Genomic DNA, 114,134 nt, shown 5'->3' on the forward strand with positions numbered 1-114,134 from the left:
CTCAAAATAATTGTAGGTTTTTCTTTTGTTATATAAAGTAACTTGTTATCTTTTGTTAAACAAATGAAGATATCCTATTGAGTGAAATATTAGTATCAAAATTCAAAAGAAAGAATAAAAGAGGGGAGTGTCCAGCTCCACAAACTGAAAAGCTGTGCATGGCATCCATCCTCCTATGCATGGGTTGGAAAGAAGATATAAACTGCACCGCCTCATAGACGGATTGGCATCTAAATAATTAACATTTGCCTAAAACAAGGAAAATACAGCTAGTTTTCTTACGAGACAAAAACGGCATTGTACTCCTGCTCAAGACATATGACACATATATCTGGCATTACTCTTTTGGCACCATCTGTTTCGTTGTCAGGCTTTTCATTTAAATCTGAAAAGTGAGTTACAATTTTCAGTACCATATTGTAATAGAATCTGTGGAAGTTACATAATTAAGACACTCTTAACACTTTACCTTGATTATCTTGCCCTGATCTCTTGGCAGCTGCATCCAGAACCCTGAATATTCAGAATTTTAACTTCTTTCTTGAACAGGAATAAGAAAGTTTCGTTTTTGGAAGGGGGGGAGATCACTCAATCATAGATCAGTCATTTTTATTTTTTCAAATATTAGTAATCAGAATTTTATCAAAAAGATGAGATTTCTTAGCTACACAAAGAAGATCAGTTACTTTTAACTTGTTTTGAGTTTCCAAATAGCAATGATAAAACACCAGCACAAAATACCTTTTCTGCAACTCCCACCGTCGCCTTCTTTCCATGATATATTGGAAAGCGCGTTTAGCAATGAGATAAACACCAAACGCTGTCAAACCCATAGATGCATACTTGTACCATCTGTTAAACACATCTCTGTTAATTGTATTTAAATTTTTTGTTTAAAAAAAAAAAAAGAAAGAAAAAAAGGAGAAGAAGAAGCATGCAGGTATATACACAAACACAACCTTGCCCACTTCCCAAGATTTGCTATGAGCTGATCAATAGGTCTGGGAGAAACATAAAATGGTCCTTTATGGGGCCGTTGAATCCGAATTGTTCCAACATCATCTTTGACAGCCTGATCGAATGATTTAAACAATAAATAAATGAATAAACCAACATCAAATCAAAATCCATCAAGGTTCATCATCCATGACCACAAGATTTATGTTTTGTGATTTATGTCTTTTTCTTTTTAGAAGTATTTATGCATCATGTAGGTCTGCTCTCCATTTAATTTAAACATTTAGCTATAATATATTAGATTCATGATTTTTTTTTTTTTCCCTTAAGGATCAGATTCATGAGAAACATATTATTGTGCTAGATGTTTTTCTGATATGTGATAATAGTTCACAGTGAAGGGAATGAAAGACTCAAGTTTACCAAATAAATTATTGATTTATCAAGGAGTAGAGCATGCATGGATCTTTTTTTACCCCCAGCCCTGAATTGTTCCAACACATTAAATTTTCTTCATCTATACAGCCTTTGAATGTCATTACCCACAGCCCTTTCTCTTTTTTCCTTCTTTCCCCCCATAATATCATATAGACCTATTAATATGCATTACTCCATGACCACATGTTGACAGAAACTGAGCAACTTAAAAAAGAGCCACCGAATTGAAGCAGATTGATTTGAAGTGGAAGCAAAACTTAAAAGAAATTAATAATTACAATTTTATGATAGACGAAATCTCCCAAAAAAAAAAATTCATAATTAGGCTGATTCAAGTCATCGAGTTTTTAAGTACTGGTATCATATAATACTCAAAATGCTGTGTTTGTGGTAATCACATAACATTGCAATGCTAAAATATCATCTAAATACTAATTATTTCATTATTCATTTACATAACGATATCCTCTTAATTGTTCCTCATTTTCTGCTGTAAAACACTGAGCCCTAAGTTGATACTGTTTATATCCTTCCATTAGAGGCAAAAGAATTTAGAATTTAATTCTCATAGCACGCATACCTCACCAACAGCAGTCAAGGAAGTACCAGTTGGAAGAACTCGTTCAATTCGCTTGACTCCAAGCATCTAAAAATGTAAATGGCATCATTAATTGACCAAAAAATTAATTCATGTGCTAAACTATAAAGGGATAAATTAATGAAAAATAGCATACCTTTAGGCCTTGAAGATAGTCTAATGTTCCACGAACAAGGGATCTTCCTGACTCTTCAAACACCTCACTTCCAACTGGTAATGCAAAACCTGATGCACTTCGAGCTCCCACTATATGTACACGGCCAGTTCCATCATCCTATTACAAATGAACCAAGGAGCCACCAAGAAATCCTATGAGCCAAACCTTATACTTTATATGAAGGTCAACTTCCTTTAACAAAAGAATTGTCAATTAATGCTATAGACTTTGGTTTAGCAATAGTTTCAGGAGACCAAACCACACACAAAAGGGGGTGCCTCAGAGAGAGAGAGAGTGTCAATTACCAGATACCATGGAACCTCTTTACTCATGGATAGCATCAAAGCAGAATCCTGTATCCATGAGCCAGCATCATTGTGCTTCAAAAAATGTTGTTCTGCCTGAGATAGATATCAATACGATGTTACATACGGATGACAAACAACTAAAACACAAAAACACATGTAGTTTTCTTATGAAAAAACAAATGTAATTATGCTCTTTGAATTAACAAATGTTTACCGTTTCCTCTACAATTACACCCCGTAAACCGCTGAACTCACAGCTGATTGGGGTCTCAGAACCAACTCTTCCAGAAATCGTGACAACCAAAGGTAATATACACCCATCATCCAAATATTGTGCTGAAAAGTGAAAGAATGCAGCATTCATCATGAAGGAACATATCTGAGCAAACCTTTTTTTTATTATTTATGAATAACATATCCGAACATACTAATCACATTAATAATCAAATAAGTCATTCCCAGAAGAAGGTGCAAGTGGAAGCACATTTAAAAGCCTATATCTCAAGTTCTCAACACCCTTGAAAGACAAGGAGGCAATTCACATGTTTTCTAATTCATTTATTAAATTCAAGATGCTGCCATCCTAAGATTGGGTTTGAAGATTTTCAAGATTGTTAGAACAGCTCACAAATCCTATGGTTTAAATTAGGGAAGAACCATTATATCACAAAACAAGGAAAGAAGAGTACATATACCATCACATTTGAACTTCACCAAGCAATGTCGATAATTCTTTATCAGGCCCAACAAACTTATTCTAACATAACATGTTAACATAATCTTTTTCTTTTTTAAAAGTAAACTAAATATCATTTTAAACGTTAAAAGTGCAACTCAAGTACACGGGAAGTATACAGGAGAAACATCTAACTAGAAAGAGAGAACAAGTAAAGAAAATCATGAAAACTAAGTAAGTTGAGATCTAAAGCAGCTATCCAGTGGTAAAGAGTTTTGAAAAAGAAAGACTTAGGTTCCACCATCATCTTCTCACATTCTTCAAAACTTCTATCATTTATTTCCCTCCAAAGACACCACAAAAGGCAAGACAAAACAATCTTCTACACCGTTGCGCTTTGAGGACTGCCTCCCAACCCTCACCATCAAGCAAAAAGGTCTACATCTCATAATGGACAAAAAGATGATCCACATACTCCCCACTTCTCTAACACATATAGCACCAATAAACCACAATAACATGTTTCCTTAGATTGTCTATGGTGAGGATCTTCTCTAAGGTAGTTGTCCAAGCAAAAAAGGCCGCTCTCAAGGGGGCCTTATTTCTCCAAATATTCTTCCAAGGGAAGGGGGTGCTATCATGAGATACAGGGAGGTTATAGAAAGATCTAACATCAAACATCCCTCTCTCGAAGGGATTCCAACAAAGCTTGTCTTTACCTCCCTGCCTCAATCCAAAAGAATACATCAAGTTATTTATCAAAAAAAAAGAATACAAGTTGAAAAATTAAGCAAAGACATCCACCTCCCAATCATGAGCATATCTGATAAAGCTTACATTCCACTTATGGGTATCAATGGTTAACTCCAAGTACTTTGCCATGAAAGCGTCCTTTACACAACCCATACGAAACAAATCTAGGAAAATATCCTTAAGGACCTGATCCAATTTTGTAACCATCTCCCACCTCAAATCTGGTATGATTAGAAAACTCTCCCAGCCCCTCCTAATATTTTTCCATAAACTTACCCCATACGACCCATGAACCTCATTAGAAAACCACCCCACTTGCACAAGCATATTTGACATCCACTACGACTCTCCACAAGGTATCTCTCTCATGCACTTTGTGCCAAAGCCATTTTCCCAAAAGAACATGATTGGATAGAAGCAAGTTTCGGAACCCCAACCCTCCTTCATCAATCGGAGAACAAACCTTGGACCAGCTCACTAGGTGAAATTTGAACTCATCACCCAACTCACTCTATAAGAAATCCCGTTGTAACTTTTCAATGAGATTGGCAACAACAAGAAGAATGGGGAAAAGAGACAAGAAATGCGTAGGCAAATTGGACATGGTACTCTTTATTAAGGTAATCTCCTTCCACCCTTAGACAAGTACATACTCTTTCACCCAGCTAAACAAAACTCAATCTTCTCAATAACACTATCCCTAATATACTTGGCCTTAAATGGAGCTTCCAATGGAAGGCCAAGATATTTCATAGGCAAAGAAGACACCATGATCACCCTGTCTCAAACTACAAGAGCTATTAAAGAAACCGTGAGTGTCATTCACCAAAACAAACAATGTTCTATGCAATTACTCAATTTCTCCCCAAAACCACACCTCCTCAATAAGTATAATATTTCTTTTTTGATAAGTACCTCCTAAATAAGTATAATAAGAACTACAAATTAACATAATCGTAGGCCCTCTCAAAATCCAATTTGTAAAGAACATCTGGCTCACTAAACCCGAATCATCTGATCCTACTATCCAGGCATTCATTTGCTATAAGAACAGCCTAGGATTTGACTACCTTTGACAAAACACATTCGAGGGCTACGAGATAATCTTCTCTATAACCCTTTTCAATCTAGTGGCTAGGACTTTGGCAATTATCTTGTAGACACTAATCACTAGACCAATGGGTCGAAAATCATTAACATCAACAACCACGTGTTTCTTCGGAATGAGAGCAATGATGTGGCATTGAGCCTTTTTTCAAACTTAATTTTGCCATGAAACTCATGAAACACCCTCATAACATCTTTAATCACATCCTAACAAGTTTGGAAGAAAGCCATAGTAAAACCATTGGGGCCCAACGCCTTATCCGTATCCATACCTTTTACCACCTCTAAAACCTCATTCTCCTTAAACGGACACTCTAACCAAATGGCTTCCTCCTCATCAATGCAATCAAATGCAAGGCCATCCAACTTGAGCCGCCAACTAAATTGTTCAGTAATCAATCTATTATAGAAATGCACAATGTGCTTCTTGATCTCAGATTGATTGGAAGTTACTGATCAATTTACCATCAGCGACTTGATGGAATTATTTCTCCTTTTCACAATGTGCTTCTTGATCTCAGATTGATTGGAAGTTACTGATCAATTTACCATCAACGACTTGATGGAATTATTTCTCCTTTTCGAGTTAGCCACTCAATGGAAAGACTTCGTGCATTTGTCCCCATCTCTCAACCAAAGCGCCCTTGATTTTTGCCTCCAACTTATTTCCTCCAATGTAGTAGCCCTCTCCAAATTCTCGATAACTTTGTCCTCGCATAAGGCTCTCTCTCTCTCTCTTCCACCAAACCATCAAGAACACAACTCATCCAAGAGATGTGACAACTCAAGGAGCCTTGAAAATAATAGGAATTCCACCACTGTTGCACTCTTTCCACAAAACCTTCGGCCTTCAACCACATATTTTAGAACTTGAAATATCTTCTACCACCATGAATACCTCCACAATCAAGGAGAATGGGAAAATAGTATGAGCAAGGTCTACACAATCTCTTCTGAGACAAATCAAGAACTATGCTTCTCAATCCAGAGATACAAGAAATCTATCAATTCTACACCAAGAGGAGAATTTCTTTGAGGCTCTAATAAAAAAATAAAGTCTGAGAACTCCACTATAGCAGGAGAAAGACAAGGGTCGCTCGATCTTTCGCTAGGAAAACAAGTGACATTAAAGTCTCCCCCAAGGCACCATGGCAAGTTCTACCAACTAATCAAGCCAGCCAATTCCTCCCATAAATACCTCCTATAACAGTTGAAGTTAGGCCCATAGACACATGCAAAAGCCCAAGAGAAGCCATCTTCGACATTTCTAAAAGAGCAAGCCACAGAACTCCCCCCCCCCCCCCCCCCCCCCCCCGCGCCTCTCAATTTTCTCCACCACTCTCCTATCCCACACAATCAAGATTCCACCAGAGGCCCATCTAGAAGATGAATAACACCAATCCACATGACGACATCCCCACAAACTACGCATGACACTATTAGAAATATACTGCAATTTAGATTTCTATAAACAATAATATATGCCTTTCACTATCTGAGTAAGTTTCTGACTCTAAGGCGTTGATCAACTTCATTCAACCCTCTCATATTCGAAGATAACAACTTAGGCTTCATAATAACCAAGCATTGCCCTCCCCTTAGCTCTGCCTCGACTAGAGCTACAACCTTTCGAATCATGATTGAAAGAGCAAGATAATCTTTTTAGTTCTTTGTTTTCTCTATTGCCCAATTTGGAACTAGAGGCCGACTCCTTCTAATAATGGCTCACTTAAATGGCTTACGCAAGGCCATAAGCTACTCTTCGAATCCCTCACACAATATCCCCACACAATGCTTGATTTCCTTCACTTTCTCATGTTAACATAATCAATGATCAGTTTCTCATGTTCTTCACTAGAAGACATTAGATTGTTTCCCAGGATATAAACAAAGTTCGAGCGAGAGTATGTGTAACACCCCGGTCCCATATTGGGAAGAGATGAACAGTTCACAGAGTGAGTAGTTTATAAAGATACTCATGGGTGTGAAGTCTCACATTGCCTAGTTACTAGGTGAAACTGGGCTTTATAATGGATTCTTGGAAAAAACTTCAAATTGACTAGTCCTTTTGGGGTGATAGCGCAGATTTGGCTAGCGTTTTTCCTTGGGTCGTTACAAATGGTATCAGAGCCACCTAGTAACGCCAGGTCATGTGGTTCTGGAGCACCGCATGACATGGCCCTGACGGGGACGTCAGGGGTTTAAGGGGGGAGTTTGTAACACCCCGGTCCCATATTGGGAAGAGATGAACAGTTCACAGAGTGAGTAGTTTATAAAGATACTCATGGGTGTGAAGTCCCACATTGCCTAGTTACTAGGTGAAACTGGGCTTTATAATGGATTTTTGGAAAAGCTTCAAATTGACTAGTCCTTTTGGAGTGATAGGGCAGATTTGGCTAGCGCTTTTCCTTGGGTCGTTACAGTATGAGACACCCTTGGGTGCTTGTGACATCAATATGTGTCAGTATTACCCAGGGATTAATAATCCCAATCAGGATATCATTTTCACTTAAAACTTATTATGCACACACACATATGCAAATGTCATTTATCACATTTAACTGCAAAAGGGATAAGGGGTCCAACAGAACTTATATAGGCACAACCAGTTTCTCATACTTATTGACAAAGACATGCCATTTGCATATCAAGAGCAAAGTTCATATTTGTTACATGGTCTTCACCATGCACTATTATTGATATGCAACCATTTTGATCATCACTAAGGCTCAGCAATTCACAACCTAACAGAAGCAGCAGCCCCGTGTTGCAATTGGGCAACAGGTTCTATAAACATCCACACTTCATACATCAATCTAACACAATACACAATAAGAATTATATTCTCATTGAACGTCTGAAACCCACAATACATCAATCTAAATTCTATATCCACAAGAATTATTTGTTGCTTTCAATATGCATTAGAACAACAAAAAAGACTACCAAAAAGAATCTTCCAGTTTCTCAAAAAGGCGCATACCTAATTCCTTCAACTGATTCACCCGAGTAACCGTCTTAAGAATCTCCGCATCCCTGTGCCATCATAAAACAACAGAAGGAAAATATATATAGATATCAAAAAAAAAAAAAAAAAAAAAAAAAAAAAAAAAAAAAACCAAACTAACGACTAATTTCCAAATTAAGCATCAGCCACACTCCGTGCGTGTGTTTGTACAGAATTTAGCACGATTTAAACTAGTTTTTATTCTTTTACTAGATTGCAAATCAATTCAGCGTAATTTAATTATTTTCAAATAAAAACATTAGGGCAATCAAGCACGGACCTTCCACTACTCCTTCCAAGAACGTAAAGAGCAGCTGCACTCAAACAGCAACTGAGTCCACCCCACGGAATCACCATCTTCAACCAGCTCCACCACAAACCAAGAAACCCTAATTTCAAGCACTTTCTGTAAAACTTTTCATTGCAGGTAAAAGAACGAACAGCAGAGAAGCACCAAGAAGGATTGAGAAAATCCAATCTGGAAGAAGCTCAATAACAAAGAAAATGGCGGAATGAGAGAGAGATAGAGAGGTCTACGGGAAACGAAGGTTCGGGAATAGAAGAAATAAAACTCGCTGTTACAAGCTTTTTATTCTTTCTTCTTTTTAACTACTGTTCGTTTCCCGGGGAAATCGAGATTGGAAAAGAAAATGAGAGAGAGGGAGAGAGAATTGGATGCGAGGAGTGGAGGAGGGGGTGAAGCAAACGAAAGGGAGTGAGGATGCAAAGCTTTTGAGGTGGGCGTTGCTAAGATACGCCCACTGGGTGTTCCCTTATCGTGCGCACTCTATTCCGATTTCCTCGCCTCTATCACTTTGCACTTGCGGCCGTCTGTCGTATAACTGGAAAGCGCACCGTCAAATCCTCGTCCTTGTCCACATTGTCTTTCCTTATTAACAAGATAAATAATTACGCTCTACGACGTGAAAGGAGACTTTTTTTCTTTTTTATTATTTTTAAAAATTGTGAATATAAAAAAATAATACTAATAATTTATGTTTAAATGATTTAAAAAATAGAAAACAAAATTGAAAATATACGTTTGAGAATATTAATTAAATTGAATATAATTAGAAAAACTAAAACTAAAACTGAATTTTTTTTTTTTAAAAAAAAAAAAGAAACACGAAAATCACCCCTAGGGGGCACCCTAGGGGTCTGGAATTTTATTTTTTTTACTAGCTTTCTTTTTTTAAAATAAATAAATAAATTGTTTTTGAGTTGGGTTGAAAACTAGACCCAAACATCAATTTAAAAAATAATTGAAAATAATCCTACACCCAAACAAGTCCTTGGATTTTTTTTTTAAAGAAAAAAAAGAAAAAGAAAAAGGAACTATCATTTTTTGTATTTGGAGGGCATGACACCCTAATTGAACGTTTACATAGTAGCTCCTTTTCTATGAAGAACCAATATTCAGAATGGCTTAGATGGTAAAGAGTTGCAGGCACTCATTCGGCCAAATCAGCCATAATTTGACTGTAATCTCACCATGATTCCAATTGCATTAAGCAGTGGGCAATAATAGTCCTAAGATAATCAATATTGTCCATGTGGTTCCAATATCTATTGTACACCTACCCTTTGCCATTAGACCATTCTCCCTTGGTGGTTTCTCGACTGACTTAATACTTTGACGAGGATTAATTTTAATGCTTGTTTACTCGAGCGTTTACTGAGTTTCTTTTCGTTATTAATGTTCTGTTTGTTTCGGCGTAAAATTATTTCTGAAAAATGATTTCGGCATTTTACGGTGTTTGGTAGATACGAAAATTATTTTCAGTTTAACCGTAAAAGCTTCATTAATTTTTAGAAAATGATTTACAGTTGTACGCATGTTTGATATCCGATTGCCAAAATCTAGCAATGGTCGGTCGTCAGAATCCAACAGCATCGGAATCTGGCAACATCTGGCCATCGAAATACTGACGGCTCCGGACTCTGGTGACTTCCGGCCACCGTTGCCGAATGCCGGCGGACCAAATTCCTGCCGGAATCCGGCCATGATCAAAAGCCTGTCGAATCTAGCTAAAATGGCTGGAATCCGGCCAAATATGTTCACCGGAATCAAGCAACGACAATCGGATGTTGCCGGATTCCGGCAACAATTGCATTTTCGCCTATTGTGATTATTTCGTACCTAATAAATGCCAAAAAATATTTTTAAGAAAATTATTTTTTTAAAAAAATGAATTCGTCGAAAAATATTTTACAACGGAAACCATTTTACGTCGAAATAAACGGAGCATAAAAAAGAATAAGGAAAAAATTACATATACTCTCTCGAATTATCAGGTAATTAATTTGTAAATGTTACTCAAACTAATAGAAAATTGCAATGTATCCGCTTTGTCCCAACAAAAAAACAAAAACAAAAGTACCCCTAAACTTTTTGAAAAAACAAAAACACCCTTATAATTAAAATAAAAAATAAAAAAGTTAAAAAAACCCAAGGTGGCTGTGTGTGGGTCTGGTTGCCTAGGGTTACCAGTTTTTTTTTTTTTTTTTAAAAAAAAAAAACTTTATAAGTGAGTTTTTGGTACAAATGGGGTACATTGCAATTTTTTATAGTTTATGAAAACATTAATTCGATTGAAAGTTTACGAAGACATTGCAAATTGACTTGAGAGGATGAGGAGTAAATGTACTTTTTCCAAGAAAAGGTTCACAAATTTTCAAAATTTGTGAAATCCCTTTCTATGTTGTTGGAAATATTTTATTCATGGAATATTTCCTGTGCTTAAAAATGATTATGAAATAAAACATCATCACGATGTTGGGCATTGTTAAAATGATTATGAAATGTTAAATTATCACTATCTCAAAAAATACATGAACCCCAACTCAGAAAGAAAAACACTTGGAAATGGAATTAGCAGGTTTTATAACTTGAATCCTAAGAGATATTCTGCAGTCACTGAGAAAGGTGGGTCTGAATAATTTCCTGTAAATATCTGTGAGGAAACATATTCATTTGCAGCTTCTGTATAATGGTTTCCATCCCAATTCACGTATTCAGCAGTATTATTGCATGGTATTGCTGTCACCAAGCTCCCATTTAGATTCTTGGTTTGGCCACAAGCAATTCGGCTGTCAAAATTCAATGGCGGCCCCCCATAACCACAGCAAGCTGCTAAAGGTTGTTTAAATCCTGAAAGCCAAAGTTCATAATTAAAATGATCCAAAGTGGAGAAAAACAAATTGAAAAACATGAATTTCAAGATGGGGGTAATGATAACTCTTTTACCATATTGAGAATAGTTTGAAATGAGGTTGAGTTTTACTGAGAAAATGTCAACATAAGTGATGTTAGCCTCAGGGAGTTGTGCCCTGAATTTTGTACAGAGGTCATGCAATTGCATGTTGAATTGATTAGCAGCACGGTTGTGTGAGTTTACACATCCAAACTGGTCGAGTTTTGTTGTGTCTTTTCCAAATTTTGCAATGATTCTAGGTAAGCACCCAAGGGGACCAGTGTTATGAATCCAAAAGCTCCTTGCACCCACATCATATAATTTCTGAAGAGGCACCAAAACCAAAGAAATCTGTGTTTGATTGTTCTACAAAAACCACTTGGACTAACTTGCTAATTTGATTCAGGGAAAAGATGATACACAACCTTAATTCCAGTCTCAAACTCTGTTAGAATAGTCTGAATCAAAGCAAGTACTTGGTCTTCTGATTTCGAATAAAACGCGCCATCGAGATCATTCTGACCCACATCAAACATGTAGAGTGCCTGCTTGAAAGATTCTGCTGAAGGAAGGTATTTTTGGAGTTTCTTATCTGCAACCAACAACCACCAGATTTTACTGAACATTATTCTTAATTAATCACACCATAGTTATTGCATGTATCCGTTATACTTTTGAAATAAGTGGTGATTTAACGCTAATACCTTTTTCCAATAATTCAAGGGCTCGAGCCCTGAATCTGGCGAATTGAGCCACCTGAATCCCCAAGGAAAAAGGGCTTGTAGAGGCTGCATTGGCTGGAAGTATAGTAGACCCTCCAGTCGCAAAGTCGCACCCTTTCTGGAAGTTTGGTGCACCAACAGAATCCAAATATGGATTGAGAAACGGTAGGTCCATTGCATCCACTGCAGCAAATATACACGCAATATATTAGATAGCAGACTCTAATATATTCAAACTATAATATCAGATTTTGTTTTAACATGGGTTTTACATGCCCATAAATCGAAGATACATATATTACTTAGAAAATCAATGATCAAACGGCCATCACAGAATCTCCCAGATGGCTTAAGGAAGTAGGTTTGCCCATTGGGTGGTCCAACTGGGAAAGCAACTCCGGCAGCCAAGCCGCCAGTGTCGGAATTTGAATCACCAAAGTTGAAAATAGCTGGAAAACTGAAGTTGGTCACAGGGCTAACAGTAGGCAAGATAGAGAAAGTTATGGCTATGACTTTAAAGATGCAAACTTTGAGAGCCATGGGCAAGTGGAGAAAGAAAGCTGGGTGGATCAATGAATGAAACAACTTATAATTGAATGCTTTTTGTCCTTAGATGTGGCTGGAATGTGAAGATTAAATTCCTTTTAAGTCAATTCTGTAAACAAATGGGGTGTCTTGCAAGTTGAACTAAAACATTCAATGCTTTTGTTCTCTTTGTTTTGGCCTCTTGTTTATTTTAACTAAACCTTGATATTCTAAAATCACAAGTTCAATGGGGAATTTGAAAACAAAAAAAAAAAAAAAAAAAAGAAGAAGAAGAAGAAGAAGAAGAAAAGAAAAAAGAAGTAAATAAAAAATAAACAATGTAATTAGATAATAAAATAAAAGAAGGTATATGACAATAAATCATTCAAACTATATAGTCTATATAGTCTATATATATATATATATATATATATATATATATATATATATATATATAATTGATATGATATCGAGCAAAAACAATAAAAAAGAGTGATTAATATGACATTGTTAGACGCAAATCTATAAACTCAGGTTTTTGGGTTAAAATGCATGGTGTTCTACCATATTGCATTTTATTGTTTTTTATCTCTCTAATAAAGAGAATATGCCCCTTTTTGTAATACTAGTGCAAGATGATAAAGAGAAAAGAACAAATAAATAATAGAGAATTATTTTGAAATGTTAACATCGCATGGTTCTATACGTTCAGTCAAATTCAAATAAAGTTGCTAGGACAGAATTATCTTCAATTTCCGCTTGAGGGCTATCTTAAGTAGGGTAGGCAATTTTTGACACGATCCGCAAATTTAACACGAATACGACACGAAATTATAAGGTTTAAGACTTTAGGTTTAGACTAAACAGGTTTGGGTCATAAATGGGTCAACACGCGGGTTGACCTGTCAACCCGTTTATGACATATTAACCCGTTTATGATACGTTTATAATCCTTACAAACGTGTCGTGTTTGAGTTTTGTGTATCAACCCATTTATCTAATAGTGTCGAATTCAAGTTGACCTAAATGGATTGGCGAGTCAACCAAGTTGACCCGAACCCAACACGGTAACCCGTTTTGCCAACCCAATTTATTCCCAAGCATATATCTATTATTTTCATGTAAATGCTAACTGTTGTTGTAACTTTCAAATATCAAATTAACTAGGCGATTAAAGGGTTTGTATTGCCCTTTTTTTTTTTTTTTAACAGTTTTCAAGTTTTAAATTTAAAATTGAACCAAATGTGTTTAGTAGCATTTCTCCTACCATTTTATAACTTGTTAACATGTGTCAGCATGTGATTAAAGGGTATTGATTTTTTGAGTGACCGGTGTGACTATAATCACACGTTAACACGTTGTAAAAGGTGTTCAAACGAGGCCTTTGTGTTTATGTGCATTATCACAGTAATCAACTAATTAAAATGGATCTGGCTTACGTGCTATATATTAAAAGAACTTATAAGAAGATCTTAATTCTCTAGTTTTTTAATATTCTAGATTTAGTTTTCAGTTTGTTCATGAGATGTAAAGAGAGTAAAATTAAATCTGGAATGTTGAAAAAATTTGAGAAAAGTACATATATTTTTTTTTAAACTACTACCAAATTGTCAATGTCACTCACACACTACAAATTATGTAAATGTCCCCTTAAATTTTCAAAAATGTTGATGTTCCCTAATGACAAAAAATAACCTTCATAAAATTATAAAATAAAAACTAAAAAATTATTAAGAGAGAGAGAGAGAGAGAGAGAGAGAGAGAAAAGAAAAAAGAAAAAAATAAAAAATGGTTTTTTTTTGTTTTTTTAATTTAATTTAATTATTTTTATTATTATTATTTTTAAAAAAAAATCATTTTCATTTCATTTCATTTTTTTATTTTTTTATTATCTTTTTCATTTCTTTTGGTTAGTTTTAGTCTCTCTTTTTTTTTCCCGAATTTATAAAGACATTTTTGTTTTATTGAAAAATTTTAAAAGTCATTTTTGTCTTTTTGTTGGTCTCGAGGGCATTAACATTTTTTGATAGTTTAAAAAAAACAAAACATTAACACAAGAGAAATGATTCATTTCCTCATCATATTATTCTCTCATCCTCCAACTTTTTAAAATCATCATTCGATATCTGGGGTCCATATGAGTCCCTCATATGGGCCTCCCAGATCTAATAATTATTTTCAAAAGTTGAAGGATGAAAGAAAGACATGATGACAATGTATAACACATATCTTAACACAATTGAGAGTTTGGGAGGACGTTGATAATTAAGTAATAGTATGATAAATAGTATACTTCTCAATTAAAAAAAAAAAAAAAAGGAAAAAAATACAAATAATCCCCTTAAACTACCACTTCATTGTTAATATTCCCATATACTACCAATTATGTTAATTTCCGCATAAACTATCAATTATGTTAATTTTCCCATAAACTAACAAAAAATGGCAATGTCTTCCTTAATGACAAAACTTTTATTCAGAAAATTATTTAAAAAAATTTATAACAAAAAAAGTTAAACAAAAAATTTAATTTTTTTTTAAAAAAAAAAAACTGGTTTTTTTCTTCTTTTTTTTTCGTTTTTTTTTAGAAAAAAAAATCGTTCTTTTTTCGTTTTTTCTTAATTTGTTTTTTGTTTTTCTTTGATTTTTTTAATTTTGGTTTTTTGAAAATTTGTTTTTAAAAAAATTATTTTTATTTTTATTTTTTAGTTTTAGTTTTCTTTAGAATTTATAAGGACATTTTTGTCTTATTAAAAAAAAATTATGATCATTTTTGTCTTTTTATTGGTATTTAGGGAAACGTTGACATTTTTTGATTGACACAATTGGTAGTTTGAGAGGATTGACAATCGAGTGGTAGTTTGAGGAGATATGTGTACTTTTTCGCTCACTTTTCTCTTTCTAATTGGGTATTTTCTTATATACTATCAGTATACTAAGAGACGCTTTACGCTTTTTTTAATGAGACTGGTTTCTTATAAAATAAAAAAATAAATAAAATAATGAGGATAAGAATGGGCTGGGCCGTGGTGGGCTTGGACTTGAAAAGCTAAACTCGGACTCATGCATCACAAAGCTAAAACCCTCGAATCGGAAAGCCTCCCTTAAACCCCTCTCCGCCTCTCTCAGCGTATGAAGCTCTGCGTTTCTGAGTTCTAGGGCTTTGATTCCGATTCCCGATGGCTTCAGTGGCTCTCAGAAACCCTAACTCCAAGCGTCTCCTCCCTTTCTCCTCCCAAATCTACTGGTGCTGCCGAGGATCCACTCTCTCCTCTCTCTCCGATTCGATCTCTGGAAATGACAGAGTTTCCGCTCACACCTCGTGGTTGAGATCCATGGCCACCTTCACCCGAACGTAAATCCATTTCCCTAGTCATTGATTACATATATGTATATATGTATGTACGCGTCTATGTGGGTGAGTGTGTGCATGTATGTATGAATGTATGTTCAATTTTTCACGGGACTAAGATCGAATAGTGGTAATGGAAAGTTGGAGAAGTCTAGGTGGTGCAAACGGTAATTAAGCAAGGTGGTTAAGTTTTTGAATGTGGTTGACTTTGAGATTTTTGGGGCGCGTTTGGAGGTGTGTAAACAAAGTTCCCATTTCTGAAAAGTAGTTATTAGGTTTTGGTTGCATTAGTGATTTTAATACATTTCTGTTGTTCTTGATTTCATCTAAGTTTCAAAAGATGATCATTTTCTGTTTTGGATTAGCGTTGAAGAAAAGCAAATTTATTTTTGTGATTGTAACTACTTTTTCATAATTTAGGTTGTAGTCTTGACTTAGGCTTGAAATTGGTGTAACCAATTATGTGCATTGGATTCTCCAAAACAGAATCCAAAACATTCTCTGTAAGGAGAATGTTATTTATATATGCAGAGTGTGGATTCCTGTGTTGTTTCCTTCTTAATATATTGGCGGTTTGTTTGATTTTGTTTTGTTTTGCTGACAGGAAACCTCACGTGAATGTGGGAACCATTGGGCATGTCGATCATGGGAAGACTACACTGACTGCAGCTATAACAAAGGTTTGGTTGTTGCCTATTAATTTGGTTGCTTCTGTCTGTGTGTTATATTTTTTTTCCCCATTTTTTATTTGGGTTACTTGGTGTTTTTCCTAGGTGACTAATATGTGGACTACAATAGTGAATTGTGTAGTATGAAATACAAAACGCTAGGCTGACCAAATTTCTGAAATTTTCATTTGATGCTTTTCTAGGTGCTAGCAGAAGAAGGGAAAGCTAAGGCTGTTGCCTTCGATGAAATTGACAAGGCCCCAGAAGAGAAAAAGAGAGGAATTACAATTGCAACGGTTGGATACCATTTTCTTATTTTGTCCATGCATACTTTTAGTGCTACGTCACTCCATCTTGCTTCTTTGGACAAATTCGGATCTTGCTTGTTTAACAAATTCATCTTCTCAAAATATATTTTCAGCTTACCTTTGGAGTAATATTTTACAGGCACATGTGGAGTATGAAACTACTAAACGACACTATGCACATGTAGATTGTCCAGGACATGCAGATTATGTGAAGGTAAGCTGTACAATTTATTTAATTTCGTCAGGAAGGAAGTATGTCAAACCCATTTGAGTTTTCCAGCATTACCATGACCTGAACAATCTATAGGAGTGTTGTAGGAAATAGATAAACCCTTCTTGAAACCAATTCACTTTTGTACGTTATACAGAATCTACATATGCTTAATCTTGTTTAATGAACTTATATATACTTATATGAGTGTTTGGTTTAGACATGTTTAACTTCCCTTTATGACTATGTAAATAAATCGTAAATTGGTTTGGATATGCAGAAGAAATTAGGTGAAAATGAAAAATTAGTTCAATTAGCTTCAAATATGATCTCTCATTATTTTTTACTTGCATCTCTGTGATGGCATTCACTTTGAACGTAGCTAATTAACTTTTTTTACCTTATACACCAAATTCATTTGTTTCTATAGGATTTCTGCAAGTTAGTTGTATCTGAAGTTTAAACAATTGCATATTCTCTTCATCTTTGGCCTCATGCACCTACTCATGATTTGCAGAACATGATTACGGGTGCAGCACAAATGGATGGGGGTATTCTTGTTGTATCTGCCCCTGATGGCCCCATGCCGCAGACCAAGGAACATATTCTGCTTGCGCGTCAGGTGGATATCCTACTATTTGGGCTTGTAAATTTTATCCATCATACTTGTTGTTTGAGCTTTTGGACATGGAGTGAAGTATACAAGGATATTTGAATGCATGTGCGCAGGTTGGTGTGCCATCACTTGTGTGTTTTCTAAATAAAGTTGATGCTATTGATGATCCAGAGTTGTTGGAGCTTGTGGAAATGGAGCTCCGTGGTAGGCCTGGCTTTTTGAGAACTTGTTGTATATATATATGTACTTTCACTTAAATTACTTTCCACTCTACTACAAGTGTTTGACACAGCTTTTGTATCTGGCAGAGCTTCTTAGCTTCTACAAGTTTCCTGGGGATGAGATCCCTATCATTCGAGGTTCAGCTTTGTCTGCTTTACAAGGTACAAATGAAGAGATAGGCAAAAAGGCTATCCTTAAACTAATGGAAGCTGTGGATGAATACATTCCTGACCCTGTACGCCAGCTTGACAAGCCTTTCCTGATGCCTATTGAAGATGTATTCTCAATTCAGGTAAAAGTGCAACCATTCAGCATCAATTGTTAAGCATTCCTTTGGGAAAGGTAAATGCACTTTAGCAAGAAGTAATTTTGTTACTTTACTCATTCTCAATATGCTTATTTGTTTTGTCCCTTTTCTGAATCCTCACGAGGAATGTCTTAAAGCTGTGATGGACTATATGTTTTTCTCAGCATTGATTTTTGAGGTTTATTGATTTCAGTAGATCTATGGAATAGTATAGTGGATGACTAAGGTATTGTTACTAAAATGTCTTCGATTTGCAATTCAACTGTTTTATGACTTGACCCCTTTTTTTACTGAGAAGCTTTTGTTTTTAAAGACTTCTGTTAGTAATGTGTGCTGAGAAATGTAGATGGGTTCTTTTGTTTTTTGCTCCTTGTATTCTTTAGACTCTATGCACAATTTTTTTTTTTTTTTGGGAACTTCGACTTAGCTTTAATTATTTCTGTTCGTTTAAGGGGCGTGGAACAGTTGCCACTGGCCGTGTTGAACAAGGAACCATTAAAGTTGGTGAAGAAGTTGAGATTTTGGGGTTAAGACAGGTAAGTTCGGAATCGTGTTTTTGTTGTCTTATTTCTGTGAAAATTTCTTGGGCATTCCCTTCTCAGTAAATAGCTTATTATTTGTTCTCTATTTTGCTGATGGGGCAGTGTCTCCTTTTAGCTTAGATTGGCTTTGACCTTTGGTGGAAGTTCCTCTTCAGATCTTGTAGTCAAAATCCATACTTGGAATGGCTGGTTCTAATATTGGTGTTCTTTCCCTATTCTATGTAGGGTGCTCCTCTGAAAACTACAGTCACTGGTGTTGAAATGTTCAAGAAAATATTGGATCAGGGGCAAGTAAGTGATTGCTTACACCTTGAACTACTTGCACAGCTGGGATTAAACTAATGGTGGGTTGTTAATGTTAATAGGCTGGTGACAATGTGGGTCTTCTTCTACGTGGTCTAAAGCGGGAAGACATTGAGCGCGGTCAGGTAAGTAGCACATATCAATCTTTAGAAAAATGATTGCTGGACCTGGTAGCATCATGTAGTGCTCATATGTTACTTAAATTAGTTTATTTAGATCTCAAAGTCAACTTTTGCTTATGGTCACCAAAATCTTCGGTGAAATTTCCCAATATATTTTGTGAAACTTTATTTAATTACTTGATTCTGCTTCAATTTTATGCTGTATCCTCTACAGAGCAGTCTCAATGAATTGGCTTTGATTAATATAGATAACAGAAAGTGTATGCTGCATGACAAGATTTTGATTAGTAGTGCCTGTGACAAACATGAAGAATTTAAAAATTGGATGTTAGGCAATTTGTATTGTGAAGATGAGTTTTATAGGAAATTGCTTAACTATATTTTGTAGGTAATTGCCAAGCCCAGTAGTATTAAAACATCCACGAAGTTCGAGGCTGAGATATATGTACTTACAAAGGATGAAGGTGGACGCCATACAGCCTTCTTCTCAAATTACAGGCCTCAATTCTATTTGAGGACTGCAGATATCACTGGGAAAGTAGAATTGCCTGAAAATGTTAAGATGGTTATGCCTGGGGACAACGTGACTGCAGTTTTTGAGTTGATTGCACCTGTTCCACTTGAACCAGGTATGTCTAAACTAATTAACGAAAGGAGTTGCTTGTATGTTGATTTTCTTAGGCATTGTAAAAGATGCACCATAATTTTTACCTTGCTAAAAGTGTTGTGCCTTTAATATTTATTGTATTTCACGGTAAGATGTTTCAGTAAGCTTAATTTTTCGTTACATTTTTTCCGTGTGCATACTGGGGTGTTTTTGAATTAGGCAGGCACTGTAAGTTTTGAACATGTACAACCATGTGAAAAGGTAACCTAATTGAAGACACTGGATTTGCTTGCTTCAGTTGCTTGTATATTACTTTAATTCTAGTCATTGAGTAGACTACTTTTGTCATTTCTTTCATTTGTAAACCTTCCCATTTACAGGCCAGAAATATTTTGTTGTACTCTCCATATAGGTTGTCTTTTAGCCAAATGGTTGTGTTTTTGTTGTATTCATGTTAAGTTTGTGTGTGTGACATGCTTAATGCCTTGGCATGTATGTTACATTTGCCAGTGTATGTGATATTGTAGATGGCAGATATGGGTTACGGACAATCCATTAGCACTTTATTTGACAGCATGCATGCAAAATATGCTTTCTCCGTGGTAAAAAGCTTAGTGTTTTGCTTGACTCAGTTTCTGTATTTTTCTTGTTTCGTTTATGCATAGGATCATGTGTTTTGGTGAAAATCGCCAGTTTATGATTTCCTGATATGGTGTATATTTTGTCCCAGTTCCATAAAACTTGTGGCCTAGTTAAAGAGTCTGAAATACTGGAAATGAGGCCTTATTTATTTCTTCTTTTCCATCTAACAGGGCAAAGATTTGCCTTGAGGGAGGGAGGCAGAACGGTTGGTGCAGGTGTAGTTTCGAAATTAGTGAGCTGAGTTGAAGCTGCTTGATTCTTCAGCTTTTAGTCTATTCGTTTGCTGGAGGGAAACAAAAGACCTGACTGTTGTCACTTGGATTTGGATACACGTCCCATGTGGTTATTACTTTTCATAGTCCGCACTTGATGAAATGTTTGCTCTAGGCATTACAAGAGAGATCTCTAGTGGTATGAAATTGAGTAAATTAAAAGGAAGTTGATCTTCATTGTTGCTTTTTGCAGTGCACAATTGGTCAAAATGATCTTGATCGCTACTGAAACAATTATGTCCATGTTATTAGAAATAATCAGTTAATCGATGTTGTGGACTTATTATGGTGTTGCGGGCATGGGGATCACCAAATTTTTTTTTTCTTTTTTTTTTTGAAGCATTGTTTATGTTTTTGAGTTAATAGGCATGGGATTCTGCCAAACAAAAAGAAAGGCATTAGATTTTTAATGGATTTTGTAATGCCACCACCTTCACTTGAAATGGAGAGGAGTTATTTTATGATAAACATTTTTATTGATGTTGACACCACCTTTCTTGCTAACCTGTTGAATGATGGAATAGGATTGAAATGGAGATGATTCATTTTATGGTAAGAATTTTATTTTGTTGGATCTAACCGTGTATATAATGGCTAATGCCAAGTGGTGAAAATGTGCCCCCTTGCCCCTGCAATTGTAACACCACCTTGAATGATTTGTTTAGTGCCCTCTTGCATTGCTGTCTATGTAAGCTAGTCCAAGTTGATTCAAGAGTAGTATGAAAGTTTTTTCTTTTTATCCCAGCGATTGTGAACCATAGAGATTGGAAAATGGTAATCTCCCTCGGGAATACACTTGGCTGTTTAACGATATTGGCATGCAGGAGGCTGCTACCCAGTGTTTCTTCCATCTCATTTTTAGCTACAATTTAACGAAAGAAAACTTTCGTCCTGTATAAAATTGCCCAAGAGCTGCTGCGCCAGAGAATGTGCATTTTCAGCTAATGGAGTAACATAAACCACCAGGCATTTCAAGCTGCCACTTGGTGGTTGTAATAAAAACACCTATAGCCTGCAAAGCTGATTGCTGCATAGAATTACTATTCCATCATCCTCAAGGAGAGCAGCTGACGGCCACGCGAGTAGGTGGAGTCTGGAAAAGTTTCCACATGGACTATTTTATTGCATTGGATCGGAATCCGCCCACAACAATTGGAGAACAATAGATGTTTAAATTTCTTCAACAATTCTTTTTTATTATTATAATCAGGGTATCCGGGGCTCTGTCCTGACTAGATTTCTAGGACACCATGCAAAGCGCCTTTTCACACGGGTTAGGTAAAGCTCGGGCTTTTGCTCGCAAGCGTGGCCCCAAAAAATTGTTTGCACTCAATAAGATTTAACTTTAGACCCAATGTCTCTTGAGGCACCAAGAACAAGTGACTTACCACTCGAACCAACCCTTTAGGATTTTCTTCATAAAAGTGAATATGACTTTCACCAAATATAGCTTCCGAAGAGGTTTTGCAAGTAGTCAACTCTACAGAGGGTCTTTGAGAGATCCAAAAAGGGTGATGCAGTGGCATTGTTAACTGGATAAAACACATTAGAGCATTAGCAGCATCTTCCCTTTGATTTTTTCTAAATTTAGAAAACCAAACTACTTTTTACTTCCATATTCAAATACGCTCCACAATAACTTCCTTTTATCTTTCCCTATATCATTAAAATATTATTTTTACTTCTTTTTTTTGTATCCATTTCATTTCTTCTCTCTCTCAAGCACAAGAACGGGCTAGAGAGAGAAGGGCTCAAGGCTGGGTGCTATGCAAATCTGGCGATGTGGTGGTGGTGCAAACATGGCGTGGTGGCCAGCATTCATGGGGTGGGCCGCACTTGAAGAGGCAGATCAAGTGTTTGAAAGAGAGTGGAAGTGGAGAAACAAGGGAAGCTAGGGGCTGGAGTTGGTGGCTGTGCCACCATGCGGTGGTCTCCGACCACAGAGGGCATCGATGCAGCTGTCCCGTGCGGTTGTGGGCCTTTGATCGATGGAAGGGTGTTTCAGGCGGTAGGTTTTTGTTGTGTAGTGAGAGTGAAGAAAAATCTTCCCTATGTAAGTTGTTTCTCCTAGTTTATGGATTTGCAATTAGATTATTTGAATACCCTCTTTGTTCTTCTTGTTGGGTAGGATTTTTTGTTAGTTTTTGGTGGCCGATTGAGGGCCGAAAAAGTTGGGAAAAAAAAATTGGTTGTCCTCCTAGTTTGGCCAAGAATGGAGAGGCGAGATGCTGAGTTTCATTTTGTTTCTGGAGGTTCATAACCGAATGGATATGGACAAAACTGGAGGTGGTGTTGATGGGGTTTGTGTTTCGGCGGTTGCAAAAGGGGATGAGGGTTGCTTTTTGAGGACGCTGAAAGATGCATGTATCTACTGCATGTGGCTTTTTGTGAATTTTTTTTTCTAGACTTTTCCTATATATAAGAAATGGAAAAGGCTTTAGGGTATCTATTGCTAGTACTCATAGTGACTTAGTATACTTAACACTGTAGGGGCTTGCCGGTTCTAGGGGAAAAGAAAACACTCAGAAGCCAAAAGACCTAGGATAATTAGGAAGGAAAAAAAAAGAGCTCTTAATTTCACGCACAAAACTGTATAGTATATTTTACAAAAGTTTTGCTCCAGTATTTAACCATGTAACCCTCCTAATCTTAACATTATAACGTATTAGACTATTAGTGACACATCTTTTTACAGGAACAAGCAGACTGGTGATCAGGTCGAATTAGGTTGATGTTAGGTTCATTTCGAGCAAGCCAAATGAGCTTGAGCCTGTCTGAACATCATCCAACTTCGCTATGGCATTTACAATTACAGTCACCACCCTGTTAAAATGTTTCTCCAAACCATGAAATTGTAGTCCTTCTCTTGGAAGCTCATGCAAACTTCAACACTGCTACAGCCATCAAAGCTGCAGCTCTAAAGTAAACCTCATTCACGCTCTTATCCACTCTCTTCACCATCTCCTCTTCCTTCAAACCCTGCTTCCCAGCATTCTTGTTGATATAGACGACGGTGTCTCTCAGTTTATTCACTGCCCATGAGAGCCAAACCAGCCCGAACCCTACTCCGGTGCTAGACAGTCGAGAAGCACAGAACGGTACTCTCCCGCAAGCCAATTTGCTGACAACAGAGAAAAGTACGGCAAGGCCAGTCCCAGCAATTCCAGCAGAAAATTGGGTCAGGAGCTCAGGAAGCTCTGGGCCAGATTTCTTTAGAGAAAGGATTGCTCCTTTTCGATGGCCCCTCTTGTTAACCATTAATGATAGAAGGCTCTCACATGCATGGAAATAGTTCTTCTTGTACATATCCCTCTCTCCGCCTGCTTTCCTACTATTCTTCTTCTTTGGTGATGGCTTGACCTTTATTTTCCCAGGACTGTTACGAATGTGACATACAGCATACAACAAAATGAAAATGTTAACATTTAAGCAAGGAACAGCTGGAAGAAAGTTCATGTTTGTGTGCTCATCAACAAATTCAATTACAACTGAAAATTTACTTTTGGGAGAAACACAATATTTGACTAGAAAATAAAGCAATGAATGCATCCATGCATAAAATATGAAGCACCAGTATCAGGTATGCAAACCACTGATGCCCACCCCTCTACATGAGCAGCATGTCAAGATTAAGAGAACCAGAGCCCTAGACATAGGAAACCCTCCCCTGCTAGATGACAAGCAGACTCATACCAGTTAAATCGGATGATTTCAGTAGGTTAATTTCAATTACACTCTTCTAATGGTTAAAAACAATAATATTAGAAAACAAAATAGAAAAATCGTTCCAAAAGAGAGTATTCAAATAAGATGAAAATCTCAACCAATGGAAATGTTGATTAGGAAGTCCATTCTAATTCAAGGGAACAGTCATATATGAAGGCCCTAGTCCTGTTCATATTGCTAATGTAGTGGTCACTGAACCGTGCTTAATAGAGGCCACAAGATCAGATTCAGGACATAGTTTGTTCGATTTATTATTTCCAACAAGTATTCTAAACTCAACAAAATCTTGAATCCCAATTACTAAGGGTCCACGCAGATCTTTTTTTCACTGTTGAATTTAGCTTCTTACCGCCTTATCGAAGGAATATTTTCATATCAAAAGGCCATCGTGGCATTTATCACCACCACCATCCATAGTCTTTTTTAGTGATGTTGAATTTAGCTTATTTTGCCACTTACATTAAAGGTATTTTTGTATCGAAGGCAATCATGATATTTCTCCCCACCACCATCACAGTATTGGCTTAGCCGCCTTCTTGTCATTGAACTTTCAACTTTAAACAAAACATTCTTCTTTATTATAACCACTTTTGTGGGTATATCTGTGAGACAGATTTAGCTAATTGATTTAGGACTTTGCTTTATTTTATCCATAAGAGATCAATGAAAACAACATTTTGCTGTTCTAGAAAAAAATAAAAGATTTTGACTTTTCAAGCTATATATTGTTCTTAAAACACACTTGGGAACACAGAGAACAATCCATTTTATTAATGGCAAACTTGTATATTTTTCGGCCTTCTATCATTCAAATATAATCAGCCAATTGTTGCCCTAAGATTCACATATCTTCCCAATAGTGCCACAGCTCCCTCCGAACTGGATGTTCTCCGCTTCAAAAAGCTGGAACTCATCAAAGAGTTGGAGTAGGGATTGAGATATTGGACTCGATGAAGCATACATATTGCACGGTGAAGGAGTGCGCAATGAAGTAGAAGCTGCACAACCCCAACAAGCACAGCAAATGCTTTCAAGGCAGTGAAAAGGGTTTGGAGAGGCAGAAAGTGGGGAATTCAGAGGTTGGGGAAGAATGAGTCAGTATGGTGGAGTTGAGTCGAGCTGGACGTGATGCTATGGGATGCCCAGGTGGCGGATAAGTTGTTAAAGGTGAAAATTAGGAACGATTAGGGGAGGCGTGGAACTCTGTAATATTCAAAGTTGAACTCAACCACTGCCAACTGAGTTATATAAGCAAACATCAAATTATCATAAGTAACTTGAATGAACTTTTGGATTGGGGAGCTAAGTTTGACAAGTAATTTTGGTCCTTTACAAAATCTTTTTGGTGGTCAAAGCAAGCATGAATTTCAATTGAAGCATTGTTCTTATTATAAAAATTAGTTAAGAATAGCATTAATGCGATTAGAATTTAAACATGGTTCTTTTCGCTGAATTTTTTTTTTTTAGATTGTTATGCCAATTCTGCAGCTTACCAAGTGAATAGGCTCTGGTGAGTTTGAATATTTCTGTCATAACCAATTTATGGAGATCTCCTCCTTCAAACCCTACCTCTCTCCCCTTGGTTCTATGTTTTAAGGAAGTGAGCATAAACACTCTTGGACTATAGGGAAACTGTTTAGCGCAAAATGCTTGGTATTTTTTAGTAATCATTGTTTTAAATGCTCTCTCTAATTGTCACTAACCAAACAAGTTTTCAGTGTTTTATTTTCTGAAAACAGCTTTTGAGTTCTTTCCAAACACATATTTTGGCATCGAAAACAACAGGAAACAGTTTATTGTTCTCATTCTTGAAAACATGCTTTTGAGAACATTTTTTAGAAAATAGATCCAATCAGGCCCAAGAAACTAGATCCAATCTGGAAAGTTAAAGTACCTATGCGAGTGAGTTTTTTTTTTTTCCTGTGTGGACGGCAGCTCTTGATAAGATTCTGACCTTGGATAATCTGTGAAAGAGAGGAGTAATAGCGGCTGGATGGTGTTGCATGCATAAGAGGAGTGAAGAATCTATAGATCATCTTTTTCTTCGCTGCAAAGTGGCACAGAATTTATGGAGCGCGCTTCTTACTCTTTTCGATGTTACATGGGCTATGTCTAAAAGGGTGATAGATCTGTTAGCGTATTGGAGAGGTCAGGTGGGTACTCGTTCAATACTAATTGTGTGGAGAATAGCCCCATTGTGCTTAATGTGGACCATATAGAGAGAGCGGAATGCAAGATGTTTTGAAAATCATGAATAGTCGAAGGATGAACTCAAGAACAATTTGGTCAAATCCCTTTTTAATTGGACAAGGGCTTCTAATATTTCTTCGTTTACTAACTTCTCTCTTTTTGTGTAGTTTTGTTCGGTTTTTCGCCTTTAGTGGGGCCTTATCTTTGTATACATCATGTGTACTAAGGTTGCACTTCTCTGCGCTTTTCAATGAAATGAATTATTTATTAAAGAAAAAGAAAAAAAACTAAATCATTGGCATATACCTCTTCAAAGGGGCAAGAGTTGTTGCTTGAAACTTCAAAGAAGACCCATAAACATTGGCCACAGCTTCATTGCTGTCCAGCCTGTATAATATAATGACTAATCAGCTCTTTAAGAAAAACAATGATGATAAGAAATGGTTGAAATATAAATAAAAATTCAAAATCATAAAGGAAATCCATTGCTGTCAACTTCAATGCAACATCTTAAATTCATTCAACAGTATCAGTTTTAGCAAGGAGTTCGAACAACATATAATTCAGTAAAACAAGTAATCTAGAACTTGTATACTTCTACGTACTAGAATATGTGATAGTTCAGAACTTATAGGGGAAAGTGGCAACAAAAATAAGTACCGGTCAATTCTGACTTCACACTCCACATCAGTGAACAATGTTGCAGACTAGAATGGGTTCAAGCATGACACAATTCATGCTGATATTTTCATCATTGCTGCTGCTCATTGTACTCAAAAATATAAAATGTTCCTCGTTGTTAGGGAGAGAAAACACCAAGAGGGTTCAACAAGAGTAAGTTAATATACATTTTTTTATGCTGATATTTTCATCATTGCTGCTGCTCATTGTACTCAAAAATATAAAATGTTCCTCGTTGTTAGGGAGAGAAAACACCAAGAGGGTTCAACAAGAGTAAGTTAATATACATTTTTTTTTTTTTATGCAAGTTAATATACATATTAGGACACCACTTCTAGCCCAAAACCTAAGCTAATGGGCTTGGATCCATTTTTTTTTTTTTTTGATAAGTATGGGCTTGGATCCACTTAAGTATATTAACAACTCACTTTCTTTATACTTTACCATTATGGGACACAAACCTCACAAGTGCACTCACAACACTCATCATACTAAATTCACCAACTTATTGGTTTGAATTGACTTGAGATGAGTCAATGGTTAGCAAGAGTAAAGAGTAAGCCCAAAGTTCCATAGATAATACAAACTTGACCCTCTAATCAAGGTGCCTATAGGCAAGCAAAAATGGGGTAGAGTCAAAAACTTTATACCCAATGACATTAAATAGACAGTACCAAGAAAGTCAAGCTAAGTGGTGAGGTATTTTAAATAGATTTTGATAAATGTCATTATATGAGGTCTTTCGAATCAAGAGGTGCTCATCAGATTTGAGAAACCAAATTAATTAGTTAAAACCATAGGCTAAGCTAACTGAAAATAGCCATTAGATCAAGTAAAATGTCAAAGAACACTCGCACAAAATGAATTTTGATACCTTAAAAAACAAGAAAATGGATAGAAGGAACAAGACAACTCTCCACAAAAATGTAAACATAAACTCCGGATGCAGATGAATTATACGTGTAAAATCAACTTGCATATAATTCTGGTTGAAATCAAAACAGGTCCAGGCACCCATACCTACTATAATGTGGGACCAACATGGACTGCTTTCTCCACGTAAGTGAGTTTCTTGATAAGTAAAACTCAGCAACAACTGAAAGCAGATCTTTCACCTCCACCCCAGTACCTGTGAATAAGACCTGACCATCAGGGTGAACCGTAACTTTTGAACTACGGGCCAAATCTCCCACAAAGTCCAGGAGAGGCTTCTGGGCATAAAGTCTGCCACTTGGGTAAAAAAGAGAAGGAGCAAACGGCTGTTGATACACATCAGTTGTCAATGCTTGAAGCCCCATCAAGTCAGATAGCAAAGACATATCTAGTTCGCTTCTCTCTCCTTCACTTGGTCCTGACCTAAGGAAATTCAAGATTTTTTCCTGTTTTGTGCATTGCTCAACAATGCCAAAGCTAAACAGTATTGAGTCTGGGTTATCATCTGCATTCAAAAAATTGAGGCAAATAAGATTTCTTCAGCACAGAAAAAATATGGAGAGAAGCACAAAGTAATTAGCAGTGTGAATCATCCTGCACGTCATCCTACCAAGAGAAACAAAGTGCTAAAAATCCATGTCGCCAGCTATACCCCACCTCCAATCATCCTTTCTTTCAGCCTTTTATCCATTGCCATACCATTATAATGGAAATCATTTGACAATTCAGACCCACCTTTTGATTATTCCTTATTTATTTACTTTTTTATTTTTAATCACTGGAGTTATTGCCTTGATCTGGTTGTGCTTCTCACACATTCACAGAACACGCATTTAAGCACAGACCAAAAAACACAAACATAGACACACTCCATATACAAGAGCTCAATATTCTACTCAATATGGCCAAGGAAAAAATAATTTAAGAAAAAAAAAAAATTAGATGTCATCAAAAGCATAGGGTACATTTATAAACAACTAAATCTCAAGGGTTGCATTTGACAGGGTTTCTTACAATAGGAAGTCCTTCATGAGGTGTGAGATTTCAAAAAGGGCTTCCTAAAAAGGCAGTTAGTCCAGTATAAAATAGAAAAAGGCGTTTATTGAATGCTACCCATGTTGAATTTTTTTTTTTTTCAGGTGTCATTGGCAGCATATGTTTTTTGGTTTTCCAAAAGTAGCATTTACCTAATTAAAGTTCTGAAATTCTTGCCTATCTCTTTTTATAGTTCCCATTTTTGTTGCATACATTTATGATTCGCCCAATCCTTCTTCTATGACTGAGCAACAGAGCTCTACCTAAGATTCAGAGACCACCTTGGCCACCATCACCATCCTCATTGAGCAAGGCAAACAGCTATGATAGTTCCAGCCACTTTGATTAATTTTTGCATCGCCACAACATGATTGATGAACACCATAACCACCTCTTTACCAAATATGAAATTAACACTCAATGCAACCGACACCATTAACCCTCCAAAACTGGCACAATCTTTTTTTGATAAGTAATAAACTGGTCTTATTAAAAGCATAAGGCGCCCCTCCAAAATTGGCACAATCAAAAGCATGATGATGGAATATTCAGCTGTGACTGTCTAAATCCAACAAAACACATTCACTGCAATGTAAACTAGCAAGAAAGAGGGGTTCTTGATAAGAAGATGAAGAAAATGATGAAAACATGTGGATATCAAAGACATAATAATAAAACCAAAAATAAGATGGGAATAACAGAAAAGGGAATGATTGCAAACTAGGTCTGCTTTAAAGGATAAATTGAAACTAGTATCACTCCACAGCTTCATGTGAATGGTCACACAGTTCACTGAAAAATTTGTTCATTGTTTCTCTCAGACGAAATTTTGAAAGATAGCCTTCCTTCAATATTCCATGGAAAGAGGTCCACCAAACATTTTTTTTTACATCCTACAACTAAAAAATGAGATGAAGTGTCAAAAATAAATCAACAGCTACACAAAGCACGATTTACTAATTTCATTCATATATCTTCAGACCTCCCTTTAATAAATGAAGAGTAATAATGACCTCAATCACTAAAGGGAAATGATGTTCAAACAACTATAGCATCCAAAGAATGATTAGCAAACCTTGCACGTCAATGAGCACAGGCTTTTTAACTGTCGAGTCAAACTGGACAAACTGATTAGACTCGGACAACCCACTTATGGGTTTCCATGGCTCCTCATACTGATGTGGCCTCAAAGTAAGTGATCTTGAACTTATTATCTCATGTCTAGCTCCAGAACTTGGCAAAAGATGTTGAGGATTCTGCGTTAAACAATATTTAAAAGAAATCAGTTTTCAAAGGAAACAACTAATTATGGGACACGCCATAATATCGAACCAGGCAGTGAAAAGCAAACTCATCAATGCAATCAAGCAAACTACTGAATTGTGCAACAATAAAACGAGGAACTAGATAATCAAATTTTTATCAATATCCTAAGATGTAGCAATCCGATTGCAATAACAAGCAAAACATAACTAACAGTTATAAAACCTTTGAAAGCTATACTAGAGGCTATTAAATTAAGATAGAAAAACACATAGAAGGCCAATGACACAAAACTAATGTCCTGTTGAAAGTGTTTTAGATGATTTCACCAACTGAAAACATGAAAGTCAAAATGAACACAAAAAAGTAACAAGGCAGAATAGCAATCTAATTAGAAATCAAGATCTCAAACTAGATATGAAAACCTACCAGAAAAAAGGGCCCAAATTTAGAGTTACAACCAAATGATAGAGCCAGGCATTAAACAATAGGAAACTCGATTTCAAGAACAGCATAATTCAGTAGCACAGTTCACATAAGAAAAGGAAAAAAGCTCAGTCTTCATGTTAGCACTAAATAAGTGAATTACATACGAAATAGGGTTCTTAAATCATCAAACCAGCTAATAATCATCTCAATTGTCATTTGACCATATGAATTGACAGTTCAACACAAGCTAGTACATAATTAAGCCCTAAGAAAGTAACTGATTATCCAATTGCGTTAAAACAAGGAAACAATAAATGAACTTGAATCTATACCTAATTCACTAAAACCTGAACTTAAACAAAATTAGAATTATGATTGGAAATGCATCATCAAAACCTTTACACAAAGAAATAAAATTCAAATTATAAGCAAGCATGTTGACCTGTAATTTTTCTCAAGTATGTGAATGCCAATCAGCAATTCTAAAAAAATAATGGAAAACCTAATCAGACTCCCATCAAACCCAGCAGAACTATCGCATAGATCTACAACCTAAACACTAAAAGATGTGAACCTAATAAAACCCACATGTAATATAAGGTCAAAAACCAAGCTGGATTAGCACATACATGAAACGAAACAAACTATCATTAAAACATGAATCCCAAGAGAACCCACTAAAAATTAAAACGTATTTCCACAACCCAGATCACCAAACCCATTAAAATCAAACAATAAGCATGCTGATCAGCCAATTCCTAACACAAGCACAATAAAACAAGTATCAAATAGTTAACATGGCGGCAACCCAGACAAGCAAACCCGACAAAATCAAATAATTAAATTAGAATGGACTTGTGCCTTACCTTGAGGGCTCTACTATGCTCTTGGTGCAAAACAAGCCCGGGAGTGTACCCATGAGAAGCCATCAAACAAAGCTCAACCACCATGCCTAAGAGAGAAACCCAGTTCAAAAAACAAGTTCCACGAAAGAATCTCTCTCTTTTTGTGCCTTTGTTACACCACCATAAACTTATCCATCAAAATCCAAAGACACAATTTGGTCTTTTTGGTAGCACCTAACATTAACCCAAAAAAAAAAAAGGAGAAGAATTTTTGTGCCCCAAGTATTTGATCTAGAATCTTCTGAATAGGATCTGTGGTCTGCACGGCCTTGAGATAATCAAGGCTGTACAGTTGTAACGCCCAAGTGGACAAAAAGTTGTCTTTTGTTACTTCTTGGACTTAAGTGGGCATTGGGTTCTTTTTTCTTGGCTCTCCTTGCTGTATCACATATTCCTTGCTGTCTGCCTGTCTGCCTTGTGTTGACCGTCGGATAAGATCAAGATTGTGGGCAACCATGAATAGTCGTTTACTGCTATTACTGATGGGATTATTTTTTTTTGTTTGGAGACTGATGGAAGAAGATAGCATTTGATTCGTGTTCACTTAAATAGTCGATGAAAAAATAATAAAAAATAACTTTCAACTGTGACAAGTGTCTTTATGGGTAAGGAGTATATATATATATATATATTTACAGAAATGATGGAACTCCTTCTAACGACCTTCTCGTATCTTTATGAAGAATAATTTTATTAATATCCATCAAAAAATAATATGGTTTTTAAAATCATCATTTGATCATCACACGTTCAATGATGATTTTAAAAGCCTTCTCATTTTTTTATGGACACTTAATGTACTAATAGAATTACTCATTTCTGGATGATGTGAATTTAATAAAAAAAAAATTCAAAAGAAAGTAATTCTACATGTACATTAAATGTTCATCAAAAAATGTGATGGCTTTTAAAATCATCATTTGATCAATCACACGCCCAATGGTGATTTTAAAATGTGTCATTTTTGTATGGACACTTAATGTACAAGTAGAATTGCTCCTCAAAATGTGACATATTTTTAAAGGAAAAAATTAAATCCACATAATCCAAAAGAGTAATTCCAATAGTGCATTAAGTGTCCATCAAGTGTCCATAAAAAAAATGAGGTGGCTTTTAAAATTACCATTTGATCAATCACATGTCCAATAGTGATTTTAAATGCCACCTTATTTTTTTATGGACACTTGATGAACACTTAATGTACATGTAGAATTACTCCATCCAGAAGTACACTAGAATAACGCTAAAAGGATCTATAGCATTTCTTTTATTTTTATTTTTAATAGTTTAAAATGAAAAGTACACATATGCCCTTCAAATTAACATTCAATTGTCAATGTCGAACAGAAATTTCCTACAAATTTACAAACCATATCTAACATTGATATGTATTTCTTGGCATGTGAGAAACACATGTTTTAATAGCATGTACTTCTCACATGCTTAAAGAACACGTCACTCTTATTTATAAATTGTAAAAAATTTATTACAAACCGGTTTGCAGGAAATTTATGTACGTCAATGTCCTCCAAATTATCAAAAAATGTTAATGTCTCTCCTAAGACTAACAAAATGACAAAAATAACCCTTTTTTTTTTGTTTCAATAAGACAAAAATGTCTTTATAAATTCTAAAAAAACAAATTTAAAAAAAAAATAAAGAAAAACGAAAAACAAATTTTTTAAAAAAAAAGGAAAAAAATGATTTTTTTTTTAAATGGAAAAATAACAGAAAATTATTATTTTTTTTTAAAAAAAAAAAAACCTAGTTTTTTTTTTTTTTTTTTTTTTTGTATAACTTTTTGTTATTTTAGATTTTTTTGAATAATTTTTTGAGTTTTAAAATAATTTTATAAAAGGTATTTTTGTCATTAGGAAGGACATTGATACAATTGTAATTTGGGGAGAAATTGATAATGAGTTGATAGTTTGAAGGAGCTATATATGTTTTTCCTTAGTTTAAAATATCCATGTCACTTTTAGAAATCAATTTATGTGAAGTTGGTAGTAAAAAAGAAAAAAGAAAAAAAAAAAGAAAAAAAAAAAAAGGAAGGTTCAATTGCCAAATGCCAAATGCCAATAGGTGGTTTCGGGGCAAGGCTTACAAATTGCGAAATCATTTAAAAAATAGTAAGGAGTCATTTAATAATTAGATTTTTTTTTTTTTATAAAAAATAAAAATTTCAGGCTTATAAATTTCCAAATCATTTAAATGACATTAACTTAATTCTAATGGCAAACTTAAAGGTTAACGTTAGAATAATTGAAAATAAAACAGCCAAAAATAAATAAAAAAAAAAATGTAACTCTTGAGCATCTTATCAAAATTATGGGCATCTGGATCAATCCAGAAACCAATATTATAAGATTGAAAATATGAATGGTTGTACAAGTAGTTACGGTTAGTAATTAGAGTAATGATTCACTACCATCTAAATATACAATTTTCCACCACCTTGTTTATGTGGCAAGGTGGTCCCCCACTTTAATTTATTTTTAAAAAATAAAAAAATTCAAAAAATAGTGGGGAACCACCTTGCCACATAGGCAAGGTGGTGAAAAGTTGTATATTTAGGTGGCATTGAATCATTATTCTAGTAATTATTGGCTAAAATTGTTAACTGCAACCGCTTAAGGCAGTTATTGAATTTTAACAACAGCCTCCGTCTAAGTGGTTAGCGGCTATTTTTATAACCGCTGGTTAGCGGCTATTTTTATAACCAACGGTTTGAAAACTGCCTTTAATTTGGGTTTTAGGCTGATTTTGAGCCAATTTTTGGGCTGATTTTAATTTTTTTCAAAAGAAAAAAATTAATAATTTTTGGATCTTTTGGTTTTTTCAATGATTTTCTTTTTCCTCTATTTTCTATGTATTGCAGATTTTTGTCAACAAGTAGGTTTTCCACTTTAATAAGGAAAAGCTTTGAATTCAGATAGTAAGAATAGAACGATTTGGCAATTTAACGAAATTTCAAGAATAAGAACCGAAATCCCTCTTATGCTCAGTTTGTTTCAATGTAAAATGATTTTTGAAAAATAATTTCAGTATTTGATAAGGGCGAAAATAATAGTCAACCGGAAAATAATTTTTGTTTGACCAAAAATGCTTAGTAAATTTCGAAAAATAATTTACACTTTTTAAAAGCGTAAATCATTTTCCGAAGACGCTAGACGCATTCAACCCCTATTAAACGACACAGTCAACCTTCACTTCAAGCAGTCGATTATCACCGAAATATTGCCGGTACTGAAATCCGACAGCATCCGATCACTATCACGGGAATCCGACGATGAAATCCGGCCATCTTCGTCGGAATCCGATCAGCCCAGATTACGGCGACCGTAGTCTGGCCATTTGGCCGAAATCCGGCCAGAACCGCCGAATCTGGCTAGAACATCCCGGCCAGAACCGTCGGCTGGCCGGAATTTCCTGGCCAGAACGGCCGGCCGGCTGGATTTGGCCAAGAAATTCCGACCAGAACGGCCAGATCCCTATCGACTGGCCGGGATCTGGCCAGAACGGCCGGATTCCGGCGAGAATCCGGCCGTTCTGGCAGATTCCGGCCAGTATGCCGGAATCTGGTGGTTTTGGCCGGAATCCAATACTTTCACCGGAATCCGGCCATCCCAGATTCCGACAAAATTGTTTGGATTCCGGCCTATATCTTGGATTCGGGCTATAGTAGCCAGAATGGCGGAATCCGGTAAAAGTGATCGGAATCCTGTCTGTCAATGACGGAATCTCGTATTCGGTAATTTTTATATTATTTTACATTAATATTTATATGTTTTGAATAAAAATTAATTTTTATAGGTTAATATGATTGAATAAAAATATTAAAAATATTTATGATTTTCCATATGCGCCAAACGCCGAAAAATGCTTTCGCCAAAAAACATTTTTCAGAAAAATGACTTCCCTGAAATCATTTTACGACATAAACCATTTTACGTCGAAACAAACAGAGCATTAGTTTTAAGTCGATACATCCCGCCATATCCTAAACAAATTATTTCCACAAAAAAATAAATAAATAAATGATAACGTGTATTCGTAGGGCTATATAAATTTTTAATATATATATTTTTTCCAATATATAAAATTATATATATTATAAGAGTAGGTGGTTAGCGATTACTAACTGTTTTCGCCTATCTCTAAAATTGTTAACTGTCTCCGCCTAGGTGATTAACAGTTATTTATAACCGCTTTCGAAAGCAGTTATGTAATCAACAATTGTGAAGTAATTATAATCACTCTGTTTCTACTGGCCTAACAATAGGTGTGTTGATTAACTGAATTTTGTACATTGATTTTATAAAAACAAGATGTGTGATTTTTACGCTAGTTCTATTAAAATAAAAGGCTTGGGCTTGTTTGGATGCCGTTGATTTTCAATTTTTTTTTTTTTTGGAATTCGTATTTGGAATTCAAATAGGTTAACTCAATTTTTTTTCAAACTCAAACCTTTTTTCAAACCGACATGAATTTTGAAATATATTCAATTTTTTAAAAAACTATAATTCACTTTTCCAAACACATTTTTTTTCAATTTTGTTTATGTTTTATAAACCTTCAAACATAATTTCTAAACTTTTTTCTTTTATTCACAATTTTAAAAACAATAATAATGAAAAAAATTACACAGGACAGGGTTGTCGATTTTAATACAACTCGAAACCCAACACGAACACGACACGAAATTATAAGATTAGAGTTTAAGTTAAACAAGTTGACAAATTGACTCATTTACCGACACGATTATAAACGGATTGGCGGGTAGTTATCGGGTCATCTGCCATCCTGTTTACAACTCGTTTATGACTTATCAATTCATTTATCACTTATTTAATTAAATGGGTTAACATTTCAATCCAACGAGTTTATCTACCCGACCCGCTTAACAAATTGTAACTAGTTCATAATTATTTAAACGGGTTGACGGGTGAACCAAATCGACCGAACCGGAGACGGCAACCCGAATTGCGCACCCGCAGCACAGCCATCTACCGCTCATCGCCTCCAATTTTTCAAACGACCTTTCCTCTCTGCTCAGCAGCTCATCGTCTCCATCTACGACGCAAGCGCCTCCCTCGGCCGGCGCCGCAGCAGTTTTTGTTTTTATTTGAACTTTCACCATATACTCCCTCACGCACTCCAATAAAACTCTCCATTTCTCTCACACTCTCTCTCGTGCTCCCGCTCTCCATTTTCGCACTTTGCAGACGGGTCTTGAAGGCCCGCGCCGAGGCTGACTGGACCGTCGAAGAGGACGGCTCCACCTATCGCAAGGTTTGGCTTCACTTTTACATTCTCTTCATTTCTTGATGTGGCCCAGAATTTCATGTATGTCTGTGTGGTCTTGTGGGCGAGTTTTGTTTTTTATTCGATCTATACGCAATGCTATGCATTTCGGTTGTGCGGGTTTATGGGTAGATCATGATTTGGGAAGAAATTGGCTATGCGTTTCGGTTGTGTGGGTTTATGAGTAGGCTGAACCTGCAAGAATATGATTAGAATATACACATGGGTAGCACTAGCCACTATCTATGCACTCCACTCTGCACTCCATGTAGCCGCTACCAATAGCCAGATCAGGTGGGTTCCCTTCCATTTCACAAAAATCTGCTCGTTTTCTATGGATTTTTGGGGTTTTGATTAGTGGGTCTTTCAGGGTTTTTAATTTTAGGTTGGAATTCATTGACTTTCTGTACATTTTTTACGGGTTGAGTGTGTTGCAGATTTTGTCAATGCTTTTAGACGTTTTGTTTATGGTGAAAATTGTCATTCGAAGAGGAAAGCCCTTTGGATCGATTTTTCCTCTTTTCCTTGTGATTGATCTGTAAATCCGTGTTAGATATACTAATATTTTCTTCTGCTCAATCTAGTACGGTTGCTGCTTCTTGGTTGCTGCTTCTTGGTTGCTTTCTTTCTCAGTTATATGCCAACATATTGAGAAGTAAAGCTTGAAGCTTTCATATTGTCTGACTTTAATCTGCTGCGTTTCTATCTGTGTTTGTGTGTAATGTGATTTCACTGTGGTTTATCTGCCTTGACTGTGGATTTGTTTTTTTTTTTTTTTTTGGATTATGCCTAGTTGAGCATATGTAGAATGTAGCAGATGTTTAGATTTTAATTTCATTAGATTTGTTGCATATTAGAAAAGGAAACAAAGTGGGGGTAGTTGCACGAAGTTATTTTGTCCTTTCTTTTTCTTTTTTATGTGTCAAAGCAATTGAGACAAAATCCACCCTCAAATCCATTCCTTTTGCATACCCATCCATGAATTTTGCATATGAAGTTACCAATGTAAGAAAGACAGAGGAATTTGAAATGTTTATAGCCATCTAATTTTGGGTGTCTTCAATTCAGCTTCAAAATCCATGTTTAAATTTGGTAAGGTTAGTGGAGGAGACAACACTGCTAGCCCATTTTTCCAACAGCTCGGCAACGCTGAAAATGGTTATTGTATACATGTCTTATACAGTACCTTAGCACCTCAGTTTTGTGGCCTTCGGGAGCACAAAAACACAGTGAAATTTTTGTTTGCATGAAGTTCTTACTTGTGGCTCAAATTCCTTTGGAATGAAATGGAAGATACTGTTAGAAATCTTTTAATTATTAAATTGTGGCTCACATGCCATATACGGATTAATTAGACGCAAATTAAGGTTAAATTAGAAATCTTGGAATCCTGATGAGTACTATTGCATTGTTATGCGTCATTTTTGTATTTTGTAAATGTATGAATTATAGTAAATTCATTATACAGTAAACAGCAGTGATTATGCTTTTTTTTTTTAAAAAAAATAAAAAAATAAAATCAAAACTCGATGTGCTCTTTCACACAAGATTTTGTTTCATTACATGATCAATGTTGCTTTCTCTCATTTTATTTAGTTTCTCCTTTTCATTTATGAAATGCTTTATTATGCTTAGTCACAAGAGTGAGCCCATTCAGATCTTATTCATGTGGTCAAAACTGGTTTTACTGTTCATTTCCTCCTTTGTTTACATTGCATACTGTCTTAAGGTGGACGAGTGATAAAGCATAGGGAGGACATATAATCTAAGATTAGCTAAGTGCCGTCTTTTTGTAATGTCGTGATATTTGGATGGTGGTTTACCCCAGGGTTGTGCAAGATGCTAGATCTTGTTTTTGCACGATGGGGGTTTCGTTCTTGGTATCTGATGAGAAAGGTTTTTTGGACTTCTTGACTTGGACCGAGGATCAGCGTTATGACTCTGATTCCCCTCCTAAGAAGGAAAAGAAGATAAAAAGGAAAAAGGGGAAAATAGAGGTCAAGAATTTAGAATGCTCAATTAATTTCGATGCTAGGGGTGTGGGTTCCAGTAGGGTTAGAGGCAAGAAGCTGGGGGTTTGATGTAACTTTTCTTTTGTCTTTTGAGTTTTTCGGGTGTTCTTCTTCTTTTTTTTATTCTTTTTTTTTTTTTTTCTTCTTCTTCTTCTTCTTTTGTTTTGGTGTCCTTTTTGTATACTCCCTGTATGCTTAGGGGTGCCTTTATGCTTTTTTAATGCAATTTGTTTACCTATAAAAAAAAAAAACTAATCTGGTTGTATGATGTATATGGCTGTACGTGGCTATAATGCTGTGATATTTGGACATAATGCCTATTATTGATTCTTTATGTTTATTCTCTTGTAATCATTTTATCCATGCCTTGCAGAAATATAGTGCATGCCCGCTTTTTCTTATTGGCCAAAACTTTTCAGCCTTTTCTGTTCTACCAATTTATGGCTAATTACTAAAAACTTTAAACCCTAAAAGACAATGAACAAAGGGAGCTTTAAACCTTAACAAGTTTCATTTTCCCTCATTTTCTCGCCCTCCAAACACCTTCTGAATCAACCATCTTCTCCTTTCCTCACTCCACTTTCGGACATACCACATTGGTGCAGAATTTTCCCACTGTCCAAAAGGTGGGCGAATCTTCTTATGCTCCATGGCGCCTCACAAGAAATCCAAGAAAAGCAAGAGGGAGCTGAAAAAATTGAAGAAACCCAAAAGCATAAGCATTGTGGTTTCTGTAGAACCCAAAGCCATTGAGTCTGACTGGTGGGACACTTTCTGGCACAAGAATTCTTCAACCCCAGGTTTCATGTTGCTCTCTCTCACCCTTTATTTCCTTATGATTACTGTGTTTTAGAGGAAATTAAACTCATGGGCATTCATATTTTGGGGTAAATTTTGATCTTTTTGCTGATTGTGTTTTTGGTCAAGATCATACTATTACTGGGGTTTCTGTATTTGATTATGTTTGTTGTGCAAAAACCCATGCGATTGAATTTGTTATTGGAGTTCAAAAATTATGACTTTAGTCTCCTTTCAGCAAAGCTGATTTTATGGTTTTATAGTATTCTAGAGTGTATCTGAAAGTGTAGCCACTATCTCTGTGTGTGTGTCTATCTGTGTCTGTGTCTGTGTCTGTTTGAAAGTGTAGCCACTGTTTGTGTGTGTGTGTGAGTGTCTGAAAGTGTAGTTACTCTGTGTGTGTGTGTGTGTCTGAAAGTGTAGCCACTGTGTGTGTGAGTGTGTCTAAAAGTGTATCTGAAAGTGTAGCCACCATGTGTGTACTCCAACCTGCCAGAAACCAATGGGGTAGAGAGTAAATCTGAAAGTGTAGCCAGTGTCTCTGAACATTCTGAAAAATAAGTAGACTTCAATCCAAGCTGCCAGAAACCATTGGGGTAAAGAGTGAATTTGAAAGTGTAGCCTCAGTCTCTGTGTGTGTGTGTGTTTAGAAAATTCTGAAAAATAATTATACTTGCAATCGAAGCTGCCAGAAACCAATAGGGTAAAATTTTGGTCAAATTCTAGAGTGAATCTGAAAGTGTAGCCACTGTCTGTCCGTGTGTGTGTTAGAAAATTCTGAAAAATAAAGCATAAAATAGTGGCATTGACTAGTAATTTTAAATAGAATGATGAATTTGGGTTTCTAAGTTGCCTTTAGAATTTGAAATCCAGGCAGAATTATACTTGATAAGAAAATAAGCAGTTTGGATTTAAATCCGCAAGTTATAAATCCATGGAAATTGATTGTTGTGATGTCATTGTTTTTTCTTCATGAATTTTGTTCATATATTTGTAGATGTGTTCTTAGTTATTAGCTGGTTGCTCGTAGTGAGAACTGAAACTTCTAATTAGTCTCTTTTATGTAACGAAATTTGCAGGTTGTTCAGTACCCAACGATGAAGCAGAAGCTTTCAAGTATTACTTCAGGGTTTCAAAGAAGACTTTCAGCTACATCTGTTCTCTTGTAAGAGAAGATCTTATATCGAGGCCACCATCAGGGCTTATCAACATTGAGGGAAGGCTTCTTAGTGTTGAGAAACAGGTTGCAATTGCCTTGAGAAGGTTGGCATCTGGTGAGTCCCAGGTCTCAGTTGGAGCTGCATTTGGGGTTGGCCAGTCTACAGTTTCTCAAGTAACTTGGAGATTTATCGAAGCACTGGAAGAACGTGCTAAGCATCATCTCAAGTGGCCTGATTTCAATAGAATGGAGGAAATAAAATCCAATTTTGAAGCATCATTTGGATTGCTTAATTGTTGTGGAGCCATTGATGCAACACACATCATCATGACCCTGCCGGCTGTACAGACCTCAGATGATTGGTGTGACCGAGAAAATAATTACAGCATGCTCTTGCAGGGAATTGTTGACCATGAAATGAGATTTCTTGATATTGTTACAGGCTGGCCCGGGGGCATGACAGTTTCCAGGCTATTGAAGTGCACTGGGTTTTTCAAACTCTGTGAGGCTGGAGAGTGTTTGAATGGAAATGCTAGAAGTTTACCTGGAGGAGAAGAGATTGGCGAATTTATAGTTGGTGGGGTCAGCTACCCTCTTCTTCCATGGCTCATAACACCCTATGAAAGTAACGGCCTCTCAGCTTTCATGTCCACTTTCAATGCAATGCACGAGGCTGCAAGGTTGCTTGCAGTTAGGGCATTCTCACAGGTAAAGGGTAGTTGGAGAATCCTTTACAAGGTTATGTGGAGACCTGATAAGCAGAAATTGCCAAGCATTATCTTGGTATGTTGTTTACTACACAATATTATGATTGACTGTGGGGATAATTTACTTCAAGATGTTGCTTTGTCTGGTCATCATGATCCGGGATATGGAGAACTGTGTTGTAAGCAAGTTGATCCAGTGGGGAGGACACAGAGAGACAACCTAGCCAAATACCTCCATGGCAAAGAAAAAGCTCCATCAAAATAACCCATCTCTGTTCTGATTTGTGGCCTTGATTTAAGTTCGACCTCCATAATCAGGTTTCATGTAAAGGTTCATTTTGCTATTGAAAAGTAGAACATAAAATTTAAATCATTTTTCTGATTTGAAGTGCTATTTGGGTTTCTAAACATCTAGGTATATTTTTATTTTCCCCTCTTTTTGGGGAAATGTTGGGATTCGGATCCCCTTGAATTCTTCTGAAATTTGAGAATCTCAAATTTCAAAATCTTGGCCGTTCTTTGCATCTAAGGGTTCAAAACAGGCCAGCTGTCTATTGTCTTATCAAGAGGCCAAACCCGTTCAAATTTCAAAACAAAAAAAAACGCTGGGCATTCAAATTTCAAAACAAAGAACGCTTCTTCTTCCTCACGTCAGGCTGGAAAAAAATCCTAACTTTTGCAACTGTCTTCACTGACCCAGATGGCAGTGAGGCAGCTGAACACGTCATTGCATGGGTTCCCGAAGTACAGAGCCCCTCGCGTGACTCCCCCGATGATGGTGACAAGTCGCCCTCTGTGCATGCACGCCAGCCCTCAGCAGCCCCATGGACAGCCCCCTCACACCTCTCATATGGCCACCACTCACGCGCCTCTTCCACCAGCCGCTTCTCCATTTGTGGTTGTTCTTGATGACCTGCTGGGTGAGCTTATTTTCTCTTTTAATTGTTGAAGTTTTCTTCTTCTTATGCTTTGTTTAAATGGGAGAAAATTGGTGGTTGAAGTGGGTTTTGTCTTGATCTTTCCTTCGATTTACTCTTAAGAAATGAATGGGCTTTCTTTGGGTGGTTTGCTAAATCAAAAATGGATATGGAATTTTAGTTGGTTTTAGTTTGATTTTTCCTTTGCTTTTTGGTTGAGCACCGATTGGGCATGGGGAGAAAACGTTCGCTTTTGCCATGGCCAAATGGGGGCTAGGTGGGGGGGATTTCTTTTGCTCCCTGCTTCGGTTTTGCTTCACCGAATAGGTTGTTAAATTTTGGTCCCTTTGATTTTCGGTTGTTGGTTGAGAATGGGTATATATTTCTTGAAAATTTTCTTGGCTTATTTTCTGGTACCCAACCAAATGTGGTGTTGTGCGTGAGCTCTGAATTTTGCTGAGGTTCACCCGAATGGATGCTTGGTCTTAAAAAAAAAAAAAAAACTTTGGGCTTTATGTTTTCCTTTCTGATTTTGGAGCTCTAACCCAATTGGGTGAAGAGCTTGAGCTTGCCTTTTCCTTTTTCTATGGTTTGGCCTAATGGAGTTCAAATGTTGGTGTTCGTGGGTTGCACTGTTTTTTACTCTAAATGTTGGTTTTTGATTATCTGGTTCTTGGCTTACTCTTGTTTTGGGAAGTTTTGTTGATTTTGGAAGTTTTTCCTTTTCGGCTTTCTGTTTTGGCCGAGCAGGGTTTGAGTTTTGATAGTATGGGTTGTTTTGTTTTTATGCCTAAGGTCCTCTCTTTGAAGAGGAGGACATGTTTAGAATGCTTTTGAGCTTTTCATGGTAGGCCGTGTGCTAGTGTCACAAAACTTCACAACCTAACTCTGTGTATTTCTATTGGTGTGAATACCTAAACCCTAAACAATATTTCTAATTCATTGCTTTGTGTTGCATTTCATAGGGGGGACTGCAGGGACACTGAAAAATATGTTGGAGACTTCTTTTCTTGGAATTGATGTATTTGCAAATCCTCCACCGAGCTTGCCAAAGCTTCTGCTTGCAAAAGTGCTTCCTTTTTTTCAGATCCTCCGAGCTTGTCGCGCTCTATAATGCAGGATTTTTGGATCATGGGTGTGTTTTTAGATATGTAAATGGGTTGAATTAGGACCAGATTGATAATTTGTGAAGGATTACTAAGCTCTGTGAGATCTTTGTGTTTGTTGATGGTATCTTTTGATATCTGTTTTCTAATTGTTCCTCTTAATAAAGTGATATAACTGCAACCAAGCTTGGAATCGTTATTTGTTACAATATTGCTGATAATTCTATCATCCTGTAAGCCTGCTTGGATTAGATTTGGATATGAAATTATGCAAAATTTACTTTTCATTCTATTCTGCTATCTGATACTACAGCTCAAGTTGATAGCATCATGGAGAAAGCCACTACTTAAAAAACTTCAGCTATCTGGGGCTTAGAAATGAACCCGTCATAGAGAAGATTTTATTTGCTATGTTGTTGATGGTTAAATGAAACCCTATAGACGATGAAACTATTGTCTCATGAGTCATGACTTTACCTTAAAATGCAAAATTGGTCCAAGTAGTTATACCTATTGGCAATAAGCTCCCTGTAGTATTAAAATATTCTGAGAGCTCCCTGTGGAATACAAAAATAACAAACAGGTTATTGCACCCAACTTTCGTCCAATTTTTTTACGGAAATTGTTAAAAGTTACGTCAACACCAATTAAATTATGATACCTATCACCCATAATAAGAAAAATATTATAAAATATATATAAGTATATAAATATATAAAATATACAATTAAAAAAAATGAAACAAGGGGTGGTTGAGTAACCTCCTTTGGCCAAACCACTCCATGTTCTAATTTATTTATTTTTGGACCTTAGGGTAAGTTAGAATCAAGTTTATGAAGGTTTGGGTTGAGATCTTGGGCCCAGAAGGACCTCCAGGTCAGAATTGACTTGTAAAATCGATCTTATTGTGTCAAAATGCAATTTTAAGGCTTTCTGAAGCCCTAATGCGGCTGTAAGGTCTATATATTCGTCTTTAACCCTCTCTAGACTCATTTGCACGAATTTCAACGTACTGAGAGGTTGCTAGAGTGCCTTGGTGAAAAGAGAGTCATTGTTTCATTAGTTGGTTGTTTTAGAGACCATTGTGAGGTTGTTGAGGTTGTTTTGATCGTTTTAGAACGTAGAAGTTTCTTAGTTTGAGCCCTTAGAATTTCCAAATACTGTAGGAATCATCCTAGGGTTTGATAGAGCCGTTTTGGGGTTTGGGAACGTTCTAGATGTGTCAGGAAGCGGTTTTGCCAGCCCAGCATCAATCCCAAGCTATTAGTCCTCTCCCAGACAGGATCGATCATAGGCTGTTCCAGAATCTTGTTTTGTCAATTCTTGTAACGACCCACCCCAACGACACAACATTGTCTGCTTTTGGCTCCCTCGAACTAGACTTCCTAGGAGGTCACCCATCCTAGTACTAAACTCACAGAAACACGCTTAATTGCGGAGTTTTGATAGGTTCATGGTAATCGCAACTTTAAAACGCGTTGTGTCAAGAAGAGTACAAATATACATATAAGCACATCCTCATTCCTATACCCAGACGATGTGGGATGTCACAATCACCCCTATTGGGACCAAGCATCCCCGCTGGACCCTTATGGGCTTATGCACGCTTCCTCCATCTCTAGCTGGGCAATGGCTCTAATCCTATTTGTAACGACTCACCCTCAATGACACGATATTGTCCGTTTTTTACTCCCTCGAATCAAATTCTCAGGAGGTCACCCATCCTGGTAGTAATATTGTAGAAGCACGCTTCACTGCGAAGTTCTGATAGGTTATGGTCATCACGACTTCAAAACGCCTTGTGTCAAGAAGGATGCGAATATACATATAAATACATCCCCATTCCCATACCTAGGCGAAGTGGGATGTCAAAGTTCTTAGGTCCCAATTTAGTGTTTTTGGTCCGGGAGAGTTGTCTAACACTAGGTTTTTGCAAAGAACTATCTTGGTGAGTTCGAAGTCGGTGTTGAGGACTTTTTCCATGACCTAGGTGAGTGAATCTCACATGGATATTGTTATCTGTTTGGCATTATTTTTAGCATACTATGTTGATATTAAAGAAAACATTTATGACTTTTACTTGCACAAACTATACTTTATGAACATGTAAACTCTTCCTTTTGTAAATATGAGACATTGAGATAATTGAGTTCATGAGATATGATGAATTCATGTAAGTATTTTATCATGCATGCATGTAAAATAAAGATCAGATAAGTTGCATTGTATTACATGACCTTGTGTCATGAGCTACTATTATATAGGCCATGCCCTATGGTCCAGATTGTGTGTTTTGCCATTGGATCCAAGAGGCCAGTGAGTGACGAGTGCAACCATGTATACATGGTGGTTACGACCATACAACATTATTAGCAGCGTGGGCCACCTGGGGTCAGCCCCGGTTAGGCTGTTTTATGATAATCGCTAGTTTGTGCACATCAGGGCACCGGTGCCAAAGATTCTTTCAAGAACACGCAAACTCTTTCGAGAATGGATAAGGGCACGAATAGACCCTATGGAATTGAGTTATGATAATATGACCATAATTTATCATGTACCTTTATATCTATATTGCATTGCATACTTCTTATTAATTTTAACTACCTTACAAGATGATACTTCTAATGTGGAAAAACCTTTTTATGAAACCATGAGTTCACAAAATAGATAATTGCCTTGCCATGGTTTTTGGTGTTGATTTTGATGCTCATTAGAACTATAAGTGTTCATGCCGTTATTTACCAAGACAAGCAATGTTGAGAATATCACTATGAGAGAGAGCTGTAAGACTCAAAAGGTCTCTCGTCAAACCTTCACCACCACCACCACTTTCATGAGGCCCACTCAGTTGGCTAGTGGTGGTAGTTGTTTTTTAGAGACTCTCATGTAATGATGTAAACTCTCATCTCTCTGAATTCAAAATCCCACCAATTGCATCCTCAAAAGAAATTCCTTCAAGCCTAGTGGAAGAAGAGACAGAGCTTGCCATGTCTTGAAGAATGGAAGGATGAACACTTGGTGCTGTGTTGGTGCTAGTTGTGTGTTTGGTCCGCAAGAAAGTTTAATTTTTTTCAAGAAAGTCTTGTTGGTTCAAAGGAGTTTCATGGAGATAATGAACCAGTTCCACTTTTTCAGTTTTGAGAAGCAACAACGTATTCAATTTTGAGAAGCAACGACGAATATCACATAGCCACCCCCTTTTGGCTAAATGGAAGGTGGCTGAACCACCTCCTATTCGAGTTTTTTTTTTTTTTTTTTTCTTCTAAAAAGAATAATAAGTTTGTATAGTTTGTATATATTTATAATTTTTTTTTTCATGGGTGACATGTGTTGTAATCTGTTTGGTGTTAACGTGGTATTTGACGGTTCCATTATAAAATTATCCTGAAGTTAGGAGCGGAGACCTATTTGTTATTTTTGTATACCACATGGACCTTATTGCAAATTGGTGTAGCTACGGGGACTGATTTTGTATTTTTCCCTTTAATTTTTTTTTCAAGTACAAGCTAAACTTGAGCTTATCACTAGATTAGATTTTTTAGATTTGGTTTATTTATTTTTTTAATGAACTTGAATTTGTTTATGACTTACTTGATTAACTTATTTGTTTTATGTATGAAGTAAATACCATAATTGTTCATACCTTTCCTATGGTAATTATTTGTTATTTAATTATTATTAAGATTATTTCGTTTTTAAGTTAAACTAAATTAATTAATTTTTATTTATGAACTTATAAATTTTATTTCACTAATCTTATATTTGTAAGAAATCATTTATAAATTTTTATCACTAAATTAAATATTTATGTAGTATCTATCTTATGACCCTATCTAAAGGACACACACACTATATTTATCACCCTAGGAAGGGAATATCTATCATTTTTTATAGTATTATTTTTAATTTTATCATTTTATAACTTTATTTTTTTAAAAAAATAAAGTTATACGAATTTATTAATTGCAAAACATTTGAAAATTTATTAATGTTGCAATATTTGACCATTCACCAACCCTAAAAGTAAAAATGCCAAGCCTTCCAAGATCTATTATGTCCCTTGTTCTCTCCCAATTAATTCTTTCAATTGACCATTCATTCATGATTCAACCACCAGCAGGAGTACTTATAAGCAAATGTTTGGGAAATTATTGTTGCAATTGTCACTTCACCAACCCTAGCTTTTAACATTAACGGCACATGAGAATTCCCTCCTCCCTGTGATTCTCTCTGTATTTCTCAAAAAAAGACAGAAAAAAATAGAAGAAAGGCAGCTGAGATATGTCCCATCAAATTTACTTGGCCATTCAAGGATTCAACCACCAGCAGAGCCTTTTCAAATTAATGAAGGGGTTAGCTTAGTGGGCTAGGATTATCTCCCATTTAAAAGCAACCGAAAATGAGTCGGTCCCTTATAGCATGATAATAAAATTGTTCAAATAAAAATAAAAATTATAATTCTACTCTCATGTTATAAGAAACCGGCTCTTCTCCTGTTAATACCAATTAGAGAAGATCTTAGTCCTAACTTAGTTGCAAGAGGCCGGCTTATTAATTCTCGAGTAATTCAACGAGGTAAAAAATAAGGATTTGAGTCTTCATAAACACGATGCTAAAAGAAAAAGACTCATGTTCATTAATCCTTTTTTATCGGTTTCCCCTTTATTTTTTTATGCCAATCTCATAGCCACTGTTGATTGAACTCTAGGTTTTCATTTTGGGAGGATAAAATGAACATACTATTGTGTTGCAAAGTTATAGGCAATTACTCTTTTTCGTAGTGCTTCTTATTGATTTCACTGGATGCCTTTTAGAATTTAGATCCAATTTTTGTTGTTTAATAATTAATTAAATGGATAAATATATTTTGCCCACCTGAACTAACAACCATTTTTTATTTAGCCCTATGAACTGAGCTAATGCTAAGGAGCAACACTTTATCTGAAATTTATCCGAAAAAAGTGCTTCTCCATGGTACATTAAATTACAAATGTGTCACTTATGAACTGACAGTGTGACACTTACGTACATCTTACTGCTACTTTATTGTAACTTAGTCCCATTTGTCAATCTCGATCGTTATGTTGGACGGAAAAATTAAGTTTGACAAAAAAAACTTTCGAAAATACCTTTATTTTAACCATTAAAAAATCAAAATTATCCTTTTTTGTAATTATTAATTAGTAACTAAAAGACTAATTTGTTCCTTAATAAAAAGAAAAAGATGAATGGATTAAGGCCATAAAGTTCAATGAAAAATACCATAATTTGGGACTAATTATCTTAGCCAAGAAATTGACAACCTAATTTCATGCATGCAACTGATCAGCCGTACATGCATGAGAAATTAGCATTCCTGTCCCCCTGATGGGCTTTCTGTCCGACAGGAAGTCAACTGGCTTTCAAAAATGGACAACTCTGAACGCTATCCAACCAAGCTGACAGCCTCGTTGTTTTCACTCCTGACTTGGACGTCAGAGATGATTTGAAAACTTTGACGGGGGGATCAATGCCATTAATTTCAACCACCTGCCTCAGCCACCTTTAATGTATGACATTACTATACACTAATTTACTTGGTTAATCTAAAATTTACTTTAATACATTAATTTTTTATAGACTCCCCCGTCAATAGGGTCCGTTTGATTCGGTTTAAAATTATTTTTAAAAAATATATTTTGATATTTAGTACAATGAAAAATTAAAAAAATAATAATCAAGCAAAAAATATTTACGGTTTGACTATAAAAACTTCTTTAATTTTAAGTAAAACGGTTTTTCTATTTTTAAACCGTAAACTAGTTTCTCCTTTCAAATTGTTGGAGTTCACCATACCATTATTGGACCTCTACAAGACCGCCGCTAACGTTTTGACCGTTGGTTTGTTTAATAAGGTATTTTTTTAATGGTCTGATGCCCAGTACTCTCGGTTTCCGTTGTGTTTTACCGTTGGAGGTTTTGAGACTTAAAAGGGGAAAAAAAAAAAAAAAAAAAAAATTCTGTTTGAGCCTTAAAAAATTTTTAGAGCATTCACAGCAGCTTTCTATAGGGGTCCTGTTTCCTAAATTTTAGGAAAAATTTCAAGAAAATCACAAAAAACTACCCACAGCAGCTTTCCTATATTTTTATGTTCTTTGGGAATGTTACCGTGCTTCCTAATGCATAGGGGAACACTGTAGCATTCTCATTCATTTGTTTATTCACAAAATATATTATCTCTTTCTTACTTTATATTCTCTTTCCTACTTTTAATTAAAGTAAAGATTAAAAAAAAAAAAAAAAAATTATCTCTCTCCTACCTTATTTTCTCTTTTCTACTTTTAATTAAAGTAAAAGTAAAATAAAAATAAAAATATGACTTCTTCTTGGCTCAAAATTCAGTTCGTAAAGTGTCCAATATATTCCACATGAATAATTTTTCAGCCATTACTATATTTTAGTTATTTAAGTGTGGCTTGTTATAGTCTTTTATCATCATTATCAAAATGTTGTTCTATTTGATCTTCGTTTTTAGAAGTGTGTTTTTAACGAAAATAGACGCTATAGTCTAATCCTAGGAGGTTGCGTGTCAAGGGATCCAATTACACTGAGTTATAGACTCCGAGAGGTACGAATTAACATTTAAGAACAACGTTCTTGCATGATTCTATAGCATTTTAAGATATTTTATTACTTTAATTTTAATCTCTTGTACTATTTTTTTGTTATTATTATTTCAAATTAATATGGTCTAACATCAATAATAATATTTTTAACCAATTATTTGTTTAATAGTTATTTATTTAATTGTTAATTTTCAAATTGGTATTATTTTATTTCAACATAAATTTTGTGTATCATCCAAAAATTATTTTCAACAAAAAAAAAAAAAAAAGAAAGTTTGGGGCCTTTTGGCACATGATAAATATTCCAACAGGCATGCTTTTCGCTCCTCCTCTCGGCGTTGTTTGGCAATGCCTTTGCCTGTACAGAATAGTGCTATGGCTCTTTTTTTTTTTCTTCTTATTTTTTATTATTATTAATTTTTTTTTACAATTTTCAATAACAATCAATATCAAAATATTCTAATTTTTTTTTATTTTTTATATCACATCAATAATTTTTTTATTATTATTCAAATAAAAAAATTCACTACAATACAATTTTTTTTTTAATTTTTTATACGATTTTTTTTTTTACTTTATATCACATTATTACTTTTTATTAATTCTAAAATACACAATACACTGCTCTGTTTTGGACAAATACTTTTTTTGTCTTACGCAGTGCACTCCCAACTCTGACAGAATTAATATCTTGATATGTACTCGACCTTAACAAATTGACGTCAAAATCTACGTAACACGTGCGTCAGCTACTTTTATATATATATATATATATATATATATATATATATATATATATATATATATATATATATTTGTTATTATTATTATTTTTAATGTAAGGCGAGGAATACCGTATACTACATCCCATCCAATTTTAATGCATCAGGCTATAACCAGAAAGAAAAAGAGATGAAAAGACGAAAGGAATGTAAAAGAATTCTAGGTTTTGTTTTTTGTTAAAATTTTGTTCCCTGTTTTTTGTTTTTTGTTTTTTTTTTTCAAAACAAAAATATTTATAAATAACAAAAATATAAAACACTCCTCAATACACAAAAATAATTTTTACATTAATGTCCTCTTCTTCTTTTTTTCTTTTTCTTTTTTTTTTTTTTTAAAAATTTTAAATTTTAAATTTTAAATTTTATGAATGAGTAATTTTTATTATCAATAAAGTATCTAATTACAAAAAAATCTTAACAAAGTTAAAGCAAAAGACAACAAACCACCTAAAGAATCAAACAAGAAGAGTACAATAGAAAAACGTGCAACAAAATCAAACTAAAATGAAAAATCCCCTCTAAACCTCAAATCCTACGAAGGATAACGTTTCTTTTAGTGGCCTTAAACTTACATTTAGAGAGAATCTCAGTTCTAACCTACCATACAATTTATTTGAGCAATTATTCTTCAATTTTAGGATGATTAACATAACGGATATTGATAGAATCTGAATTGTGATAAGGAAAATGAAGAACAGAAAGGGAAAAGTAAAGAGCAACAGCAGAGAGAAAAACTTGGAGAGAAAGAAAACTTTACTTTCTGTATTTTCTTAATTGAGATCAAAATTGAGATTACAAAGATATATAGTATCTAACTGAACACGTGTTGAAACAAAATACAGACTCTTACCAACTGTCAAATAACAAACTCTACATTGAAAATACAAACATGAAAAATAGATACGTGATTAAAATAATCATGATACTCCCCCTCAAGATGAATGTATATTAAGGAAATTCATCTTGGAAATTAAAAAAGTAAACAAAGCACAACCAAGGGCCTTCGTAAAAACATCCCTAAGCTGATGATGGCTAGTAACATGCATAGTACGAATAACACCATTCTGAATATGCTCACGGATGAAATGACAATCTAGCTCAATGTGTATTGTGCGCTCGTGAAAGACCGGATTGGCTGCAATGTGGAGAGCAGCAGTACTATCACAAAGCAGTAAGGCAGGCTGTGAATGAGGAACAGCAAAATCACGTAACAATGAGAGAAGCCAGATAATCTCACAAGAAGTAGATGCCATGCTCCTGTATTCGGCTTCAACTGAAGACCGAGATATAGTGGATTGTTTCTTGGATTTCCATAAAATAAGGGAATCGCCAAGAAATGTACAATATCCAGTAGTAGATCTCTGACTATCTATGCAACCAACCCAATCACTATCACAAAAGCCTTTGAGTTGCAAGTCACAAACAACTGGATAAAAAAGACCTTGACCAGAAGCACTCTTAAGATACCGAAGAATACGATGAGCGGCATCAAGATGAGGCTGACGAGGAGAACTCATAAACTGACTCAGTACCTGCACTGAGTAGGTAATATCAGGTCTGGTAATTGTTAGATACAAGAGACGACCAATGAGCCGACGATAAGAAGTCGGGTCTTCCAAAAGTGATCCATTATCCCGGGACAACTTGAGATTAGAATCCATAGGAAAATGAGCTGGCTTGGCAGCTAAAAATCCAGTATCTTGAAGTATTTCCAGAGTATATTTTCTTTGAGACAAAGAAAGACCTTGCTTGCTTCGAGCAACTTCCAAGCCAAGAAAAAATTTGGTTGGTCCCAAACCTTTAAGACAGAATTTGGAGTTCAAAAAGGAAGTGAAATCTGATATAGTAGTAGCATCATTACTAGCTAATAAAATGTCATCTACATACACTAACAAAACCATGTAAGTAGTTCCTTGCAACCTGGTAAACAGGGAATAATCAGATCTGGATTGCACGAATCCATGAGCAAGTAAAGTATTGGAAAATTTGGAGAACCACTGACGAGAAGCTTGCTTCAATCCATATAAGGATTTATTTAATTTGCAAACCCGAGACTCCCCTTTACTAGAAAAACCGGGGGGTAAAGTCATATAGACTTTGTCATGCCCCCGTTTTGGGAAATAAGGGGATACGTGAACTTGAGAAAAATAAAATCATCCACAAATTCATTTAAAGAAAAAGGCCAATAGTCAAAAGATGTAGATTGATACTCATAATTTCATATATATTTTAGTAACATTTCAGTTAATACAAATAAGTCAGGGATCTAAAAAAAAACACTGTTCATATACAAAAAATCAGCTCGGTCTATGTACTATTGCTTGGGGGGAAACTTCTACTATCCTCCAAAGTAGTCCGGACTTGCAGTGTCATTTACTATACATAAACAAGAAAATAATCTCTGACTAAACACTATGATCACAGGCTATCGAAGCAAACATAAACCCATTGATCTGCATCAATGGGCCAGAATTGTGGATCATCATAGGTAGCAACCCCTATGGGCACGCCCGCTATGAGGATAATGATGTAAAGGGCCATTTGAAAAGAATTGTAGGAGTAAGGGGTGAGTTCGACAACTCAGTAAATAACACAACAAAACATAAGATACAATATAAAAATTTAGTTTACAAATTTAAAATTTTTAGAGTTCACATATAGAAATATCAGTATCAATAAGAAATGTGCATATATAATCATCATTTATAGTGTGTAAGTTTTATCTACCACTGGCCCACTTCCGCATTTTTACCATGAGCGGTGCACGTTAGGCTCGTCCAAAGAACCGATCCCGAAGGACTTATAACTCATCCTGTCGTCACAGGGGAGAGCTGCCGGGTTAGGAAGCTCCCTAGGTGAGAACCCCCCCGGCCGATAGCCCCACACTTTTGGTGTGGTTGCCCCACTACCCATCATCATCATAAGATCCGGATCACATCATTATGGTGCCGTGGGATTAAACTTTATGTGATGCACATAAAACATACATTCATGTAAGTGAATCATAGTTTCATTATTTTGTTCATATAGTGCACATGTAACATACATATATTTTGAGAATCATAATCTCATCATCATCTTCATTCACACCATAGTCTTCTCATTCATTCATGTGGTTCGCAAGTAACATATTCCTTATTTCATACTTGAGATAATAGAACAATTAATATTCAAGTGAAAGAGTCTTATAAAAATTCCCGACGTTTTTTCTTTTGAAAATATTTTATTTAAAATTCTGTCGGGGTTTTAAAGTTGTGTTCCCTTACCTTGGTGATCCTGAGTGAAGTCTTAATTACTTCTACCTAGATTAGATCATAAAAAAAAAAAAAAATACATTTAGAGAACATTTAAAATATGAACAATATCTATTCTACTAATATTTTAAAGCAATTCAGCCCATCAACATTCCACCTAATATTAGAGACATGTAGTGAAAGGTCTTAACTCCAAGAAGTTTAACGCATGTTAATAAATCATAATAATGTCATTTTCTGCTGCAACTTTGCAGCCCGATAACAGAAATGAAAATCAGAAACGGATTCCCATTATAGTAGTCAAAATGAGGCAGAGGATATATTCAACTACTGACATGTAAAAGTAAGTCCATCTACAACCATCCCTTGTTCAAATAATAACAAATAAATTGTATGAATCAAATTTTACAGCATAAAGCATGTGGGTTGTGCAACACCATTTCAGACTTCTAATATTAACTCCCATTCTGGTAAGATCCTAGAAAGGTTGATTTTTGTCCATTAAAAGGAATTTCAAAATTAGGATCACTTCAAACATGGAGAATTTTATGGGGTGCTATAGACTTCCTCATGCAAGTCACCATGTAAGAAAACGTTATTAACATCTAATTGTAAAGATACCAACTACGAGCTGCAGCAAGGGCAAGAAAAAGTCTAACAGTGGTAACTTTAGCAACCGGAGAAAAAATTTCGAGATAATCAATTCATTCACATTGATTATAACTTTTAGCTACTAATCTAGCTTTGTATCTTTCAATACTACCATCCGACTTATATTTGATCTTATACACCCACTTACAACCGATAGGTTGTTTATGAGGAGGAAGATCAACCAAGACCCAAGTATTGTTAAGTTTAAGGGCTTTAATCTCAGCATCCATAGCATCTCTCCAATGAACATGCTTAATGGCTTGATGAAAAAATTTGGGTTCAACATTAGATGAAACCGAGAGACAAAAATGACGATGATTAGAAGATAGTTTATTGTAATTAAGAAAAGAAGAAATAGGATAAGAGATACCTGATGTAGATGCAGCCCTATCCTGAAAAGTAGATGGGAGTGATGGAGAAGAAGTAACCAGTTGACAGTGAAAATCTTGCAAGTATCGTGGAGGGTGTTTAGGTCGAGAAGATTTTCTAAGAACAGGAGGGGATGAAAAAATAGAAGAAGAAGGTGAAGATTCGGATGGTCCAGGAGCAGCAGGAATAAGATCCGATGAAGAGGTAGAAATAGGTCATAAAGGTGTAGAATCGGGTATAGGAGCAGTGGCTAAATCAGAAACAGGTTTAGGTAAAACAAGATGGCCATCTGATGTGGAAAGAAATTTGGATGCAAAAGGAAAAACATGTTCATGAAACACAACATGCTGAGAGACAACAAATGATTTAGTGTGAAGGTCATAAAGAGTATAACCTTTCATACCAGGAGGATAACCAACAAAAACAAAAGGCTTAGCTCTAGAATCAAATTTTGTTCTATAACGAAGAAGAGTAGAAGCATAACATAGGCACCCGAAGACACGAAGATGAGAATATGAAGGAGGTTTGGAAAATAGAATTTCAAATGGTGATTTGTGAGATAAGGAGGGAGTAGGGATTCGATTTATCAAATGAGTGGCAGTAAGAACACATTCTCCCCAAAAAGAAAAAGGGAGATAAGATTGGAAACGAAGGGATCTAGCCACATTAAGTAAGTGTTGATGCTTTCTCTCAACAATAGCATTTTGTTGAGGAGTCTCAACACAACTAAATTGATGAAGAGTCCATTTAGATGCAAAGAAATCAGACATACACAATTCGGGTCAATTATCACTTCGAACACATTTAATTTTGGTGTTAAATTGAGTCTCAACAAGATGGAAAAATGAAGTGATAAAATAACGAGTTTGGGACTTATGATGCAAGAGATAAACCCAAGTATAGCGACTATGATCATCCACTATGGTAAGAAAGAAAGAACAACCAGTATTGGACTTAACAGAGAATGGCCCCCAAATGTCACAGTGAATAAGATCAAAAGGAAATTCAACATGTGAATGACTAAGATCAAAAGGCAATCGTTTTTGTTTAGCAAGAGGACAAATGGTGCAAACTTTATTTTTATTTACAACCATTGAAGGGATGTATTGATGCAAGAATTGCATTCGGGAAGCAGAAACATGACCTAATCTATAATGCCATACATCATCAGAAACAGTTTTGATGGAATTGGCAGCAACAACAGAATTAGAAACATTATTCAAATCAACAACAGAATGTGAAACATTATTGAAAGTAGTTCTTGATACTTGCAGAAAATAGTAGAGGCCACTTCTCTCTTCACCCACTCCAATCGTCTTCCAAGGAGACAGGTTCTGCATGAAACAAAAGGAACCAACAAAAATGATACAGCAGTGAAGAGTTAGAATAAGTTTGCTGACTGAAATGAGATTGAAAGAAAAAGATGGGACACAAAGAACATCATGAAGAATTAAATCTTGTGAAATCCGAACAGTACCAATATGAGTGATCAAAGCTAGTTGACCATTAGGTAATTTGACATACCAAGACTTAACAACAAAAAAAGTAGTAAAACAACAAATGGAATTGCACATGTGATCGGTGGCTCCTGTATCTATGATCCAGGAGTTCTTTTGAATATGTTCAGAGGCAACTTTGAATTGATGAGATGAATAAAAAACTGAATGTTTATTATTCAAGAGATTAACAGAATTTACCAAAGAATTACCTGTCATCTTGAAGAAAAGATGATACTGATTGGCAGGGAAAGCACAAACTTGATGAGCAGACACATTCTCAGAAACAGAAGCGGAAGGGTTGATCAGTGTAAGGATTTTCTGGTACTGTTCTGGAGTAAAGGGGAATTGTGGAGTTAAAGATGGAGGAGGCTCAAATTCCTGGACTTGATTGGCTGAAGGAACAGATTGCTGAGATGTCTTGTTTTTAGTGAATTTGAACCCCGATGGATAACCATGCAACTTATAGCATTTCTCCATAGTGTGGCCGAGAATACCGCAATGAGTACAAGTTTGTCGATCCTTGCGCATGGCAGGATTACCAAATCGGTTTTGAGTATTGTAGACAACCTTACTAGCCAAAGCAGCAGTGTTGTGATTAAGAATTCCAACATCAGAAGAGATTTCTCTTTGTCTTTCCTCTTGAAGAAGAAGAGAAAAGACCTTGTTCATAGGTGGCAAAGGATCAATGAGTAGAATCTGATCTCGTATATGCGCATAGCTGTCATTGAGCCCCATGAGAAATTGAAAAACGGACTCTTGTTGAAAATACTCAAGAGCAGATTGTTGCGCACCACAAGAACGGGCAGAAATTGGACGATAATTGTTGAGTTCTTCCCACAAAGCCTTAAGTTTAGTTTAATAAGCGTTGATGCTTAGGTTTTCTTGAGAAAGAGTGGAAATGGACTTCTGAATTTGGTAAATTCTTGGTCAATTTTTCTCAGAAAACCTCTCCTTCAAATCGAGCCAAATCTCCTGTGCAGTGTTAAGATAAATTACACTAGCTGCAATATCATTGGAGATTGAATTCAAAATCCACGATAACACCATTGTGTTGCACCGAATCCATGGAAGATATGTTGATGCAGTAGGAGCAGGTTTAACGATGGATCCATCAACGAATCCAAGCTTGTTTTTGGCTGTGAGAGCCATGATCATGGATCGACTCCATGTATGGTAATTATCTCCATCCAGTAAGGCAGAAACAAGAACAGATCCAGGACTATCTGCGTGATGAAGATAATAGGGATTGGTGAAAGATTCACTCATGTTGATAATGATCGGATCTTCCATTGAAAAATTGATCAAGAAAAAAGTTGAAAAAGAAAGAAATTGAGCAGAATTCAGATTGATTGAAGAAAGAACAATTAATTTTGCTCTGATACCATGATAGAATCTGAATTGTGGTAAGGAAAATGAAGAACAGAAAGGGAAAAGTAAAGAGCAACAGCAAAGAGAAAAACTTGGAGAGAAAGAAAACTTTACTTTCTGTATTTTCTTAATTGAGATCAAAATTGAGATTACAAAGATATATAGTATCTAACTGAACAGACTCTTGCCAACTGTCAAATAACAAACTCTACACTGAAAATACAAACATGAAAAACAGACACGTGATTAAAATAATCGTGATAGATATCATTACGGTTTATCCAAAGGTTGTAGACAACATAACCAAATACCAACCGACAAAGATAAGCTTTTAACTTGGTACCCTTCCAACTTTGCATCCCTAAATCAACAATATCATCCAAAATTGTGAGGGGATTCGAGACATTACAAAGTCTCATAGCATGCTTCCAAACTTGACTACTAAACCCACAAAAAATAAAAAAAGAAATTGATCCATGTTATCAATGCCATACTGACAAAGCACACATTTCACCTTACCTTTATATCCTCAAGTTAAAAGCTTTCTATCGGTAACCAAAGCATCCCTTATCACCAATCAAGTCAAAAAGTTTGTTTTAAGATGGAGTGAGAAATTCATACTAAATCTCACCACTCCACTTGGTTGTGTTTAATACAAATTATATTCTAAGTATTCGAACAAGAGAACTTAATTACCAGATTTTGATTAACATTCATTTTTATATTTATGTCACATCAAAATATTGCTTTGACACTAAATTACCAACACTAAAAAGCCTAAGGGTCTGTTTGAGTTTGTGATTTCAAAAGGTGCGATTTTAAAAAAAGCGATTTTAAAATGTGCTATTTAAAAAAGTGATTTTTAAAAACGAAGTTAAGCGTTTGGCAAAATCGCAGTTTGATCTTTAAAATCACAGGTTAGCCTTTTAAAATACTGCGTTTTCAAAAAAGCACCACATTGCCTGCGATTTGAATAAGCACTTTTCTGCATTTTCGAATCACAATTTTTTAAAAATGCAGTTTCCAAACGGTTCATTTTCTATGATTTGGTTTAAAATCACACTTTTTCTCTATGAAATTGCAATCCCAAACGCACCCTAACACTTATTACATTTTAGTTTTTACACTGCTTTTAATTGAATTAACACCCATGCATGATGCATAAGAATGATTATATCATCTACCAAGTATCATACATACTTTAATTTATATTGTATTTATATGTAATTTTCATGGTTATGGTCCACTGAACTCCGAACGCTTAAAAAAGAAACAAAGATAGAATTCAAGATTTTTGAGATAGTAAACATAGACTTAGAATAAGGAAAACAAAAAGAAGATTTTTTTTTATTTTTTTTTTATTTTTTTTATAAAAATAGATTAAAGATATGACTAAAAAGCCATTAGACTTGGGACAATTAAATCAATAAGATCGTATCATGGGAGACAAGTGTAACATATAACCTTTTTGTTGATCAAACTAGTGTTGGATTTCTGCAAGCCGGTGATCACGGAGAAGATTCTAAACAGAAAAAAATAAATCATTGAGATAATATATAGTTGAATATATATATATATATATATATTCTTTCTAAACAAAGAGGTACACACGATGGGGAGGAGGGAACAAAATGTATCCTTGTTTGGGCATCGCCATATAAATTTCTACCTACCAAGTACAAAGGAATCAGTCAGGAGGGACATAGACAATATTATGAGCCATAAATAACCTAATACCAATAAATCTTCAGCAATATCAGGAGAAGATCCCGTGAACAAAAAAAAAAATCAGCTATAATATATATATATATTAATTTCTATTTAATATGGAGAAGGGAAAGTGGAAAGACTCAGCTATATTATATATATTCAAGCTGTATAAGATAGTAAAACTTATGCTAGACGAAGTTGTATGACTACTACATAGATATTTGTAGTAGGATCATACACATACCCAAAAAGAAAAACCTAAAAGAAAGACCAATCACACACAGTTCTTTGTATCGGTTAGAATTTTCGATCCGTATATTCCATATTTTGTTGATATTAAAATATTATCTATTTACAGGTTAATTGTATATACTTGTATTCACTCGCTACTCTATAAATATGGACATTTGTATTGTAGACAATTAAGTTAATGAGAGCACAATGTAGCCTTAAGGGCCATTCAGAGTGTGGACGTAGGTGTCTAACACTGAATCACCCATAAGTGGAAAGACTAGCTTGCTTTTTGGTAAGAGATAAGCAAAATATTTTTCTTTTTCTTTTTTCTTTTAATTCGACAAACAAACATAACCTAGAAATGGCATCAAAGACTTAACGTAAGGTGTGAGTAGAGCCCACGACCATAATGGATTTACAACAATTATCTCAATAACTTATCTAAATTTATATGCAAAATAGCTAACCAAAACTCACTTTTTATATCTTAACATTGGATTTTCAAAACCTACATCCATCAACTTATTTAAATTTCTTCTCTATTTTATTAAAATAATTTTTTTATATTTTTTTATTCACACAAAATTCATACCATTCAACTACCACCAACCAACAAAAATTGGACCATTAAAATCCTCAAATCCTACAGCCGCCGAACCACTTCAAGAAATTTGCAAATCCTCTTCAAGAAATTGCTGATTTGCTGCCGAACCTCTTCAAATCGGCAAATCCTCATTCACAAAATAATTTTTTATTCACACAAAAATTAGACCTATTGAAGAACCTCTTCAAGAAACCAGAAAATTACACAAAAATAGACCTCTTCAAGAAATTTGCAAATCTTCTTCAAGGAATCATCTTCAAAATCAAACATCTTTAATATGAATATCCCCATTATAGCTAATGCCCAATAAAGTCATCCTAGTGGCCTACTTCCCACCAAAAATGATTTAGAGGTAGAAACTACAACCCCAACTCAATTTGTAACTCAACACTCAAGGCAAGACACACGTGGCCCCAAAGCAGTAAATCTACTATTCCAGAAAATATTGCACCACATGTGTTTGCATAAAAGCCAATCCACCGACATAACTTGCGATCAAACAATGAAACTTGACGAACCCAATACAATCGCACATGTGTTTTCCTCCCAAATTCTATTTTTCCTGCATTAGGAGGTCTCGCGGGTCTTGGGTTGTTGATGGTGGTGCCATGTGACAGTGGCTCATTGGTGTGACGCTAGAGCGTGGGTAGTTTTGGGTCTTGGGTAGTGGCAGTTCTGTGGTGTTGGCTCTTTGGGTCTTGTGCGGCAATTTTGTGGTGGTTTTGGAACAAGAGGAGGTTCCGGGTCTTGGGTCATGCGAGAGAGGGAGAAGCAAAGGGAATTGCATATGCGTTCATGATGTTCAAGAGAGAGAGAGAGAGAGAGTATGTACAATACATTGTGATGACAATTAATACTAACACATAATATTTTATAACTCTAAATTCCCACTTAGCTAGTGAATTGCTCAAGAACTAAGACCCATAAAAAACTCATAAATTTTTACGGCTTCATTTGGCAACTTATTAACTAATAACTAATAACAATAACTTATAAGATTATCTTAGGGTTAGACACACAAATTATTAATTTTACAACAACTAGAAAAATCTAGGGTTTTGGGTCTTCGTTGATTTCTCACAAAAAGTGAAATCCAATGCTTGGAGATTTGTAGAACACTTCAAAATACACAATAACTAAAAGAAATTGAGAGATCAAACTCAAATTCTAAAAAATTTACACAAAATCTAGAGGGACAATGATTTTTGGATTTATCTCAAATTAATCGGTGAAAACGTATATTCTACCTCGAGGATCACGTTTTTTACGTCGGATTTTAGTTTGGAAGCTTCAATATACCAGGATCTAGGGTTTTGTCTCAAAACCTTAGGAGAGAGAAGAGAGAAAACATGAGAGAGAGAGAGAGAGAGAGAGAGAGAGAGAGAGAGAAAACCGAAAAAATGAGCTGAAATTGGCTCGTTGGTGTCTAAAAAGTAGGGGTGGGTATTGGTTTGGTAGGTGGTTAAGTCGGTTAACCGACTTTGTCTTTTAAGTCGGTTAATTCACCGATTTCATTCCGACAAACTATATTTTCGAAAATATCGGTTAAATCGGTCGGTAGGTGATCGATTAAGTTGGTTAATAAGCGGTCGGTTAAGTAGGTTGGTTAAGTCAGTTAAATCAGTTAACATAAGTAATAAAATGACGTCGTTTTGATTTTTTTAAATGAAAAAAAAAAAAGATTAAACATTTTGTTCTTCCTAAAACGATATCGTTTCATTTTTATGTCGGTTAAAAGGTGTTTCGGTTCGTTAAGTCGGTTAAAATTTTAATCGAACCGACTTTCGAAACAAAATTTTATACCGACTACCGAACCAAAATTAGTTGATAAAGTCAGTAGGCGGTCGATGGTGGTTCGGTAAGCGGGTCGGTATGCAGTATTGGATAATTTGCTCACCCCTACTTAAAACGGCCTATCTGGACACGTAAATGGCTTGTTCGGACACGCGTATGTGAAATCGCAGACATAAACTCTTTGGAAAGCTCGTCCGAAAGCGAAAATAGTCTGTCTGGACATGAGTAGAAACCAAGACTTTCTGGAAGTCCCGTTTGCAAGCCTGTTCGAACACGGCAGTGGACACAGAGTTTCTGCCATGTTCGTCCGGACACACCACTCAGAAAACCAACTCTAAACGTTTTCTAAGTGTTTTTCTTACACATTTTACCTAATTATTCACTTAATTAGTCTAATTCATATTTTTAACACTTAAAATTAATATCTTGGACATTACATAGCATGATGATGTGTGCAATGTTTTAGAAAATGATTTCATACTAGACATATTAGTATGTATATGTTATTGGTATGGGACGGAAACATATGTACAGTAATATTCAGCTAGATTGCATATGTATCTTATGAGATTAGTGCGGAGCCAGAATATTGACCCCGGGGGGGCGGGGACGAGATTAAAAAGTATTTTTTTTTTAAATGATTACAAATAATAAAAAATATAACTAACAAAATTCATAAATAATTTAATTAACTATTGTTTAAATGTAATTTATATTTTCACCCATAAGCTATAAGCATAAAAAAATATAAATTAGTTCTCAAATCATACGTTTTTTGAAAAAAAAACAATTTTTTTTTTTGCTTGGCTTAGTCAATAAACTCAGAAGACTTGTACTACCCTTAAAAAAAAAAAACTGGCAATAATTGTGGAAAAGACCAGAGAGCATGCGCAATTTCGTATTGAAGACAAAAAAAGCACACAAGACCTAAAGAGAAAAGTAAAAAAAGTCAAAAGACAGCAATTGCGTATCAGTGGATTCAGTGACTAGACTTGAGTCTTGTGCGTTTGTGTTTTTAAACGCTCCGTTTCATTAAATACAAGCCTAGTCAGTTTCGTTTCTCAAAAGCTTTAATGAAAAGGGGCGTTTAAAAACACAAACGCACTAAACGTATAAATGACTGCTTTGAATGTTGATTGCCTCTCTGTTCGTTGTCCTGAAAATCTTTTCCTGAAAGTGGTGTTATTTCAAGGGGTAAAATATATTTTCCTGAAAATCTTTTATGAAATTCCTTTTTTCCATAAATTCTTTTATCAACAGTCACGTTGATCACATTTGAACATATTTAACTATACATAAAATCACGTAGATTGTGGGGCTCAGGCTGGTGCTGTATCAAGTGCTGTGTAGGATTGCATGCTCACTGACAGGCTGAGGACGTTGCCTAATTTCCCATCTACAATAACATGACAACTAGGATAAAATAGTAAGGAACCATCTTTGCGTGTCTTCCTAGTAGCTGATGTGTTGACTAATTATGACTCGCAACTTGGGCAGCCTCCTCGTCCCAAGCCTATATACCTATCATGCGCCGGTCGGGTGAATATTCGTCCTATATAATTGTTGTGCAGAAATTTAGAGATATGAGTGAGTTCTACGTAGTGTGTCTCATCACATGAGTCCCACGTGAAACCCATTTTATATTTCTCGTCTTCTGCACAATAGTTACACAATTGTTGTACATAAGACATTAGCTATTCGGTATATCACCTACACAATACAAATTTCAATATTAAAGATAATATTTGAAGTTTTTTGTTTTTTGTATTTAAGTTTTAAAAATTATAAACCAGAAGACTTCTCTCCGTCACAAATAGGAATCTCTGAGTTTCCATAAATAGATAATAAAAAAAACATGATTGCCTGATTGGATATCATATCTCTTACTTACGAAGAAATGATATAAATACATTTATTACGTAGTTTTTATACGGTTCATTTTTAAATCTACTTTTATATTTATGACATCATATTGGATTTCACAAATTGGGCGGTCAATTTATTTAAACTTTTGATGTTCCAATCCTGCCCTCGTGCCTACCGTATATATTCTTCGTATCCTAAACACGTGCCTCAAAAGGAATTCGTGAAGAAGTACGCCTAGTCTTCTTCCTCTCACCAATAATTCTCCTTTTCCTAAATCTGAGCCTAAAGAAATTCTCAGCTTCGAGAAGAGCCACACAACTTTTCCCTTTAACGAAACCCTAGATTTTCTCACCCAACGCTCACTTTTCCGAGAAAATTTCCTGCTCCAATCTCAAATTTCCTGTACCCAAGTCCAAACAAGAGTCCAATTCGCCCCTTGCTTTCCTGCGCCAGCCCTAGATCCCCACGTATTTCAGCGAATTTTCGATCCGATTCTCGTGGCTAGAGGATGGGAAAGGTTCTCAGAGAAAGCCTCAATTCGAGGCCCGCTTTTCCTTGTTCCTCGTCGTCTTCGTCTCCTTCGCCTTCGACCACGACGTCGACGTCGGTCACGGAGACCGTGAACGGCTCGCACCACTTCAAGATCACGGGGTATTCGCTGCTGAAAGGGATGGGGATCGGGAAGTACGTGGCGTCCGATACGTTCGTCGTCGGCGGGTACACGTGGGCGATCTATTTTTACCCCGACGGGAAGAGCGTGGAGGACAATGCGGCGTACGTGTCGCTCTTCATCGCGCTGGCCAGCGAAGGGACCGACGTGAGGGCGCTCTTCGAGTTGACGCTCTTGGACCAGAGTGGCAAGGAGAGGCACAAGGTGCACACCCACTTCGGGAGGACCCCGGATAGCGGGCCCTACACGCTTAAATATCGCGGTAGCATGTGGTAAGTTTCGAGAATTTCTAGTTCTTAATGATGATGATGATATTTATTGTGCTCAATACTGGCTTTCTGATTATGAGGTTCATATGGGGTTCCATTTTTTTAAAAAAATATGTTATTGCTTGTAGGATGCATTATCTATGCAAGAAATGACAATTGAGTGCTGTGTACTTAGAGGCTTATTGATTGGTCCTAATATCTGCCATGAACGTTTTAGATGATAGCAATTTTTTATTAGGTGACTACTACATTGAACCATCTTATTGGTGTAGTCTTTTTACTCTATTCTGCTGGTGTTCTCTATCATGTGATAACTCTTATGCAATCATTTTCCCTTGCTCCTGTTCTTTATATAATGTAATCGAACTGTTTGGTGCTGTATAATGTGTTCTTTTGTTGGATATTGCAGGGGTTACAAGAGGTTCTTCAAAAGAACTCTTCTAGAGACATCAGACTACCTCAAAGATGATTGCCTCTCTGTTCATTGTAGTGTTGGTGTTGTGAGATCATACACAGAGGGGCCTAAGATCTACTCTATAACACCACCACTGTCTAACATAGGTCAGCATTTTGGGAGGCTACTGGAACTTGGAAAGGGAACAGATGTGAATTTCGAAGTTGATGGGGAAACTTTTGCTGCTCATAAGTTGGTCCTTGCAGCTCGCTCACCAGTATTTAGAGCCCAACTTATTGGTCCAATGAGGGATCAAAATACCCAATGTATAAAAGTTGAAGATATGGAGACTCCTGTTTTTAAGGTTCGAAACAATACCCTTCTATTTTTGTCTATTTTATGATTGGTTAGCAATGTGTAAGTGCAAATGTGGCTTCAATCTCTGTTGTCCCTGTTTATTCTGGAGATAAAATATAATCCTTCTTTTTCATTAACAGTCATTTTCTCTATTGTTCCTTTTTTCTGTAAGAGCCATTTTCCAATGTCTCTTAATATTAACTTTTCCGCAAGGTTTTGAATGACCCTTTCTTTTTGCTGTGGCTTTTTTTTTTGTTTGGGGGGGGGGGGGGGGGGGGTGGATAATTCACTGGACAAATGTAATATAGCACTTTTTTTCAAGTTAGTCTTACTCACTTCTTGGGTTGGTCAATGTATCTCGACAGATTTTAGTTGTATTTTTACCCCATTATGCTCTTATGCAGGCATTGCTTCATTTTATATACTGGGACTCTCTACCGGACATTGAAGAGCTTACTGGTTTGAACACAAAAGGGGCTTCTACTTTGATGGCTCAGCATCTGCTTGCAGCTGCAGATCGGTATTGTCTTGAAAGACTCAGGGTACTATGTGAGGCCACTCTATGTGACAGTGTTGCCATAAACACTGTAGCAACAACACTAGCTTTGGCGGAGCAGCATCACTGTTTCCAGCTGAAAGCTGTGTGTCTCAAATTTATCGCAATGCCTGAAAATCTGAGAGGTGAGTTTTGTGGACTTACTCTAGAAGCTTCCTGAAAGAACATCCAGCATTATCATTAATCAGTGATTTTAAAATAATATTTGCTAATTAATTGGGACACTTTGCCTGAAGTGTCTTAATTCTGTTTTACTGTATGACGTAGGACAGGGTTCATTGACCAAATCTAAATAAGGACAGCAGCGATATGATGTTTATAGGGTTATTTGATTATAAAGTTTAGGGAAAATGATGTGGCTATGAAGTTCTAAAGTTGCAAGATTTTTAGGGTAGCAATGGGTTTTGGGGTTTTATGGACAAGGTTTGGTTTTGTGGTGGAAAAGAAGTAGGTCAAGACTAAGGAAATTGGAGTTTCAAAGATATAAGCGAAGGGAAAGGATCTTGAGAGTCAAATTATGGTGAGAAAGGGCAAAAGTTAGAGGCTGTTTGGTGCTGTGAATTGTAATCCGAAAATAGTGTTTGGGTGCTAATTGACAGGCAAATGGAATCGGGTGTTGAATACAGGAGTTTTTAGGGTTGAAGAAAGAAGTTTTTGGGCATTGTACCTAGATCTCTAAGCATCACACTTAGGATTCCCTTGACATCCCACATCTCAAAAATTTCAACAAAAATGTATTGTCCCTTGAATGGTAAAACATTTCATCCATATAAGTAGATGATTTATACCTTACCCAAATGAGACATGGACTTAATGGGTTTTGATTAGCCGAGACACATTGATCTCTTGTGAGGCTAATAATGAACAACTTCGTAATTTGGGTAGTCTCTTTTCATGTTTCGAAGCGGTGTTGGGTTGGAAGATTATTCTAGTTGGTGAAGTGGTTGATGTAGAAAGTTTGGCTAATTTCTTTGGGTGTAGGGTAGCTTTGCTATTGATGAAGTATTTGGGTCTTCCTTTAGGAGCATCATATAAATCTACTAGATGTTGGTTATGAGACATACTTAATTTATTTTAAAAAGATTCAACAAGAACTATGTTTGGATGGGATTATTTTTCGATTGGGTGGCTTTTCAACAAAGCTAAACTCAATTCTATGCAAAAAGAAAAGGAAAGCCTGTTTAGCCCTCCCCAAGCAGTGTCGATTTTATTTAGACTTGCGGGAAATGTATGGTGTCAAAAAAGCTTCTCGACAGGGTGCCATGCTGACCCTACCCTCTCCAAGCATAATCAATCCAAGGCAGGATGATACTGGCCAACACAAGTATGTGTCGCCAGAGCCTGCTCCCTGTCACATACAATGATAAAAAAAAGTTAACATCGAACGATATACTTTTATAGGGGGCCTACCAAAGCTTGTCTCCACCTACCTGTCTCACTCTGACTGAATACGACAAGCTAGAGAACAAAGCAAGCACATTCAGTTTCCAATCATAAGCCACTCTAACAAAACTAACGTTCCACTGATTGGACTTACTAGAGAGCTCCAAGTGAGCCGCTATAGAAGCATTCTTCACACACGCAATACCAAAGAAAACGGGAAGACTTCCTTAATGACCTTTGTTTGAACACCACATATCATGCCAGAATCTAACCTTGGATCCATCTCCCATGTCAAATCTGGTATGATTTGAGAACTTTTCCTGACCCTTCCCAATATTATTCTATAACCCCACTCCATACGCCCTAAGAGGCCCATTAGAACATTGCCCACCCCACGGACTGCCAAATTCGGAGTCAAACACTACTCTCTACCAAACCTCTCTCTCTCTCTCTCTCTCTCTCTCTCTCTCATATAGTGCCAAAGCTATTTCCCTAAGAGAGCCCGATTGAACATCATCGAGTTCCTAATCCCCAAACCTTTCTCATCGATCGGAGAACAAACTTTGGACTAGTTTACAGGTGAAATTTGAACTCTTCTCCTAACCACCCCAAAGTAATTCATGTTGAAGCTTCTCAATACGGTTTGCAACACCCACAAGGATAGGGAAGAGGGACATGAAATATGTAGGCAAATTGGAAAGTGTGCTCTTGATGAGGATAACCCTCCCCACATTTAGACAATGCATCATTTTCCAACTGGTCAACTGATGCTCTATTTTTTCAATAACTTTGTCCCAAATAGACTTGGCCTTAAAGGAAGCCTTCAATGGGAGACCAAAATACTTCAAAGGCAAAGAAGCAACCCCACAACCCAAAATACCAATCAACCCATTCACATTATCAACATTGCCTATAGGAACCAACTTAGACTTAGCCAAGTTGACATTCAATCCCAAGACAGCTTCAAAACTTAAGAACAACGCAAATGATGTGGATGATCTGGGTCAACCTCACTAAAAATTGAAGTGTCATCCGCAAACAGTAGGTGAGAGATATCATCCCCCCAACATCCCTTGTCCCCATAGAGAAGCCAGCTGATAGACCCTCATTCACAGCAGCAGTTTGGGTGCTGATTAACTGGAAAAGGGTTTGGGGGGTTTTTGTCATTGGAATTTTTAAGATTTAAAGGTGGAAAATCAACATCAGATTTTTATGGTTTGAATATTGAAGAGAAAAAGAAAACGAATTCTTAAACGTTACACCTAATTTTCCCTGGCAGTTGACCTTCTGCAGGGATTGCATTACACAAACCTCAAAGAAAGTTTCATATCTTTGAAATTTTAGCGAAATGTATTCACTATTCTCATTTGAATAGAAATTATTACATCCATGCAAATAGATTACCAATACTTGATCCTAACGGGACTTGTGGATTTAATGGGAGAAAGTCCTGTCTTATGAGGTACCGACAATGTGACAGTCCTTACGAAACTGTTGATTGTTGAGGCGCTGAGAGTCATTGTCAAGCTATTGATCTGATTCTTGTTTCACTAGGTTTGGTTTTAACATTCATGTATCAGCCTTTCTAGTTTGCGCTGCAGTTTTTCTAAAGTGTCAATAGAATTGGTTGGGAGAATGGTTTCTAAGAGTTGGTGTATTATGAACACTTAAGTTGTCATATGAGGAAGGTCCCTTCAGTTTGCCACATTAGGAAGGTCCCTTAGAAGTCTCCCTTTGTACGTGGCAGAAATCAGATTGGTTCTACCAGTTTTACTGAACATGTTTGTTCGGACCTTAATGTCAATATTCTGGGATAAGTTAAAAGTCTCTGCTTCCATTTTGTAAGTTATTGCAAGGGAGATCCAATTATGTCTTGGGTCTGTGCAAGACATTTTTGTAAATCTTGATCTAATCAAGTGGATTACATAGTATTTCAATGATTATTCCTTATTCCTTTTGTTTCTTTTCCCCTCCAGCTGTGATGCAGACAGATGGTTTTGAATACTTAAAGGAGAGCTGCCCCTCTGTCCTTACTGAGCTCTTGGAGTATGTGGCTAGAGTTAATGAACACTCTGTCATTGCATGCAGGCATGGAAATGAAGCTATCCTTGACGGCAGCGATGTCAATGGTAGGCGGGTGAAGCAAAGACTATAGTGAGCAGGTTCCCACAATTCTTTGTAGCCAAAACAGAAAGGACGATCGGAAAAAAGAAAGAAAAAAAAAAGGGACAATAATGTTTACTAGGATTAGAAAAATTTTCTTCCAGCTTTCTTCTGTAAGAGAATGTAAATTTAGCTGTTCATTTGTTGTCCATGGCTTAGCTTGTAATGTGTAAGTTTTGTTTTCTAGTTTTCCATTTCCTCTCTGGTTCCTCCCTCCCTCCCTCAAGGTTGCAGTACTTTTCGCTTCTTTTGTTTTTGTTGTAGTACACTATTCGTGTGATTAATTTTTGGATTACTGTCGTGTGTTGTTTCACAATGAATTTCAGTTCCGGATACATTCTTCGTCATAGCTAATACTATATCTCTCCCTCAAAAACATTTTTTTTTTGGTCCTTGGAAATGTAAGCCTAATAAAGATTGTGAAACTGAAGTGTGAAGTGGTTTTGAGGGTATGGATTGTATGTGTAAATGTGTTTTTGAGCAATTTCTGTTAAATGGCTGCTCCAAAAGGGCCAGTAAAATTCCACCTGATTAGCTGCCATATCTCAGCTCTGAATATTTTTACGCTATTTTCATAAATAAACGCCTTGAACACAAATCCTTTGAAATCATCCAACTATCCATTTTATAGGAAAGCTTTAAGTTTCTCCAGAATGTCTCAAAAGTGTACTCGGCCTCAAGAAGCTTCATCCAATAATTCTCAAGTATCACCAAACATGAGCTTCCAATTGAATTTCACAGGATCTAGACAAAAATTGTCTAAGAAGAATCTACCATCTACCAAAGCAAAATTTTATGATTTATACAAAATATATGTTTGAGTACTACGATTAATTGGCAAAGAACCATTTGAAGGGTATATATATATATATGAGACTGGAGAGCAAACAAGTTACAAAGCAGTACTTACCAAAAAAAAGAAAAGAAAAAAGTTACAAAGCAATACATTTACAATGGTGGATCTTCCTACTATCCAGGGTAAGATCCAGTGAAAAAAATGCTATTGGGAATGCTACTAGAAATTCTGTGAATCTTGGAGACTAATTAAATCCTGAAGGTAGTAGTAACTACTCCAAGGATATCTAAGATCAACAGAGCAATTATCTAATTTGTGGTTAGGTCACTATGCTGAATGGCGAGGATCATTGCTAAAGAGTCTCCTTTCAGTATCACTGTTTATCTGGTGATCACAAGATGAAGATACGACCGGTAGAGTTGCTGAAGCTTTTCTCACTGTCGGGTCTTAAGGGTGTATGACCATAATGCTAGTAAAAATGACGGAATCTTGAACAAACGGCTGCGCCAATAGAGAAGTTATCTCTAATTACAACATCAAAATTCAACTTGGTTTAACCTGAAGGAGGATGGGGACCAAGGAGGGGGGGATGGGTGCAAGGTGGAGTTCCAAGCCCTGAGATGCTCAATACTAATAATGGTTTCACCTTTTGGGTTATTTGAAGGGCATTAAGAAGAATATTATCACAAACGACTTTGTTCCTAATGTGCCAGATTATATCCAAAGCATTGGAGGCAAAAAGCTGGAAATGGTGGGTGGACTCAATCATGAGTCAACCATGGATAGACCCTCCAGTTTGAATCTGTCTAAAAGCCAAGGGGAGAGTCTCCAAAGAACTCGAGAGAAGTGACATAACAGAAAGAGGTGCTCATAGGTTTCAGTCGCAGTGACAAAATAACCATTGTAAGGTTTATGAAGAAGTTATGAAGAAATATAAAGCTCTCCGCTTACAATTTTAAAAGAACTTGACTTATAATTCTTGATCTTTTATCACTTTTAAAAAAATATACTCAAATTTTAAAAAGTGTCAATTTAAGGTATCTATATTTCAATTTTCATTATAATTTTCCGTTAAATCCTATCAAAATTCTTAAAATATACTTTCTATTTTTTTTTAAAGAAAAAAAAGGAAAAAAGAAAAGTGTTAAAGATACCAAATCTTTTACCAAGAGATGTGTACCAAAATGATGTGGAGCTTATTCATTGGTACCCGTAACATTTCTTTCTATTAATTGTTTTGGTCATCTCTAATGAATAAGCTTTACATCATCTTAGTAGCTATCTATTGGTAAAAGATTTGGTATTCCTAACATTTCTCAAAGAAAAAAAAAATTGATAAAATTTAGATGTTGGTCAGAATTTAATGAAATTTACAAAATTTGAATTTTTTTTAAAAAAATAAACATGGGTATTTTGAGAATTTTAGTAGGATTTAACGGAAAATTTTAACGGACGGTTGAAATTGATAAAAATTGGAAGATGGATGCCCTGAATTGATACATTTTAAAGTTTAGGTACATTTTTTCAAAAGTGATGAAAGATTAAGGGTTATAAGTGAAGTTTTCCCTACAATTTTTTTTTTCCAATTTTTTTTTTTTTTTTTTTTTGTTTTTTTTTTTGGGTCAGCATGAACTATTAGGAAAATCCACTATGCCCCATGGCCATAGCCCATGGGAAACAAAAGCAGCCCAACAAACTTCCTATTAAGGCTCTATTAGTAATTTCGCTATCACAATTCACAAATAGAAGCAAATTCCCCTTCCACACTCCTTTTACTCTCCACACCTCGACTCCGCAATTTCTATTCTAACGCACACCAAAATCGAAGAGCCTTCATCTCTCTCAGCGAAGAAATTATGGTAAAGATTTTTCTTTGTTTTCTCTTTATTTTTTTTTCTTTTTTGAATTCAGTGCAATATAATCTCTGATGTTTCTCTCTCAAGCTCTTCTTCGGTTTCTCTCAAATTCTAGTTTTTTTTTTTTTTTTTTTTTTTTTTTTTTTTTTTTTTTCCGATTTCATCAGTGGGTTTTCAAGAAATCTTTGTTTCCTTTAGTTTCTGATATCTGGGTCCTTGTTATTTTGGGTGCAGTTGTTCTTCTCGTACTTCAAGGACTTGGTGGGGCGGGAAGTGACGGTGGAGCTGAAGAACGACCTTGCAATCAGGGGGACTCTGCACTCCGTTGATCAATACCTCAACATCAAGCTTGAGAACACTCGGGTTGTCGATCAGGACAAGTACCCCCACATGGTATTCTCTTTTTTCTTTTCAATTTTCTACGCTTTAGTGCTCGTATGTTCTAGGGTTTAGTACTTTTTTATGCTTCTGGTTGATTTGTATGTCTTCTTCTGGTTGATTTGTGGTCTCGGTCTCGTACACGGTGATGGAATGATAATGGTACTTGGGTAGGGGTGTGATTTGAATTTGGGTTTAGGGTTTATGAAGGGTTTGAATTTATTTAGTTGTTTATGTATGATATTTTATTTGTAAGCTTTTATGATCTTGGTCTGACTAGTTTCATTTTAGATATTATTGTGTTTTCTGATTGGATAACTATTAGAGCAGTCCCACCGGGTTATGTAAAACTCGTTTTTAGCTAAAATAGATAGCAAAATTCGTAAAACCTTCTTCCATCGGCTTATGTAAACGAAATCCAAAATAGAGTTGGCATGGATTCATGTACAGTGCAACGCCAGATGAGGCGTTGCACTGTACACACATCTACTCCTTATTTTATTATTTCTTTCACTTTCATTTCACCTTTCTTCCTCTTTCTATTGTTTCTCCGCTTCTCTCTCTCATACTCTTCTCCTTCTTCTCTTTTTTCCGTTTCCTTTCCCCTGCTGAAATTGATGGTTTTGGGGTTAGGGTTTTGATTTCCTTTCCCCTTTTCCTTTTCCTGGATCCAGAGCTCCATGGGTCCGGCCAACTGAAGCGGAGCCAGAACCAGCAACCCGTGACCGGATTTCCAACTCTCTTTCAACCTGTTCTCGTCGCCCACAGGTCGGAATATTGGCAAATCCACGTAGTCCAACGGTTGACGTCCTCCAAGAGTGAAGAGCCTGAAGGGGAGGACTTTTTTTTTTTTTTTTTTTTCCTGTTCAGCTACTGCTGCTGTGCTTGGAAACCAGGGGGTGATGGTTGTGTGTAGAAGTTTCTGTGGGTTGGGTGTGGTGCCGGTTGTGTGTAGTCTGTGTGGTGTGTCTATGTGATAATTTTGACAATTCTGATTGATTCCACTTGGTTGATAATTGTGTGGTGAATTACCGTGGGTTGATTTTGATCTTGAGAGTGCAGGTCCTTTGGTTGATGAAATGCCTGTGAGAATATTTCGGGTTTGTGGAGAGAAGTGGATATGAGGTTTTAATAAAAATAATAATAATAAAAAAATATTAGTTGGTAGAATAAAATGACAAAAAGTAGGAAAGAGAAAAATAAAATAAAATAAGAGTAAAAATGAATATTTAATTGATGTAGAGTTAAGAATAGATAATCGGATGTATGATGTTTTTTAAAACCCATTATCTAAACTAGCAAAAGTGGGTTTTGGTTATCTATAATAGATTGAATTTTACATCATCCAATGGGGATGCTCTTAGACATTATTTATGATTGCAATTTGAAAATATAGGTTTGGTTATTTGAGCTGTTTATTAAAATTGTGTTTTGATAGTTGTGTTGTTCTAAGAGAATATATGCTGATTCATCGAATAATGGAAGGCTATTTTTTCATGATATATTTGGAAGGTGATGAAATATGTGGGTTGTCTGGTATCTAATCTGACAATCTGGACTCTGGAACTTATTTTGGTGGTACTCACTTGGAAAAATGGTGTCAAAATGGAGAAGAGAGAAAGGAGGGTGGGGGGGGGGGGGGGTATTGGTGGTACTCACCTGAAATGAGTGCCTGTCTAATTTATGATAAGTATTGCTAGTCAGATTTCTTATATTCCTTCATGTTTTCTACTTTCACCCAGCGGTATCTTGGTATACCAAAATCAGCATCTAATACATCTAGGCTACTGCTTAGCTGTCCGACAAAAGTTTTAACCAGTGCCCATGTAGGCGTAATCTTTTCTAGAGCTGAGACTTTGGATTGAGAGTTCATTTTTGTTGGGTTCGGATTCATTTGAACCTCTGAACATTGTAGAACAGGGCGGAGAAAGATTTGAGTTGTCTTCAGCAACATGGCCTATTTCAGGTTCACTCGGAGCTTTGGCAACCACTGTAGGAGGTGTGATGTACATGCACTCATTTCAAGGGGGTGCAACATCTCTCAGTTTGGGCATCATATTTATCCTATATACGATGTCCATATGGTGGCGCGAAAGCTGTTGTGCTAACGAACAAGCAACGGATGAGCACACTAGCACGAAAACCATACCCACGGGGGGTCAATATCAGCAATGCAGTTCATACAACGATAAACCTAATCAGAATTATAGAGCTACGACATAATCAAACCCGAACAAAAAAATTATAGTTTTCCACACTTGGTTCATGTAGTTAGAATTCATTGGAAGACTAGGGGAAATTATATGCGAATTGGGAATTTCTTTTGGCTAATGACACGGCTGGGAGATATGGATGCACCTAATTTTAAGTTTATATGGTGATCAGAAAGGTGCATATGAAAAGGAAAGGAAATAAGTTTTGACAACAACAAGATGTTGCTGCCACTTTCAATTAAGTTGGGGGGGGGGGGGGGGGGGGGGGGGGTTGTGCTTGCTTTACATGGTTTTGTCTTTTCAATAATCTATCTACTGGTTGTCTGACCCAAATAGTTTTATTGCACTATAAAACTGCTTATTTAAATGAATTTATTTAGGTTCTGTTAAAATGTATTGCATTTCCAATATGAAAGTGTGATTTTTTTTTTTTACTTTTTTTTTTTTTTTTATTATTATTATTTTTTTTTATTTTTCATTATTTCTGTGTAACTATGCTGGGTGGATTAATATTGTTTGTGTTGAGTGGCAGCTTTCAGTGAGGAACTGTTTCATCAGGGGGTCAGTGGTGAGATACGTTCAACTACCTCCCGAGGGAGTCGACATTGAGCTGCTTCATGATGCCACGAGAAGAGAAGCTCGGGGTGGCTGAATAATGATTTGTCTGTATCCTATGAACACTTGATTCAAGGTACTCATGGTTGAAACTATTTGTTGAAGCAAATTATGCATTGTGATGTGATTTACGCTTAAGCAAGCCTAGTGCTTTTGAAATCATGGATATTAAAATCCTGATACGTTGTGATTTTAAGATCTCAAAAAGTCAAAAGGATCCGGACTTCAACATCAAACCTTAGATTATGAAGGTTCAATTAGGATTTGGATTTAAATTTGAGTTCATTAGGATTTGAAGATGCATAGTAGTATCTAAATGATCGAAATATAGTGTGAGCTACGAATTAGGGTAATTCTATAAGTTCTTCTTGTGTCCCTACAATAATGAGGTAGTTTTTAAAGTCACAATTTGATCAAAATTCAGTAATGATCAATTACAAGCTCAATGATGATTTTAAAATTCACATCATTATTGGAGGAACACAAGAGAGACTTTTAGCATTACTCAAAAATTAAAAGGAGTAGCTATCTGTACTAGTATTGGTGGGAAGAATCCCTATCGGTGTGGAGATGGTGCTTTGCACAGATCTGAGGTTTACTCGACGAGGGTCGGTACACGAAGTGGTCCTATCTTGGATGGCTTTATTGTCATAGAAAAAAAAAAGTATTGGTTGGAAGAATAGGATACAATATATATGCAAAATTCATTATTAAGTACAATGTCAACTTCTAGCCTAGTTTGGAATAGACCTAGGAAAATGAGTGGAAAATGTGATTTGGAAAATGTTTGGATGATTTCACAAATCGTAGATATATGTTCTTGGATCAATCATCCTTTTCAAGCTAACATATACTAATGTGATTTGGAAAATGTGAAAATGTTTGGGGTATTATATAGCTTGAATTGTAATTTTCTTACAAATTTACGTGACAATTCATATTTTATAGAAATGAGTATCACGTAGACTATTGTGACACTTCACATTTTAGTGACTAGGGTAATAAGTGCTACTTGAACGGTCACATTAATTTGTGAACGTCGTAAGTGCCATGCGATAATCTATATTTTAGTAGTTAACATGGTGTCACGTTAGTTTGTAAGAACTTGTAATAAAAAGTGTAGTAGTATTCTAGCAATTTTATGTGATTTATGTCTGGATGCATGCGATGTAAGGCATAAATATCTATATATGTTGGTGGATACTAATTTCCTTTTCTAGTCAAAGCGTACTACTTACTTGTATCAATGAACCTCGTATCCTAATTAAGTGATTATCGTGGCATTTTTGGTAACCAGGATTAAATTAGTTTATTTGTTTGGTTACAAAGAATAGCTATTCCCCAAAGTAACGAACAACATTGGGGGTGCTTCCTGCTTCTTACTGGAGGTCTAATAATCGTTTTGAAAAAGTTTTTTTTTTTTTTTTTTTTTTTTTTTTTTTAAATTTTTAAATTTATTTATTTATTTTTTATTTTTAATTTGAAAAATGTGTTTTTGGTGTGTATATCTATATAAAGTTGAGAAGTAATTTTTAGTGGGGTTTATATTTTGAATTATTTGTTAATGATTTTGAGTAAAAGTGTGATTTTTAATTTTGAAAACAAAAAAGTTTCAAAATTGTTATCAAACGAGACTGCTGTTATTGGACTGTTGCCATCTAGGGTGCGGCGCTCACCGTTTTGCCTAGTAGCACGACGCTTATATTTGCTCTTCCACAATCTCTGGCAAGCCTCCGCCGTATCAGAGACTCGGGGTATAGGTAATACTTGAATACAAATTTTGGTTTTAGGCTGTTGTTACAACCAAAAAATTAAAACAGGAATACTTATTCCATTACAGTGGTCTTTATTCCCAATAACTCTGACTAGTATTCTTTACTCGCTTTTAAACATGATTTGGGAATTTAATCACTGCATAATTATTTAGCTACCTGTTCTAATCTTTAATCAATGAAAAAAAAAACAAAAAAAACTTGATTCATCCGTAGCATGTCGAATTACACAATGAATGTTTTCAGTGGCACAAAACTTGGAGGACTATGCAGATGAGGATGATGAACTTATTAATATGTCCAAAATATACCTGTTAATGCTAAATTATTGTTGTAGATAAAAGAAAGGGCACACGATTTATTTATTTTTGTCTTTTATTAAGAAAACTACAATGATCTTGTTAAGATTTATTCTTGGCCTCAAAAAATAGAAGATTTTGAGGATCATACAACAATACACTCTATTTTAATAATTTTGAAGGCACAAATAGGATTTTAGTGCTTCCCAATTGCGAGGATCATCATGTTTTCTTGACGTACTTGGTTAACCAACGCAACATGTCTTTATGGGATTCATTGGCAGCCTTTACGGCTGTCGCATCACTATCGTTGTACCTGACTGTCCATCCATGCTTAACCTTTGGATATATTTTGATAAAGTTTTTAACCTGCAAAATGCAGCATTAATTGGATTCCCAAAGTCATTTTCAAACCTTCCAAATTAATCCTCACTATATAACCCAAGATGCAAAATTCTCAATGGAGTTGATTGTTTAGTTTATCATTTTATGTAACTATGTTTATTTGACAAACCAGTTGCCACATACAAGGCTAGTAGTCAAGCAACATGTGGATAAGAATTTACGACAATTACTTACCCGAGTTGCTAAAAATTTAGATAAATAATGTTAGAGAGTCTACATAGGACCCACTTGTTTGGGTAGGTGGCCAAGTAGTCCAAAATTTATTTGGACAAATAGGTTATATATGGGCTCTCTCACATTACCTGTCCAAATTGCTAACAATTCAGATATTTAATTGTTGTGGATTCCAATCCGTAACACGGACACTAATTATGTTAAGTTTGCAGATCCTTACCTTATGTTGGGACAAAACTGACTTGAACTCTTCGAGGAGTTTGGGTGGGGTGCCATTGTCTAATTCAGCAGCCAGTATGGCAATTGGAACCTTGACGGCTGAAGAAGATAGAAATCATAAGCATTTAAAAGTTTTATAGACAACATGTGTGTGTGTTCATGGGATACACATAGATATACAAGGTAGTCATAGACAGCAAAATGTAAAGCAATTATCCTCCTACCAATTATCTTGAAGTCCATCTCTTGATATTTAGTATCCACATATTCAAGGATAATCCTTATTTTCCAATAGCATTTATGGAAGATCACAACATTTCTAGTATTACACATATAAAATCAAAATTTGCATTAACATTCGTACCCTTAATATCATCCAGGGTGACCCATGAAGGGTGTAACAACACTGCAGCTTTAATCAAATCCGTCTTTGCTATTTTTGTAACCACGTTGCCTGACCCAAAAGCAATAAAACATTAACAAACAACTTAAAGTACAAAACGCTATTAAAAACACAAAAACAATTTTCACCTTTATGTCACGTCAGAATACTTTCAAATTGAAAACCGAAAACCGAAAATCGAAAACCGAAATACATTAATAGATATCTTACCACCCCAGCAAAACCCTGCTGCTCCAACTGCACGTATGCCTTTCTCTCTCAGAGCAGCAATTAATGGTTTAGAATCTTCAAATCCTTTGTCCTAGGGCAAACATTTACGAGGAACATGATAGCAACAATATTAGTATGATTATATATGGCACAACCTTCTATATCAGTATGATCTGAAAGTAAATTTAATGGTAATTAATAAAACAAATAAATAAGTCTCCAACTTTATCTAAGAAGAGTTGGGCACATACTGTTCCATGAGTTTTTAACCAGTCTTGAACTGTTCTAGAAGTATTTGCCACAAAGGGATCTCCATAAAAGAAGTCAGGAACCACAGTGTAGAATCCAGATCGAGCAACCTTGTCAGCAATTTTCCTTCAAAGTTAGAGTTGAAAGAACTTAGAATTAGCCTTTAGAAAATTGTAGACAATTATAGGTTAAGTGGAGTTCATGTACCTTCCAATGTGTGGAATAGTATGTTATTCCCTATTGTTTCTATAAATTAGAGTTAATATGATTATTTGAGATTGAAGATTAAAAAAAAAAAAGCAAAAAGAAAAAAGAAAAGAAAAGAAGAGAGCAATAGAAGAAAACTTATAACAATAAATAACTGAATCTAGCAGCAAGATGTAGTGGGGTTCGGCTTCTTTCTCCTAAAACTAAAATTACTTATATATATATATATAATCGAAATATCATTAGAAAATAAAAAAGGTGCAACAAGATATACAAGAAATATAGAAAAGATACACCTAACTAAAGAGAAAGAAAAAAAAAAAGAAGAAAAAAACAGGAAAAAAAAGGGGAAAAAGATAAAGGCGGAAGATGAGCTTTTTATGGCCAAAGTAGGCCAAAAATAAATAAATAAATGGATCAATGTGAGGGAGCTAGCGCTTGGGTTGTACATGAGGATGTGGGGCTTGTTTGTCAAAGACATGTTGTTGGTACAGTTTCCGGTATGGTGACGTGTCGCCTAAGGATTCGCTGCCTGACTTTTTACCGAACACTTCAACCCTGCAAAAAGGAACAAACAACTCGTCGGGGGTGCCGACCACGCCCACTCCGATGCCTAAGTCAGTCTAAAAGGTTTTCTGTATAGAATCCTTAATCTTAATCTCAAGAGCTTAGAGAATTCGTATCTTATACCTGGTGTGACGGTCTTTATTTATAGGCCGGACCTTCTTAACATTGAGTTGGATTAGGAGTTTAAGGAGTCCTAGCCCGGTTTGAATTTTAATCATATCTTCTGGGAATTTGAGTAGGAGTGTTGAATCCGCAGTTGATTGCGTTTGTACTTCTTTAAATTCGATTCCATGTCAATAATCATCTTATCCCATAAATCATGGATCTGTAGTTTATCCCTGATCTCCTGGGATTCTATCCTTATCGAATTCTGAGACGGGTGTGGCGCATGGCACCTTCCTAGGAGACTGTAGCACATTTCAGCTGACCTCCGAGGTGATGACATCCGAGACGTTTCTACTCTTACCTGGAGATCTCGGGATATATCCGCATCATAACAGGGTTGTGTAAGTCCGAGATGTTTATACTCCGAGATGTTGACTCATCCAATGAATATCATCCCGAGGAGATACCGCACCGACTCGATATCATACTGAGGTGTTATTACTCCGAGGCACAAATATCCGAGATATGTTTACTCCATCTTAGCTGGGAGATCTCAGGATATTTTACATACCGTAACCTGGAATGTCAAGACCGAGACATCGTCATATCTCCGAGATGTCTTCGGTCATAAACGACCTTCCCTTTGCTGGATGGAACCATGCGGAACAAGCAGCCGAGACATAACTCCGAGATGTCATTGGATCCACGTGTCTCTAGGGTTGATTTTATCCCTAACAGTTACCCCCATAATTCTCTAATTTCAGAAATAAACGGAAATAAGAGAATTACTTTCCAGCTGCCAGTCTGTATCTGATGTTTGCGCAGGGCGCGTCTTTTCAACAGTTCAAATTTTGAATTTGACCGCTTCTTTTCCCAACGTCGACGTCATCTCTGTACAGCCGCCTTTTTGTCATCATTAAATGGTATCGTCGAGGCAGCGTATTTAATGCTGAATTTACGGAAGGCGCGCCTTTTCCTCTTCGGAAATTTTGAATCGACAGCGCCCTTTGGCATTTCGGACACGTGGTAGTGGTGGCGTTTAAAGTTGGGATATTGTACTGTTCACTCACTGATACTTCTTTTTTTTCGATACTCCATTGTCGTCTTCCTCCCCAAACTTTTCCTTTCTCTGTATTTTTCTGTTTCTGCCTTTCTTCTTTCTTCCATGGCTCCCAAGAAAGCTGTCTCAGCCTCGTCTCGGGTTCGGACAAAGAGACCCGACGGCTCTGTGGATCTTTCTCCTTTGGAGAGCAGGGTCGATTCCATCATCTTCGCGAAGCATGAGGGTGTCCTTCGCTCGAACTATGAAATTTCTCCAACTGTGAAGATGTTCTATCAGGCGCCTGGAGCTCGGTTCATTAATGGCGGCGATATTACCCTTTATGAGAGGATGTTTCTTGCTGGGCTTCGATTACCGTTTCCGGAGATTGCTCGAGACTTCGTTCTTTTTCTGATGATCGCGCCCAGTCAGATAATGCCAAATGCTTGGCGGTACCTGTTCGCCTCTTACATCCTATGGAGGCTTGTGTTGAAGAAGGAGATGAACATCCTGCAATTCTTCCACATCTATAGGCCGAGGCAGACTGCAGAGGGAATGATTGAACTCTGCAGCCGTCACCCGCCTGTTTTCATCAAGCTCAAGAGTGGGCTGACGAACAACAAGTTCTGGGAGATGCAGTTTTTCAGAGTTTCCGGGGAGTGGGAATGCCCCGAAGGTACTCTCCTTCCTGAAGATCGTATGATGCCTCGGACTTGGCAGTTGTTGCGACCTGACCGAAGTGACCCCCCTTCGCTCACTGTATCCGAACTGGAGGATGTTAAGGAGATAAGTGGGTGGTCCGCTGCCAGAGTCAAGGCCGACAAGTTTGAAGAAGTCGATTTTGACAATCTCGTCACCGAGGAGAATATGAGGCAGTTTCTCGGATATGACATTCCGAGAGACAAACAGTTAATCACCAAGAGGGGAGCTGTCAAGAAGAGGAATGAAGCCCCTCCATCCCCGAGACCTATGACTAAGAAGAGGTCACCTGAGGAAGTTCTCGGGGATGTTCCTGCACAAAAGAAACAGAAGATTCCTTTGGCCGCCTCGGGTGCGAGGAGAACTCCTCCTTCGGCTCCATCACCTAGGGTAAGCGTTGAAGAGGGGTCTGCCAGCTTTCGGGGTTTCATTCCCGAGACTAGTCCTGCTCCTTCCTTTGTTTCACGGGATGAGTCTGGCTCCGAGGCTTCGTTCCATGGTGAACAATGTGCGGTACCTGAGAGGTCTGGAGAAGGAGAAGGAAATGTACCTGAGGCCCGAGATGTCCCAGTTGCGCGTAGGGTAAAGCATCCGGCCAGGAAACGGAAGCTTACAGGCCAGGACCGAATGGCTCAAAGACTTGCGGACGCCGGGCGATTGTGGGGTAAAGCGGTTATAATACCTTCCGACAAAGAGGAAGTGCGTCAAGAGCCTGTCGCTTCAAGTGGTGACTTTCTCGAAGAGATGGATGAAGAAGTCGGCACCCCCCTAGACGAGCCTTTGGCTGAAGAGTCTGAAGTAGAAGGTACTCCCCGAACTCCTTCTTCGGAACGTCCAGAAACACCACCACCCCCTGAAGAAAATCGTGAAACGGGGTACTCCACCCCCCGAGTTTCATGTTCTGCGCCTATACAAACCGAGACTCCTACTGGACTGTCCGAGGCTGAGGACGTTGAAGAGCCTTGCCCCTCTCGGGAAGTGATTGATCAGGGGGTGCCGGGATCTGCTCCTGGAACTCAAAGTCCCGATCAACCCGAAACAACTCCCCATGTTGGAGTGGCTGAGGAGTCTCGGATCGAATCCGAGAACGTTACTCCTGAAGCTGGCGTGCTCCCCGAGACTTCTACTAGGAGCGAGTCTCGTGCTGAGGCCAGCCCAAGCACCGGGGCTGTACCTCAAGTGGGTCCTAGCTCTTCCTCCAGGGTCTCGGCCGGCTTCGAGATTTTGGGCAGGGGTCTTCTGGGTCATCCGATGGAGGCCATAAAGAACTTAATCCCCGAGGGATATCTGGGGAATGCAGGGGCGTCTTCTCCCGAGAAGATCGCCCAAGGCATTCTCATCTCTCATTATCAGGTAAGTTTCTGGAGCTAGGACTTTTTATTCTGTTTGCATCCCGATTCTGACTTTGCTTACTTTTTTCTTGACAGCTTCTTGTGAAGATGACTGCCCTCTGGCAGAAGTGCGAAAATTGTCCTGCGTCTCCGCCCACTCCTTCCCCCGAAGTTCAAGCCCGCATCTCGGGTTTAGAGGATGAAGTTGCGGCGCTGAAGTCTCTTCTTCAGTCCAAGGACGAGGAACTCGCGTCCCGGGAATCAATTATATCCGAGATGCGCTCTGCTAACGCTCGTTTGAGTAACGAAGTGGCGGAGGCCAACGGTCGATACGCTCGCTCTATTGAAAGTCTTTCTTCCGAGCTGGATCGTGCGGACCAATTGTCTATCCGTTTGTCGGCTGTGCAGAATGAATGCTCCGAGGCGTGCAAGAATGCGTTGAGTGCCGAGGCTGAAAAGGACAAACTCAAAGATGAGGTTGAAAGACTTACAGCCGAGAGGGATAAAGCTCTCAAGGCGCAGGATCACTCGGAGAGTCTCTTGATTCGTCTCAGGGCTAGATATGACGCCGATCGGGCAAAGCTTAAACGTTATCAGAAGCAGTTGAGCTATGCGCCTTATCTTCGGGATCAGAGTTGGGGTCGGGGTTGTCATTGGGGTTTCGAAAATTTTCGAACTTTGGTGACAAATCCTCAATATAAATTTGATCCCGAGACGGTTGATCCGATGTTGGTGGGTTTTCCAGAAGAAGCCATTGATGAGATGGAGGAGTTTGGTAAGGACTTCATGCCCGACGTTCCGAATTGGGGTCTTGACGCGCCAGTTCCCGAAGAAGACCCTCTTGACGATCCTGCTAGCTAGAAGCTGTTTTCTTGAATTTTTATCTTCTCTTTTCTTTACCTGTACATTTTTCTTTGTATAAAACTTAGAATATGATATCTTTTGAATGAAATTTCTACCTTCTGCTTAGGCATTTTCTTTTCTGTTTTCGGTGTCGGATAAACCGAAAAAACCTTTTCTGCTCTCGGTGTTTGACAGACTTTCCTGCTTACCTTATGGAGTTACCCCCCACAACCTTAGTCTGCGACCGCAGGCTAAGTCGTTTGAGGTGGGTAGTTAGATTGTTGAGCTTTATCTTTGAAGGCTTCAATCTTTCAACATTTGGAGACCTCTAACCGAGAGGTTTTCTTGTCTCAGTGTTCTTTTTATGACCACTTCGGGTTGTCTAAGGAAAGGACGTGGGCAGATTCTTTCCTGGATGCTCTTGTCCTTCCGAAAACCTGCAATCCTGCATTGATAGCCTTTATTGGACTGGCATTGATAGCCTTTATGTTTTTCTTGCTCTCGGTTTTGGAAAGACCGAGAGACTTTTCCTGTTCTTGGTGTCGAACAAACCGAGAGACTTGTCCTGCTCTTAGTTTGAATGACCAAGAGACTTTTCTTGCTCTCGGTGCTGGGTGACCGAGAGACTTTTCCTGCTCTTGGTGTTGAATGACCAAGAGACTTTTCTTGCTCTCGGTGCTGGGTGACCGAGAGACTTTTCCTGCTCTCGGTTTTGAGTGACCGAGAGACTTTTCTTGCTCTCGGTTTTGGACAAACCGAGAGGCTTTTCCTGCTCTTGGTGTTGAATGACCAAGAGACTTTTCTTGCTCTCGGTGCTGAGTGACCAAGAGACTTTTCTTGCTCTCGGTTTTGGACAAACCGAGAGACTTTTCTTGCTCTCGGTGCTGAGTGACCGAGAGACTTTTCCTGCTCTTGGTGTTGAATGACCAAGAGACTTTTCTTGCTCTCGGTTTTGGACAAACCGAGAGACTTTTCTTGCTCTCGGTGCTGAGTGACCGAGAGGCTTTTCCTGCTCTTGGTGTTGAATGACCAAGAGACTTTTCTTGCTCTCGGTGCTGGGTGACCGAGAGACTTTTCCTGCTCTTGGTGTTGAATGACCAAGAGACTTTTCTTGCTCTCGGTGCTGGGTGACCGAGAGACTTTTCCTGCTCTCGGTTTTGAGTGACCGAGAGACTTTTCTTGCTCTCGGTTTTGGACAAACCGAGAGGCTTTTCCTGCTCTTGGTGTTGAATGACCAAGAGACTTTTCTTGCTCTCGGTGCTGGGTGACCGAGAGACTTTTCCTGCTCTTGGTGTTGAATGACCAAGAGACTTTTCTTGCTCTCGGTGCTGGGTGACCGAGAGACTTTTCCTGCTCTCGGTTTTGAGTGACCGAGAGACTTTTCTTGCTCTCGGTTTTGGACAAACCGAGAGGCTTTTCCTGCTCTTGGTGTTGAATGACCAAGAGACTTTTCTTGCTCTCGGTGCTGAGTGACCAAGAGACTTTTCTTGCTCTCGGTTTTGGACAAACCGAGAGACTTTTCTTGCTCTCGGTGCTGAGTGACCGAGAGACTTTTCCTGCTCTTGGTGTTGAATGACCAAGAGACTTTTCTTGCTCTCGGTTTTGGACAAACCGAGAGACTTTTCTTGCTCTCGGTGCTGAGTGACCGAGAGGCTTTTCCTGCTCTTGGTGTTGAATGACCAAGAGACTTTTCTACTTCTTCAGCAACTGCCATATTTCGTTCGGCAGCAAAAGCTCTTCTTCTCTGCTTCACAGGGCGATAATTTGGGTCCACATTCAGCTTATGGACTATAACCGAGGGATCAATCCCCGGCATGTCTTCATGGCTCCAGGCAAATACATCTTTGTTGCGCCTCAAGAACGCCACCAGATCTTCCTTCATGGGTTGAGGGAGTTGTGAGCCTATATGAATTTTGTTTCCCGAGTCGCCTATCTCGAACTCCTCCAAGGCTTCCACAGGCTCCCCCAACGGTGATTGCTATTTTCCATCCTCCTTAGTTTTCTCCCCCCGACCGTGCTGCCTCGGGATATCTTTCAAGGACAGATTGTAGCATCTCCTAGCCTCCTTCTGGTCTCCTTTTACCTCTCCAACTCCTTCTTCTGTTGGAAACTTCATGCTGAGATGTGGTGTTGAAGTCACCGCTTTGAAATCGTTAAGAGCCGTACGTCCTATAATTGCATTGTAGGCCGAGACCTTATCAACTATTAGGAATTTCACCATAATGACTTTTTGCCTTGGGTAGGTCCCGGCTGTCACAGGTAAATCGATAGAACCGAGAGGCAACACCTTCTCTCCGGCAAAACCCTGTAGCTGGCACGAGACCGGAACCAACTTCTCTAATGGAACACCCATGTGATCAAAAGCTGATTTAAACAGAATATCAGCCGAGCTCCCAGTGTCAATGAGGATCCGCCGGGTCTGATAGTTTGCTATGGTCAAGGTGACCACGAGGGCATCTGTGTGCGGAAGCGAGACTCCAGCATAATCATCATCAGAAAACCCTATAACCAGAGGGTTATACTTCCGAGATTTTGGGGGCCTCTGGACCGAGTAAACTTCGAAATCATCGAGCTGCCTGGCATATGCTTTCCGAGCTGAGTTGGACTCGCCTCCTCCTCCGAATCCTCCCGAGATGGTGTGGATGATAGGGATATTGCCCTGCTGTGCCCCCCGAGGCCTGCTTCTACTTCTCTCTCTTCTTTCGTCCCTCCGAGGCCGAGGTGCTGGCTCTCGGCTTCTTTCTCTTCTTTCATCTTGTCTCGGTTGATAATTTCTTCTATTATCCCGATCTTCTTCTCTTCTAGGCCTCGGATAGTGATCTCGCTCCTGTTGATTCCTCTCATTGGCGAGGAATCGGATTAGCTTCCCATTCTCAATGAATTTCTCGATCAACTGCCTTAATGAAACACACTGCTCGGTCAGATGACCGTGTGAATCGTGGAAAGCGCAGTACTTGTGAGCCAAGTACGGAGGGGGATTTCCTTGAATGGGTCTCGGTTTCTGGTAATTCGGATCTTTCTTGAGTTCCATGAGCACCTCGGTGATGGAGGTGTTCAACGGTGTCCACTTGTAATCTCCGAAATTTTTCTTTACCTTCTTATATTCTGCGGGACCAGCATCCTGTACGGGCTCAGGATTCTTCTTTTTCTTAGGCTTCTCGGTGGACGGCTGCTGTTGTTGCTGGGAATTACTGAGGAGGGCTCGGAGCGTTTCTTCCTGGTTGATGTACCTGTCCATCTTCACCATAAAGGTTTGGAGATCCTTCGGCGGTTTCAACGCCAATTCCGCCATCAGAGGTCCATCTTTTTTCAAGCCTTGAAAAATTGCACCATAAATGAAGTCGTCTGGTGCACTCTCTGTGTTCAGCTTCTCCTGGTTGAACCTCCACAGATAGTCTTTTAGAGACTCATTTGGTCCCTGCTGCACAGAGAGTAAGTACCCTCGGGGTTTCCTTCTAGCTCTCCCGGATACGAACTGGGCCAGGAATTTTCGTCCAAGGGTGTCGAAGCAATCAATCGACCTTGGTGCGAGATTCCTGAGCCAGTCTCGGGCTTTTCCTGACAGGGTGAGAGGAAAAGCTCGGCATGCCACAGCATCTGGTGTCTTGTGCAGGGAGACATGGGACCTGAAATTGTCCAGATGCTCCACTGGATCTTCGCTGCCAGAGAAGACAGGAATGTCAGGTACCTTGAATCTTCCGGGTAAGTCGCAGTTGGACACTTCTTCGGTGAATATGGATTCCTTGTGCTGGAAGAGGTTGTCAACAAGGGACTCCTTCCCATCACGCCTCTGGTCAATCGTCTTTGACAGCATATCATATTTCGCGCCCAGATCCTGGACCATCTTCTGCAACCTCCTTTCTGCCTCCGTGGGTGGAACCGGATTGATGGGCTCTCCACGATTCTCGTTCCGCCCGGCTCTCTCTTCATGGTTCTCGTTCTGCCCGTCATGATTCTCGTTCCGCCCGTTTTTCTCTCCTGAACCTTCGTGGTTTGTCCCATCGGCTACATCATGATTGGGCGGCGGAGTTCGTGCGGCTAGGAGCACAGCGTTCTGAGCCAACAAATCCTCCACATTCTTCTGCGCCTGGGCTAACTGTTGACTCAGTTGGGTTATTCGAGCCTCTGGATCCGCAGATTCTGCTTCTCCACGAGCATCGTCTCGGCTGATTGGCGGCACTTCGTTTAAGATCGATTTGGAACGTCTCGTCGTCACCATTGCGGATTTGTTTTTCGTAAGAACAATTGATCGTTCCCACAGACGGCGCCAAACTGTTGGTACAGTTTCCGGTATGGTGACGTGTCGCCTAAGGATTCGCTGCCTGACTTTTTACCGAACACTTCAACCCTGCAAAAAGGAACAAACAACTCGTCGGGGGTGCCGACCACGCCCACTCCGATGCCTAAGTCAGTCTAAAAGGTTTTCTGTATAGAATCCTTAATCTTAATCTCAAGAGCTTAGAGAATTCGTATCTTATACCTGGTGTGACGGTCTTTATTTATAGGCCGGACCTTCTTAACATTGAGTTGGATTAGGAGTTTAAGGAGTCCTAGCCCGGTTTGAATTTTAATCATATCTTCTGGGAATTTGAGTAGGAGTGTTGAATCCGCAGTTGATTGCGTTTGTACTTCTTTAAATTCGATTCCATGTCAATAATCATCTTATCCCATAAATCATGGATCTGTAGTTTATCCCTGATCTCCTGGGATTCTATCCTTATCGAATTCTGAGACGGGTGTGGCGCATGGCACCTTCCTAGGAGACTGTAGCACATTTCAGCTGACCTCCGAGGTGATGACATCCGAGACGTTTCTACTCTTACCTGGAGATCTCGGGATATATCCGCATCATAACAGGGTTGTGTAAGTCCGAGATGTTTATACTCCGAGATGTTGACTCATCCAATGAATATCATCCCGAGGAGATACCGCACCGACTCGATATCATACTGAGGTGTTATTACTCCGAGGCACAAATATCCGAGATATGTTTACTCCATCTTAGCTGGGAGATCTCAGGATATTTTACATACCGTAACCTGGAATGTCAAGACCGAGACATCGTCATATCTCCGAGATGTCTTCGGTCATAAACGACCTTCCCTTTGCTGGATGGAACTATGCGGAACAAGCAGCCGAGACATAACTCCGAGATGTCATTGGATCCACGTGTCTCTAGGGTTGATTTTATCCCTAACACATGTACAGAACAGAATAGTAGGTTGTTAATTTTGAAATTAGTAAAAAGTGATGATGTGATATAAAATAAAAAAAAATTTGTATAGAAAAGTGAAAAAGTTTTGGATTGTATTGAATTTTTTTTATTTGAATAGTAATAAAAAATTATTGATGTGATATAAAAAGTGAAAAAAGTGGGAATGTTTTGATGTTGATTGGTATTAAAAAATATGAAAAAGTGGAAAAAGAAAATACATGAACAGTAACCCTATTATTCTGTACTGTTCCGTCACTTGGCAAACAAGGTCGTGAGTGCAGTTATTTGCAATATCCGCATTCACATTCGCATAATGCGGATATCGCTTTTAGATATCAACATCCGTGGCCGTATCATGTTTTTACTAATCGCATCTGCACGGTTATCGTGGGTATGATCCGCTATTCGCATATTATGTAATAGGTCTTTTGGGCATATATATTTTAGTCTTCTCGGCCTCCTTTGGGTCTATTATGACATATTTTAAACGATTTTGAAAATAATTTATGCTAATTTTTAATGTTTTGAGCTTATTTTAATTATTTTTTTTTAAGCCATAATCTTTTGAAAATATAATGATTTCACATTGCTTTTGTCTTTTTGCGCAAGTGTTACACGAGAAAGTAACACAGCCAACTAAACTAATGTAAATATAACCTATACCAAATTCAAAACGACGTCATTTTGGTATTAAACACCAAAACAACGTTATTTTGGTGAATTTAGTAAATATAATATATAGATAAAATATATATTATATATAAATAGTATGCGGATGCGGTTATTAACCATATCTACATACCCTAAAATCGTTATTTGCAAATCATGTGTGGATAGCAAATAGTTGTGGATAACATATGCGGGTGGTTAATATCCGCCCGCATGCACACCCTAACTGGAGCTAATCATTTGCGGATAAAGAATAATTGTGGATAATAAATGTAAGTACTTGTTAATATCTATCCGGATGCACACCCTAACTGGAGCTAATCAGAAAGCAGAAAAAGAACAATGGATCCAAAGATATACAAAAGCTTAATGTAGAAAATAAGAAGTTGGTGATGAGGGGCAGAGTTGACAAGCGGGCATACCTCAAATGTGGTGCTTCATAGCCTGCAAGAAGGCAAAGTAGTTAAACCATATTCTTAGTAGCATGCACAAATTTCTTTGAATTAATTGCTGATTTCTTTCAAAATTGGTCTCTCCCCTTCCAAGTGCGATCAGATTTATCATGATTATGTAATGTTATATGATAATTAATAGAACCATAATCCAATTTTAAAGATATAGAGATGGAAATAAAAAAGTAGTGAACAATCTATATATGCCCCCTCCCGTATAGAAAATCTGGGATTTTTTATTTTATTTTATTTTATATATATATATATATATATATCTTATTTAGTTTTAAAGAAATACTTAAATCATACACAAAGTTTACTGTCAAACTATCAACTCCAAAAAAAAGTCAACTGTGAAGTCTATAATATTAAAGGAGATGTATTTGCTGTCATTCTTCTACACATAAACCAAAAAATATGTAATGAATGAAAACAACACTTCACACACACATATGGACTTTGCCAGCTTAATTAGGTCAAACATTTCACACAATGAAAACAAACATTTCGCACGCACATAAACCAAACAGAAATGTATTTGTTGTACAACCCACTTACGCAACTGAAACCATTTGCATAAATTCCACCAATGTGTCTTAGGTTGTGTAAGTAGACCGTGCAAAAATCATTTTCCAACCAAAATACACAATAAAAACAAACACTTCAAAAACACACATAAACCAAAAAATATATAAGCCGATGAAAACAAACAGTACTTCACACACACACATAGACTTTGCCAGCCACACATACATATGGACTTTGCCAGCTTCATCTTCAAATGCATTTTTAACAAACATATATGGACTTTGCCAGCCCCTCATCTTCAAATGTATTTTTAACAAACATATATGGACTTAATAAGATATTTTAAGATATAAGATAAGATATTATAATATATATATATATATAAGATCGATGTAGACTATTTTAATATAAGATATTAAAGAGTTTGACCCACTCTTTACAAACGACAACATTAGCATCAAGAACAAGAAGCAGGGTTTGTCCCTAGGACTAGCTCAATCCATGGGATCACTTTTTATGAAGAGGAAGTTATTAATTTGGATCTGCATTCTCTTTATTGTGTCGACAGGTAAAAATTATTAAAAAAAAAATGAAAAAAAGAAAAAAAAAAGCATGGGTTTCCAATAACGTTGAGCAAGCAAGAAGAACGGGAAGTTGACCGGAACCCAGATCGGAAAAATGCTGAAACACAAAGCTTAAACGCGAATACATACAACAATAGAAGCAAACCCAGATGGGAGAAGAGCTCAAAAGTGAAAGTAAACCACAAATGAAACACCATTAATAAAGCAGAAGCAAAATAGTGAATTAAGCTGCAGGTAATTACGTACCATAAACATCAGAAACGAGTAAAATTGCTCGCTTTGAATGAGAATGGCCACTGACATAGGCCTTGAGGCCACCGATCTCTTTCACTGACCCAGCTCCATAGCTGGAGTTGAGAGTTGGTGGGTTCTCCAAGCAATGGCGGCCTAACGTGCCTTCTTCAGCAAGGTGGCCGACGGGAAGAGAAAGAAAGATAGAAAGAAGGAGAAAAAAAGCTAGCTTTGATGGCGTTCCACAGAAAAAGGGGAACAGATGAAGTTGAGCCATCTCAGCCATGAATGAGGATCAAAGTGAAAGTAAACGCTCCTTCCTCTCACAATGCTATCCAAAATTTATAACATAATTTGGGCTTTTCTATTTATTTATTTATTATTTATTTCACATGATTTGGGCTCTTTGAATATGATTGCTTTTTCTCTAAGGAATCCAAAACGTGGTCAGATCCATAAAGACGTGGACATGTTTTTTTCCTGATCACACGTTTTTTTTTTTGAACAGAGTGACTAAAAAGTCTCCCTAAAACACTAAGTCAGAAAACTGGCTTGGTAACAGTTACCGAACAAATATAAAGGATTATAGAAGAACAATAAAGAACCTCTTTTTACAATAAAACTCACTAAAAAACTAAGAGAGGAGATTTAAGCAAAAAAGCCATAAAATACTAGCAATCCAAGAACATCCATCAGGCAAATTGCAAGAACTAACCTAAAAAACAAAAACCAAGACAATAATAAAAATCACCAACAGAGGTCCGGTGAGGGGAGGAGGGGGAGCCGCCAGCAGGAAAGCACCAGATTCTTTGAAAACTGCTGTTAGCCGTGGTAGGGGAAGGCGGGAGAGTGGCGTGTGGCCATCACGCGCCGATGTATAAGGGGCAGTGGGGGACATGCCGAACGTTGGGGGACTCGGAGGACGTCGATGAACCCAATGGTGAGGCCCGTGTTGTGTAATAATAGACAGAGAAGCGTATATCTAAATCCAAAGATTTTGACTCAAACAACTATTCCAAAAATCACATCAGTAGTACATAAACACGTTTTGTTGTTTTGTTAAAAAAAAAAAAAAACCTGCTTTCAAAACAGTTACTAAACGAGCCCTAAAAATTATAATTAGATTTAAAATTTAATAATGATCAATTTTATTTTAATTGCAAAAATATTACTGATCTCATTGAAAGAACAAGAAAATCAACCAAAGCAAAGCTTTACAAAATTAGAGATGAAACTCTGGTAAGACCACCTCAGAAAATACAATCTGGGGGTACAATTGACTTTTACCAACTAATTTATAAAATAAAAATTATAAAAAATTTATGACCGCTCAACTCTTGAGTGGAACTGTGAAAGTGGGAACAATTGTAGCGTAAATTTGTTAAACGGCGCCGCCTCAGCCTAGTAGCAGTGTAGTAGATGGTCAATGTTCACAAGGCGGCCTAAACTTCCTCCTTTTGGGTCAACAATTCAATTTTATGACTTTATGGACAAGTAATCAATCAAAAAATCTCCTTTTCACATGTAGAATTTGTTTGGTTTATGAAATAAATCTCCGAAATAGAATAACTATTCTTATGGAATAGTCATTTTTATGTTTGGTAGGAATCTATTTCTTGAAATAGTTATTCTCATTGAAATACATATTCCCTTAAAAAGATGAATACTTATTCTCCTAAAAAATGAGAGGAATAACTATTCCAATAAGAATAGACTAAATTTTTCAGAAAAAAACTACAATTATTTTTTATTTTCTTTCTTTTTTTTTTTTAAAAAGAGAGGAAATAAGGAAATCCCAACCCCCTCCCCCTCCCCCTTAACAATGGTTGGCCAACCATGGTCCCCAATGGGTGGTCGGCCAGCCACATATACCTCTGGGGGTGGTGTGATCACCCCAGGCGCGATTTGGGAGTGGCCGGCCACCTCTGATGGGCTTCAGGGGTGGCCCCCTGAAGCCTCGGCCACTCCCGGAGACCACTATGGGGGTGGTTGCAGCCACCCCTTAGTTATTTCGTGGGTGGCCGACCACCCATTGTGGTGGTCGACCACTCTATAGTTTATAATTTTTTTTTAATAATATATATATATATGTATGTATATAATGTAGTGTTTTTTTTAGTAATTTTGATTGTATTCCAATTAAAGTATACGAATTGTTACCAAATTAAAGATTAAGAATAACCATTCCATTCCATTCCATCACCTTCTATTCCTATGAATAGCTATTCATTTTCTTAATAGAATAGTCATTCCGCAAACTAAACGAGGCCGTATTGCTTCTAAAAAAAAATAAAAATCAATCAATCAAAATTCTCTCTATTTGACTTTTGTAAAATAAATAACCTAAAAAACAACTACACCCATTTGTAAACTTTTGAGATAATTTCACTTAAGTGTATCGAATTTTTATTCTTTTTTAGAGAAGATACGTACATGAACTTCAAAATGTCTCAATTTAGCGTATCTATTTTTTGAAAAGTCTTAATTAGGAGTCATCCGTCAGGATTTTTCGTTAATTCTTGTCAAAAGTCTTAAATACCCATGCATTTATTTATTTTTTTTTTAAAAAAACTATAAATTTTTTCAAAGGTTCAGGTATGGGTATTTTTGTAAATTCCACTAAATTCTAACCAACATCTAAATCCTAACAATTTTTTTTTTTTTTTTCATAAAAAAGGAGAGGTATTTTGGAAATTTTGATACGATTGAACCGAAAATCCTAACAGAAGATCCCTAATTGAGACTTTCCGAAAAAAACTGATACCCTAAATTAAGACGTTTTGAAGTTCAGATACATTCTTTCAAAAATGGTAAAAATTTAGTACCCTTAAGTGAAGTTCTCCCTAAACTTTTTGTAGTATAAAAATTTGTTGAGAACTTATTGTGGTAAGCAATAAAAGTAAATAAGCCCCGTATCCAATTTTAGTTCAAATTCTTTAAGGAAATCATCAAATGTCACGCCAACACCAATCATATATAATGACACATGTCATCTGCAGTAAAAAATAAAAATAATTTGAGAGTTTTTATCACAATTTGGAAAATAACTATTTCAAAACTATGAACCAATTAACTCTTTACTCCAAATCTTTGCTTTAAAAGTTACTTTAAATCATCCTAGAAATGGGTTTTTTTTTTTTTTTTTTTTTTTTTTTTTTTTTAGTATCTTAGAAATGGTCACTACAAAAAAAAAGGGATTTCTGGACTTTTTTTTATAGATGGTTTTTTAAATTGTTTATAAAAAAAAAAAAAAAAAATAAAATTTAGTCTTTTTTTTTTTTTTTTTTTTTTTTTTTTTTTTTTTCAAACTGTTAGGAAAAAAAAATTATGTCGGTTTAATTTAACCGTCGTTAAAAATACAGACGGTTTGAATAAAATTGTCCAGAATTAGAAAATTCCAGACGGTTTTATTTCAAATTGTCTATAAATATATAGACGGTTATAAACAAACAATCTGTAATTAGAAATTACAGATGGTTTGATATAACTGTCTATAAATACATCGACGGTTGTTAAAAAGCCGTATGGAAATTTCTAATTCCAGACGATTTTTTAACAACCGTCTATGAATACATGGACGGTTGTTAAAAAACCGTTTGGAATTTTCTAATTCCGGACGGTTTTTTAAAAACCATCCATAACCTAATTCTAAAAGGAGTAAACCCTCGATCATCAGTATCCCCTTCTCTCTCTCTCTCTCTCTCTCTCTCTCTCTCTCTCTCTCTCTCTCTCTCTCTCTCTCTCTCTCTCTCTCTCTCTCTCTCTCTCTCTCTCTCTCTCTCTCTCCCGCTCCCCCTATCTCCCTCTCTTTAGCTCAAGATCCGTCGGCCGGCTCTCTCTCTTTCTCTCTCTCTAGTTCGTACTCCGTCCGGCCCCTATCTCTGTCAGATCGAGAAGACATCAGCCCGCCCTCACCTTCTTTGGCGACAACTGACGTGTCCCTGCAACTAGCAGCCCGGGAGCCACACCCCCGACGCCCGGTGTAAAGGTAAGTGCTTCAATTTTTTTGCTTTGTTTTTTTTTTTTTTTTTTTTTTTTTTTTTTTTTTTTTCCGATTGTGTTCATGTGTACGACCAAGCAATTTCCCCTCTTTCTAAATGCTAAGCATGTCTGTAGTCTACACACAAACAAACACATATGTATATGTAAGAATATTATTATCAGAACAACACTTTAATTCTGCCCTATAATTTTTGTAAAATAGATTTGGGACCAAGTAGCCTAATGATTCAGAGATAAAAATTTCTAGGGAAACGTATGAAATCCTAGTTGCACTCATGGACAGTACATAATTTAGAAAAGTGAAAGAAAGCAGAATTTGTGTGTACGAGTGATCAGTTAGTTGTGGATAATTTCAGGGTCTTAAAATATATAAAAAAATGGTTAAAATTTGCAGAAATATACTCACTAAAATACTTTAGGAATTTTAGAAATCTTGACCCTGAGATGTTACCTTAATTAACCTATAGGTTTAAATATAAATTATGTCACATCATACATCGCCACATATGAAGTGGCATGCTCAAGGCCGTACAAAAGACGGTGTGTTGAGGCATCTTGTCGATGGAGAAGTATGGAAGGCATTCGATTCACGTTACCCAGTCTTCGCATTAGACCCGTGAAATGTGAGGCTAGGTTTAGCGTCAAATGGCTTCAATCCTTTTGGGAACATGTCCTCTAGTTACAGTACTTGGCCAGTAATGTTAGTACCCTACAATTTGCCTCATTGGATGTGCATGAAACAACCGTATTTTATGTTAAGCTTAATTATCCCTGGTCTGAGTGCACCAGGACATAATATAGATGTGTACCTAGCGCCCCTTATAAGTGAGTTGAAGGAACTATGAGAAGTAGGGGTACAAACTTTTGGTGTAACCTCAAAAAAATATTTCACAATGCGTTTGGCATTGATGTGGACGATAAATGACTTCTCAGCATACGGTGATTTGTCAGGTTGGAGTACAAATGGACGGAAAGCATGTCCTTGTTGTAGGCATGAAACGCAATTAATGTGGCTAACTTATGGTAAAAAAATTTGCTTTATGGGATACAGGCGATGGTTGCCTCCGGATCATCCATGGAGAAGAAACAAGAGACGATTCAACGGTGCGCAGGAAATGGTTGGTCCTCCCAAAGTTCTGGATGGCGATGAGATCATGAGACAATTAGAATGTGGTGTCAATCGGGCAAGGACTGGACATAAGCTGCCGGCTGGGGAAGTTGATTGGAAGAGGCGAAGTGTATTATACGATTTGCCTTATTGGAAAGATCAATTACTACGCCATAACATTGATGTGATGCAACAAAAAAAAAAAAAATGTCGTTGATAACATACTTGGCACGCTATTGAACATGAATGGTAAAACCAAAGACAACCACGAAGCACATCAAGATTTGCGTAAGATGAAATTGAGATCAGAACTTCATCCATTTACTGCGGAAAACGGCAAAATATTTTTGCCCGCAACTTGTTTCACAATGACAAAAAAAGAGAAGATTGACTTCCTGCAAGTGTTACTTGATGTTAGAGTGCCAGATGGATATTCTTCAAATGTGTCACGTTGTGTCAAGCTCAAGAGATGTACTGTTGGGGGTTTGAAGAGTCATGACAATCACATAATCATGCAACAACTCATGTCAATTGCACTTCGAGGAACCTTATCGGATGATGTTGTGAGGCCTTTAATCGAGCTATGTGGGTTCTTTAGGGATATTTGTTCAAAAACACTGCGGGTGGAAGATCTGGATCATCTAAAGAACCAAATACTCATAATCTTGTGCAAATTGGAACGAATATTCCCTCCGGGTTTTTTTTACATCCATGGTGCACGTAATCATACATTTAGTACGTGAATGCAAACTGGACGGACCGATACACTACAGGTGGATGTATCCCGTTGAGAGGTAATGTTAAAATTCTATTAACTTGACATTTGTTCAACCGAATGACCTATTACAATATATATTTCTTATGTGACAGTCTCATGGTCTAACTTTAATGTAGGTGCCTTGGTAGATATAAACGTACCGTTTGTAATAAGGTCGCACCCGAAGGGTCTATTGCAGAGGGTTACATTGTAGACGAATTGTTCACATTTTGGTCGCGATATTTAGTCAACGCGCCAACGGTCCACAATAAGGCCCCAAGACACCAAGATGAATCGAGAGGGCTACCAATTGGATAAAACTTGATAAGATCACGTTTGAGCAAGCACACTGATATATTTTATTCAACTCTGACGATTTCCTCCAATTTCGCACGTGAGTCACATTATTAAATACGTATTGTATGCCTCTAAATACAATGAAAAGTAACCAAATATATCTTTTTTTGATGTATAGGATGCACATGGAGTCACTAATGGAACCAAACAATAGGGAACGTATCTCGCATCAACAGTTAGTGAAGCAATAGATGTACCAATTCTGTAGCTGGTACAAGTCATACGTAAGAAAATTGTTGGTTTGAATAATTATTTGCCTATAAAAGCATCATGAAACCCCATTTTTTAAATTAGGTGTCTAAATCACAGGTTGATAAGTTGGCTGGGGTGGATAGAATGGCATTGGGAGAGAAACTTGTAAGTCATGCCAAAGGCCCAATCTTCGATGCTGTAGAATATAAGCGGTATGTGGTTAATGGCGTGTTGTACCGCACCCTGGATGTCGACAAAGAAAAAAAAGGTCAAAACAGTGGAGTGTGTGTCACCACTGAAGATGGTCCCACGTACTACAGTAAGCTAACTCGAATAATCGAGGTTACATACTACGACTTGACGCGGTATGTGCTTTTCAAGTGCGATTGGGCCGACATTCAACCGAATAAGGGATACAAAAAAGACGAATAGGGATTTGATCCTGTAAATTTCAAGAACCTAATACACACGGGTGTGCGACTAACAGATGATCCATTCATACTACCAAATCAAGTATCGGAGGTGTATTATGTCGAGGATCCCAAAAATTTAAATTGGGCTGTTGTTGTAAGGACAAAACCTAGAAATGTGTACGGTGTTGGCAGTGGTGAAAGTAATGATTATGCCGAGGCTGACAGTTATCATGAGCACGAGCTGTTCAACGTCAACGTGACAGGAGACGTTGGTTTTGATGACATTGATTGTGCACGTACTAATGTACCGGCCACCGAAGCAACATAATAATTGTATATATGAATATGGTTAAACTATTAAAGAGAATACAAATATATGGTGTCTATAATGACTTGCTTATAGTCGTCTCACTTTTATTTTTTAAGCATGTTGTTTTTGTTGTTGCATATTATATATTTTATTTACTATTAAATGTGACCTATTTTAATGTGTTTGCAAGTAGACATGGCCTTTAAACAAAGGACGCCGCAATCGAGAAGTGATTTTTGGACGCCTATAGGCTGCACACCGGTTAAGCGACCTGTTGTAGGGTCAGACGATACGACACAAGACCCTAATGAGACACAAGGGGGCTTAGATTGTCAGTATGTACTACATGAACGACCGGTTGTAGGGTCAGACGATACGATACAGGATCCTAACGAGACACAAGGGAGCATAGATTGTCAGCATGTACTACATGGGCAACCGGTTGTAGGGTCAGACGATACGACACATGACCCTAACGAGACACAAGGGGTTGTAGATTCTGAGCAATGTGTAGCACCTGATATGGAGTTTGGATCTTCAACACAATCAGGACCTGAGACTTCACAACATAGTGGTACTACTCGGGTGGCGCGTATATTACGGGATGGGAAAGTTTACACAATAGGTATGAATTATTTTTATATTTGATGATAGTCAATTACTTTGATAATTTTCTACTAATTTAGTAATAATCAAGTGTGACGTAAATTTTTTTTATAAGTTGCAGATGAGCAGGGTAGAAAGAATATTAGGATTGTTGGTAGTCCTAAAGACATATGGCACATACCTGATGGGGAAAGGGTGGTGATTGAATTCAACCTATCCTACCAACCAACCGGCCCAGGGGTCGAGAAATTTAGAAGGATTTGTGGGAAGATCATAAGAAATGGCCGATTTGTAAAACTGCATGGTAACTGGAGGAAATTACCATTAGAAGGGAAGGAAGATATGTGGCGTACTCTAACAGTATGAAACTTTTTGTTTTCATGTAAATCACTTCTTGTTTATAGTTTTGTAGCCTTACATTTCCAATTAAGCTATGAAATTTCATTTTTTGTGTAGAAAAAATTTTATTTTGAGCCTGTTCACCTACTCATGCACATAAAAAGATTAACGTTGATGGACTTAGCAAAGAAAAGAAGGCAATACAGGTACGAGATCAAGAAGAGTCTAAATTTGAAAGAAGGTGATACCGTAGAGTCTGTGGTCAATAGGGCTTTGACAACGCCAGTCTTCGATGCAGAAGACTTCGAAATGCAAGTTGATACGTGGTTGTCTTTGGCTGATAAGGTATTTTCATTTATTTATTTATTTTGTCGAAGAAATCCACATATTAACATTACCAAATTTATAGGAGAGAGCGTTGAAGTCCAAGACAAGCCGTGGCCAAAACGCTCTTCTTCACACTCTGGGATCGAAGAGCATCGCACAGGTTGCACGAGAAATGGTACGTATAATAGATAAACGTTCACGGCTTGTACGTACTGCAGTAAGGCAATAAGCTTATAACTGATAATGTTAATGATATTGCAGGAAGAAGACATTGGAGAAACACCGAACCGAGATGATATGTTCATTGTCTCGCATACTAAGAAAGATGGGAACCCTGTGAATGCAGCGGCTGGGGAAGCTATTGTAAGTGGTAAATACGTAATATTAGTTATATGTTCAAGTTTTCACCCTTGGATGTTTTGTGCAGGCGAAGATGAGAGAAATTATCGACAATCAGTCGTCTATAGAACGAGTGTGTTCACAGGGGTCAGTCTATTGGTCGCATAACGATGCGTGTGCACAAGTGCTAGGACGAGAACATTTCGGTCGTGTACGCGGGGTAGGGCTAGGGCCGACTCCTGGTAAATCCACCTCTTATACCTCCGGACAAGGATCGAATTCTAGTGCGCCTACTCCCAAAGAACTAGAGATGGCTGCTAAGATGGAACGTTTGAAGACTTTGTACGAAGTGCAACAGGAAGAGCTTGCAGCCATCAAACGTATTGTAGCCATGATTATGGCAGAGAAACAACCATCAATGGGAAACAATGAAGAAGGTGATGTTTTGGTTTACACTTAATTTTTGATTAATTAGTCATTAATTGTCCCCTCTTACTGTTCATTGGGCATGTTTTATTTTTATTCCAAACTCCACGAGAATAATTTATGGTTAAAGAGGAATGTTAATAGTTAAGAGGAATGTTAACTATTATATGCTTAGGTTGAATTTTGGAATCCTCGTGAACATGTCTTTTTAATTCTTGGGGGAAAATATCATCAACTCGTATTTTCTATTAGCTACAATTTTAGCTGCTTATCAATGATCCTCTGTAGAACTTTGTACTCTTTGGTAGTGTAGGTGCTGAAATGGCTCAGTAGTGCAAAATACCATCCTTGTTTTCTCTATTTTATCATTAGCTTAGCAGTGTGATATTGGCAGTTAAAAGTTAGCTACTTAATTCCTAATGCTACTACTAGTTCAAGGATCTATTCTATCATTTGAAGCGAAAAAGAAAATATGAAGTTGCTTGTATGAGTATCTAGGCAGTTATATTATAATCATTACTTGTGTTTAGTTTTCACCTTGCAACTTGTTAATCATAGCCTCATCAAGATGATTCTTACCTAACAATTTGGGATTTGTATACCTATTACAGCAAACACTAGAAGCATAAATGAATAAGATGGTTGAAGCAAGCAATGCACATAAGGTTGTAAATCGGATTAGTTCTCCTCTGGGCCGGCTTGCATGCATTGATGATTATAATGGTGCATGGAATATAGGTTTTAATATTTTTGGATTTTAATTATGTATTTATATTTGAATTTTGTATTAGGTATGCATGCATTTTTGAAATATGTAAGCTATTAGACTGTTGTTGTGAATAGTTCGAATTTGGAAATAGATTTGGATTTGGATTTGGATTTGGATTTGGATTTGGATTTGGATTTGGATTTGAATTTGTATTTGACTTTGGATTTGAATTTGGGATTTTGGAAATGGATTGGGAATTTTGTATTAGGGATTTTTTTGGGATTTTAATTATATTTATTTTTTTTTAAAAAAAATTATTCTGGACGGTTTAGGCCCAAACCTTCTAGAATTATTCGGGTATTCCACATACGCAATTCCGGACGGTTTGGGCCCAAACCGTCCATAACAGCTTATGGACGGTTCGGAAAAAAACCGTCTGCAATTGTGGACGATTTTACCAAAACCGTCCGCAAATCAAAATACCGACCGATTCTCCTGGACGGTTTTAAACCATCCAGGAAAAACCGTCTGTACCTTTTTAAACCGTCCAGAAATCCTTTTTTTATTTTTTTATTTTTTTTGTAGTGGGTTAACTTTAGACTATACTTGATCTCCTTTAAAACTTTAATCACCTTTTTTAACTTTAGACCAATCCATGGGTGATTAATTTTAGATTGTCCCATGCTTGAGTCATGAGTGGTCTCTCTTGATCGACCTCATGTGGTTAACTTTAGACCAACCCAAGGTTAACACACACAAGTAAATGTCCCTACTGATAACACACTCAGCTTGTTGAGTGTTTTCGCCCGCTATCGATCATATGGTTTCTATTACTTTTCCTTTTCTCTAGAGTGAGGTGTAAAATTAATGACAAAAACCATTTTCTCAGTAATAATATAAGATTCTGCAGACTGAGTTCTAGTTTAGATGGTAGAAACTTTTAACTGGGAAATTTCCTTTTCATCAAATGTTCACTGATAATTGAATGACAGTGTAAGTTGAAATATTGATTAAATGATTAAATTTATAATTTTTTTTATTAGTTTAAGCTTTTGAGATAAATGATGATTTAACATGGTATGAACATAACAAAGGTCCTAAGTTTGAACTTTGTCTCCTTCATTTACTTCCTATTATCAATTAAATATTTCACGTGTTGGATCCCATCTATTAAAATGAAGTTTGAGCCCACGTGTGAGAGGGAGTGTTAAAGCATTAATTAAATGATCAAATTAACATCTTCATATTAGCTTGCTTTTGAGATAAATGGTAATTTAACAGTGCAGACTATTTTTGCAAGAGGATAAAAAAGTTGTTGGGAAATATTCTCAACAATTAATAAATGGGCTTATCTATTAACTACAAGCCCATCTATTAATCTTAACCTTAAGAAAGGGCCTAACCATGTGATCCACCGGGTGGTAAAGCCCAAGCCTATCCAGGAGTAACCTGCGAAAAGCCATGAAAAGATTAAGGTCTTGAGATACCTGAAACTGTCTCGGGAATGTCGAGACCCACGATCCAAAGATTTGAAGACCTACGAACTGGATACTTGAAGACCCACGTTCCGGATACATGGAGACCCACGATCAGAGAATTGGTTTTCTCTATATCCGGGGGGAAACCGATTCAATTCCTCGATATAAATACATACAAATCTTCAGGTATTTTCTAGCTGATATTATTATTACTAAGGCTTGATATTCTTTCTCCTAAAAAGATTGACTTAAGTATCGGAGTGGGAGAGGGGAGAACAAAGAACTTTCTAAAAACTTGTACCACTGTACTGGAAACTGTCTTAACAAAAGCTTGATGGTTTTTTTTTTTTTTTTTTAAATAAAAAAATAAAAATAAAAATAAAAATCTCATTTTGTGTGTGAGTTTGACTTGGTTCTAATTAGTGGGTATAGTTGCACGGATACTCTTTAATTAGGTGATTAGTGGTTATATAATGTGGTTGAGGCTTAGCATAGGGCTTTTAGGTAATTTACTATATATAATTTTTTGGGTTTCTTTTGAACTTTGCTAGACCATGGGAGACAATACGTTGGTTAGGTGTCTTTCTTATTCGTGTTTGTTACGTACGTGTGCCGTGCGCACACCAGGGCTGGGAAGGAAAGTGCTGGGAAGGAAAGCCGTGGGGTTTCACAACATGACTAAGAAGGAAAGGAGTGAGCTGCCGCACAACATGCCTCTCAAGGAAAGTCGTGAGCTGCACAACATGACTAAGAAGGAAACAATATTGCGTTAAGAACGCAGTGTCTCATTAAGGCAAGAATACCCTTTGTAAACGGGAAACGGATCCTTTCTAGTTTACTTGAATCGGAGAGTATTCAGTTAGTTATAATTGTAGGACATTTTTGTCTTTTTATATTTTTTAGGATAAAAATGCCCCTACACTACAACTAACTGGATACTTTTCAGTTTAGTTGAGCTGAAGAGGATCCTAATACTTATAAACATAGGATACATGCTCATAAAACAAGAATCCTACTAGGAGAATAAAAGCAGGATTTTAATGAGATAAATAAAGGACTTTTTAAAAAAAAAATAATAATAATAATAAAATTGGGAATAACGGGAAAAGGTGATAAATCCACACAACCAAGTTGAGAGATCAAGAGGTTTATAAATAAAGGACTTGATTCCTATTAGAATTAGAAATAATATTTACGTATTTAATTATATTTTCTCTTATGTAATCATCTCTATATAAAACTAGTAGAGTGATCAATAAAATTATCAGGAGTTTAGTATTTAACTCTTGAAGTTGATTGGGAGGCAAGGTATCTCGAATATCCATTATCCATCACCATAAGTAAACCTAGAAAGCTTTATTCTACGGCTTTGTCTATAGGGAAGTGATACATGTACTACAAGTGCACAACTCCAAGGCACATTAAGGTGGAATCCACACATGTGGGTCCTCTCCAATATGCCTTGGAGTTATGCATTTGTAGTGCACTTATTGTAATTCTAGCATTTCCCTTGTTTATTTCCAAATCTCAAACATATTCTCAAACACAAGCCCACAACAGTGTTAGTAGAAAATTAGTCCTTTAATTGAATTATATTAAATTGTAGTGTTACAAACAATTTTTTTTTTTTTTTTGGGCCATTGTTTATTAACATTTTTACCGTTAGACATTAAGGCCTGTTCGTGAGTTTAACGAGAAAAAACAACTCAACTTTAATATATTTTTAGAGCATCTCCAGTAGAGTTGCTACTTTAACCAAAATAATCAAATTTAACTATTTTTACACTTTTTTTTTTCTCTCAAGCAGAATAGGCTTTCTAACTTTTTTTTCCTAACAGTGAACAGTGAATAGCCATTGTTGGTTATTACTGTTCACACAAGTCAAATTTTTTTTTTTTTTTTTTATTAATATTTTCTCTCCCCCCTCTCCCTCTCCATCCCTCTATCCCTCTCCAGTGCTCTCTCTCCTTCCTCCAACCAAACAAAACAAACTTCCAAAATCAATAACAATGGCACCAATGAGGGTGCAGATCGGATTTTCAGGAGGACATAGCTTTGGAGCTCTCGTGGGAGGTAGTCGCGGGTCAGGGACCGGATGAGAACGGTGGTGGCAGCTACCGAGGATGCTACAGGGATCACCGTTTGGGTGGAGGGGGAGTTGGAGTTTTTGGAGGAACATGGTTTTTTTTTTTTTTTTTTTTTTTTTTTTCCTTTCTGTTTGGTCGTGATTTTCTTGCAACGATTTTGGAAAATGGGGTGGTGGCCGGTGGGTTTTGTAGTCGATCAGTCTGAGCAAGAAGAACTATGGTCTTGTCATGGTGGCTGGTAGCCTGTGTACAGGAAGACGTTGTTTTTTGTTCTGTTGTGGGTTCTTCTTCTTTCTTTCATTTCGGGTCTTCTTCATCATGTGGGCTCTGTTGCAATGGAGGTTGGAGATGGAGACGTAAGAGAGAATGGAAGAAAATAAAAAAGATTGAAAAATAATATTTAAATAAAATGAAGAGCAGAATAAAGAGTATTGTTGGACTGTTTTTAAGAAAGTAAGTAGCTAAAGTAAATATTGGTATTATTTGAGCAGCTATTTTAACTTCAACTGCTGGAGATTCTCTTACTGTTTTGACCGTTGAACTTTTAACAAGTTTTTATGGCATTTGACCATTTGATCATTAACAAATGTTTTGACCATTTGGCCATTAGAAAATTAGTCCTGTAATTGAATTATATTATTCACCAAGTATACCATATTTGCTGTAAGTGGTTTTTCTTTTTGTGCTTGGCATAATGTTTAACCCTTGATATCTTTGTTCAATGATGTTGGTTTTTCTGATTGGATTTTGAACTGAGTTCAACCGTTTGCGAAGCTTGGACAATTCACATGGTAAAGAAAGAAATGATTTTTTTTTACATCTTTTTTCTAAATCAATCATCAGATTTGTAGGACCAATAAAAACTTATATGTAAGTCCTACAGATTTAATGATTAATTTAAAAAAGAGATGTATAGAAGATATACAACAAAAGTATATGTAACATGCATGTCTCAGTAAAAAAATATCGAATTGGGAATCTTCAATTGTTTGGAGATCATTAAAGTATGAAGTTATTCTTTTTTGAAGTCCAGGTAAAATTGTCTTTTGTCCAGGTAAAAATGTTCGTTGTCTTAAATAGCACCGGCCCAACTAAAGTTACTGTTGAAAATTATTTCATGAAAATTTAAGTTTTTTTCCAATTTCAATATTTCAACTTTCATTCTATTTTTTCAATTACTTTTTGACCATATTGAAAAGCTATGCGTTTTTTTGTGTGCTTTATAAACATTTATCTTGCTCTTATACTAGCTAGCTAGATTGGATTTTGAGAATACACATGTTAGTTGTGTCGACCGTTGCATTCACGCATGCGTGTCGCTTTGACGCTTTAGACGTTGTACGCACACGAGCCACGAGCTTATTATTTACATTTGTATTTTTATGATGTATACAACTGTTATTCTAACAGTCATATTTTAAAATATTTAAGTGTTTTTCAACAGTCAGAAACTACATTTTCTAATTTCTTTTTCAATAGTCAGAAACTATACTAAACTGCTTCTATAATTTATAAAATATATTTTTCAAGCATATTTTATGAATTTTTTTTTTTTTGTTCTTTTCTGCTGTTACATAATTTCTTATTCAGAGTAGTGCTTAAAATTTGTAATCTACACACTATATTCGGGCAATATTGTATTCGTACGATAGAACTGTTGTATTCCTTTTTGCAAAACTTGTCGTATAAGTAGGAGACAATATTTGTCTAAGAGACAGATTAATATTTGCCTTATTGTTCAAGAGTTTAGTGATTTTTCATACAATTTTTATTTTACTTTCATTAATTTTTGTAGTTCCACATCTTTATTTAACCATTAAGAGGGTCCTAATATTTGCAAGGTTAAAATTATAAGTCATATTAAATTATTTTGCACCAATAAATTGTTTCATAGTACATGTTTTTATGCCATTTTAAAGAATAACACAAAAATAACCTACTTTTTTTTTTCTTCTAAGAAAATACAGGAAAAAGAAAGGGTTAATGGGATCGAAGCTAACTTGAAAATAAACATTATTCTCAACTGCTTAACTAAATGATATTAAAAAAAAAAAAAAAAAAAATTTCTTGATCTTTAGTATTAGAAAGATTTGTAAACTGTAAGAACTACGTCCTTGTTGGGAATTTGTACATGAAACCACACTTTTATATCAATGATATCAAAATACCAAATTGATAGAAACAACACTTTTTAACAAATATTACCGAACGCTAACTGTGATTTGAAATTACTATTTTTTAAAATTACACTTCTTAAAACTGCAATCCCAAACGAGTCCTAAGTTGTTTTTCCTAAAACTTCCATACGTCCCTTGGTTTCAAAGAACTTCTAAGATTTTGGTTGTTTCAAATATGATTTGGGCAATCACTAATCTTTCTTTATTCATCTATTTTCATATCAGCACATTAAATAAAATATAACCAATGGGTAGCTCAAAAAGAATTGTAAAATGACTGACGGAGCTATTTAAAATCTGTGCAAAACTTGATAACGTTATTTTTTAAATTGAAAACATACCCAAAGATTAAGTACAAATCAGATGAAAACTTATGGACTATAATTAATTTTTCGCTAACAATAATTGGTTAACCATTACAACATCTCTTTATGGGCTTCTTCGGCAGTCTTCACAATTGTCACATCACTATCAGTGTGACTGGCTGTTCATCCATGCTTAACCTTAGGATATCTTGATAAATTTTGTAGCCTTCAAAATGCAACATTAATTAATTGGATTCCCAAAGTTATTTTTCAAACCTTTCAAATTATTCCTCACTATATAATCCCAATACATGATGCAAAATTTCAATGGAGCTGATTAGAAACAAGTTGCCACGTACAAAGGCTAGCAATGAAGCAGCATGAACGCCAATTATGTTAAGTTTGCATATCCTTACCTTATTTTGGGACGAGACTGACTTGAACTCTCCAAGGAATTTGGGTGGGGTGTCATTATCTAGTTCAGTAGCCAATATGGCAATTGAAACCCATCTGAAAAAAAGAAGAAAAAGAAATGATAAGCATTTAAAAAAGTTTGAAAAAACTACACTTATGACCCTTGATTTTTCATCACTTTTACAATTAAGTACTAGACTTTTAAAAAGTATTAATTTAGGGTATCCATCTTTCAATTTTTATTATTTTTTTTCAATTTCACCCCTCCGTTAAAATTTTTCGTTAAATTCTGTTAAAATTTTAAAAATACCCTTCATTTTTTTTAGGAAAAATAAAAAGAAAACAATTGCAAGGATTTAGGTGTTGGTCAGAATTTAACGGAATTTGTAAAAATACCCATGCCTAAATCTTTGAAAATTTTTATAATTTTTTTTTTTTTTTTTAAAAAAAGGGGAAACTTCACAAAAAGGTATCGACCTATAGGCCGTTTTGACGGAAGGACACTAAACTTCAAAAACTGTCGAACCCGGGTATTCAATTATCCTAAACCCTCACTTTAGGGTATTCCGTCTGGTTTATGCGTTAAAACCAAACGGAATTGCAATCACGTGACTTTTTCAGCCGTTTCTACCCGTTTTGCCCCCAACCTGAACGCTACGTTTTTCATATATCATTCGACCGTTTTGTATATTAAATCCCATTTTAAAATCAGATTTTTCCCCAAATCGTATTCAAACTCTCGTGAAAACCGAACTCCCCCTGTTCGACAATATTTTGAGAAGAACCCTAACAGCGCTGGTTCCCCATAGTGAGGTTCGGCAATATACAGAAGAATCAAGGCATTAAGGTTTTCTTCACAAAAAGGTAATAAACTATTTTGTTACTTTCATTGTAGAAGTTTAGTTATGTAACCCGAATTTGTGCGGTATTCCTTTATTTTGTAAATGTAATTAGGGATTCTGGTTTTTTATTGAAATGTTGCATATTTCGAACATGATACAACGTGTTACGTTTGTTTTCTCATACTTTTCCCGTGGTTGAATTTGTTTTGGGACCACATTGGTTGAGTCTGTTTCGAGACCATTGTCAACGTCTGGGTCTTCTTGATGTTGCCGAAAGAGTGTGGTCCCATGTTGTCGTTATTATCTAGTTTGGGATTTGTTGTGGTTATGATGCATAAAAGGTTGATAATTTATATGGTTGTTTTGGTCAGTGGGTGGGTCTTGTTGAGTTTGCCACTGTCGGGAAATTGTTTGTATTTGGTTTTTTGGACTCATTTGGACTATTTAATATTGTTGTATTGTATTAGGAATAAAGCTATTTGTGGACCCAATGTCTTTACTTTGTTTGTTTAAGTATGCTTTTGTTTGTTTAAGTCTGCTCACTAGGACTTGTCACTGTATTTTTACTTTTCTAGGACACATCATGTATCCAGAATTGATAATGTTTGAGGTGCATTATGGTGGTCGCTTCAATAGGGAACATAGGGTCAACTATGTAGGTGGGGATGTAGCACATTACCCTGACCCATATGACAGAGACGATGTGTCATTTATTGAGGTAGAAAGAGTAGCTAAGACTTATGGGTATGTTTCTGGTGACCTAATTTATTACAATATACCTACCAAGAGTTTAGATGAAGGGCTACGGCTTCTGTCTTCTGACCATGATGTCTTTCAAATGTTGGAGCACTACATTGGGCATGGAATTGTAGAGCTATACTTGGTTGCTTTTGTTGCAGTTGATGTACATGTAGATCTAGAAGGAGAAGAGGATGGTGTTGATGAGGAAGGGGAAGAGGAATATGAGCAACAGAATGTATACAGAACTTATGGTTTTTGGGATGAGGTTCTAAGTGATGACTCCGATGCCTCTGAGTCAGATGGTGATGGCCATACAGGAGTTGGATTAGATGCTGATGAAGGAGGAGAAGTTGAATTATGAGGAGATCAAGGGTTTGGAGTAGAAGAAGAAGATGGTGTAGATCATGAGGCTGTCGAAGATGGTAATGAAAGGGGTGAGGATGGTTCTTATTTAGGAAACAGAAGTGGTGTATTGGTCTCTCCTACTCCTAGTGATGAAGAGGATGCGGATGAGGTTGAGTCTAAAAAACGGGTCTGTATCCAAAAGAGGGTGTCGTTTAGTGCATAAGATATGCTAAATCCTACTCTGGTGCCAGGTAACACTTTTAATGATGTCTATGAGTTTAGAAAAGCCATTAAACAAGCCAATGTATTGAAGGGGAAGAACTTGGCTTACCAAAAGAATTCAAGGAAGAAACTTGTTGCAGTGTATGCAAACAAGAAATGTAAATACAGAGTTTATGGAAGGCAGTTGAAGGATGAGGAGACATTCATGCTAATTTCAATTAAGCCCAAACATACATGTGCCAGGAGATACAAGAATCACTTGATCACTTCAAACTGGATAGTCGAGTGGTGCAGGGATAGTTTTAGGGATCAGCCGAATATGCCTATAGATGTCCTCAAGAAAAAGGTGAAGAAGAAGTGGAATGTTGATGTCCACGATAGTTCTTTGTATAGGGCAAGAAAGAAGGCACAAGAGTCCAGATTTGGAAAGTTGGGGGAGCAATACTTTCGTCTATGGGATTATTGTGCAACGATAAGAAGCATAAAAGTTGGGAGTTGCGTCATTTTGATGGTTGAGAGACCTATGCCTGAGGTGCCTTGTAGATTCCAAAGGATGTATGTATCCCTCGCAGCCATGAAAAAAGGATTCAATGATGGATGTAGGCCTGTAATAGGTCTAGATGCTTATTTCTTGAAAGGGGTTTACAAAGGGCAGTTAATGGCAGCTGTCAGAAGGGATGCCAATAATAACATGTATCCAATTTCTATAGCGGTGGTAGAGGCAGAGACCAAGGATAGCTGGACTTGGTTTCTCGAGGCATTATTGGGAGATCTTGGCTGTAGTCCACATGGATGGACCTTCATTTCAGATAGACAGAAGGTAATCTCCTCACCATTTTTTTTTTGGCTATAATTTTATATGATATTTCAATGACTATGTATTTGGTTTTAATATGTACAGGGCCTCATACCAAGCCTTCAGGATGTGTGTCCTAATGCTAAGCATCATATTTGTGTGCTCCATTTGTATGCCAATTTTAGAAACGAAGGTCATCGGGGGGTGCTATTGAAGGACATGCTGTGGAGACCTGCTTCAGCATACACACAGCATGAATTTCATGCTGTAATGGAGGAGATTAAGGGCATTAATGCCAAAGCACATGAGTACCTTGCAAAGGTTGACCCTAGAACTTGGTGTAGGGGATGGTTCAACACACATGCAAAGTGTGACCTCCTACATAACAATTTGGCTAAATGCTTCAATTCATGGATCACCAAGTACTGGGACAATACCATCTTGACAATGTTGGAAGGAATTAGGGGCAATTTATTGAGAAGATACAAAAAAAGAAAAAGAGATCTTATTAATGAAATGGAGGGGAATGTGGGGCTTAAAATAAAGGAGAAGTTGGAAATAGAGGAATATGAGGCTAACCATTGTTCGCCATCATATGCTGGTGATGGGTTATTTGAGGTTGACTGCAAGGGTAGAAAGTTTGTGGTGAACTTACCATCAAAGACGTGTGAGTGTAGAAAGTGGGATGTAATTGGTATCCCATGTGCGCATGCCATCTCAGCAATATGGCTTGGTTGAGGCAACCTAGAGGACTACTTGTCTCCATACTTTGGCAAGGAGATGTACTTAAAGGTGTACGTACCCATCATTTATCATTTACCAAGTGAAGAGTAATGGGTGAGGACAAATCAACCCAAAATCGAACCACCTAAGTCAAGGGCAACTATAGGGAGACCAAAAAAAGTGAGAAATAGAGGACAAGAGGAAACATCAAATCCATACACAGTGAGAAGGGGTGGGAACAAGAATCAGTGTGGGAAGTGCAAGAAATATGGTCATAATATACGAACATGTACTGTGAGGAAGAGGCATGATGAAATACAAGAACATAGAAGATCTTTCTACAGATAACATGTAGGAGATATTGATTGCGATCTTGGTAGGGTAAGTTGTTGATTTGGCTGCATACTTTTACGTACCTCTTATTTATGTAATTAGATGTTATTTAATCCTATTTCGTTTGCCATATTGTTCATTTGTTTTTGTAGTTGGGTGGCTCCTCCAGTGCCCCACCTGTGGATCATCCCACTGCACCAATACAAAGTGCCCCATCTTTTGATAATTTAACAACTAGTAGGGGTCAAAAGAGGACAAGAGGAGAGGGTTTGATCACTTCATTCACACAGGATGGGGGTCAAAGTAGGAAGCAGGGCACTCTGGGTTTGGCCACTAGGACAAGAGCATCTGCAAGATTGAGATCTGGTGCTACACAAGCTAGCAACCCAAATAGTAGAGGCAAGCTTGTAGTTGATCTCACTGGGGACCCCGCTGGACCACCCAAAATCCCAGGGAGTGGACCTGCATGCTTATGGGGTCCTCCAAAAGGTGGCATCGCTTTTAGAGTTGTCCCCCCTGATTTTGATATTAGCAAATTGAAAACATCTACTAACATTCTGCCGCCTGGTGTTGAAGGAGTTGTAGAGATGAACAAGGGTAAGACCATTGGAAGAAAACATGACAAGGGGAAGAAGAAGATTTGGCAAGTCTAATGTGTGTTGTTTGTTGGTTATGATGGTCATGGTTATGTAATTTGGGGTTAACTTTTTTGAAAGGTCATGAACAACATGGTTATGATGGTTATGTTCTTGTAGTTTGACTTATGATATTTTTTTGGAAGGTCATGAACAGGGGTGTAATTTGATGGTTATGTTATTGTAGTTTGACTTATGATATTTTTTTGGAAGGTCATGAACAAGGGGTGTAATTTGATGGTTATGTTATTGTAGTTTGACTTATGATATTTTTTTTAGAAGGTCATGAACAGGGGTGTAATTTGATGGTTATGTTATTGTAGTTTGACTTATGATATTTTTCTGGAAGGGCATGAACAGGGGTGTAATTTGATGGTTATGTTATTGTAGTTTGACTTATGTAATTTTTTTGGAAGGTCATGAACATGAGGTTATGTTATTGTAGTTTTTGGAAGGTCATTTGTTGTTTCCTACATTGGTTCATTTGTGTATGGAAGGGCAGTTGTGCATTATGTGTTCAATCATATTTGTATGCTATTTGTGCATTGATGCTTATGTTGGTACCATGCCAAAACAGGCAGCATGAGTTACAAATGACATGGTACTAACATTTCATGGTTCCTGTTTGGCAGCAACATTGTACATGGATTACACATTACAAATTTGCACATGGATTATACCATTACAAAATTCATACAACAAGTTTTGGAACTTTTCAAAGTTAACCCAAAATGAGCAATTCCTACAACATCTGCATCACAATTTTTTAATGCTCAATGCAACAT

The 114,134-nt window shown here is 36.8% G+C and overlaps 10 protein-coding genes across 13 annotated transcripts in view; 5 read left to right on the forward strand and 5 right to left on the reverse strand.

Annotated features, from left to right (window-relative positions):
* The window catches only part of LOC133852124 (E3 ubiquitin-protein ligase SP1), a 9,511-nt gene extending 665 nt beyond the window's left edge, over nucleotides 1-8,846 (reverse strand). Inside the window, exons 1-10 of the mRNA XM_062288800.1 lie at nucleotides 8,282-8,846; nucleotides 7,978-8,030; nucleotides 2,673-2,794; nucleotides 2,456-2,551; nucleotides 2,130-2,267; nucleotides 1,976-2,041; nucleotides 960-1,072; nucleotides 742-852; nucleotides 470-513; nucleotides 283-385 (exon numbers count right to left, since the gene is read on the reverse strand). Coding sequence (XP_062144784.1) covers nucleotides 283-385; nucleotides 470-513; nucleotides 742-852; nucleotides 960-1,072; nucleotides 1,976-2,041; nucleotides 2,130-2,267; nucleotides 2,456-2,551; nucleotides 2,673-2,794; nucleotides 7,978-8,030; nucleotides 8,282-8,358 — 923 coding nt within the window. The 5' untranslated portion in view covers nucleotides 8,359-8,846. The remainder of the gene's footprint in view (nucleotides 1-282; nucleotides 386-469; nucleotides 514-741; nucleotides 853-959; nucleotides 1,073-1,975; nucleotides 2,042-2,129; nucleotides 2,268-2,455; nucleotides 2,552-2,672; nucleotides 2,795-7,977; nucleotides 8,031-8,281) is intronic.
* Nucleotides 8,847-10,803: 1,957 nt separating this feature from the next.
* LOC133852133 (GDSL esterase/lipase At1g54790-like) lies at nucleotides 10,804-12,584 on the reverse strand. The gene is made up of 5 exons (XM_062288811.1): nucleotides 12,220-12,584; nucleotides 11,900-12,100; nucleotides 11,621-11,787; nucleotides 11,249-11,519; nucleotides 10,804-11,152 (listed from the first exon to the last, which is right to left on the reverse strand). Exons 1-5 carry the CDS (start codon nucleotides 12,455-12,457, stop codon nucleotides 10,884-10,886), a joined length of 1,146 nt encoding a protein of 381 aa, XP_062144795.1. The 5' UTR covers nucleotides 12,458-12,584; the 3' UTR covers nucleotides 10,804-10,883.
* A 2,924-nt stretch (nucleotides 12,585-15,508) lies between these two features.
* On the forward strand, nucleotides 15,509-21,105 carry LOC133852115 (elongation factor Tu, mitochondrial). The gene is made up of 12 exons (XM_062288792.1): nucleotides 15,509-15,797; nucleotides 16,399-16,474; nucleotides 16,666-16,758; nucleotides 16,910-16,984; nucleotides 17,499-17,603; nucleotides 17,711-17,801; nucleotides 17,906-18,111; nucleotides 18,579-18,662; nucleotides 18,894-18,959; nucleotides 19,034-19,096; nucleotides 19,482-19,722; nucleotides 20,513-21,105. Exons 1-12 carry the CDS (start codon nucleotides 15,622-15,624, stop codon nucleotides 20,581-20,583), a joined length of 1,347 nt encoding a protein of 448 aa, XP_062144776.1. The 5' UTR covers nucleotides 15,509-15,621; the 3' UTR covers nucleotides 20,584-21,105.
* Nucleotides 21,106-23,170: 2,065 nt separating this feature from the next.
* LOC133851189 (uncharacterized) lies at nucleotides 23,171-32,088 on the reverse strand. Its single transcript, XM_062287518.1, has 5 exons — nucleotides 31,738-32,088; nucleotides 30,255-30,435; nucleotides 28,232-28,649; nucleotides 26,837-26,917; nucleotides 23,171-23,990 (listed from the first exon to the last, which is right to left on the reverse strand). Exons 1-5 carry the CDS (start codon nucleotides 31,819-31,821, stop codon nucleotides 23,489-23,491), a joined length of 1,266 nt encoding a protein of 421 aa, XP_062143502.1. The 5' UTR covers nucleotides 31,822-32,088; the 3' UTR covers nucleotides 23,171-23,488.
* Nucleotides 32,089-36,741: 4,653 nt separating this feature from the next.
* Nucleotides 36,742-44,000, forward strand: LOC133851942 (protein ANTAGONIST OF LIKE HETEROCHROMATIN PROTEIN 1). 4 transcript variants are annotated; one of them, XM_062288577.1, is made up of 5 exons: nucleotides 36,742-37,068; nucleotides 39,466-39,892; nucleotides 40,970-42,087; nucleotides 42,457-42,676; nucleotides 43,639-44,000. In XM_062288577.1, the coding sequence occupies exons 2-3, from the start codon at nucleotides 39,742-39,744 to the stop codon at nucleotides 42,019-42,021; spliced, it is 1,203 nt and encodes a 400-aa protein (XP_062144561.1). In that variant the 5' UTR covers nucleotides 36,742-37,068; nucleotides 39,466-39,741; the 3' UTR covers nucleotides 42,022-42,087; nucleotides 42,457-42,676; nucleotides 43,639-44,000. The 4 variants fall into 4 exon arrangements, with proteins under 4 accessions (XP_062144561.1, XP_062144560.1, XP_062144557.1 ...); XM_062288576.1 differs by having other exon boundaries at nucleotides 40,970-42,081; XM_062288573.1 differs by having other exon boundaries at nucleotides 40,970-42,074.
* An 8,098-nt stretch (nucleotides 44,001-52,098) lies between these two features.
* LOC133852518 (uncharacterized mitochondrial protein AtMg00810-like) lies at nucleotides 52,099-53,067 on the reverse strand. Its single transcript, XM_062289287.1, has one exon. The coding sequence runs from the start codon at nucleotides 53,065-53,067 to the stop codon at nucleotides 52,099-52,101; it is 969 nt and encodes a 322-aa protein (XP_062145271.1).
* Nucleotides 53,068-64,721: 11,654 nt separating this feature from the next.
* Nucleotides 64,722-70,644, forward strand: LOC133851116 (BTB/POZ and MATH domain-containing protein 2-like). The gene is made up of 4 exons (XM_062287431.1): nucleotides 64,722-65,457; nucleotides 65,864-66,212; nucleotides 66,610-66,886; nucleotides 70,121-70,644. The coding sequence occupies exons 1-4, from the start codon at nucleotides 65,024-65,026 to the stop codon at nucleotides 70,297-70,299; spliced, it is 1,239 nt and encodes a 412-aa protein (XP_062143415.1). The 5' UTR covers nucleotides 64,722-65,023; the 3' UTR covers nucleotides 70,300-70,644.
* Nucleotides 70,645-72,808: 2,164 nt separating this feature from the next.
* On the forward strand, nucleotides 72,809-76,401 carry LOC133851117 (sm-like protein LSM2). The gene is made up of 3 exons (XM_062287432.1): nucleotides 72,809-72,962; nucleotides 73,194-73,352; nucleotides 76,083-76,401. The coding sequence occupies exons 1-3, from the start codon at nucleotides 72,960-72,962 to the stop codon at nucleotides 76,200-76,202; spliced, it is 282 nt and encodes a 93-aa protein (XP_062143416.1). The 5' UTR covers nucleotides 72,809-72,959; the 3' UTR covers nucleotides 76,203-76,401.
* Nucleotides 76,402-78,275: 1,874 nt separating this feature from the next.
* Nucleotides 78,276-92,700, reverse strand: LOC133851791 (endo-1,3;1,4-beta-D-glucanase-like). Its single transcript, XM_062288367.1, has 7 exons — nucleotides 92,382-92,700; nucleotides 90,994-91,015; nucleotides 79,899-80,022; nucleotides 79,648-79,738; nucleotides 79,399-79,488; nucleotides 79,036-79,133; nucleotides 78,276-78,605 (listed from the first exon to the last, which is right to left on the reverse strand). The coding sequence occupies exons 1-7, from the start codon at nucleotides 92,650-92,652 to the stop codon at nucleotides 78,459-78,461; spliced, it is 843 nt and encodes a 280-aa protein (XP_062144351.1). The 5' UTR covers nucleotides 92,653-92,700; the 3' UTR covers nucleotides 78,276-78,458.
* Nucleotides 92,701-110,866: 18,166 nt separating this feature from the next.
* Nucleotides 110,867-113,367, forward strand: LOC133852519 (uncharacterized). The gene is made up of 3 exons (XM_062289288.1): nucleotides 110,867-111,682; nucleotides 111,764-112,345; nucleotides 112,867-113,367. Exons 1-3 carry the CDS (start codon nucleotides 110,867-110,869, stop codon nucleotides 113,365-113,367), a joined length of 1,899 nt encoding a protein of 632 aa, XP_062145272.1.
* Nucleotides 113,368-114,134: the final 767 nt, after the last annotated feature.

This window comes from Alnus glutinosa, chromosome 12, assembly GCF_958979055.1.
Source record: "Alnus glutinosa chromosome 12, dhAlnGlut1.1, whole genome shotgun sequence".
NCBI classification, from domain to species: domain Eukaryota; kingdom Viridiplantae; phylum Streptophyta; class Magnoliopsida; order Fagales; family Betulaceae; genus Alnus; species Alnus glutinosa.

Coding starts and splice junctions, on each gene's coding strand:
- LOC133852133 (XM_062288811.1), bottom strand. CDS start 12,457: ATGGCTCTCAAAGTTTGCATCTTTAAAGTCATAGCCATAACTTTCTCT. Junction 11,520..11,620: donor AGTTTGAGACTGGAATTAAG/GTTGTGTATCAT, acceptor GTGCCTCTTCAG/AAATTATATGATGTGGGTGC. Junction 11,153..11,248: donor TTCAAACTATTCTCAATATG/GTAAAAGAGTTA, acceptor TTTGGCTTTCAG/GATTTAAACAACCTTTAGCA.
- LOC133852115 (XM_062288792.1), top strand. CDS start 15,622: ATGGCTTCAGTGGCTCTCAGAAACCCTAACTCCAAGCGTCTCCTCCCT. Junction 17,604..17,710: donor ATATTCTGCTTGCGCGTCAG/GTGGATATCCTA, acceptor GCATGTGCGCAG/GTTGGTGTGCCATCACTTGT. Junction 18,960..19,033: donor AAATATTGGATCAGGGGCAA/GTAAGTGATTGC, acceptor TAATGTTAATAG/GCTGGTGACAATGTGGGTCT.
- LOC133851189 (XM_062287518.1), bottom strand. CDS start 31,821: ATGGTGGTTGAGCTTTGTTTGATGGCTTCTCATGGGTACACTCCCGGG. Junction 30,436..31,737: donor AGCATAGTAGAGCCCTCAAG/GTAAGGCACAAG, acceptor TGTTTAACGCAG/AATCCTCAACATCTTTTGCC. Junction 26,918..28,231: donor TTGGTCCCACATTATAGTAG/GTATGGGTGCCT, acceptor TATATTATACAG/GCTGGACAGCAATGAAGCTG.
- LOC133851942 (XM_062288577.1), top strand. CDS start 39,742: ATGGCGCCTCACAAGAAATCCAAGAAAAGCAAGAGGGAGCTGAAAAAA. Junction 39,893..40,969: donor CAAGAATTCTTCAACCCCAG/GTTTCATGTTGC, acceptor CGAAATTTGCAG/GTTGTTCAGTACCCAACGAT.
- LOC133852518 (XM_062289287.1), bottom strand. CDS start 53,067: ATGGTTTTGTTAGTGTATGTAGATGACATTTTATTAGCTAGTAATGAT.
- LOC133851116 (XM_062287431.1), top strand. CDS start 65,024: ATGGGAAAGGTTCTCAGAGAAAGCCTCAATTCGAGGCCCGCTTTTCCT. Junction 65,458..65,863: donor AAATATCGCGGTAGCATGTG/GTAAGTTTCGAG, acceptor TGGATATTGCAG/GGGTTACAAGAGGTTCTTCA. Junction 66,213..66,609: donor TGGAGACTCCTGTTTTTAAG/GTTCGAAACAAT, acceptor GCTCTTATGCAG/GCATTGCTTCATTTTATATA.
- LOC133851117 (XM_062287432.1), top strand. Junction 73,353..76,082: donor AGGACAAGTACCCCCACATG/GTATTCTCTTTT, acceptor GTTGAGTGGCAG/CTTTCAGTGAGGAACTGTTT.
- LOC133851791 (XM_062288367.1), bottom strand. CDS start 92,652: ATGGCTGAGATGGCTCAACTTCATCTGTTCCCCTTTTTCTGTGGAACG. Junction 79,739..79,898: donor GGTTAAAAACTCATGGAACA/GTATGTGCCCAA, acceptor TGTTTGCCCTAG/GACAAAGGATTTGAAGATTC. Junction 78,606..79,035: donor CAGTTTTGTCCCAACATAAG/GTAAGGATCTGC, acceptor TGCATTTTGCAG/GTTAAAAACTTTATCAAAAT.
- LOC133852519 (XM_062289288.1), top strand. CDS start 110,867: ATGCTAAATCCTACTCTGGTGCCAGGTAACACTTTTAATGATGTCTAT. Junction 111,683..111,763: donor TCATTTCAGATAGACAGAAG/GTAATCTCCTCA, acceptor TAATATGTACAG/GGCCTCATACCAAGCCTTCA. Junction 112,346..112,866: donor GTGAGTGTAGAAAGTGGGAT/GTAATTGGTATC, acceptor TTGTTTTTGTAG/TTGGGTGGCTCCTCCAGTGC.